General features: G+C 40.8%; 3 protein-coding genes across 3 annotated transcripts in view; 1 reads left to right on the forward strand and 2 right to left on the reverse strand.

Annotated features, from left to right (window-relative positions):
• Positions 1–1,132: 1,132 nt before the first annotated feature.
• On the reverse strand, positions 1,133–25,513 carry LOC139318672 (cytochrome P450 2J5-like). The gene is made up of 9 exons (XM_070946247.1): positions 25,346–25,513; positions 24,316–24,478; positions 22,546–22,695; positions 18,079–18,239; positions 13,994–14,170; positions 13,410–13,551; positions 8,375–8,562; positions 3,496–3,637; positions 1,133–1,323 (listed from the first exon to the last, which is right to left on the reverse strand). The coding sequence occupies exons 1-9, from the start codon at positions 25,511–25,513 to the stop codon at positions 1,133–1,135; spliced, it is 1,482 nt and encodes a 493-aa protein (XP_070802348.1).
• A 19,053-nt stretch (positions 25,514–44,566) lies between these two features.
• LOC139318676 (cytochrome P450 2J5-like) lies at positions 44,567–57,746 on the forward strand. The gene is made up of 7 exons (XM_070946250.1): positions 44,567–44,726; positions 48,150–48,310; positions 50,803–50,979; positions 51,992–52,133; positions 53,706–53,893; positions 55,063–55,204; positions 57,556–57,746. The coding sequence occupies exons 1-7, from the start codon at positions 44,567–44,569 to the stop codon at positions 57,744–57,746; spliced, it is 1,161 nt and encodes a 386-aa protein (XP_070802351.1).
• Positions 57,747–82,030: 24,284 nt separating this feature from the next.
• Positions 82,031–144,179, reverse strand: part of LOC139318282 (cytochrome P450 2J2-like) — a 98,012-nt gene continuing 35,863 nt past the window's right edge. The window contains exons 5-12 of the mRNA XM_070945672.1: positions 116,625–116,787; positions 113,615–113,764; positions 110,236–110,396; positions 105,753–105,929; positions 99,875–100,016; positions 96,952–97,139; positions 93,417–93,558; positions 82,031–82,218 (exon numbers count right to left, since the gene is read on the reverse strand). Coding sequence (XP_070801773.1) covers positions 82,031–82,218; positions 93,417–93,558; positions 96,952–97,139; positions 99,875–100,016; positions 105,753–105,929; positions 110,236–110,396; positions 113,615–113,764; positions 116,625–116,787 — 1,311 coding nt within the window. The remainder of the gene's footprint in view (positions 82,219–93,416; positions 93,559–96,951; positions 97,140–99,874; positions 100,017–105,752; positions 105,930–110,235; positions 110,397–113,614; positions 113,765–116,624; positions 116,788–144,179) is intronic.

Consider the following 144,179-nt stretch of genomic DNA (forward strand, 5'->3'; position numbering starts at 1 on the left):
CAAATAGAATGGTTTGCAGTTGATAATTAATGTCTCTAGGTTTTCATCACAGAATTTATATATTATAGTTATATCCTGAGACCAGCTGTTGTTGATATATAAGCATAAGCCTCCTCCCTTCTTTTTACCTGATGACTCTGCAATTCTGTCTGCTCTATGTATCCGAAACCCTGGAGTTTGCATGCTGTTGTCATCAATATCATCATGTAACTAGGTTTCAATAAAGCATTTTCACTCTGTGAAAATCAGAGTTGCGTCTGTTTAAAAGGAGTATTTCACCCATCTTGTTAGCAAGTGAATGTAAATTTGTCAGGAAGATTGAAGGCAGAGCAATTCTATTTCCCCTATTCCTTAGCCTGTTTAAAATTCCCACCCTTTTACCTCTCCGTCTCCGTTTGTTTTTTTTGGTAATCCATAGCTCCAGGGAAATTGCTTCTTCCTGTGTTAGGATCTCCTCCGCGATTGTAAAGACAGTGTGTGTGTGTGTGTGTGTGTGTGTGTGTGTGTGAGAGAGAGAGAGAGAGAGAGAGAGATCAAAGAAAGTTGCTCCTTAAAGAAACGTTGCTGAATTCTTAGCAGATGGTCTCATGAGTATGAAATCCGTAGTGAGTCACAGAGAATAATAAAAAATAAAGAAACCATTAGAGAGCATTTTACAGAGGTAGGCTTCGGCAGCGCCATCTTGGAATAAAACAGGGAGGTGTGACCTGAGCTGGGTGAGAGATCAGAGCAGACTGATGTCCAGAACAATGGGCATTGAGACACCTGGCCAGTGGCTGTGTAGCGGGGAAGAGCCTGGGTACCTGTAGAATGGGAGTAGAGGAATTTGGACTCTAGCAGCCCTTTTGGGGGTGGCACTACATATGTATAAAATAACACAACATGCAAATTTATATACAGGGTGTTAAACTGAATAGCAGTTTAATACCCAGATTTAGCTGCTTTTTTTAAAAAAAAAATTCTGGCAATTTATTAGGGTAAGGGTTTATTTCCAGTGCCAATTCAAAAATTAACCTTTTCATTACTGGTGTGACAGATCCTTGACTTTTCAATACTGGTGTGACAGATACTTGAAATAGAAAAAGACAGTAAGATCTGTAGAATGAAATAAACATTTAGTCATTTTTCCCTTCTATGGTGCTCCAGAGCGAGGAACAGCACAGATCTTAAAAGGAGAGGGATGCAGAGTCACTCCTATTACTGATTCTTCACTGAGTTTCTCCACTCCTTCTGGAGGTTGCAATCTAAATGCCCTCAGTAGGCTGGTGAACATAATGAAGCACTGAATCCTTGCAAAGAGTTCCCCCAAGCAGACCCGACCACCTACAGTGAAAATAAAATAAAAACACAAAATGAATAGTAGCAATTTTTACTGCCTGTTCATTGACCATTTACCACATTTAGCAACAATCCAAAAAAGGTATCTCAAACTGGTGGAGTAAGTCTTACTTCATTTACTAATCCCATACCAATTAACAGGAATATACTCTGCCTGGCTGGATAGTTACAATAAATTTCATAAAACAAAGATGTATCTGTTTAAACCAAAGACTTACCTAGTCCAAGCTTCTGTTTCTATTGTGGAAACTAGATGTTGGTGGGAAGACACCAGCAGGAACTGATTAGTGCAATTCTATATTAGTAACCACTTTTGTAGCCACTGTTTTTTACTCATTTGTTGTTGTTGTTAGTTGCAAAGTCATGTCCGACCCATCACAACCCCATGGATAACGTTCCTCCAGGCCTTCCTGTCCTCTACCATCCTCTGGAGTCCATTTAAACTCACGCCGACTGCTTCAGTGACTCCATCCAGCCACCTCATTCTCTGCCATCCCGTTCTTTTGCCCTCCATCTTTCCCAGCATTAGGCTCTTCTCCAGTGAGTCCTTCCTTCCCATTAGGTGGCCAAAGTATTTGAGTTTCCTCTTCAGGATCTGGCCTTCTAAAGAGCAGTCAGGATTGATCTCCTCTAGGACTGACCGGTTTGATGCCCTTGCAGTCCAAGGGACTCACAGGAGTCTTCTCCAGCACTATAGTTCAAAGGCCTCAATTCTTTGGCGCTCAGCCTTTCTTACGGTCCAACTTTCACAGCCATCCATTGCAAGTGGGAAAACCATAGCCTTGACTATACGCACTTTCGTTGGCAGGGCGATGTCTCTACTTTTTAGTATGCGGTCTAGATTTGGCATAGCTTTCCTCCCCAGGAGCAAGTGTCTTTTAATTTCTTGGCTGCAGTCCAGGGGTGGGTTCTACTTACCTTTACTACCGGTTCGCAACGGGGCCACACGCATGCTCTTCTGCGCATACACAGAAGCATTCTGGTGACATTGGGGTAGGTGGGCAGAGCCTCCCGCTGGTTTTACTACCGGTTCTATAGAACCATTAAAGAGCCTTGGTACTACAGTGGTTTAAAGCACCCTGTTATTAACACAGCTGCCTGCAATTTACTGCTGGTTCGAATCTCTCCAAGGCTCAAGGTTGACTCAGCCTTCCATCCTTTCTAAGGTAGGTTAAATGAGGACCCAGTTTGTGGGGGCAATAAGCTGACTTTGTATAAATATACAAAAGTATGAAGGCTATTGCTTAACCCACTGTAAGCCGCCCTGAGTCTCCGGAGAAGGGCGGCATATAAATCAAATTAAAAAAAAAAAATAAAAAATAAAAAAAATTAAGAACCGGGGGCAACCCACCACTGATCTGGCTCCTCTTGTTTGCCTCAAGAAAGAGGAAGGGGGCTTTATCCACATTTTTAACATGCTTCAGCAGATGCATTGCTTTTTATTTTTCTCAAATCTCTTTTCCAACAAGTTTTAGCAATCCAATATATGGTTTTGTATCCCTACATTTTCAAATATGACTCCAGCAACAGAGTGGTCAATGCCTGGAATGCACTACCTGACTCTGTAGTTTCTTCCCCAAACCCCCAAAACTTTAACCTTAAACTGTCTACTGTTGACCTCACCCCAGTCCTAAGAGGTTTTTTAAAACAAAAATAGAGAGGAAGCATACAGTCCAGGGCCACTGCAGAATCATCATTTGGATCCGTCATGGATGTACTGTGTTTCTGCTCTTTTTTAACCCTGCCAGATGCTCTGGGGATGAGGATGGACCAAGGATCCATAAGATACAGAGTACTGGGGCCTCATTTTTCAAAGAATCTCTCTGGGACTTTTCTCTCAGAAATAAAGATTACTAAATTCAAGGATTGACCACACAGTCACTGGCTGGAGCTAAAATAGCTATATGCATTCCTGAGTTTTACTTAGATTAATCTAACATCAGGGGAATTTGCATCATTAAATGTTTCTTTCAGTTTTCTTGCGCCCCCCCCCCATTGATCCAGTTATGTATAATGGAAAAGAAGCTTCTTAATTTACCTTTTCCCCAAATCCCCAGTAGATAAATGTTACTTTCAAATGCAATCTCTTTCCTTACAAGCAAAAGAAACCTACACATTTTTTTGTTTTTACAAAAGAAAAAGAAACCTGCATATTACCTGCTCCAAAGGGCATAAATGCTTCTTTTGTGACAAAATGTCCTTCTTTGTCCAGAAAATGGTTGGGATTGAATTTTTCAGGTGTCTCCCATTGTTCAGGATCAAGAAGAACAGAGCGCAGGTCTGGTAAAATCATAGCTCCCTATAATGAAGAAAGAAACAAATGGAAAAATCTAGACAATCTCATTTGTTTCTGTATAATCCTATTTCTGTTCCTTGCATGTTTCAGGTATATATTTAGGCATATTCAGGTAGTCAGTTTTTTGTAGTGGTTAAAGTGCTAGGCTGGGAAACCAGGAGACTATGAGTTCTAGTCCCAGTTTAGGCAAGAAAGCTGGCTGCATGACCCTGAGCCCAGCTCTCTCAACCCAAACCATCTCACACGGCTGTTGTCGTGGGAAAAGTAGTGTTATAGGAAAAATGACAGACTAGAGCAAGCTCTTCAATGCAGGAAAGAGTTTATTGCGCAAGGTTCAAACAGTCCAAAGACAGCGAAGGGTCTGAACAAAGATGGCTGATTTTGACCAGATGTTTATACAGTATAAAGGCAAAATTATTATGAAGAGTGCGACATTTCACACGTAGAAGTTACCCTTTAATCTATCTCTAGGAAAGACATAACAGCCCCATTCCCACAGGCTCAGGTTTTCAGCTCCGGAGCTCAAGACATAATAAAAGGAGATAAGGGGCTCAAAGGCACCTCACAAGCAGTAAAGAGGACAGTAAGGAAAACAGTATTTCCTCTCTAGAATCTACATGACATTTGGGGTGCAATAACCATTAAACAACAGGATGTATCTGTTTAGGGTCAGTTTGCCCTTTTACAATTCTGTACCTACGTCAAATACCGTTTGTCATCTCAGCACCTTGTCACGGAAGAGGCACTTCTGTCTTGACCAAAGATTTGGATTTCTAATAATTGAGTTTTATCCCAATATTGAATCTTAGCCTGGCTCAGTAGGAGGAAGGAATATTTGGTATGTTTGTTGCCTTGAGTTACTTATAATAAAGGCAATAAAATAATAAAAATAAATAATAAAAATCTAATCTAATGTTAATAAAATAAATTCTTCAAGCACTTCCTGGGCTTAATCTGCAGGCTACTTCTGCAAGCTCCCTTTTTATTTCTTAATTTGTACCCTGCATTTATTACTTTTAGAAGTAACTAATCTGCCTTTTCGCTTTGACTCCCATCTCTTCATGGAAGCAGCTGAGGGGCAAATGGGGACTATGAACAGGCCAGCTTTACCCTCCATTGAGATAATTGGTCTCCTCAAAGTCTTCGGTGGTAGTGCCAATTTTCCCAATCAAAGTCCTAACGTAAGGTCTACTTTGAGTAACAGCCTTGAAACTAGCCCACTTTACAGGAAATACAAGTGGTCGTTTCTGAAGTTTATGCATATGTGTCAAAACAAAAGAGAGCCAACTCGGTTGTAGGGAAAAAAAAAAAAGCCTTGATGGTTTGATACAATAGTGAAAGAAGTGAACAATAAGCAAACAGTATAAGTTTAAAAAGTAATCCTCATTCACACCTAGACATCAGATAGAAATAATAACCAAGGCCCAGACAATGGTTTCCACCATGAATGCTGTTTTATATTACCAAGAGGGAGCAACCTTGGATGTGAATGGATGAATGTCAGTCTCTGAATCATGTAAATGAAAAAAAAAATTGCAAAGGAGAAGACTTAAGCATTTAACAAAAATAAGTTTTAAATTTGGGTAGCCAATGATTTAATTCTTTTAATTATCTTAACTTTTGCATTTGTATGTTTTTTAATTTTGGCTGTTCACCGCCCTGAGTCCCTTCTGGGAGAAGGGCGGTATACAAATTAAATAAATAAAAAATAAATAAAATAAAGTTTGAGAGGACAGGCTGCTTACAAAATGGCCAGCACCTAGATATTTTTCTCAAAACAGTTAATTCACTTAATGTACCTTAATGTTAATTACTTGTATTTGCCTTCATCTGTTCAGTCTCTGTGTCACAATTTCTTGGTACATGATAGATATATATATATGAAAAATATCTAGACACAATTTTGACTATCTTACGCAATAAAAAACATACCTTTATTTCAAATATCAGCCAGCATAAGATAACATGAGATTATAAAAGTAGATTATGCAAGCATGAGGAATTAATGTCACAGTGATTAGGGAACTGGAAATTTGATGTGCGATATTAAAAAGGTGTAACCCATGCTTATATATGTTTACAGCAGATGAGCGAGTAAATGCCATTTAAGCCACCAGCAATGATAAAAGGGAAATTGTCTTGGAATATTTTATTTGAATTAGCTGGACATGTGCTTAAAACATGGTTTAATGTTTAATTTCGTATTAGTTGTAAAATTTCAAAAATGGCTTTAGGTTGTGGGTAAACAGATAAAGGGGATTTAATTTTAAACACAATTGTTTAGAATGTTTGCCTATGCAGGAAATGCTCAGACAGTGCAGTTATTAAATAATATTATTTTTTTAAAAAAAGGGCCAGTTCCTGTGCTTCTGCTGTCCCTTTGAGGTCTCTCCCTAGTCAAAATAGCAACTGCTGGCTATAAAAGTTGAGCCGAGAGGCAGATTGTGGTGGTGTGATTTTCTGTGGAAATTAACCAGTCCGAAGTAGCCTAAAACGGGCAGAAAGATATTATTCTCCAGCAGTAGAAGGAGGTGGTGTAGTGGGGAAGTGTGGAGTAGTGAGCAGTGAGTGCTGGGCTATGAGTGCTAATATGTGTGTTGCGTAAGGTCTTTTGTTGTTGGCTTGACTCTTTTGTGTGATGGAGCCCACGGAGTGGCGTATACTTAAAAGAAGCGTGACAATAAGGCATTGAAACTTCTCAGGTGAGCTACTGGAAGAAAACTTTGGCTTGGAAGTTGGCCTAGTGTGATAAACCAGATGTTTGACAAAACCGGCATTCATACATACTTCCTTGAAAGACACCCTTAGCAGTTTGCTGCCAGCGCATGTGTGGTGTGTGCCAAGTATGTGCTGCGTGTGCGCAGGCACAGTATGCACTAAATGTGCACTTCGTGTGGAAAAAGGAGGCTTGGGAATGTAAATAGAACAGCGGGGGGAGGGGTCGGGGGGACAGCTGAGCTGCGCAATTTAGATTCACTAGAAAGCAGGATTTCCTGCTTTCTAATGATTTTAAATCACGCGCATAGCTGATCATCAGAAATACCAATTCGAAAGAACTGGTAGCTTTTTTTTTACTACCAGTCAGTGGTGAAAGGTAAAATTTGTTACTATCGGTTCTGTGGGTGTGGCTTGGTGGAGGGGGTAATGTGACTGGGTGGGCGTGGCCAACTTTTTTTTTTTTTTTTTTTACTTTTAAAAGCATTTTTTCTATAACCTCAAGAGGTTGCAGAAAAAAATGATTTTAAAAGCCTCTAACGATCAGGCAACTCAGCTGGGATCGCCAGAGGCTTTTAAAGGCATTTTTTTTTCCTGTAACCACTTCGGCCGAAGAGGTTGTAGAAAAAATACTTTTAAAAGCCTCTGACGATCCCAGCTGAGCCATGCGATCATCAGAGGCTTTTTTTTTACTTTTAAAAGCATTTTTTCGGCCGAAGAGGGCATGGGGGGAGGGGGCAGAGATTTTTGCTATCGATTCTCCAAACCACCTGCCACCATTGCTACCAGATCAGGTGATCCGGTCCAAACCGGGAGCATTTCACCCTGCTACCAGTTTGCCCAAGCCGGTAGTTTTTAATCACTACTGGTTCGTCTGAACCGGTGCGAACTGGTAGCATTTTACTGCTGATACATATATATATATATCCAGCTCTTAAAATATGATTAGGGGGCTGGGGGCTAAAATGTATGATGAGCAGTTGCAGAACTGGGTATGTCTAGTCCAGGGGTGTCATACTTGCAGCTCACGGGCTGGATGTGTCACGCGCTAGCCACTCCCATCCCCATTTTAGCAAAGGAGGGAAAAGTTGCGATACGTCATGTGACGACAAAGTGTCATTGCTGGTTGGTGAGTTTGACACCCCTGGTCTAGTCTAACAAAAAGAAGGGCTGGGGTAACAGGATAGCAGTCTTCCAATATTTGAGGAACTGTCACAAAGAAGAGGGGGTCAACCTCTTCTTCAAATCACCTGATGACAGGACAAGAAGCAATGGATGGAAACTTATCAAAGAGAGATCCAACCTACAACTAAGGAGTAATGTCCTGACAGCTAGAACAATCAATCAGTGGAATTTATAATGCAATTAATGCATTATTATGAATTTATAATAAATAATGGAATGGTTTGCCTCTGGGAGTTGAGGCTGATCCATCACTGGAGATTTTAAAGAAGAGACTGGATAGTCATTTGACCAGAATGGCATAGAGCAGGTGTCAGCAACCTGCAGCTCCAGAGCCACATGCGGCTCTTTTGGCCCTCTATTGTTGCTCCCTGTCAGGTGATCCCACCACTGGCTGGCTCTGCCCCTCATCCTCCCCTCCCAGTCACTCCTCAGCTGGCCTGAGAAGGTAAGGGCAATGGTGGGGGATGGAGAAGCAGCCAGGGCAGAGATACAGAGAGAGGGAGGGAGGAAGGGAGAGAGAGAGAGAGAGATGTCAAAAGGGTTTTGTGGTTCCCAGTGTAACTGGTTCTCTGCCCTAATGACCAGCTGGGTAGGTGTGGCTATGGGGTCATGTGACTGGCAGAAGTGAGTGACATTGAGTTGGCCACACCCACCCAGGTTTTGTGGCTCCCGTTGTTTTCTTTTCTGTGGGAAACAGGTCCAAATGGCTCTTTGAGTGTTTAAGGTTGCAGACCCCTGGCATAGAGCCTCCTGCCTGAGGAGGGGATTGGACCATAAGACCTCTAATGTCTCTTCCAACTCTGTTATTCTGTTATACTTAGAATTCAAAAAGATTCACACCTTGGGAATGAGAAACCCATTGAAGTAAACATCCTTCACACATTTTCTTGGTACTCCAAAGAACGTGATGTATTTGCTTCGTATAATCTCATGAAACACAGCATTGGTGTAAGGCAGGTTCTTCTGATCTCCATAACAGATGGAGTGAGATGGATCCAAAACTTTTTCTATCTCCTTGTAGACCTTGTCTGAGAAAAAGGGTAAAAAAAGTATCTTTTATTGAAGACCTTATAAATTATCTCAGAAAATAAGATGAATGTGGAGAGATACTTTCCCACCTGAATTATTCCATGTGGCTCCCCTTAAAGAGATTTTGAATAGTAAATCAGCTGGAATCACGGGTGAAATGTAAAATTTGGTACTACCGGTTCTGTGAGCGTGGCTTGGGGGGGGGGTAATGTGACTGGATGTGGGTGGCCAACTTTTTTTTTTTTAACTTTTCAAAGCATTTTTTCTAATGCTTTGAAAAGCCTCTGCAGATCAGGCAACTCAGCTGGGATTGTCATAGACTTTTCAAAGCATTTTTTTAACCACCTCTTCGGCCAAGAGGTTGCAGAAAAAAATGCTTTGAAAAGCCTCTGACGATCCCAGCTGAGCTGTGCGATCATCAGAGGCTTTTTTTTTTTTACTTTTAAAAGTATTTTTTCATCGGAAGAGGTTGTAGATAAAATGCTTTTAAACGTAAAAAAAAAAAGCCTCTGATGATCATGCGGCTCAGCTGGGCATAGGGCTGCAGAAAAACCTTGGTTACGTAGGAAAAACCTGGCTAGAGGAAAAACACACATAAATCCTACGAAGAAGTAAGAAAATAGATATTGTACCTTTACAGGGAGGATACATGAGATGTGGGTGTGGCTTACTGATGATGGCTAATGAGCCAGAAATAGATCTATATAAGTCTCTCACCTGGCAGCAAGAACTTGCTGGCTGCCAGAAAGAAAAAAGCTCAGAATCGAATGGATGTGATTCCACTGAGCTAGGGCTGCAGAAAAACCTTGGTTACGTAGGAAAAACCTGGCTAGAGGAAAAACACACATAAATCCTACGAAGAAGTAAGAATCTATCTATCTATCTATCTATCTATCTATCTATCTATCTATCTATCTATCTATCTATCTATCTATCTATCTATCTATCATCTATCATCTATCTATCTATCTATCTATCATCTATCTATCTATCTATCTATCTAGGTCTTTGGTTATTCGGGTTTTCTCCCGCGTAAAATTGGAGGTGTCTTGGCAACATTTCGACGAAGTCTCATTCGTCATCTTCAGGCTGGTGTTCTCGGCTTCGTACTTCTAGAGCAATGTGTGTGATCGCAGCTGTTTCTTCGTTTTAACTGCCAGTGGGGGTGTGAACTGATTGGGTGGGATTGTGTTCTTCAATGCATGCACTTATTCTTCTGTTGGTTTGTCCGATGTATGTGGTGGGGTAGGCGGTGCAAGGGATTTCATATACTCCTTGATTTTCTAACTCAATTTTGTCTTTGGGGTTTCTTAGGATGGTGGATATTTTTCGGTTTGTGCAGAATGCTGTCTTGATGTTGTGTTTGTGGAGGATCTTGCTGATTCTGTTGGTGGTGCCTTTTATGTATGGGAGGAGGGCTTTGCCATTTTCTTGTTCTCTGTCTTGGATTTTAGTGGGGGTTTCTTTTTGGATTAGGTTGGTGATCTTATTTCTTTGGAAGCCCTCCTCCCATACATAAAAGGCACCACTGACAGATATATATATATATCTTGTGAATGAGATTTGTGAATGAAACTTGTGAATGAGATTTCATAGAACCAGGGCTGTAGAACAACTTAGTTTACGTAGGTAAAACCTGGCTAGAAAGAATATGCATATATATATATATATATATATATATATATATATATATATATATATATATATATTTCTTTTAATTCATAGGTATAAATGTGTGATATTTTTGCAATCAGGGTTTTTTTTCCTATGTTGAAAGATGTTAAAATGGCCATGGTGGGATGAAATCTCTGTTAAAATGGCATCTTTAAAATTAACATCTTTCAACATAGGAAAAAAAACCCTGATTGCAAAAATATCACACATTTATACCTATGAATTAAAAGAAATAAATATTTGACCTCTACAGGGAGGAGTCATAAAATATGGGTGTGTCTGGCTGAAGAGGTCCAAGAAGGCCGAAATAGTGCTATCCCAGTCTCCCATAAGTCTCAGAAGAAACAACATAAAATGTCTGACAGGCCTGAAAGCGATGAATAGAGATTTCATCCCACCATGGCCATTTTAACATCTTTCAACATAGGAAAAAAACCCTGATTGCAAAAATATCACATATATATATATATATATATATGTCTTTCTTTTTTCATAGGCTTTTATGTGCATATTCTTTCTAGCCAGGTTCCACCTATGTAAGCTAAGTTGTTCTTCAGCCCTAGTTCTGTGAAATCTCATTCACAAGTTTCTGGGCTTTTTGTATCCTGCTGAAAAGCAACAACTCTGTGCTGCAATTTGGGAGACTCAAATAGCTATTTCTGCCTTATAAGGCGTCATCAGTGAGCCACACCCTCTTCTCAAGTATCCTCCCTGTAAAGGTACAATGTGTCTTTTTCTTTTTTCGTAGGCTTTTATGTGCATATTCTTTCTAGCCAGGCTGAAGAACAACTTAGCTTACATAGATGGAACCTGGCTAGAAAGAATATGCATATATATATATATATATATATATATATATATATATATATATATCTGTGTGTGTGTGTGTGTGTGTGTGTGTGTGTGTGTGTAGTTAATATTTCGGGTTTCTTCCCGTGTAATTGTGGATATATCCCTAAAAGGGTAGAAGCGACGTTTCGACAGAATCCCATCTGCCATCATCAGGCTTATATCAGCAGTCTTTTGCAGTAACTGCCGTTGCTATTTCAAATCTGGTGCTGGTATTCTGGGATGGCTCTACCTCTTCATTCTGATTGGTTGGGAGTCCCAGTATGTGTTTATTGGCTTGGCTTCGGGTGTATGGTCGGTTTTTCTCCACTAGGTGGCAGGGCTTCATCTTTGTGGCTGGTTTGAATATGATTTGGTTGGGATTTGTTTTTTGATTAATGTTTGGTTTATGTTTTTTATTTGGTGTTAAGATTCGTCTATCTATGAGAGCAGGTTTCCAAATAGTAGGCAGACATGAAGTGTCATCCCGTTTATTCATGCAATATGGTCTTTTTTCTATTTCAATTGCATCTCTGATTATCCTGCCATTGAGATGTTCTATTTTTGCAACTGCTTTTGTTTTATTAAAATTAATATTGTGTCCTGTTGTATTTATGTGTTGAACTAATGATGATGTGTGTTCTTGCTTTTGTATTGAGTTTTTGTGTTCCTCGATGCGCACACTCATTCTTCTGTTGGTCTGTCCAATGTATGTTGATGGGCAGGAAGCACACGGGATTTCGTATATGCCTTGATCTTCTAATTCTATTTTGTCTTTGGGGTTTCTCAGAATGGACGATATCTTTCTATCTGTGCAAAATATGGTTTTGATGTTGTGTTTATGTAGTACTTTGCTAATTTTATCTGTTGTTCCCCTTATATAGGGCAAGATGGTTTTCCCATTGTTTTGTTCCTCTTGTTGTTTTTTATTCTGTCTTGGTGTTGTATGTTTGATCATATTGATGACTTTATTTCTACAAAACCCATTTGATGTCAGTACATTAGTTAGTGTATATAATTCTGTTTGTAAATGTGCTTCATCAGCCAGATGTTTAGTTCTTGTGGTTAATGTTTTGGCAACAGAGTTTATTTGTGCTGGATGGTGGTGTGATTTGGCGTTGAGATAGTGGTTCGTATGTGTCTTCTTTTGATAGATGGTATGTCCTAAGGTGCCATCAGATTTTTTATAAATTAATACATCGAGGAAAGGTAACTGGTTTTCTGATTCTATCTCCATGGTGAACTTTATTTTGGGATGGAGGCTGTTCAAATATACTAAGAAGTTTTCCAATTTATCTCTTCCATGTGGCCAGATCACAAAAGTAATAAATATAGATAAGTATAAAAATATATGTTTGTTTGTGTGTGTTTGTGTGTGTGTACATACACATATATATGTGTGTGTGCGTGTGTGTGTTACCACTACACATCCACGCAAAAAAGCAAACCCACACCGATGAGACACGACTACAAACCAGAAGCCAGACCACAGCTGCATCATTAGCCACTTTAAACCCCTCCAATCCATACATGAAGCAAACTGACACCCATCATGAAGATGTGGCATGACCACGAACGCTAAGCCAAACAACAGCAACACAGCTCACCAGCTCAAATCCCCCTGCAACTCAGACTAACCCGAGCACAACCAAGCTCCCACCTAAATAGAACACACCCCATCCAATCAGAGCACAGCCAACACCCTCCAATCAGAGCACAGCCAAACCCTCAACCAATCAGAACACACCTCCACCCAATCAGAATACAGCCAAGCTCCCACCCAATCAGTTCACACCCCCACTGGCAGTTAAAAGGAAGAAACAGCTGCGATCACACATTGCTCCTAGAAGCATGAAGCCGAAAACAGCAGCCTGAAGATGACGAATGAGACTTTGTCAAAACGTCGCCAAGACACTTCCAATTTTACGCGGGAGAAAACCTGAATTACCAAAGACCTACATACAAACACCCGCGAAAACCTCAGAAAACACACACATATATACATATACATATATATCAGGGGTGAAATCTACTTACCTTTCTTACCGGTTCGGAAGCACTCGCGTGCATGCATCACAGACACGTGCAGACCTTCTGTGCATGAACAAAACCTTCTGCACATGCGCAGAAGGTAAAAAACACCCGGCCGGGTGGGTAGAGCTATGCTCCGCTGTCGCTACCAGATTGCTGAACCACCGGCCAAGATCGCTACCGGATTGGGTGACCCAGTCCGATCCGGGAGCATTTCACCCCTGATATATATGTATATACATATATACACATATCTAGCATGACATCATAGAGGAACTGCAGTTCCCTATTAAAAATTCTACTTTATTGTCACCTTGGATATCCAGATGGTTTGCCATGAGTAGAAATGCCCATTGCAGAACAGCACCAGCTGTGTCTGTCGCAGCAAGAAAGATGTCACTGATGCAATGAGTCAAGTTGTCTTCATCAAAGGTAGAATTTGGATCATTCTTGCTCTATAGTTAACAGTGAGAAAGGTGAAATGTCATTTGTAGACATTTTCCTATTATTACCACTTCTTCCCCAAACTACTGTTTCCCCTTTCTAGTTCATGGTCTATTTTCTCTGTAGAGATTGAAGCTGTAATCAAACCGTCAGGATGAGACAAGGCGAGAGAGTGTTTATAAAAGTGGGACATATTTGTGAAATATAGACTCAATTTTGATAACTTCATTGGAATTAAATATTAGGAATAATTTAGACACATCATTGCCCTTTCCCACCATACTTTTTAAAACTTATTTCTGGACTGCATTATATATTCTTTTATTAGCTCAAAGTAATGTCATCTCAGTCAGAGGTGGGTTTCAGCAAAGGGGCAAAACTCAGTTAACACATTTTTCACTTAGCAACATAAATTTTGAGCTCAGTTGTGGTCATAACCTGAGGACTACTTACTTTCTCCATTTGAAGCATATAATAATCAATGAAATCCTGTGGTTCATGCAGGTTCGGGTACTCCTTATGATGTGTGATCTCTTTCTTTATAATAGCAAGCATATTCTCCACAGCAGACAAGGCTTTCTGCTGAGACCCTGGGAGATATTTCATGATAAATGGAAAAATTTCATAAATCTACAAGAAAGAGAAAGCAAGTCCTGTTACAAGACAGCAGGTCACATGAACGATAAATCAATCCCTATAAATTACCAGTTCAGCCTCATGATCTGTCCAGGGATGAAATCTAAAATTTGTTACTACCGGTTCTGTGGGCATGGCTTGGTGGTGGTAATGTGACTGGGTGGGGGTGGCCAACTTTTTTTTTTTTTTTTTTACTTTTAAAAGCATTTTTTCTACAACCTTAAGAGGTTGCAGAAAAAATGCTTCAGAAGCCTCTGACGATCAGGCAAATCAGCTGGGATCTCCAGAGGCTTTTAAAGGCATTTTTTTTCCTACAACCTCTTTGGCCGAAGGGGTTGCAGAAAAAAAATGCTTTGAAAAACCTCTGACGATCCCAGCTGAGCTGTGCGATTATCAGAGACTTTTTTTTTTTTTTTTTTACTTTTAAAAGCATTTTTTCCGGCCGAAGAGGTTGTAGAAAAAGTGCTTTTAAAAGTAAAAAAAAAACAGCCTCTGATGATTGCGTGGCTCAGCTGTGTATGGGGGAGAGGGGCGCAGGGATTTTTGATACCGGTTCTCTGAACCACCCACCGCCATCGCTACCGGATTGGGTGATCCGGTCTGAACCGGGAGCATTTCACCCCTGGATCTGTCCCATATCTGACACCGAACACGTTTCTTTGATTTTAACACCATGAAGTTTTGAATATAGGAGGGAGCAGACAATCCATGATAGGCAGATATTCAATTGTTGAATTTTAACAAACGTCAACAACTGAGTACATAAATGTATAGAATTTCTATCCTAGGTTAGGTCTCTAAATACATATTGCCACCCAACATTCCAATTTATATTCCCAAAGCATTTGGAGAAGTAAAGTTCCTGCCACCCATTCAACTTTAAGCTTAGTGATCAAGTAGTTTAAAAATAACAATATACATAGACTTCCGGTTTGGCGTTGCCGCAAGACAGTCGGGGAAATAGAGGGCTCTGATGAGTCCCGCAAAAATCCCAGCTGCTGAACCGTCGCCGATGGGTCTTCGGACCAGATTCGTCCTGCAGGGATGGGGGAAAAGGAGGGGCACCTCGGACGACCAAGAGGATCAGGCAAGTTCCTCGGAAGTCAGAGGGAACCCTCTGTGAGCTGGCGGCGGGGGGAGGCAGCCATGGCGGCTGCCATGAAGCTGTGACAACCGGGCTAAGAAAAGTGCTGGAGGAAAATGGAGTGAAATGGAGCTCTCTGAAGCTGGGTGAGTGACAACAAACCCAGGCTTGTAACAACGTGTGGAGCAATATTATTACTTAGAAGATCTCTATCCCAAAATAGGGGCTGTGCAACAAAGGGGCTTTGGAAAGTTTTAAACTGCAACTTTAAAGAGACAAAGACCCAAGAAAAAAGTAATTTTTGTACAGAACTAAAGGAATTAATTATTGAGATATGGCAAAAAGACTGGATACTTTAAAATTTGAATTGGATTCTACTTTTTAGAATTTAGTAGATTCTACTTCTACTTTTTTAAAAGTACGAATTGGTACTTTTAAAATTAAAAGAAGAATTGTGCAAAATGGATGCTTGCATGACTAGTGGAAAATGTGGATTGTAGAGAGACACCATCTGGTTTAAAAAGGAACTTTGTAACTTCTTGTTTGTTATGGAAAATTCTGAGTTCTACAGATAAAAGCCGTGGGACTTTGTGGAAGAGTTTTTTATTCCTGTCTGCAGACAGATTTTGGTGAAAAGAAAAGGAACTATAATGGAACTCCTATAGTTGAAACAACAATAATTAAAAATTGGCGCAGGAACAAAAGAAGAAATAAGCGCAGGCCTAAGAGAGGGAGACTTGATACATTATATCCAGAATAAAAATAAGAAAAAGATTTAATATGATTTCTGGAGGACAAAATTGAAAACTTTGAAAATGGAAGGAATATATGTTTGCAGGCGAGGAAATGAAGAAGTAAGATAAACACAACTGGAAAAAGAAAAAAGGAGATTTAAACAATGTGATTTAAACTAAAATAATGTAAAGGTGGATTGTAATAATAAAAAGGAGGTTTTTATAGAAATTAAGAATGTTAAATGGAAATTCTTTGTAAAAGGAATTGATGAATATATTTAAAGATATGTTTGAAGCAAGAACCATGTTTTAATGTTAAATTGTTATGAAAAAGAATAAGGATAAATATGATTAATTTAAAATGTTAAAAGGAATTTATAAATATATTTAAAGATATGACTTAAGCAAGAACTATATCTCAATGTTAAATTGTTATGGAAAAGGATAAGGATAAATATGATTATCTGAAAATAAGCAATGTATAGATGGATGGGAACAACAAAGAAAGGATTAAGAAGGGATCAATAGTTAAACCAACTATGATTATGCTGTGTTTAATAGCCAAAAAATAAAAATAGATATGCTATATAACAGCCAGAAAACAAAAATTACTATGCTGTATTTAACAGCCAAACAAAAATGACAATGTTGTGTAACAGCCATAAAACAAAAATGACTATGCTGTATTTAACAGCCAAAACAAAAATGAATATGCTGTGTAACGGCCATTAAAAAAAAGAGTATGCTGTGTTTTACAGTCAATCAAAAATTGTTATGCTGTGTAACAGCCAAAACAAAAATGGATATGCTGTGTAATGGCCAAGAAACAAAAATGAATATGCTCTGTTTAACAGCCAAAAACAAATGGTTATGCTGTGTTTAACAGCCAAGAAATAAAAATGATTGGTTTAACAATAAAGATAAAGATAAAGATGCTGGATTGTATAGGAAAAATAAAATGAGGTGGGATAGCCAAAATAAGGAGGAGTATGTTGAGATTAATAGTTAAAATGAAATGAATAAGTTAGGTTTAATAACAGGAACAAAGATTATAAATGTTGAGCTCAATAGTAAGAATAAAATGATTATGTTGGAATTCAATATTTTATGAATGTTTATAATAATTGTATGATTTATACTTTAAAAATATATCCATCTAAGCAAATGAAAAAGAAAAAGGGAACGATAATTGGTTAAGATTTAAGTAACGGGTTTTTGGGAATAATGGCATAGTTAAATAATAGATTTGAGGGAAATAACTGAGTAAAATATTAAGTTGTATTAATTGAAAATTAAGATTTGTTAGTGATTTGTATGAATTTGTGACCGGATCAAGAGCTTTGTTTTGAAAAGATGTGTTTTATGTTTATGTTTTAAAATAATAAAAAACTTTTTTAAAAAAATAGCAATATACATATTACTATTTGAGAATGGAAAAGCGGTACTTGCGAAGCGGTACTTGGGAAGGCGGTACTTGCGGGACCGCCTTCTGCCGCCGATAGCCTCCCACCGTCCAGTACGCTCCCAGAGAGAGGGATTCCTCAGGGTGCCGTCGGCCAGGCAATGTCGGCTGGCGACCCCCAGGGGGAGGGCCTTCTCTGTGGCAGCCCCCGCCCTCTGGAACGATTTGCCCCCGGAGATAAGAAGGATATCGGATCTTCGGGTCTTTCGCCGAGCCCTGAAAACACTTCTTTTCCAGCAAGCAGGGCTGGCGTGAACCCCACCCCCCTTTTTTAGTTTTTAATGGTTATTAATTGTTTAGTTTTAATTTGTTAATGGGTTTTAATTCGCACTGTTTTAATTCGGGCCAAAGTATATAATTCTTTTAATTAATTTTAAATTTTGTATTGTTATGTATTTTAGTTTTGGCTGTGCACCGCCCTGAGTCCACTAGGAGAAGGGCGGTATATAAATTGAATAAATAAATAAATAAATAAATAAATAAATAAATAAATAAATAAATAAATAAATAAAAGAAAAAAATCATTTAGTGAAATACGATTCTGGTAACTCCCATGGGTCCATTTTTCTGGCTAATTCTGTACTACTCAGAGAAGAAGAAGGACAATGACCACAATACTCACGATGTGGGAGAAGCTTATTAAAAATTTTGAAATACTGTGCATGGATTCAATCAATTCCAGAAAATCCTTATCTTCAGTGGAAAAACGATGTCCAAAAACTACAGCACAGATCACATTGCCAACAAAATGTATAATATACATTGATGGGTCAAATGGCTGTCCTGATAACAGAAAACTTTTATTAATATTCACATTAATTTTGGCTTTCCTGTTAGTAATAAAAGCAATTTGGTCTAATACAACTTATTAAAAATAAATAAATGATGCTGGGAGTAAAAAGTTAGTGAGCCCTAGTAAAGGCCAGTAGAAAATCAAATAGATTGCACCAAATAGAAGATCAAACAGATTCTTGAAAACCCAGTAGACAACTTTGTCTCACAAAAGGTAGCGAAGGGAACTGGAGGGTCAGCCCTATTGGACTTAATTCTCACTAACAGAGATGAAATGATAGAAGGAGTTGAAATTATAGGAACCTTGTGGGGGGAGTGATCATGCATTATTGGAATTCTACATTATGCAAGCTCAAGCAATAGAGAAAAGTCAAACTAAAGTCTTAGACTTCAAAAGAGCTGATTTCAATAAACTTAGAAATCAGGTCTGCGAAGTCCTGCCAAATTCTTTTAGCCAGGAGGTTCTGCGGGACCGAAAGTTACCCTGTAGGGGTGACGAATACCCTGTAGGCAGTGGTGGGATTCAAATAATTTAACAACCAGTTCTCTGCCATAATGATTTCTTCCAACAATCAGTTCACCAAACTGTTCAGAAAGTTAACAACCGGTTCTCCTGAAATAGTGCGAACTGGCTGAATCCCACCACTGCCTGTAGGGGTTGCTTCAGTAGTCACGAGGAGAGCACAATCTTCTTGTTTGACCCAAAGAAAGCCCCTTTAACCAGCAGAAGAGAAGACAGCCATTATGGCTGAACTGAAGCCATGACAGCTGAAACAGAAGAGAAGAAAGAAAAGATCCTGTAACAGTGTGCTCGGTTTGGGTAAGAATTTTCTAACTTTTGGAATTTTTCCTAAAAACATCCCCTTGGGAAAGTGAGACTCAACTGAAGTGAATAGCGATGACTAAGACCTGAAGCTACTTTTCAGATTTGGAAAAGAAAGAAAAGAAATTGTAGACAGAAGTAACCTTAAAGATAAAGGATAGACTGGATTGGCTAGTTTTTAGCAATTTAAATCATTTCAAAATACTGGATTATACTTTTATTGTCACCTTGATTTGAAGGACTTTGGAAAATTATTGGAAAATATTTTTGGAGGCATTTTATATGCAGCAAAAATGGAGAAAAAGAGTAACAGTGATACCTACTGGCCGGGGAGAGGTGTCAAGAAGTCAATAAGAGATGAGATACAAAAACGGACAAGAGATGTGGGATAGATGCAGAATACTGTTTAATATAGGAGTTGTTCTGTTAAGAATTAGTATAGAGGTAGAAACTAGAAATGGGAAAAATATTACTTTTTTAACTTGGGAACTATTTTATTTATGGTTAGAAAATAAAAGCAGAAGTTAGAAATTTAGAATTAAGGAGGATATGTAAACAAGGATGAAGTAATTGTAATTAAATAATGAATATTGAATAATTAGGATAAGTGACCATTATGATTAATAGACTTGGAGGATAATGATTATAAATGTGATGTTTACATGATGTTTATGTTTGTTATTAATTGATTATAGACAAAACTGAACAGAGCGTTTAATTAAACAATGGAAAATGTTTAATAAGGATAAGCGAAGACCATGGCAAATAGATTTTGAGAATAATAGTTATAATTATTGTGTGTATAAGGTTTACATGTGGTTACAGCAGCGAGAATTGTGTATGTATGAAACTGGAAAAATGAAAATATATTCATAGAGGAAAATGTAATAAAGTAAATACTAGAATGTGCTGAAATGGATAGATTAACATTGAAAATTAAGGATAAGGAGGAAACAGAATTCTTTTTAACTTGGGAATTATTTTACCAATGATTAGAAAATAGAAGCAGAAGTTAGAAATTCAGAATTAAGGAGGATATGTAAATAAAAATGAAGAAAATGTGTAATTAAATAATGAGCATTGAATAACGAGGATAATGTAAACATTATGAATAATAGATTTGGACGATAATGGTTACAAATATGATAGTTGTATGTTTATAATGTTTGACATTATTAACTAATTATAGATAAAACTGAACAGAGCATTTAATTAAATAATGGAAAATGTTTAATAAGGATATGTGAAGAATATGGTGAATAGATTTTGAGAATAATACTTATAGCTATTGTATGTATAAGATTTATTATTTGTATTTAAAAGAGATTATACCCAGTCTGTATACTTCCATTGTGGATATGGAATTTTTATATATAACAAAGAAAATTGTATAATAAAAAATAATATTAAAAAAAGCAAGGAAATGTCAAGGAAATGATTAGTCCATTAATGGGAGAAAATGGCAAGAAGTTGATGAGGAGTGGGGAGAAAGCTGCTTAACTCATTTTTTTCATTTGTCTTCCTTTTGTATAAAGGAAAAAACCCAATCTATAAAAATATTCTAAAATGTAGATTAGGAATACAAATCAAAATTAGCAAGAGAACACCTATCCACACTAGGTGACTTCAAATCACCAGGACCAGAGGGATTACACCCCAAGGTTCTGAAGGAACTGGCAGATGTGATCTCAAAACCAGTATACCACATCTTTCAAAGATCCTGGAGCACTGGGGCACTAGCAAATGAATGAAAAAGAGCTGACATAGTTCCCATACTCAAAAAAGGAAAAAAATGGATCCAGGAAACTACGGACCTATTAGCCTGACATCAATTTTATTTATTTATTTTATTTAGTTATTTGTCAAGCATATATAAAATAACAGGTAAAAATATAAATATAATTGTATACATGAAAAGACTAAAAGTAAAAAGGAATATTAGGACAGGGATGGTAGGCACACTGGTGCACTTATGCAGGCCCCTTACAGACCTCTTAGGAATGGGGTGAGGTCAACAGTAGACAGTTTAAGATTAAAGTTTTAGGGGTTTGGGGAAGAAAACCACAGAGTCAGGTAGTGCATTCCAGGCATTGACCACTCTGTTGCTGAAGTCATATTTTCTGCATATTTTCGAGTTTGGAGCCATTTACCTTGAGTTTGTATCTATTATTTGCTCGTGTATTGTTGTGGTTGAAGGTGAAGTAGTCATTGACAGGTAAGAGATTGTGGTATATAATTTTATGTACTACACTTAGGTCAGTCTGAAGTCGGCGTAGTTCTACATTACCTAAGGCCAAAATTTGAAGTCTGGAGATATAAGGTATTTTAATGCAGGTAGAAGAATGGAGGATTCTTCTCGTAAAATATCTCTCGACTCTCTCAATTGTATTTATGTCCAATATGCAGTGCGGGTTCCAGACAGATGAGCTGTATATGAGAATTGGTCTAGCAAATGTTTTGTATGCTCTAGTTAGTAATACAATATTACCAGAGAAGAAGCTACGCAAGATTAGGTTAACAACTCTTAATGCCTTTTTGGCAACGTTGTTACAGTGGGCTTTGGCACTTAGATCTTTAGAAATGAGTACTCCAAGGTCCTTGACAGAGTGAGAGTCATCTACAAGGTCATGTCCATCTAATTTGTATTTTATGTTTTGATTTTTTTTTCCCAATATGCAAGAGAGAGCATTTGTTGGTTGAGATTTGAAGTTACCACTTGTTAGACCAATGTGACACATAGTCAAAGTCTTTTTTGAAGGGTAGTTGCATTGTCGGTGGTGTTGAATAGTTTAACATCATCAGCAAAGAGAACACAGTTGCTTTAATATGATCACAAAGGTCATTTATGTAAAGTATGAAGAGTGTTGGACCTAAAACACTGCCTTGGGGAACACCACTATTAACAGGTACAGGATTTGATAGAGCGCTTCCTATTTTGACCTGGAAAGGTTCTAGAAAAGATAGTCAAGCAATAAATGTGCTTGATAAGCTAGAAAAATGTAGGTTAGACAACATTACCATCAGATTGATTGGTAATTGGCTGAGAACCGCACTCAACATGTAGTCCTCAATGGAACTGCATCTATATGGAGGGAAGTATGTAGTGGTACCCCAAGGCTCTGTCTTAGGCCCAGTACTCTTCAACATCTTCATCAATGATTTGGATGAGGGGATAGATGGGGAACTCATCAAATTTGCAGATGACACCAAGCTGTCAGGAATTGCCAATACTCCAGAAGATAGGCTCAAGATACAGAAGGATCTTGACAGACTTGAACACTGGGCCCTATCTAACCAAATGAAATTCAATGTAGAGAAAAGTAAGGTTTTACATCTAAGCAAGAAAAACCAAATGCACAAGTGTAGAATAGATGGTACCTGGCTCTACTACCAAAACTACTAAGCTACTAAAAGCTACTAAAAAAATTCTGCAGATTTAGACTTGAGCCAATATCACTTGAGATTATCAGATACCTTTTTTACTTCCCAGGTCCTCCAAACATCTCTCGACCTCGGCTTGTATTTGGGATTCCATGCTTTTTTTCCCCAGGCCCAACTTCCTCATGGTGACAACACTCAACCGCTTTTGCTGCAACCAGGTGTGACCATTTGAAAATGCAATACCTGAATAATCAAAGATTAAAAGGAAAGAATAGCTCACACCAATACAAAAAAAAATAAAATCATTTGTGGCTTAGAAAGTGGCTCAGAGGTGGGATTCAGCCAGTTTGCACCACTTCGGGAGAACCGGTTGTTAACTTCCTGAACAGTTTGGCAAACTGGTTGTTGGAAGAAATCATTATGGCGCTCCCATGTGGCTCCCCTCCTGCGCGAGCTGCACTGGCTCCCTGTGGTCTTCCGGGTGCGCTTCAAGGTCTTAGTTACCACCTTTAGAGCGCTCTATGGCTTAGGACCGGGGTACTTACGAGACCGCCTTCTGCCACCAATAGCCTCTCACTGCCCAGTACGCTCCCATAGAGAGGGGCTTCTCAGGGTGCCGTCAGCCAAACAATGTCGACTGTCGGCCCCCAGGGGGAGAGCCTTTTCTGTGAGGGCACCCACCATCTGGAACGAGCTCCCCCCAGAGATACAGAAGATTCCGGATCTGCGCACTTTCCGCCGTGCCCTCAAAACATTCCTGTTTCAGCAGGCCGGCCTGGCCTAACTTTCCCTTTATATTACTTTTTTATTTTATTTTAAACTGGGATGTCTTGAATTATCTAGGACCAGAATGTTTAGTATATTTTAGTGTATTTTTATCGTTCGCTGTTCACCGCCCTGAGTCCCTTAGGAATAGGGCGGTATATAAATTTAATAAATAAATAAATAAATAAATAAATAAAATAAATTAGGGCAGAGAACCAGTTGTTAAATTACTTGAATCCCACCACTGAAGTAGCTCTAATTGCTGCTCCTGTACTTAAGAATGCATAAGTGATATTGGCAACATATAACTTTAATAAGTAAATATATAAGAATCCAATCCCTGCCTGCGTAGCTTTGACACTCAACTGCAGCATATACTTCAGAAAATGGAAATGGGGGAAAATAAGATCTCACTGTTAAAAAAATGGGAAATTTGGATTCTTAATAACATAGAAAACCTTGATTTATATAGAGAGGACAATGCTAAAGGATTCCTTCTGATTATGCAAAAAAATTCCATGCCCTTTTCATTGATGAGCTAGTGAAATCCCCTATCCTAATGTTTTTAAAGTCTGAGAATTCAAATCTTTCAGATTCCATAGAGCCAGTATTCGTATAATACCTCTTATAAGCTAAAGAAACACCTGGAATAATGATCCTAACCTAAATAGAGCCAAATGTTGGCCATATGTTCTTTATATATGTCCTAAAAATTCTGCTTTTTCTTGATTTGGTCTATTAAACACTGCCTATTTCATGACCCTGTTCCTCATGGGAGCTGCCGAATAATCTCCTTTTAAAGAATAAATTCTATGTGAAATTACAAAAACAACTATCAAAGCGAATATGGAGCAGTAAATCACCTTGCTTTATGACATGTTTGACAAATACAATGCAATAACTCATTTCAGATTGATCACTGAAGAGCTATAGTATAGTTCTAGAAACTATAGCTCTAGTTTCCTTTCATTTCATGTTTCTCTTCGACAGACTTCTCTAATATTCAATATCTTTATCTAAAACCTGAGTGTTGGCCATGGATGTGTAGATGCTAATTCTGGAGAGCATAGTAAACCCACAAAATTGGACAAAACTTACCCCTTTTTTTGCTGATAGTCAATATGAATGGTGTAACCGGACGATCATCAAAGGCTTCTGCATGTTTAGTTAATGCTTCTTTCACAGTTTGGTATCCAGAGAAGACTATAATATAATAATTTCCTCCCCACAGAGAATAAATGTTCCCATATTGCTTTGCCAGCTGCAGTTTGTACAAAGTAGAAAAAGATAAACCTTCTGTGTTATTATGCATAATGCAGGTTAACATGTGACCTTCTGTTCCAGTTTCCTGCCTCTTGCCTTCTCATCTTCCTGCCTTTTTCTTCCTCCAGAACTCAGTAAATTCAGTTACAGCCTTATGTGGCTCCCAGTACTGTATCTGTGACTTTTCAAGAATGGTTTTTAATCAGTTAATGACATTGAGAGTGTAATTGTAACAGTGGGAGTAGCAGCAATTGTACAGCTCTCTCTCTTTTGTCAATTGTCTCATATTTATGATGGTTGCAGTGACCAGGAATAAACAGGTGAAGCCTGGGAAAATCACATCAAATATCCAAACAACTATCACAGCCCCCACCCCCACCAAGATGGTATACTCTCTCCATTTCTCTTTTCTCTATATACCAAAGACTCTAAGGATTTCCCTGCATCAACTCAGAAACTTCAGGTTGCCTCAAGAGTTCTACAGTTCTACAGGGGAATTATTGAGCCTGTTGTTTGTACTTCTATAACGATCTGGTTTGGTACAGCAACCAAACAGGAGAGGTACAGACATCAACTGATAGTTAGAACTGCAGAAAAAATAATTGGCACCAGCCTGCCTTCCATTGAGGACTTGTTGCTGCATACTGCTGGCTCAAGCTTATTGCATGGTCAACTGGGACACTTTTGTCCATCTCACAAGTATCACCACTTAACCAGGTACTACCTATATTATTCCTGTGTATTTGCCTAAGTAAACATATTTTATGTTTCTCACTATTGAGCAACATTTTGTTGGATAGTGTTGAAGTCTGTCAAGCTCCCGTTCTTTCAATTGTTATTTGATTAAGCATTTTAAAAGACATACCTCCATTAATGTCTTCTCTGACAAGATGGTCCCTTCCACCAGTCTTCCTGCTATCAAGGAAATCCGAGAAGGTCCTGGGGGATGGTCTTTGTGTTTACTGAACTGTTTCCGAAAGGAAAGTATCACGCACAGAATCACAGTGATAAAGAATAATAGTAGCATCAACATTCTTCTGCTTTCCCCTTTTCCAACTTTGAGCGGCTGCTGCAAAAAACGTGGGATAGAAGCCTTTTCCTTCTTGGCTTTCAATTTTCTTCATAGATACTCTCCCTTTCTTACCTGAGTTTTTCTGCCGCCGTTGTGCTTTATATTCTCTGCTAATTAGAACACCTTGTGAACACCTTGTACCTCAACCAGTAAGGTGTGGATTATATCCTTTTTCAGATGCATAATTGCATGAAGTTGAAACATCAGATATTATTATTATACAACCCTAGCTTGCATAAGATCAATTATATATCATAAGGAGAGGTGAAGACATTCTTAGTGCTATGTTGTTATTCATGGTTGTGATATTGGATAGAGAAGCTGGCCCCTGGAATAGTATGAATGGCTTGAGAAACCTGTATCTTAGGTGGAGCTGATGCTTGGGAACAGGTTTGGATGTTGATACAACAGAGATAATTCTGTTATATAACCTGACACTCTGAAAATCATAGCTAATAGGCTCCATAGATATTTATCATAGAGATTTAAAGGGGATAGAAATTTAAGCTATTATTAGATAAATTATGATTGGGTTTACAGGTTTCGTCTTCTGATAAAGAGAGAAAGTTTGAATACAATACAATGTTTTATACATTTTCAAGAGGATAATTGAGTGAATGTTTTGCTAGCTGGAGAATTTGTATACAACAATGCAGATCAGATATTGATCCTGATTATGAATACAAGTCACTGGGACCTGATGGATTACATCCCAGAGTTCTAAAGAAGCTGGCAGATGTCATCTCAGAACCACTGTACCACATCTTTCAAAAATCCTGGAGCACTGGAGAACTACCAGAGGACTGGAAAAGAGCTGATCTGGTTCCCATCTTCAAAAAAGGGAAAAAAACAGACCCAGGAAACTACAGACCAATCAGCCTAACATCAATACCTGGGAAGATACTGGAAAAGATAATAATAATAATAATAATAATAATAATAATAATAATAATAATAATAATAATAATAAAAAACAGATCTGCCAAAATCTAGAAACGAGTGAAGAATAACTAGAAATCAACATGGGTTTGTTAAAAGCAGATCATGCCAAGCCAAACTTGTTTCATTCTTCAACATAGTGACTAAATTAGTAGACCAACGAAATACTGTGGACATAATATGCTTAGACTTCAGCAAGGCATTTGACAAAGTAGACCACAACCTACTTCTTGGTAAGGTAGAAAAAAGTGGGATAGATGGCATCACCATCAGATGGATTTGTAACTGGCTGACAAACTCTACTCAACGAGTAGTCCTTAATGATACTACATCTACATGGAGGGAAGTAAGCAGTGGGGTACCACAAGGTTCTGTCCTAGGCCCAGTACTCTTCAATATCTTCATAAATGACTTAGATGAGGGAATAGAAATGGAACTTACCAAATTTGCGGAGGATACTAAACTGGTAGGAATAGCCAATGCCCTAGATAGGCTAGATATTACCAGATGGATTGTGACATAGTGAAACACTGGGCCCTATCTAACAAAATGAAATTCAATGGAGAGAAAAGTAAAGTCTTACACTTATGCAAATAAAACCAAAAGTACACATATAAGCCTGGGTGAAACCAGGGAGTCATATCCATGTTTATATTTATACCTGCTATCTTGTTCATTTTTGACAAAACAAAACAAATATAGTTTTAAAAGTCCCATTTTCCCAAAGCGCTGAAGTCTGCCATGTAGTGTCCTCTGAAATCGAAATGCTTTGAAAATAGTCAGTCCTTGTTTTGAATCTTAGTGTCAAATTTCGGTACTCTCATTCTTTTCTGCAAATTTGCCTCTATATAGAATTCAGAGAAGCGTTTCTGGAAAATTATGGCTTATTTAACATTGAAATGAAAGCATGTGAAGGACCTCTAAGTTTCTACATGTACTTATTGGGACCTGTAAGGGGATTGTTGGCACAGTAGACATCTGGATTTATTCCAGGGGCTGGTTCCTATGTTAGTATCATTTTCCTGTTGTTTTTTGCTGCTTGTAAGAATTCACTTGAGCTTGAGTGGATAGTCTGTATTGCCACCTAGTGCCTGAGAATAGCAATAGCAATAGCATTTAGATGTATATACCGCTTCACAGAGCTTTACAGCCCTCTCTAAGCAGTTTACAAAGTCAGCATATTGCCCCCAACAATCTGGGTCCTCATTTGACCCACCTCGGAAGGATGGGAAGGCTGAGTCAACCTTGAGCCTGGTGAGATTCGATCTGCCAAACTGCTGGCAGCTGGTGATCAGCAGAAGTAGCCTGCAGTACCGCACTCTAACCACTGAGCCACTGCGGCTCAAAAAGTGCAGTGTCAATGATTCTCCCTGTCAGGTTCACCAGGAAGTCCTGCCATTGTGCTGGAAAAGGAGGGGGTTTGGCATACTTGGGATTCTTTTGCTTCTGCTGCACGTTTGGTAATTAGGGAGGGGGATTGTCTTCGGAGATAGGATGGACTCCTTCTCAGCTGGTTCCCACTAAGGTTCCAAGGCCATCGTGCCCTGAACGTGAACCGATTTCTGCCTAGCACCTCAATGCTCTCAAAACATCTTCTTGGCATCACACTCTGGCTGCCAATAGACCGGTCAGGGAGGTTAGGATGGGGAAACCAAAAAAAAATTGCTTTTGAACTTCAGATTCCACCTGACTTTACTGCCACCAGTTTCTCTCAGTAAAAAAAGTTATTTTGATTCAACTCAATGGGTTCAAGAGTCTTGCTTTCCAGAGGGGCCGACTAGAGCAGGTCTCAGCAGAAGCAAGTGGCAAGTGGTTCATGCTTATGGCAATTGCAGTGTCCCAGGCTCATGTGATCCCCTTTTGTGACCCTTCCGACAAGCAAAGGCAATGGGGAATCCAGATTCACTTAACAACGGGGTGACTAACAACTGCAATGATTGACTTAACAACCGTGGCAAGAAAAGTAAAAGTAAAATGGGTCAAACTTGCGTAACGAACTGTAGGAAGTTAGCACCCACCCCTCTCCTAGAAGAATGAAATATTCTAGGAAATATTAAAAAGGGAGAATGTTATATCTCCCTGCATGAGAAATGGAAAAACATGTTTTTTAGGCAGGAAGCAGACTTACTCTTACTAGCCCGCACACGTCAGCACTTAAGAGATAAAGAGATAGCTAGGTCTATTCATAAGCAAATGCCCTCACCCAGTGGTGAAATCCAAATTTTTTTACTACCGGTCTGGTGGGCGTAGCTTGGTGGGCGTGGCAGGGGAAGGATACTGCAAAATCTCCATTCCCACCCCACTCCAGGGGAAGAATACTGCAAAATCCCTATTCCCTCTCCACTCCTGGGGGAAGGATATTGCAAAATCTCCATTCTCACCCAACTCTGGGGCCAGCCAGAGGTGATATTTGCCGGTTCTCCGAAGTACTCAAAATTTCAGCTACTGGTTCTCCAGAACGTGTCAGAACCTGCTGGATTTCACCCCTGCCCTCACCCAAGATCCAACAAAGGTAGGATTAGCCCTCTACCCATCTAGCAACAGAACTTACCACATGGCACCTGGGGAAATTGCATCACCAGGCAAGGCTCAACCAAGCCTGGATCTCAGCTCTTCTGATCTGCCTCTGGACGGTTCTTCAGATGAATCCCTAAATGGGAAAAACAGGGTTTAGTCAAGAAATCTTTAATCCGCAACAGTCGGTTATCAAGTACGAAGGTAACAAAGTCAGCACTGAATGTTTGGTTTTGTCAGCGTTTTTTAAAGCAGTGCGCCGACCGAGCCCACACCCCACTCGTACGCAATCGTCTTTCACAGCTGTTCCTTATTTCCTTCTTCCCAAGCCGACAGCACTTCTGCATTCAAACGTTGCAGATGCCGATTCTTCACAGACCATCCTGACTCGCAGCCTATGCGCAAGTATTAGTAACCACCACCACCAGAACCTAACGAACCCGTCACCACTACTACCCCGAGTGTCTAATAACCATCCCCACTGCTTTTCTGTAGATTCTTTAGTCGGCCTTGGATTCTTTAGTTGGCCTTGGATGCCTCTCCCTCCGACAAATATGTCGAGCTGATGTCGGGCTCGACACTGGAACTCAAAAGACAACCTACAAAGTTACCCCTGCATGGCCCCATGGGAGTCTGACAACCAATCAGAATACAAGCTCAACTTCAAAGCCCAACAGAGGGTGTAAATCTTTCTCTCTCTCTCTCTCACACACACACACCCATGTGCCTTTTTTGCCCAGGACCTCAAACCATGTGGAATAGAATAGAATAGAATAGAATAGAATAGAATAGAATAGAATAGAATAGAATAGAATAGAATATAAAAAATGAATAGAATAGAATAAAATATAAAAAATGAATAGAATAGAAAATAGAATAGAATAGAATAGAATAGAATAGAATAGAATAGAATAGAATAGAATAGAATAGAATAGAATAGAATAGAAAATACGGAATGGAATAGAACAGAACAGAACAGAACAGAATAGAACAGAACTTGCCTATTACCTGCTGTTGAAGCATTTTTATGGGATTATGCTCCCATAATCCCATAATATGATCCCATATTGACAGAAGGGGGAAAAAGGGCTCTTATGCTTGTGGTATTTTTCTTTCAGTGATGACTGTCAAAATTTCGCCTGCTTTCTTTCGGTTCCTTTGAAGGGAATGACAATAATACATTATAATAAAGGACATTAATGCTATGGCAGCTGTGTTTGTGTCTCACTGGGAAATGCAGCTGTGCTGCTCCTGATCCTGCACCTCTGGCCAGAGGCCAAAGTGGCAGCAACATCAGAGCCATGAAAACCTCTCTCCTGCTGGATTTCTGGTAGAAGGAAGCGAGATGGCCTCCCTCTAGTGTATCAAAAGCTGGAGGAGATCACAGCCCACAGCTTCTTCTCCCAGGAAAGGGGCCCAGGCTGTGTAAGGAAAGCCTTTCCAGCCAGAGGGCTTCTATTATCCTCCATCTTGCCTTTGCTGCCACTCACAGGGGCTGAGGAAACGGGAAAAGCTCCTCAGCAAGATAAATTGCTGAGGGGAAATGGCAGGAAAAAGAAAGGCCTCTTAGCACGTCTAGGGAATGGCGGGCGGTATGTATCATCCCTGTTGTCTGGGAGCCTCACTTGCCACTCAAGTGAGTCTGAAGGAGAGAAAGACACCTTAGCTTTCTCCTCCCCTCACAAAAGGGGAGGAAAGAAAAAAAAAAAGAAAAAGGAAAAGCATAAAAATCATCTATTGTTGCAGGAAATAGAGTGGCTGGCTAAACTTTTTAGCTTAGCAGCTAAAGTGTAAGTGGAAATATTAGAATTATGGGAATTTATTTAGCGTACATAGCAAGTTGATAAGGAGAACAAATTTTCTCTTGGTGACATAATACTACAGGGTAAAAGAAGTAGAATGTCTGAAAGGAAATGCCACAAAAATGGCCACCAGCTTGGAAGATTTTTTAAAAGAGACCTATCTCTTAGAGAATAGAATAGAATAGAATAGAATAGAAGAGAAGAGAAGAGAAGAGAAGAGAAGAGAAGAGAAGAGAAGAGAAGAGAAGAGTTGGAAGGGACCTTGGAGGTCTTCTAGTCCAACCCCCTGCCCAGGCAAGAAACTCTACACCACTTCAGACAAATGGTTATCCAACATCTTCTTTAAAACTTCCAGTGTTGGAGCATTCACAAATTCTGGAGACAAGTTGTTCCACTGATTAATTGTTCTAATGGTCAGGAAATTTCTCCTCAGTTCTAAGTTGCTTCTTTCCTTGATTAGTTTCCATCCATTGTTTCTTGTTCTGCCCTCAGGTGCTTTGGAGAATAGCTTGACTCGCTCTTCTTTGTGGTAGCCCCTGAGATATTGGAACACTGCCATCATGTCATCCCTAGTCCTTCTTTTCATTAAACTATACATACCCAGTTCCTGCAACGTTCATCGTATGTTTTAGCCTCCAGTCCCCTAATCATCTTGGTTGCTCTTCTCTGCACTCTTTCTAGGGTCTCCACCAGTGGTGGGTTTCTCCCGGTTCGGCCCGGTTTGGCCGAGCCGGTAGCGGTGACGATATGACGTCACCGAACCGGTTCTCTTTGTTCGGGAGCTGGGCTCTCCCGACCCCCCCCGTGTTATTCTTACCTTTTATTTGGCCCCACCCCCAATTTTTCGCTGCCTCCTGAGTCCCAGCTGATCGGCTGGAAGGAAAAAAATTGTTTAAACTCTTGCCGCGGGGCTTCAAAGGGCTGCCCTACAGCTGATCAGTGTTAAAAGGCAGTGTGATGGTAGACCAGTGCGCTCGGAAAACAAATGGGTAGACCAGGATGCTCCAAGAACAAATGGGTAGACCGGGACGCTTGAAAAACAAATGGGTAGACCGGGACACTCCAAGAACAAATGGGTAGACTGGTACAGCTCTACAAGCAGTTAAAAGCTTGGTAGACCAGTACCACTGCTAAATCCTAAAGAATTGTCACATGACCATCAAACCACGCCTGCAAAATAAGCCACGCCCACAGAACAGATAGTAAAAAAATTTATTCACCCCTGGTCTCCACATCTTTTTTACATTGTGGTGACCAAAACTGGATGCAGTATTCCAAGTAAATATTCTTTATTGGCCAAGTGTGATTGGACATACAAGGAGTTTGTTTCTGGCACATAAGCTCTCAGTGTACATACAAGCAACAAACACTAAAGTAATATAACCATAAGATACTAATAGGAGAAAGTAATAGGAAAGATGAGAAGGATAATAGTAATATAGCCCTACTACATGAGTAAATATCATTAGATATAAGACAGTGCTGTGGAAATTAGGTGTTCAGAAGAGTAATGGAATGAGGGAAAAAACTGTCTCTGTGTCTAGTATCAAGGTTCCAAGTAACACCAAGAGCCTTGGTAGTACAGTGGTCTAAAGCACCCTGTTATTAAGAACAGCTGCCTGCAATTACTGCAGGTTCGAATCTCGCCAAGGCTCAAGGTTGACTCAGCCTTCCATCCTTTCTAAGGTAGGTAAAATGAGGACCCAGTTTGTGGGGGCAATAAGCTGACTTTGTATAAATATACAAAAGAATGAAGGCTATTGCTTAGCGCATTGTAAGCCGCCCTGAGTCTCCGGAGAAGGGCGGCATATAAATCAAATTAAAAAAAACAAAAAAACCCCACCCCCAACGAAATAAGACTCCAAGGCTTGGATTTCCTCAAAGTTACAATTTATTAGAGATGTCACACATCTGGGAAAACCCGAATCTGAAAGCTTCCAGGGTTTCCCCACCCAAAGGAAAGTTCAAGTCCCTGGCCAGCACTCACGAATCCATCACATGGTCCAATTACAGCATGATCCCAACTGGACAGGCTTCCCAATTCCAGTCTCGCAGGTGCAGGGCAAGATGGCCTTGACTTTCTGAGAAAGGAATGTTATTATGACTATGTATCACTCATGCTCCATACAATCCCCCCTCCCAGTTTCCCACACTAGGAAATGTGGCAGGCCTGAATGCACAATGACAGAAACGGCTTCCAGGTCTGACAGCTAATTTTTTTGGCATGCAATGCCCTATAGCAGCATCCCAAGGGAAGTTGCTGAAACAGTTTATGTCCAGGGTGTGAGGTGTCTGTAGATATTTTCACAGCCCTCTTTCTGGCCCATGCAGTCCTCAGTAGAAGTTGCAATTGTTTTTTCTGCAGTCCTAACAATCTGTTGAAAATCACAGGAACATTTTGGACTGCTTGACTGGAACTGCCCCATAACCACTGGTGGGACTGAAATAATTTAACAACTGGTTCTCTGCCCTAATGATTTTTTCAACAACCAGCTCACCAAACTGCTCAGAAAGTTAACAACTGGTTCTCCCAAAGTGGTGCGAACCGGCTGAATCCCACCAGTGCGCATAATCGATGGGCAGTTAGAAGAATTTCTAGCAACACTTGTTGAAGTGCTCAGACTCAGCATAGGAGTAAGCCTGGAGGGAAAGAGGGTAACAATTTAAATGGAAGTTGCTACAAAAAGAACTTTGAAATAAACAATGCCCTAGAAAGAACATTTGATGATGAGAACCTGGTGGCGCAGCAGACTAATAGACTAATAGCCTGTTATTATCATTCAGCTGCCTGCAATTTCTGCTGGTTCGAATACCCCCAGGCTCAAGGTTGACTCAGCCTTCCATCCTTTCAAAGGTAGGTGAAATGAGGACCCAGATTGTGGGGGCAATAAGCTGACTTTGTATAAATATACAAAAGTATGAAGGCTATTGCTTAACGCATTGTAAGCTGCTCTGAGTCTCCAGAGAAGGGCGGCGAAAAATTAATTAAAAAAGAACCCAAAAAGCAAAAAACTGAAATGAAGGTTACATCTTAAGCTGAAGCTATTTGCGGTAATAGAGAACATTTTTCTATGTTGTTCCAAACTGTAGTTGACAACGTAATATGGGTAGCAATTTATACAGGCAGTCCTTGACTTACAACACGGTTTAGTGAACGTTCGAAGTTACAGTGGCATTGAAAAAAAAGTGATGTGATCATTTTTCACACTTATGACCATTGCAGTACCCCCAAAGTCAAAATTCACACAGAATAACAGAGTTGGAAGGGACCTTGGGAGGTTTTCTAGTCCAATCTCTTCTTTAAAAACCACCAGTACCTTCCTATATCTCTGCTTCCCAATATTTATTTATTTATTTATTTATTTATTTATTTATTTATTTATTTATTTATTTATTAATTAAATTTGTATATCGCCCTACTCCCGAAGGACTCAGGGCGGTGAACAGCCATAAAATAAAACATATAGATACAAAATTTAAAATAGAGATAAAACAAATTAAATAAATTTGGCTGAACCATTTTAAAACCCCAATAATTTAAAACCAAATTTAAAATTCCCATTTAAAAGAGGAAAATTTAGGTCAGGCCAGCTTGATGAAATAGGAATGTCTTAAGCGCGCGACGGAAGGTACGTAGATCCGGGATCCTCCGTATCTCCGGGGGGAGCTCGTTCCAGATAGTAGGTGCCCCCACAGAGAAGGCTCTCCCCTTGGGGGCCGCCAGTCAACATTGTTTGGCCGACGGCATCCGGAGGAGCCCCTCTCTATGGGAGCGTACTGGTCGGTGGGAGGCTATTGGTGGTAGCAGGCGGTCCCACAAATAACCAGGTCCTAAGCCATGGAGTGCTCTGAAGGTGATAACCAAAACCTTGAAGCGCACTCGGAAGACCACCCTGATTTAGCTAGACAGTTAGGATGACCTTCACACTTTGGGTGACCCTATTGGGAATATACACTGTTGGCACACATTCCCAGTGTCCTTTGCTCATCCCTCTCAGGACACACACAGGGTTAGCTGGTTGCCATCATCTCCATATAGAGCAAACTGTACACATTTTACAACGATTCCATCTCAAACCATGACTTGACTTGATTAGACTCCACAAAATCACAGATTGATTGCAATTTAGTCATAAACAGGAGAAAAGGCTCTTCTTCAGAAGAATAGCAATAGCGATAGAACTTAGACTTATATACCGCTTTACAGTGCTTTTACAGCCCTCTCTAAGCGGTTTACAGAGACAGCATATTGCCCCCAACAATTTGGGTCCTCATTTTACCCACCTTGGAAGGATGGAAGGCTGAGTCAAGAACGGAACCTATATTGTGGTCACAACAGACTTTTCCAGCTGAATATCAAGGATCTCAGCTGCCGAGACACCTTCATCTTGAGATTTCACCATTAGTATTAATTATTCTATGGCTAAGGGAGGGATTTAGAATGTCTTCATCCACCAGAGAAGAAAGATTAGAATTTGTTTTCTCTTAATGAAACACAATTGAATCAGGATTTTTTTTTATTTTTTTAAAAAAAATCAAGATAAAAATGCAGGGAGTGAGTTTAAAGGAAAACAAAGGGATAATTTACCCATTATTTAATCCAGTGCAACAACTTTAGCAAATGAGGGAGGAAAATAAGTAATAAACAACACCCAATCAGGCCCTATGAGGTGACATTCTTAACTGATTACTTGACTGGCTTTTAGGTATTTGACTATCCTTCCACCACAGAATTTTTTTTTTTAATTCAATTTATATGCCGCCCTTCTCTGGAGACTCAGGTCAGCTTCCAATGCGTTAAGCAATAGCCTTCATACTTTTGTATATTTATACAAAGTCAGCTTATTGCCCCCACAAACTGGGTCCTCAATTTACCTACCTTAGAAAGGATGGAAGGCTGAGTCAACCTTGAGCCTGGTGAGATTCGAATTTACAGTAATTGCAGACAACTGCTGTTAATCACAATGCTATCAGTCTGCTGAGCCACCAGGTCCTTCTTTCTTAAACATTAGAAAACAGATCTGCCACCAGTCTAGTTCTTACTGGCCTATTCTTCTTTTGTTGAACCCGTCCAATTTAAAAGCATATCGTCATAAGCCACACGTCTGATTTGGGAACAAGATATCTTAAGGATTGACTTTCCGAAAGATGGATTATGTAGATTTAGCATGCTAATATGCTGATTATGCAAAACATCCTGAGGGTGTATTGTCAGCAGATCTAGCACTTATTTGTTTTTAGTTCATGGAGTAATATAAAAAGACGTTAGCATTCTAGCAAATGATCACATTGATAAGGCAACTGAGTAGCAGGAGAGAAAAAGTTTCAGCTTCTCTCAATATATTAGGGGGAGAAAAATCAGAGGATACTAAGGCAGGACAATGGACATAGGGACATTTTTGTTTCTTTTTCTGCTTGCTCTGCTAATTCTTCTCTCCTTGAAACAACTTTGGATAAGAAGACACTTCCCTCCCGGACCACTGTCTCTTCCCCTCATTGGAAACACGTGGGCTTTTGGAGTTACACTTCATAAAGACACTTTCTCTAAGGTATTTCTTAATATTGATTAAGAATGGGAGAAATTGTATATTATTTTCCTTGTACCATGTTTATGGGCCAATAGCAGGGGTGAAATGCTCCCGGTTCAGACCGGATCGCCCGATCCGGTAGCGATGGCAGCGGGTGGCTCGGACAACCAGTAGCAAAAATCCCTGCACCCCGCCATGCCCAACTGAGCCGTGCAATCATCAGAGGCATTTTTTTTAATTTTTTTTATTTATTTATTTATTTATTTATTTATTTATTTATTTATTTATTTATTTATTTATTTATTTATTTATTTATTTATAATTTTATTTAGTTAAAAAAGAAAAACAAACAAGTACAAATATGACAATACACAACATACACAACAAATAAACATAAATCAAGTCTTATAACTTGTATTTTGGATAGTCACATTGGTAAAGTATATTTCTCTATATATACAATATTTCTACACCTTTAATTATATAACGATATTTTGAATTCTCTTTTTAATTTATTGTTTTCTTAGTTGGTACTCAATTCCTGTCTAATTAGTCCATTTCCTTCAGTGTGATCCTATTTTTGTTTTATTTTCCTTTTCTCCAGCCAATCATACTTTTTTTTGCCATACCAGGTAGTAATCTGTTTCCTCTTTTTATTGCATTTCTTTCATGAGTTTATCCATCTCTGCACACTCCATCACTTTTAGTATTATTTTATCTTCCGATGGTGTGTTTTCCAATTTCCAGCTTTGTGCAAAAATGATTCTTGCTGCTGTTAAGATGTGGATAATTAAATATTTTATTTCCTTTTCATAATGTGTTGTGAATATTCCTAATAGATAAGTTTCTGGTTTCATTGGTATTCTCTGACTAGTAATTTCTTCTATTTGATTTTTAACCATTTGTTTCGCTTTATGGCAGGATCACCACATGTGATAGTACGTTCCTTTTTGTGTTTTACATTTCCAACAGTCTGAAGAGGTGTTAGGAAACATTTTTGCTAGGCGCGCAGGGGGGAGGTGCCATCTGTAGAACATTTTATAGATGTTTTCCTTGTAGGGTACAGACATTGTTAATTTACTATTTACTTTCCATAATTTTTTCCATTTATCTAATTTGATACTATAACCAAAATTTTTCGCCCATGTAATCATATTTTCCTTAACCATCTCCTCTTCCAATTTATAATTTAATAGATATTTATAAATTTTAGTTATTAGTTCGTTTAGTTATGAATTAGATTTTGTCTAATTCATTCGGTTCTTTTTGAAATCCAAATTGTGTCAAGTCCATCCTATATCTAGATTTAATTTGTAAGTATGGCCACCAATCAATGTCTGTACCCTGTTCTTTCAGTTCTTCTTGTGTTCTTAATTCTCCTTTACTGTTCAACAATTCCTTGTAGGTTCTCATTTTATTCATGTCCATTGTGTTGGGGTATATTTGTGCTTCCATCGTTGAGAGCCATTCTGGAATCTTATTGTAATGGTTTTGTCTAATTTCTCGCCAAATCTTTAAGAGTGTTTCTCTAATAATATGTCTCGGGAAGTATTCATAGTGTCTATCTCTTTCCTCCCATAAAAATGCGTGCCACCCTTTCAATAGATCAAAAGCTTCTAGCGTTAGTATCTGTTTATTTTTAAGTTATATCCAATCCCTTATCCAGATGAGTGATGTTGCTTTGTGGTATATTTGTCAGTCTGGTAGTCTTAGTCCACCTTTCTCTCATGTGTCTTGGAGATGTTTTAATTTAATTCTTGCCCTCTTTCCTTGCCAAACATAGTCTGCTATCATTTTGTTGACATCTTTGAAGAAAGCTCTTTCCTGGGTTTATCGGAATTACCTGGAATAGATATAATATTCTTGGTAAGACATTCATCTTAATGGAAGCAATATTGCCTAGAAATGATAGCTGTAATTTGCTCCATATTTCTATGTCTTTTTTTATTTGTTTAGCCAATTTGTTGTAGTTATCTTCCTTAAGTGTTGATGTTTTGTTGTCCTCCAATTCTCTTCCTTGTGTATTCGTGAGGTTCTTTGTTAATATTTTTGTTTTTTGTTTGTTAATTTTGAGTCCGGCTGCATTTTTTAAAAACATTAAAAATGTTTTTAAAAGAAAAAAAAAAGCCTTTGACAATCAAGCAACTCAGCTGGGATCATCAGAGGCTTTTAAAAGCATTTTTTTACAACCCACCACCACCAAGCCACGCCCACAGAACCGGTAGTAACAAATTTTACATTTCACCACTGGCCAATAGGGTTTTGCTACTAAAATAATCTAGTAACGTATTAATATTGAAAATAATTTAATAAATAGAGAGTGATTGCTTAAGCAAATTAACCTGTTCTCTATTATCATTCCAGAATGAGCATAACTTCCATAAATTTATTTATCATATTTATATATTTATAAATGCAGGTTCTATCTAAATTTTAGGAAAAAATCTAAATGATAAAGGCACTTTAACAGTGGAACCAAATCACCAGAAACAGTGGGCTTCCTTTTTAAAGATGTGTTCATGAAGAGGTTGAATAAACATCTGTGGAGAATTTCTTTATTTTAAATCCTGAATTTAGCAGGATATTCACCTCGATGGCCTCAGTGATTCCTTCCAGATCAATAAATGTAGGATGGTGGTAGTACGGTGATGATGTGTATATTCTGGTTTTGGCTGAAATATTTCCCACCAGCAAGCGACCTATGTTGCAACAGTAAGAATAAGCTAAATGTAAAGCGAATTATAAACTTCATTTCAGTCTGTTATAAAACCATCTTCCGTTTGATATGCTTCCTGCTTTATTTCTTAATATAATGGCGGAATCTTAAGGAGAAAACAAATTGCCAACAATGGAAAGATTAAATGTGAGACTACTTCTCTGAGCTGAAGAAGGGAAAAGGCCTGGTAGTGACGTAGTAACTTAAAATCATATGTTTTATTTTATTGTCATATTTTTTCTCCCAATTCTCTTCGCAGCTGGCCAAGCAGTATGGAAATATGTACACTTTGTGGTTGGGGAACCAACCCTTAGTGGTGCTGTCTGGATTCAAAACTGTGAAAGAATGTTTTTCTGAGCAGTCAAAATTATCTGATAGAAAACCAAGTGCTTTAATTATGGTTCTTGGAAAAGGAAGAGGTAAGTTGCAAAAATAACGAATTACACTGCTCTTTCCACCAAAGGAATCCTATTTGATAGATAGATAGATAGATAATTTTATTTCTATACCACCCCTCTCTCGAAGGACTCGGGGAGGTGCACAGCCAAGTAAAAATACAATACAAAACCCAATTAAATTTAAAAATTATTAAAATTATTACATTTACGGCCAAGATTCGTTAAAAACCCCAAAATTTAAAACTCCGAATTTAAAACTCCTTTACAAAGATAGCCCTGCCTGTCGGAAGAACAGGGTCTTGAGGGCACAGCGAAAAACTCGGACGTCAGAGATAGTGCATATTTCCAGGGGCAGTTTGTTCCAAAGGGTAGGAGCTCCCACAGAGAAGGCCCTCCCCCTGGGTGTCACCAGCCGACATAGTTTGGCCGACGGCATCTTGAGGAGTCCCTCTCTGTGGGAGCAAACTGGTCAGTGGGAGGCTATCGGTGGCAGAAGGCGGTCTCGTAAGTACCCAGGAGCCTGAGTATAAGGTACTTTAAGCCTGAGCCATGGAGCACTTTAAAGGTGGTAACCAACACCTTGAATCGCACCACTGGGAGCCAGTGCAGCTTGTGCAGGAGAGGTGTTACATGAGCGCAACGAGTGGCACCTATAATCACCCGCGCGGCGGGTGATGAGGTTTACTACATAGATTCTAGCAAAAAGGATGAACTATTTCTAAATTGAGATAGTATCCTTCACCAATTTCTAGAAACAACATTTCTATGAATTTACCAGGCACTGAAATCACTATATAAATCCAATAAATAATAATATCTAGGGTAGGGGTCTGCAACCTTTAATACTCAAAGAGCCATTTGGACCCGTTTCCCACAGAAAAAAAAAAACCACTTGGAGCCACAAAATCTGGGTGGGTGTGGCCAACTCAACATCACTCACTCCCATCCAGTCACATGATCCCCCCAGCCATGCCTACCTAGGTTTTGTGGCTCCCAGTGTTTTCTTCTCTATGGGAAACAGGTATCTCTCTGTCTCTGTCTCTGTCTCTGTCTCTGTCTCTGTCTCTCTTATCTTTCTCTCTCTCTCTCCCTTCTGTTTCTCTCTGTCTCCCTCTCCCTTTCCCTCTCCCTCCCTCCCCCCCCTCTCTCTCTGAAAATCATAAAAAAGAGTCAGTGGCATCTGACTATATATAGTCAGCAAGTACAGGGGCACTTTGCTCCCGCTTTGGAATATGGAACGAGTCTCCATCCCCCGGCATCACCCTTACCTTCTCAGTCCAGGCAAGGAGCGACTGGGAGGGGAGGGTGAGGGGCAGGGCCAGCGAGTGGTGGGTTCAGCCAACAGGGAGCCATAGCAGGGGGATGAAAGAGCCACATGCGGCTCCGGAGCCACAGGTTGCCGACACCCGATCTAGGGCATTCTCTCAATGTATTTGTATTAACTTTGAATGAGCCTTGGTAGTGCAGTGGTCTAAGGCACCCTGTTATTAAGCTGTTATTAAGACCAGCTGCCTGCAATTACTGCAGGTTCGAATCTCACCAAGGCTCAAGGTTGACTCAGCCTTCCATCCTTTCTAAGGTAGGTAAAATGAGGACCCAGATTGGGGGGGCAATAAGCTGACTTTGTATAAATATACAAAAGAATGAAGGCTATTGCATAGTGCATTGTAAGCCGCCCTGAGTCTCTGGAGAAGGGCGGCATATAAATCAAATTAAAAAAAAAAAACTTATTTGCTGGGTACACATTATGGATTTAAAAGTCTTAATTTATTGTCTGCTAGCACACCAAAGAAAGCAAGTAATAGATCCCATGTTTAGATCAATATAGTGTTGACAGCTGTATAACACAATTAACCAGTGAATAACAAGATTTCAGACTTAATCTGCCACAAGGGGAAGCAGGGTCCTTCTTTGGCAGTAAATTGAATATTTAGTCAGAGCTAACAGAATATCCACCTTAAAAGAGAGAGAACGTTATACAGGTTTAAACATGGTTTAAATACATTTTCAAACAAGCAGCAAAACAATTAAACGTCCGATATCATTGGTTTATTGGACGTTACATAAGTTCTTGGCTATTCCGCAACATATTCCCAAATCAGAAATCCCCTATGGAAATACCCTTACCACATGTCTTCATAACAATACAATTAATGAGAACATGGCAGCTTCCTTCCTTCTACTATTAAATTAGCCTCGGTCAGCCTGAGCTGACTTGGAATGTACTAATCAAGTTTATGGTTTTATTTTTCCCAGAAAAGGCGTCATACATAATTCCCTATCTTAATGTCTTACCCCGATGGTTAGCTTAGGTTATGAAAAGTGTAAATATGGAGTCACCAAGGCTCTATTCTTTACAGGAATAATTCTATTTCTCTCAGGGACAGGTCAGGGAAAACTGAAAAACCTTGTCAGCCTCAAGGGCTTGGCTCCAAATTTTTGCTTTATTAGGGATTAAAAATTGTTGGCTACACTGTATAGATAATTGTGGACTATTGATTGGCATATTTTTCTCTGTTTCTATGTAATCCTCATTGACCCAAACTGGGACGCAATAATCACTTTACAGGTGTCTTAATAAAGAAACTCAAACTCAGATCTTTATTGCTCTGATTCTACTACAGTTTGATGAACGTCAATCAGCAATTTCTAAGCCAGTCATATCTGGAGAGCTATTACAATTTTGCTCCCTGTTTGGAAGGGAGACAAAAGGAACAAATTGATTGTTTTGTACTTATTAGTAGAATGTAAACTTCAATCTTAGAGTAAGCCTCGGGGCTCACGCGGAGTGGGAATGGTGCCTTGTGTAAACTACACCAACCAGTTCCAGCCTGAGGCATCTCAATAGGGGCCTCGTGCCAACTGGCAAAGCCAGATCTTCTGAATATTTCTGAAGGCCATGTTGAAAAAGGCTCTTCTAAGCCTTGCCAGGTGGAATTCCTTGGCTGGCGGGATCCGCAGTAGATTTTATCTGCCAGATTGTGTGGCATTTGATATCAGCTCACCTGCATCTTCTCTACGAAGCATTTTTCTCTGTGAACCTGAACTAATAACCACACTTAATCCCTGTCAAAAACATGAATATAATGTCTTTTTCTGGCTCTCTGTATGACTATACACCTAAGCGTACAATGAGAGGCTATGTCTGAAAGTAGATTCATCACACTATCCTTTTTCTCTCTTTCATGGGAGCATTTATTTTCTTTGTGCTCAGCCAATAACCCTGTTGAGGAACTGTCAGTTAAAGGAGGTTTTATAACATTAAGAGAAAGAAGTTTTATCTGTAGGAAAACCATGAAGTTTGTAAAGAAATTAGTACCAAGGTAGCTACACGTGTCCTGGCAAATAGATGGGGAAGAAATGGAGGTAGTGACAGATTTTATCTTCCTGGGCACCAAGATCACTGCAGATGGAGACTGCAGCCAAGAAATTAAAAGACGCTTGCTCCTGGGGAGGAAAGCTATGGCAAATCTAGACAGCATACTAAAAAGCAGAGACATCATCCTGCCAACAAAAGTGCGATCGTCAAGGCTATGGTTTTCCCAGTTGCAATGTATGGCTGTGAAAGTTGGACCATAAGGAAGGCTGAGCACCAAAGAATTGAGGCCTTTGAACTCTGGTGCTGGAGAAGAATCCTGCGAGTCCCTTGGACTGCAAGGCAAACAAACAAGTCAGTCCTAGAGGAGCTCAATCCTGACTGCTATTTAGAAGGCCAGATCCTGAAGATGAAACTCAAATACTTTGGTTACCTAATGAGAAGGAAGGACTCATTGGAGAAGAGCCTAATGCTGGGAAAGATGGAGGGCAAAAGAAGAAGGGGACGGCAGAGAATGAGGTGGCTGGATGGAGTCACTGAAGCAGTCGGCGTGAGCTTAAATGGACTCCAGAGGATGGTAGAGGACAGGAAGGCCTGGAAGAATGTTGTGAATGGGGTCACGACTTTGCAACTAACAACAACAAAGCTACACATGACTAGGAAATGTGTCAAGAGAAATTGTGCATGCCTAAATAAATTTAAGAGGGAAGCTCCTGAGATTAGCAACAAAGAGGTGGAATTGCCAACTCTTTATGTCTGTTCCACTGCTTCTTCTGCTGAGTAGATTATAAAATGCTAAAAGTGTGCCTGCAGACACTTTTGCAACACACTGTCTTCCTACTCCATTTATCATTACGTAACTCCCTTCATGTCTTGAAGGGATCTTTGTCGCTTTAATCCCTAACTTCCTTGTAGTCAGAAAGTTATGCGGTACTGAGAGGCAGTACTTCTGAAGTAGGGGTGGGTTCTAAATTTTTTTACTACCGGTGCTGTGGGCGTGCCTTATTTTGTGGGCATGGCTCAATGGTCATGTGACAATTCTTTAGGATTTAGCAGAGGTATTGGTCTACCAGGCTTTTAACTGCTTGCAGAGCTGTACTGGTCTACCCATTTATTTTTGCAGGCACCGGTCTACTCATGTATTTTTGCAGGCACTGGTCTACCCATTTACTTTTGCAGGCACCGGTCTACTCATGTATTTTTGAAGGCACTGGTCTACCCATTTATTTTTGCAGGCACCGGTCTACTCATTTGTTTTTGGAGGCACCGGTCTACCACCAAACTGCCTTTTACCACTGATCAGCTGTAGGGTGGCCCTTTGAAGCCCCGTGGCAAAAGTTTAAACAGTTTTTCCTTATAGCTCATCAGCTGGGACTCAGGAGGCAGCAATAGATTGGGGGTGGGGGCAAATAAAAGGTAAGAATAATGCGGGGGGGGGCAGAACCGGTTCGGTGACATCATATCGTCACCGCTACCAGCTCGGCGGAACCGGGAGGAACCAGGAGGAACCCACCACTGTTCTGAAGTCACATATTATCTAAAACGGTTGCATTAAACAACTGTTTATCTTATATTATTGAAAGACAAGAAGGGCCTTTTAGTGAGTTTCTTAAACATTTAATAATCAGTTAATAATCACATAACATAATGCTAGATTTCTTTCATTTGTCAACAACAGTAGGATTCATAAGAACTGAAAGAACAGGAATCTCTGAAGGGAGATCTCTAGAAAATGTGGCTTTTCCTATCTAAACTTTTTTAAACTTGATTTTTATTAGTAATAGTTTCTCTTTGAATGTTGATGACCTCAGGTATTGTATCTTCAAATGGTCACACCTGGAAGCAGCAACGACACATTGGTAATGTCTGCTTGCGGTTGCTGGGAATGGGGGAAAAAAACATTGAGCACCAAATTGAAGATCTAGCCAAGCAGCTTGTAGAAATTTTTGCACATACAAAAGGTAAGTAATATTTGTAGTGAAAGGGCTCAGAGAGCAAATAAGGTGTACTGGAAAAGAAAGCAAGATTGAGCTCACTCATGCTGGGAGGGATAGCATACACAGAGTGAAATACGTTCAGTAGCCAACTAAAAAGAGCCTTGGTAGTACAGTGGTCTAAGGTACCCTGTTATTAAGACCAGCTGCCTGCAATTACTGCAGGTTCGAATCTCGCCAAGGCTCAAGGTTGACTCAGCCTTCCATCCTTTCTAAGGTAGGTAAATTGAGGACCCAGTTGTGGGGGCAATAAGCTGACTTTGTATAAATATACAAAAGGATGAAGGCTATTGCTGAGCACATTGTAAGCCGCCCTGAGTCTCCGGAGAAGGGCGGCATATAAATCAAATTTAAAAAACAAAAACAAAAACAAAAAAAACAGAATTCCTTTTTTTTTTAAACAAACAATTCATAATTAATCAGTGTAATCTCTGGGTACAAAATTTTTGTGTCGTCATATTCAACATTTATTATCATTTTCTTAGTACATATTTATCTTTCTTTTTACATTTAAATTTAATATATTGCAACATATTTTCCCATGTTTCTTATTTTTACATTGTCTATTATCTATATTCAGTCTCTATCCATTGATAAAATTGCCCCCATATGTTGTAATACTCCGATTCTTCCTTCCCTCTGATTGCTAATGTTAATCTACTCATTTCTGCACATTCTAATATTTTCTTAATTAGTTCTCCCTTTGTAGGAATTTTTTTTCTGCTTTCCAATTTTGTGCAAATACCATTCTTGCTGCGGTTATTACATATATAATCAAATATGTATTTTTTTACTGAATTTCTCTGTGGTAAGATACCCAACATTCTTTTTTTATTTTTAAATGGAGCCTGAGATCAAGAGAATAAGCAGAGAACAGTCATAAATGGCATATCGGTTCAAGAAGCTGAATTGTGAAATATAAAAACAGCAGCATCAGTAGCAGTAGCTTCTTAAATTTCATGCAAGTAGACAAGCAATACCATAAACTCAGTTGGTCCATCTTTCTTTCCTATTTTTTGTCTGGACTTTGTAATCTGAAAACCAGACTGTTTTAAGTTGCAACATTTGTTGTAGAGCATTAGAACCACTGTACCTTGTAAGATCCAAATATGTCATTTTTCCCTTTTCTTTTAACCTCGCCCCATTCATAAGTTCACTCACCAGGCAGTCAAATTTCACAGCTACTCTGAAGATCTCTAAAGGTTTTACATAATTGTAATTCCATGTATTCAAGAGAGTGGAGTTTGGTCAAACCCAGTGTCCACTAATGGGCTTTGCTGAGGCTGCAAGCTTGATCTTCCTTCCTTGGGTCCTGGAGTTCTACTCATGAGGTAACTGCAGGATCCCTCCAGTTTCTGTTGGTTTGCTTGTGAGGATCTACCATCCGAGATACACATGAGTTATCTCTTCAGCTTTTCTTTGTCCAGAAAACTCTGCAGGTCATTCATCTTTTCTCATCCACAGCATTGTCTCCGTTCTTTGGATACGCATTAGTCTGCTATTTTCTCCATGCCTTGTGTTCTGAACTTACAGGACGTTTTGTGTGTGTGTGTGTGTGTGTGTGTGTGTGTGTGTGTGATTGTGTATTAGAACACCATCTTGCCCTATCATGTGATGGCATATTATTATTATTTTCTGAACTCTGAGAAGATGGATAGGATAGTATCCTTTCTCACTTGTAGTGTGGACCACTGATTTTGATGTTACAAGGTCTGGGTGGAGATGTGACGAGCTGGATCTATGAGACTGTTAATGCCTCCCTGTGTGATGGGAAATTGCCAGCAGTTCTGAAGGAGTGTTTTGAAAAAAAAAAAAACCATTTGTGGATTCTGCAAGCCTAGATAACTATTCTCCTCCATCCCCTTTTGGGAAAGTCAGTCTAAGAGATTCGGGACACGAGAACCATTTGGATTTCTGAAATAATTTACTGTTGGTAGAACAAAGGAATAAAACCTTGAAAACCCATCAGCATATTTCTGTAGCTCAGCTTCTACCTAATGTAATTCATTCAGAATTACTCTGAGCTGCTTTTTCATACTTTCCCCCTTTCTCTGTAGTAAGGGAATTGTTTCTGTAACTGGCTTCCTGCCTTCTGCAGTGCCTTCTCTTCCCTCTCCCTGTGTTCCCAGGGACTCTCACCACACTTTCGTCTCACAATTTCTCCCCTTACACTTAGCTTTTCAACCCACTACAGATTAGACAGAGAGCCATGACCACCACCACTCTTCTGAGGTCAAGAGGCAAGTCTAGCTTTAAAAGAACTGAGGAGGCAGACTCTCATTGTCCTGTTCAATAGCTGAGTATGAAATCACATCTTGTTGTGACTCCGACCCCCCTCACAGAGGGAGAGGACTCAGAAGGTGAAGGAGAGGATTTGGCAAAGCCTCCCTCTCCAGGACCCTCCTCTCTGGCAATGCCTCAGGTTTCCTCTGAAGGCCAAGAGATATGCCAGGAGCAAGGCACTTCGGAGCAGCCGCAGATAGAGAGCGAGGGGGATGAGTTTTGGCTGGATCCCAGACAGCGTCAGAAGGATAAGCGTGCACAGCAGAGAAAGAGGTGTGGGCAGGCCAGAGATTGAGCTGAGTCACTGGACCACACCCCACAAGGGATAAAAGGGTATGTGTCGGCTATTCAGGCCTTGTGACGGACAAATTGAAAAGCTCGGAAGTCATATCGTGTTTCTAGAACCCTGTTAGAATCTCTTTTTGGATTTCTTTGGACTGGACTTTGACAATTCTTTGCTTTGTGGAATTAATTTGGTATATCGGTCTAAGGAGAAAAAACCTCCCTTAGTGAGTAAAATCTCTTGGCAGGCAGTTCATGGGTCACTGCCAAGACTGTTATCTTAAAGGAATTCCTGACTGTTTGATTCATTAACTCCTGGCTGTCTGTTTGTTTGTGTGCGTGTGGTTCTGTGGGCGTGGCTTGGTGGGCATGGCAGGGGAAGGATACTGTAAAATCTCCATTCCCACCCCACTCCAGAGGAAGGTTACTGCAAAATCCCCATTTCCTCCTGATCAGCTGGGACTCAGGAGGCAGAGAATAGATGTGGGTGGGGCCAGTCAGAATTTTTCTATCAGTTCTCCGAACTACTCAAAAGTTCCGCTACTGGTTCTCCAGAATTGGTCAGAACCTGCTGAAACCCACTTCTGGTGTAAGGGAAGCAAAATATGTCTTTTCCTTTTCAATCAAAGACTGATGAAGCAGAACATAGTTCAGAAAGACAATGCATGTCTAGAAATTTCAGGTGAGAGTGAAAATTGGTGTATTTAATTTGATTTTCCATAAAAAATAAATTGCCAAAAGATCCCAATATTCCTGAAATCCCACTACAAGTTTTCAGTATTGACAGAAGAAATCTAATTATTCTTAATGTCTTTTTATCTTCAGGGCAGCCTTTTGATCCTTCATTGCCATTGATCAATTCAGTTGCTAATGTGGTGTGTAGTTTGAGCTTTGGGCACCAGTTTGATCTTGAAGATAAAAACTTCCAGAAGTTAGTTGAAGAAGCTAACGTCATTGACAAAAGATCTGGAGGATTTTTTCATCTGGTGAGTTATCTTGCCTATTGAAGTAACCAGACCAAACCATTCCCATTTTGAAAAACTTTTGACTACATCACACAAAACTTATCCTGCTACTTTTTAAATCCATATTTTAGATTTTCAGCATATTTTGAAGATAAATTAAATCAGAGCTTGGAATTCACAAAACAAATTACGCCTTAAGAAATCTAGCCAAACTTTCTATGTTGTATCAATATACAATTACAGTATTTCTATATGTCTAGGGACCTGGTGTTAGATCCCTGACGTGATCCTGCCATTCATATGGAGGGAGGAGGAAGCATGGGGATAAGCTGTATTTTATAACTTTTTTCCTGGCACCTAAGTGCCCTGCAATATTCTCACCTTTTGGGAATGAAATGTGGAGGGAGGGCCATGTGGATTGTGTCAGTTGGTTGAAAGTGGAAGAAAACCATGGGAACGGATCCTTATCTGGCTATCAGGAAGGCCGTTACAATAAACATCTCCACACCTGTAGATTGGCTGAAATCCACATTCGAACTGGAGGGATGGATTCTAGAGCCCTATTTCTAACTGTGCAGTTTGGGGGGGATTTAGAGTCTGCTTTCCCTGGTTTGCTATCACTTCTTCTCAATAAAAGATTCCTTTTGAAATACTATGTTTCAAGAGTCTATACCAGGGGTGAAATGCTCCCAGTTCGCACCGGCTTGGGCGAGTAGGTAGCGATGGTGGCGGGCAGTTCGGAGAACCAGTAACAAAAATCCCTGCCCACGCCCCCACGCCCAGCTGAATCGTCTGATCATCAGAGCCTTTTTTTCTTTTAAATGGCTCTGAGAGCCCAGCTCTGACGATCCCAGCTCTGACAATCTCAGCTGTTGCCTGCTAATCAGTAGCAAAAATCCCTCCCCCTCCCCCCCTCAGCTTGCTTACCTTAGCTGCTGATCACAACGCCTTGCTGTAATCTCTGCAATCCATTGCATCAGCAAGCAACTGAATCTCCCTGCCTGCAATCAAGCAGGCAGAGAGTTGTGGACTTCAACTCTCTGCCTGCTTGATTGCTTGATGGTTGAAGGTTGAAGTCCACAAGTCTTAAAGTTGCCAAGGTTGGAGACCCCTGTTCTATTGGGTAAGTTTTTTTCCCCTTTGGGAGCTTTAAAAAAAATAGTTAATTGGGGTTTTTTTTTAGTTGTTCTTTTTTTAGACCTAGCCATTTAAAGTTTAGGAAGTTTTAAATTTAGCTGCTTTTATATAAAAATAAAATAAAAATAATATTTGTGCAGCTTTCTGAGATTTTGTGTGTTTCTGTAGTGTTTCACTCTACACAAACACACAAAATCTCACAGAGCTGTATGTGGAATTTTGTGTGTGTAAAGTGTGAAACTTGTTTTTTTGGACTTTTTGTGGCTGTGTGAGGTCCCTGCTTGTTGCAGTCTATACTTTCTTGGGAAAGGAGGAAAGGCAGATCCTTACACCTGGTTATCTTTCTGACCAGCTGCTCAGAGTAGAATTTGTCCAGCCCCTGGGAGTTGATGGGGAGACCATATCATGGGTGTCAATGTCTAGGGACAGTCAATGAGAGGAGCTTGGATGAGGAATTTGGAATTGTCAGCTGCTTAATATATTGAAACTTTGTAAAATCTTTGTGCTTCTGAAGAGCAAAAGGCTAAAAAGCAAATAGATAACTTCAGTGTAATCAAATCATGGTAATCATGACATATGAATTCTGCCACTAGGTTTATTTTATTTATTTTATTTTGTTGAGTACATATTAGATAATATATATAAGGATAAGCATGAATTGAATACATAAAATGAATACTAATTAAAGGGAACATTAGGACAGAGATGGTAGGCATACTGGTGCTCTTATGCACGCCCCTTACAGACTTCTTAGGAATGGGGTGAGGTCTACAGTAGACAATCTAAGGTTAAAGTTTTGTGGGTTTGGGGAAGAAACCACAGAGTCAGGTAGTGCATTCCAGGTGTTGACAATTTTGTTAGTGAAGTCGTATTTTCTGCAATCAAGTTTGGATCGGTTTACTATGAGTTTGTCTATTGTGTACTTGTGTATTGTTGTGGTTGAAGCTGAAGTAGTCATTGACAGGTAGGTAGGACATTGTAGCAGATGATTTTTGAGCTATGTTTAGATCATACCGAAGGTGGCATAGTTCTAAATTTTCTAAACCCAGAATTTCAATTCTGGTGGCATAAGGTATTTTTTTTGCAAGCAGAGGAGTGGAGGACTCTTCTCGTGAAATATTTCTGGACGTGCTCAATTTTATTAATGTCCGATATGCAGTGTGGGTTCCAGACAGATGAGCTGTATTCGAGAATTGGTCTAGCAAATGTTTTGTATGCTCTGGTTAGTTCTGTAATTTTTTTTTAAATTTTTAAAAATATTTTATTATAACACAATAAAACAATAACATTGGTTAGTAATGTAATATTACCGGAGAAGAAGCTTACTAAGTTCTTTTAGATAGCAATGAAATTTTGCTTTCTCTCTTTTTTTTTAGATGTTTGAGGCAGTCCCATGGTTGATGAAACGTCTTCCAGGGCCCCATCAGAAGGCGTTGAATGCTGCAGAGTTTATCCTTTCATTCGCAAGACAGCAAATAGAGAAGCACAGACAGCATTATTCCCTGCATGAACCAGAGGATTTCATAGATTACTACCTCCTTGAAATGGAAAAGGTATTCTGTGTATCTCTTTCTTTTATATCCGTTCAATTAAAATACATGCCATAATGATGTAGGCATTCAGAATCATGCAGTTGTTAAATATAGTCAGAAGATACGTAACTGAGATGATGAGATTGGTATGTCTGTTTTAGCTCAGTTTAGTTCAGATTGATGGTTTAGAGCAGGACTGTCAAACTCCCGGCCCGTGGGCCAGATGCGTCATGCGCTGGCCATGGCCATACCTGGTTTAGCGAAGGGGAAAAAAGTCCCAATATGTCACCGTGACAACGTGAGTTTGACACCCCTGGTTTAGAGTTTATGCTCTGCAAAACAGGTGTAACTTTCACTACCTAACAATGAATTTACCAAACCCCTCTGCCATCCACTTGAGATCCAACAGAAGCATTAGCCACAACAGAGGTGGGTTTCAGCAGGTTCTGACCAGTTCTGGAGAACCGGTAGCAGAAATTGTGAGTAGTTCAGAGAACCGGTAGTAAAAATTCTGACTGGCCCCGTCCCCATCTATTATCTGCCTCTCAAGTCCCAGCTGATTGGGAGGAAATGGGGATTTTGCAATAAATCCCCTGGATTGGGGAGGGAATGGAGATTTTACAGTATCCTTCCCCTGGAGTGGGCCACGCGCACGCTCTTCTGCGCTTGCACAGAAGCGTTCTGATGACATCAGGATCAGTGGGCGGAGCCTCCCGCTGATTTTCCTACTGGTTCTATAGCACCAGTGTGAACCCGGGGGCAACCCACCACTGCTTCAAGACCATAGATTATCTACACACTAGAAACCAGTTAATTAAAAACGAAAGGGATTACAAAAGCCTGATTAAAATGAGAAAAACAATAGTTTTGCTTAGGCAAGTTTAGACAAATTTTTCCAAACTAGAAGGAATGTGCAGAGACTGTGCAGGAAATATGCATTGTAGAGATTAAGATTTCACTTGCTAATAACACTAGGAAATCTGGAAGATAGCTGAGTATTTATCCTAAATTAATTTTCTTTTTTAAACATCAGAGCAAGAATGACTCCAACTCTACTTATAATGAAGAAAACCTGGCTTGTTGTCTTCTTGATTTTTTTATCGCTGGAACAAACACAACCATCTCTAGCCTGAATTGGGCACTACTCACCTTGGTAAATCATCCAGAAATCCAAGGTGAGAAATTTTTTTGGAAGTAGGAGCAAGGACTAGTCTCAGGCTCTAAAGCACACATGATTTCTTTGATATCTATTGAATGATAAACTTAAATTATTCTTCAATTTTCCTGTGTTGATTCAGTAGCTCAGCAGAGTAAAAGAAACCAGAGACTGTAAATATACTTTTTCAATACCTATAATCCAATGTTGAAATCAGTTCAATTCTGAAAGATGTAATGAACTTGAACTACAGAGCCTTGGTAGTACAGTGGTCTAAAGCACCCTGTTATTAAGACCAGCTGCCTGCAATTACTGCAGGTTTGAATCTCGCCAGGCTCAAGGTTGACTCAGCCTTCCATCCTTTCTAAGGTAGGTAAATTGAGGACCCAGTTTGTGGGGGCAATAAGCTGACTTTGTATAAATATACAAAGGGATGAAGGCTTTACTTAACGCATTGTAAGCCGCCCTGAGTCTCCGGAGAAGGGCAGCATATAAATCAAATTTAAAAAATATATATGCAGATCTCTCTATTTTATATTCTCTTTATACTTTACATAAATGACCTTTGCGATCATATTATAAGCAGCTGCGTCCTCTTTGCTGATGACGTAAAACGATTCAACACCATCGACAATGCTGCTACCCTACAAAGTGACCTTGACTATGTATCAGAATGGTCAAACATTTGGCAACTCCAAATCTCAGCCAACAAATGCCTTACACATTGGCAAAAGAACCAAAACAAAACAGAACACCAAATGCAAGCTGGGTGAATATGACCTCGTAGACGACCCTCACTCTGTCAAGGACTTTGGAGTACTCATCTCAAATGATCTAAGCGCCAGAGCTCACTTTAACAGCATTGCTAAAAAGGCATCAAGAGTATTAACCTAATCTTGTGAAGCGTCTTCTCCAGTTTCATTGTACTGCTAATTAGGGCATACAAAACATTTGCTAGACCAATTCTTGAATACAGCTCATCTGTCTGGAATCCGCACTGTATATTGGACATTAATACAATTGAGTGAGTCCAGAGGTATTTCACGAGAAGAGTCCTCCACCCCTCCGCTCACAACAGAATACCTTATGCCACCAGGCTTGAAATGTTGGGTTTAGACAACCTAGAACTATGCTGCCTATGGTCTGACCTAAGTGTAGTACACAAAATTATCTGCTACAACGTCAATGACTACTTCAGCTTCAACCGCAACAATAAATGAGCTCACAATAGATACAAACTCAAGGTAAACCGCTCCAAACTTGATTGCAGAAAATATGACTTCAGCAACAGAGTGGTCAATGCCTGGAATGCACTACCTGACTCTGTGGTTACTTCCACAAACCCCCAAAACTTTAACCTTAAACTGTTTACTGTTGACCTCACCCCATTCCTAAGAGGTCTGTAAGAAGTGTGCATAAGTGCACCAGCGTGCCTACAATCCCTGTCCTACTGTTCTCATTTATTTGTACCCATTTGCTGTGTTCATATCCATGAACTCCTGGGAAATAAGTACTGGGTCTGTGAAGGATTAGTTAATTGTTATTCAACCTGATGTATCATTCAAAACAGATTTCCCTTCTTTCCTTCCAGAAAAAATCCACAAGGAGATTGAAGATGTCTTTGGTTCCTCTGGATCAATCTCCTATCGAGATCGAAAGGCGCTGCCTTATACCAATGCTGTCATTCATGAGATTCTGCGTGCAAAGTATAACATATTAATAGCCCTTCCCAGACAGAGCACAAAAAATGTGAAGATGGGAAATTTCCATATTCCAAAGGTAGAAAAAAATGTGAACAGACCACACCTCAATATTGCAATGAAGATGGAAAAACACAAGATAGCACTTGCAGAAATGACTCTGCTCGGGACTTCCCCATGGACAGTGCAATATCAAATAGGAAAAATAATATAAATAAGATATACTGACGTAGGCTTTAATGGCCAGTATCTGTTGGGCATCAGGGTTTAGTGACCATGGTTTAGACAACAGATTTCCTGACATTTTGCCAGCAACTGTGGCTATGGAGGATATATGATGGCAGAAATATTGCATTAATGTAGAAACAAAGGAACAAAATGAGTTTTATTAAATAATTCCAATCATGTTTTAAAAACTTATTTGTACAATATGTGCATTTCCCACCAATAGCAGTCTATCCATACCAGGGATGGGTTCTACTTACCTTTACTACCGGTTTGCAACGGGGCCGCGCGCAGAAGCGTTCTGATGATGTCAGGGTCGATGGGCGGAGCCTCCCACTGTTTTTACGACCGGTTCTATAGAACCGGTCTGATCCAGAGGCAACCCACCACTGATCCTCCATACATTAAATTATTCCTAGCCTTTCTCTCTGATGACAGGATAAGTCCCACTCTTAGTTTCTGTGCTTTTCTTGGAATTGTCAATCCATTTACAAGTCAGTCTTAGCACCTGGTGACTACAGGGACAAATCCATGAAGGGTTTTTTTTGGCAACATCTTCAGAAGTGTTTCGCCAGGTCGCTCCTCAAGGATGTTTTGGATTTATGTAATCTAGGACTGAGCCAAGTCTCCTAGCTGGTTTTTATGCTTAAAGGAGGGGATCTCCCCATTGCTGACTCAGCACCTTTAACTAGATACCACATGAGCTCCCTATCTGCTTCTCCTCCAGTTCCCTCGTTCTGCTGGAATGTAATTTGAGAGGAGATGCATTGCCATGCTGTAATCCTCCCAGGGACAAGTTAGAATAGTAAAAAAATTATGAAACTCCTTCTTTCTTTTTAGAGGGGGTGGGTGGGGAGAAGCCAAACTTCAGATCAGTTATTGCCTTCCAAAGGAGCTTGCAGAAGGGGGAAAAAACATAGTGGGTAGATAAAGATATGCTCCAAGAAATGTTTTTCACAAATATATTCAACTACTCCTGCTATGAAACAGCCCTGTTTTAGCCTATTTTTTTCCCCCTTTCAGGGAACAATTATTCTTCCAGATCTACGCTCTGTTCTTCTAGATCCTGAAGAATGGGAGACACCTGAAGAATTCAACCCAAATCACTTTTTAGACAAAGACGGGAATTTTAGGTTTCGAGAAGCATTTCTTCCATTTGGAGTAGGTAAGTCAAATTATTCAAGTTTGTAATTTAAAGATTTCTTTCTTGCTTGTGGGTTTCAAGTCTGTCAATCTGTTTTTCGGGCAATTTATAACTGTTCTTCTTTTCATCGGTTCACCATTATTTTATTTATTTATTTTATTTATTTTATTTTGTAGTGTACATATTAGATAATATATATAAGTATAAACATGAACTAAATACATAAAATGAATACAAATAAAGGGAACATTAGGACAGGGACGGTAGGCACGCTGGTGCTCTTATGCACGTCCCTTACAGACCTCTTAGGAATGGGGTGAAGTCGACAGTAGACAGTCTAAGGTTAAAGTTTTGGGGATTTGGGGAAGAAATCACAGAGTCAGGTAGTGCATTCTAGGCATATTGACTACTCTGTTGCTGAAGTCGTATTTTCTGCAATCGAGTTTGGAGTGGATCACTTTAAGTTTGTATCTATTGTGTGCTCATGTATTGTTGTGGTTGAAGCTGAAGTACTCATTGACAGGTAGGACATTGTAGCGGATAATTTTATGAGCTACGCTTAGGTCAGACCGAAGGCGGCCTAGTTCTAAGTTTTCTAAGCCCAGAATTTCAAGTCAGGTGGCATAAGGTCTTTTATTGCAAGCAGAGGAGTGGAGGACTCTTCTTGTGAAATATCTCTGGATATGGGGAGTCTTAGTTAGACAAAGAAATTAGTTTTCCCACCCTTCCTCTTTGTATTCCCTTGCTTTTAAAACAGGTTCTTTTCAGGTTCAAAGAAAATTTTCTCATCATTCTAAAAAGTTTCCTCCCCACAGATAAAATCTGATTGCTTGGGTGGAAGAATTAAGCTTGCCTTGTCAATGTTGGTAGGGATGATATTTTCCCCTTGGTAGTTCCTTGATTAGGATATTATTTATTTATTTCTTGATTGTTTGTCTGGGGTAGCTCCTGGTGTTAATCCTTGCTTATCTGGGTGTTGATTGCTGACAAGGTGATGCTTTGGTCTATCTGTTTCCTTTAATCGTCTCTTTTGAATGGTGTGGAAATGTTTTTTATCCCTGTGTGCCTGTTGATGTATCTGAGTACCAAGCTTCCATGACTACTCTAGCATTTTTGGATTTAGCTTGGTCTTGGATACTCACAATTTCTCTGTTAAACTATGTTTAGGTCTGCCCGTGTGTTGTGAAATTAAGCAGTTTTCATTGTGTCTTGTAATTATTAGTAGGTGTTCATGGATGTGCTCAGTTGTCTTCTGCCTATTTGCTATTTATATATCTGCCTCTTATGTATTTTACCCAATAGACAATAATGCCTGCTGCTCATATGTCAGATATTGCCTGCATATGATGCACCAGAGATTAGAAGGGGTTAAGTCTTTACAGACATCACATGTGACTATATCCGTCAATGAACTCTCTTATTGGACTCTTACTTAGAAACCACTTGGATATCTTCCTCCTTTTTCTCTCTTCTCATCTATCTCTCAGCGAGACAACACGTGAACTTCTCTCTCCTCTCAACATCTGAGTCATACAGTTAGGGTAAAAATATAACAGGACACCCTGTTCATTATCGTATGCATGTATATATTTGTAAATAATAAAAACAACCTTTTGAACCTGAAGCTGTATTGACCAAATAACTTCTTCATAGAACCAAATGAGCACGACCGTCAATGTATATCTGATATCATATGTTATTGTTGCAATATTTTCAGGATCAGACTCAATAAATCTAGTAAGAGTTAAAAGTTCAAATATATCTCTCTTTATTTACACTAGGCATTCTATATTCACTGAATATTCACAGATAGAAGCAAGGAATGGGTGCGTGCAGCTCCTTATATATACAATGGGTGGAGCTAGGTATGGGAGTGGTAAAGTATGAATACATTAAGAAGTGAAGAATAAATTAACCCCTGATATCCCGTTCATATATTATTTACATATTAGAGAATAAGGCATTTACATGTGACAGTTATTTTACATAAGAAACTTCTAGATGTCCAAATGTCTCCTTATATACAGGTGGCAGATAGACAAAAAAAAATCATTCTTCTTTCTGATTTGGATTATATTCTGTGGAAGTCCGGGGGGGAGGGGTGGGTTAGGGGGGGTTAGGGAGGTTAGGGAGGGTTGGGGGGGGAAATGGGGAGAAAATGTAATTGTAAAACTTTTCCAATAAAAAAAAAAAGAATAAAAAGAAAAAAAAATCATTCTTGAGATCAGTTAAAAACGACTCCCGTCCATTACTTTACTTTGCCACACATTGTAAAAGGGGGAAAGCCTCCTTAGCAATTAATTGGGAGCTGTATATGTCCTTCTGGAACCGATTACTGCCCACTTTCTTCTCTTCCCATGTCTTTTCTATAGGACGGCGAATCTGCTTGGCAGAAAAGCTGGCCAGATTTGAGATCTTCATCTTCCTAACCAATTTACTGAGGGCCTTCAGGTTCCAGCTGCCTGAAGGAATGAAAGAGATTGATGAAACACCTGTAGCATCTATGGTGCTGCACCCGCAACCTTATAAAATCTGTGCTGTTCCCCACCGTGCATCATTATAAAATGTAAAATGTATTATAAAGCTTTCCTTCTTAATTGGATATCTTGTCATGAATTTCATTCAGCTTACTCTGTTCTAAAGCTTCTTTCTTCTTCTTCTTTCTTCTTCTTTCTTCTAATTAAGATTGGTTAATGCTAGAGCCAGATTCAAAGATAAGTTTGACAATATCTTTAAAATAAAGAAGACAATGCCATAACTTTGTATGGCAGGATAGCCAGGAAAGACCCCTCTGATGAATCCATCTTTTTTCCCCCTCTTTCTATTTAGTCATTTAATTCTTGTCTTTGTCTTATTTCCTTTCAAAATAATACGGTAATAAAAAGAACCCCACCTTAACAGCAGATCAAGTTAAAAAACTTTTATTTTCTGTAAAAATAAAGTATTTTGCATCCAATTTACTTGTTTGCAATTTTGTTTGCTTTTCTCTAGGAAAAAAAAAAAGATGGGTTGCATATTCAATTGCCAAAGGAAAAGAGAAGAGTACATTTATATAATTTTTTATTTATCATGTTCCTTCAAAAGGCAAAAATGGGCCTTTCCTGGCAAAGTGTACTTTCACTAAGCAGCAACCATCACCTAGGTCTTTCCACATATTTTGTACTAGCATTCTCACCGACCCATTGCCCTCTTCCATAATGTTTTTATTCTTCGATCTATGCTTCAGCTCTGGGTTTCCCTGGAATTTTCCCATCTATGTCTTATCCTGGCCCAACCTTGCTTTATTCCTTAAACACAAAGAATTGATCAAAGCTGCGCAGTCAAATAAAAAATATACACGACAGCAAAGTAAAATATAATTTAATATTTTACATATTATTATAATATATTTGATGTTTTGAATTTTAAGTAAAGTTTTGAAGTGATTATTTTAATACGTGTTAAAATGTTTGTAAGAAAATATATAATTTAATTGTAAATTTTTTTTAATTTTTTTACTACTTAACCCCCCATCCCCTGCTTGTCCGCTATTTTTTGGAAGCAGACCTGGCAACCCTAGGGGTGGGAATGGAGATTTTGCAGTATCCTTCCCTGCCATGCCCACCAAGCCACGCCCATAGAACCCGTAGGGAAAAATTTTAGATTTCACCCCTGAACTAGTATTTTGCAAGCATAGCCCTTTTTTTATCTATTGCCTTGGCATTAAGGAATGTCCCCTCTTTCTAAGGGGCCTTAAACAAAAGAAGATCTATTCTAACACAGCATTGTTACATATTGATATGCTTCAGCATGTCTTTTCTCCAACTGTCTTAAAGCAGAATAATGTCTAACAAATTTAACAGAGTAACACAGCTGGAAGAGACCCTGCAGGTCATTCAGTCCAACCCCCTGCCTAAACAAAATTGAATCTTCACTTATATGCATTTCTAACCTATATACCTACATACTATTTTATTTTTGAATTTTCTTATATCCTATATCAGTGACCATATTGTATGCTTGCAGCTGTATTTGACCGTTTCCATGCACATTCCATCATCCTGAAAATAAATTATCTGCAAAGACATCATCCTTATATCTTCTAGGAGCCTTGGTGGCTCAGCAGACTAAAGCACTGTTAAGTAATACCAGCTGCCTGCAATTACTGCAAGTTCAAATCTCACCAGGCTCAAGGTTGACTCAGCCTTCCATCCTTTCGAGGTAGGTAAAATGAGGACTTGGTTTGTGGGGGCAATAAGCTGGCTTTGTATAAAAAAGAACACCGCTTGGGGGGGCCGAAAGCCCTACTAAGCAGGTATATTGGGGTGATCCACCCTGGATCACCCCAATGATGCCCTTGAAGTGATGTCCCGGTGCCTAGAGGCTGTGCGGATCTGGATGGGGAGAAACAGACTCAGACTCAACCCATCCAAGACCGAGTGGCTGTGGTTTCCGACGTCCCGATATAGTCAGTTGGTGCCATCACTGACTATTGGGGGTGAGTCATTGGCCCCCACAGATAGGGCTTGCAACTTGTGTGTCCTTCTGGACTCATGGTTGTCTTTAGAAGAGCATTTGACAGCTGTGGCCAGGAGGATGTTTTATCAGGTCCGCCTAATTCGCCAGTTGTGTCCCTTTCTGGATCGGGACTCATTACGTATGGTCACTCATGCCTTTGTCACCTCACACCTGAACTACAGTAATGCTCTCTACATGGGGCTCCCCTTGAGGAGCACCCGGAGGCTCCAGCTGGTCCAGAACGCAGCCGCACGGGTGGTTATGGGAGCGACGTGGCGCTCCCATGTGACTCCCCTCCTGCGCGAGCTGCATTGGCTCCCGGTGGTCTTCCGGATACGCTTCAAGGTTTTGGTCACCACCTTTAGAGCACTCCATGGCTTAGGACCAGGGTACTTATGAGACCGCCTTCTGCCACCAGTAGCCTCTCACCGACCAGTACGCTCCCATAGAGAGGGGCTCCTCAGGGTGTCGTTGGCCAAACAGTTTGACTGGCGGTCCCCAGGGGGAGAGCCTTCTCTGTAGGGGCACCTGCCATCTGGAATGAGCTCCCCCCGGAGATACGGAGGATCCCAGATTTACGCATGTTCCGCCGCGCCCTCAAAACATTTTTATTCCAGCAGGCTGGTCTGGCTTGACTCTCCCTTGTAATTTGCTTTTAAGTTTTATACAAATTGGGTGTTTTTAAATTCGTTTTTTGGGCCAAAATTATTTAATATACTTTTAAATGGTTTTTAACTTTTGTATGATGTACTTTTATCTTGTGGCTGTTCACCGCCCTGAGTCCTTCAGGAGTAGGGCGGTATATAAATTAAATAAAAAAATAAAATATATACAAAAGTATGAAGACTATTGCTTAATGCATTGTAAGCCGCCCTGAGTCTCCGGAAAAGGGTGTCATATAAATCGAACCAATAAATAAATAAATAAATAAATAAATAAATAAATAAATAAATAAATAAATAAATAAATTCCTTTTTTCTCTCAATTAACCATTTGCTGTGTGTTGTGGCTCCGTTACCTGAGCCTGTGTTATCGGTAGGAGAGGACTCCAAGAATGAAGGAGAGGAGTTGGCAAAGGTTGCTGAAGGTCAAGAGATAGGCCCGGGGCCAAGCACGTCCACGCAGCCACAGGTGGACAGTAACGAGGAAGATGAGTCGTGGCTGGATCCTCGGCAGCATCGCAGAGATAAGCGCGTGCAACAGAAGAAGAGGCATGCCAGGGATTAGGCTGAGTCATTGGACCACACCCCACAGGGTATAAAAGAGGGTGTGGTGGCTGGTTCAGCTCTGTGACAAGCAAAAAACGGATATCGGACGACCTTCTTTGTATTTACTGGACTTTGTTGATTATTGTGTATTGGCTTTGTTCCCGGACGAAGGGAGAAACTCCCCCCTCGTGAGTAAAGAATACCTGGCAGCCAGCCACTGGGTTGCTGCCAATTCTGATACCAGATAAAACTGTTGTCGGCTGAGTTCTTTAACTGTTGCCTGTCTGTGGGGGTGCGTGTGTGAGACGGGGACAGAACACTGTGCTGGATGTTTTCTTTCAGATCACTGTCTGAGCTTCCTTTCTTGCTAGAAAAAAACTATGCAGATATTGCCAATCTTGGGAGGGGAAGGCAGTGACTGCTTTACTGCTCATCAGGCATGTAACTATAGTATCGATTAGCTACCTGAGGTCCCAGCTAAACAAAATTCAACAATATAATGTAAGTTTGCATTAGATAAAAATCAGAAAAAAATCACCCTTCCTTCTTGGGTCTTTCTAAAATATTCACATATTAAGAAAATGTATAATTAAATTTGAAAGAGACAGTACTTGGAAAATGCACTGTACTTGTAGGGAAATGGAGAAGGGGAGAGGAGTAGGAGAAAGGGAAGGAGAGGGAAATGGAGAAAAGGAGAGAGGAGAAGGGAGAGAAGGAGAAGGAAATGGAGGAGAGGAGAAGGGAAGGGAGAGAAGGAGAAGGAAAGAGACTGGAAGAGATGGAACTGTCGTTATGAAATGGAAAATGTTACGTATTATAAAGGAAAATGTATAATAAAAACATTAAAAATATATATTCACATATTGTGCATTTGATTAGTTGGAGTGTTTTGGGACCAAGGGGTCCTTGGTGCTCCCTGAGCTTGGCTGTTTTCTTGCAGAAATTTCATTATCCAAAATTGGTAACATCAACACTGCATTCGTTGCGGTTTCTTAGTGTGGTATTGTAAATTCTACCTATTTGGTTAGTTTTGTGTTTCAGCTTGTAGAACCCCAAAAAGGGCTGAGCAGGCACACACAACACAGCTAATTAAGCTCATTACTGACATTATCCATTTTCTGCCTTTCCCAAATACACTGAACCAGAAGATAATGAATGTGAAGGAGTGGGGTGAGCCCACCCGCAGCCACAGAAGCTCCTTGGAGAAATGTGGGGCGGTCACTCCTTCTGAGCCCCAGAGACAGAGTAGGGTAGTGCTGAAGGTGTGGGATCTGAGGCATCTCCTGCCAGGGGGACTTTCGGCCACGGCCACTTTTCAGTCTTCCTCAGAAGGTTGTTGCTGAGGTTAAAATGAAGGGAGGATCCTTAGGAAACCTCCTAGGAAAACAAAAAATCTGAGAGATTGATATTGTTTTCTATTTCTGATATTGTGGCTTTCTATTTCCTGCCTTGCATATGAAGTTCTACAGAGTGGAGAGCAATCTGGTGAGGCCAGTGGTAAAATGTAAAATTTGTTACTAATGGTTCTGTGGACGTGGCTTGGTGTGTGTGTGTGGGGTAATGTGACTGGGTGGGCATGGCCAACTTTTTTTTTTACTTTTTTTTTTTTTACTTTTAAAAGCATTTTTTCTATAACCTCTTCAGCCAAAAAAATGTTTTTAAAAGTAAAAAAAAAAAAGCCTCTGATGATCGTGCGGCTCAGCTAGGCATGGGGGGGGGGCGCAGGGATTTTTGCTACCAGTTCTCCGAACCACTTGCCGTCATCACTACCGTATCGGGCAATCCAGTCCGAACGGGGAGCATTTCACCCCTGGGTGAGGCTCTGGAAGATGATCTATTATTATTTATTTTGTTGATTTTATTATTCATATTTCTATGCCGCCCACTCTCTGAGGACTCTGGGCGTCTTACAGCAAAGACAGAATACTAAATAGCATATTGCCCCCAACAATTTGGGTCCTCATTTTACCCACCTTGGAAGGATGAAAGGCTGAGTCAACCTTGAGCCGATGAGATTTGATCCGCTGATTTGCTGAACTAGCAGTCAGCTGAAGTAGTTGCAGTACTGCACTCTAACCACTGCGCCACTTCGGCTCTTATAGATAGATGATGGGTGGATAGATAGATAGATAGATAGATAGATAGATAGATAGATAGATAGATAGATTTTATTTATTTTATTATTCATATTTCTATGCCGCCCACTCTCCAAGGATTCTGGGTGGCTTACACCAAAGACAGTATACTAAATAGCATATTACCCCTAACAATCTGGTCCTCATTTTACCCACCTCGGAAGGATGGAAGGCTGAGTCAACCTTGAGCCGGTGAGATTTGATCTGCTGATCTGCTGAACTAGCAGTCAGCTGAAGTAGCTGCAGTACAGCACACTGCGCCACCTCGGTTCAATAACAATTTATGTTATTTATGTCATTTATGTTACGTGGTTGTGTTGCGTTGCGTTGCGTTGCGTTGCAATGCCATGCCAGTTGACAAGTGCCCAACTTGAGATCACGTGACCAGGATGCTGCAAGATTAAGGAACAGAACAGAACAGAACAGAACAGAACAGAACAGAACAGAACAGAACAGAACAGAATAGAATAGAATAGAATAGAATAGAATCGCATCGCATCGCATCGCATCGCATCGAATAGAATAGAATAGAACAGAATAGAATAGAATAACAGAGTTGAAAGGGACCTTGGAGGTCTTCTAGTCCAACCCCCTGCCCAGGCAGGAAACCCTACACCACTTCAGACAAATGGTTATCCAACATCTTCTTAAAAATTTCCAGCGTTGGAGCATTCACAACTTCTGCAGGCAAGTTGTTCCACTGATTAATTGTTCTAACGGTCCGGAAATTTATCCTTAGTTCTAAATTGCTTCTGTCCTGGATTAGTTTCCACCCATTGTTTTTTGCCCTGCTTTCAGGTGCTTTGGAGAATAGCTGGACTCCCTCTTCTTTATGGCAGTCCCTGAGATATTGGAAGACTGCTATTATGTCTCCCCTAGTCCTTCTTTTCATTAAACTAAACATACCCAGTTCCTGCAACCATTCTTCATGTGTTTTAGCCTCCAGTCCCCTAATCATCTTTGTTGCTCTTCTCTGCGCTTTGAATTTTATTAGAATTTGCACTTTGAATTTGACTGGAATTTGACTTCCATTGTGAGTGAAAGTTGTTTCTCATTATTTAGGAGGCCAGCTCAATTGGACTAAAGATCAATTTCAGACACTGCCTGAGAATAATGGACCAAATCTGGACTTCACTCTTACAACAATTAATGTTATGGCACCATTAGAGAGACATTTAGAAACCCACACAATCGGTCGTAGAAATCTAGATTACACTGGTGCCATTGGAGGAAAATTGATGTAGAGACCTATTTGTACACCATAAAGTAGTTGTGCCATTACTTTAGTAACAAAAAGATTTAAGGTATATTTCTTTGCCAGATGATATCAGATCATTACTTGATTGATTGTAGGTTTATGCTTTCTAAATCCTGCTTGCTCTTCTGCTAACAAATAAGCAGACCAGTGGTAGGTTTCAAAACTTTTTACTACCAGTTCTGTGGGTGTGGCTTGGTGGGTGTGGCATGGCTTGGTGGGCATGGCTTGGTGGGCATGGCAGGGGAAGGATACTGTAAAATCTCCATTTCCTCCTGGTCAGCTGGGACTTGGGAGGCAGAGTATAGATGGGGGCGGGGCCAGTCAGAATATTTACTACTCCGAACTACTCAAAATTTCCGCTACCGGTTCTCCAGAACTGGTCAGAACCTGCTGAAACCCACCTCTGAAGCAGACAATCAAATTGTTTGCATGCTTTAACTTCCACGATTGGCTTATCTCTGAGTAAGAAATCCTTCGGTTTAGTTTGCTAAGGATCTCACTGTTGTTTCTGTTATTACTGCGCTCTGTGCCTGCTCTACATCCTGATGTCTAAGCTATATGGAGTCAACCTTGCTTTGTTTGACAGAGACTCAATAAGCCTTAGTTACTCCCACAGCTCTCTCATTGCTAACATTACCTACCTTTTGTAGATATCTACAAGCTGTTGGGCTCCATCTTTGATTTGATACTCAATCTTTTTATTCCCTATTCCCAGTTGCCGCAGTGAAACATTACCAACCTGTCGATGCCACTTCCAGGCACGACCATTTGAAAATACAATACCTGAAGACATCAATAAGAAATTAACAATGATTATATTCATTTTTGTTAGTTAAAAAAAGACAAATTAGCATGGTAGAAGAAACCACGTCTCTGGCAGATCATGCATGCTTATATACTGTATATCTGGTATGAGGTTAGGTCCTACAAACAATCCAGTTCTTCGGATTGAGGGAAATAGCACTAGCAATAGCACTTATATAGACCTATATACCATTTCATAGTGCTTTACTGCCCTCTCTAAATGGCTTACAAAGTCAGCATAATTCCCCCAACAATCTGGGTTCTCATTTTACCGACCTTGGAAGGATGGAAGGCTGAGTCAACCTTGAGACAGTCAGGATCAAACTGCCAAATTGCTGGCAGCCGACCGTCAGCAGAAGTAGCCTGCAGTTCTGCATTCTAACCACTGTGTCATCACGGCTCTTTATAGCTTTATAATAATCGATCTGCCGCTTAACATTACTGTTTTCTACTAGAATTTCTACAAGCTTTTCTTGAGGGCTTTTGAGGTTTGACACCCTGCACTGTTTGCCATGTTTTAATGTGTTTGGAATGTTTTTTTTTTTTTGGTTATTAAATCTTATCTATTACTGTGAACTGCTGAGAGGCTTCTCTAATTTTTCCTTTTCTATTAGATATATAGTTTCTTTCCACAAATACTGAAGTACCTCCCTGGCCCTTACCAGGAGGCCTTGGCTGCCTCAGAAATGATGATTTCCTTTATAAAGCAGGAAATAGAGAAACACAAGGAATCCAGCTCCCGGCATGAGCCGCAGGATTTCATTGATTACTATCTTCTTCAGATGGAGAAGGTATTGGGTTTACTGGGGTTCAATACATGGGCAAGGAGTTATTACATTCCTGGCTTGAAGTAAAGAAGAGGAGACACTGATATTGTCTTCATTGGTGTTGTTTCTTTTTCATTCAACTCCCATTCTGAATTTAGCCCATGCTAAATTCCGTTTGTTTCTAAATAAGAACTATATTGTTCACACGCAATCTTAGACAGTCTTAGGGGTTCTTTGTTGAAGGAATTAGAAATATTTCCATTTGTCATCCTCTCATGTTTGCCTATCACTTCTCTCCCCCTTTTCTAAAGAAATTCCATTAGGAATGAAAGTAATTAACAGGAATTTTGGATTGATTCATACTTAAATGAATACTTCCCCTGAAATGATTGGGAAAAGGACAGATACTTTCACAGACTTGACCATAAGTAAAAATGTAAAACAGTTTGAAACCAGGAAAAAAGTGCCCCTCTCCCATGTTTTCAGAAAAAAGATTTGAGTTTTTAGAAGCAATTTGGATCAATTTGAAGTTACTTTGCACCAGGTAACTTTATCAGTCTTGAGTGTACCATTGGTCTGGTCATTATTTTCAAGATATACAATTCAGTGGTGAAATCCAATTTTTTTTACTACCAGTGCTGTGGGCGTGGCTTGGTGGGCGTGGTGTAGCTTGGTGGGCGTCATCATCTCCCATGATGATGTGGCAGGTGGGCGGGGCCTCCTGCCAGTTTTACTACCAGTTCTACAGAACCGGACAGAACCGGGAGCAACCCACCACTGGTTTGGTGTTTCCTTCATCTCTGCACTCCCAAAGTTTCCTTCATCTCTGCACTCCCAAAGTACCCAAAGTGCACTCCCAGAGTTGTGTGCCTTTCTGGCATGGAGGGAAATGCCTAGGAGCTTGGTGGGCGTGGCAGGGGAAGGATACTGCAAAATTCTCATTCCCTCCCCACTCCTGGGGGAAGGATATTGCAAAAACTCCATTCCCACCCCACTCTGGGAGCAGCCAGATGTGGTATTTGCCAGTTCTCTGTACTACTCAAAATTTCCACTACTGGTTCTCTGAACTACTCAAAATTTCCGCTACCAGTTCTCCAAACTACTTAAAATTTCCGCTACCGGTTCTCCGAACTACTCAAAATTTCTGCTACCAGTTCTCCGAACTACTCAAAATTTCTGCTACTGGTTCTCCGAACTACTCAAAATTTCCGCTACCGGTTCTCCAGAACCAGTTGGATTTCACTCCTGATACAGTCTTTAGGAATGAGGTAATGGTTAGGAATGTTTCACCCTTTATCAAGTTATCATCAGTAAGTAATAATATCTATGGGTGTTGTAGGTTTCTGGTTACAGTGTCCAAACTAAGTATAAAGAACAATGGTGAGAGGCCAGACCATTTGTGGATGGGAAAAGAAATAGGTCATGTGGTACTTGATCAAATGCTTTTTCTAGTTCTGTGGCTGTGATACATATGATGGTTTGTTTCTCAAATTCCTTCTCCATCAATAGGCAGGTGACACATACTGTATCATTTTTCTTACAATTTTTCATGAAATTGCACTGGATTGGTGCAAGGTTGATGTTGTCTCACAAGAATCTAGTACAGGTCCTCAATTTACAATCATTATTAAGCCCAACAATTCTTTCACTAAGTAATGCAATGGTTAAGACAATTTTGCCCCATTTTGGCCCAATCTTGGAAGGATGGAAGGCTGAATCAACCTTGAGCCAGTGAGAATCGAACTGCTGGCACTCATAGAATGCAATACTGCATTCTAACCACTGTGCCACCATGGCTTTGTCCAAATACTAGCTCACATGCCATCTCTTTACATTAATCCATGCTTGGGAAAAGTTGATCTTCATCCACAAAGAGACAGAATAGTCTGTACACTTTTTTTCAATCTTGCTGTGTTAAATTAAAATCTTTACAGACAAAATAGACTAAAGGTGGCTGATTGTTCAAAATCATAAGATTCTATTATTCTGAATGTTACAGCTATTCAGGAAGCAGTGATAAGTTTACCCCTCCTGCGCGAGCTGCACTGGCTCCCAGTGGTCTTCCGGGTGCGATTCAAGGTGTTGGTTACCACCTTTAAAGCGCTCCATGGCATAGGACCCGGGTACCTTCGAGACAGACTTCTGCCACCAATAGCCTCCCACCGACCAGTCCGCTCCCACAGAGAGGGTCTCCTCAGGGTGCCATCGGCCAAGTTATGTCGGCTGGCGACACCCAAGGGGAGGGCCTTCTCTGTGGGAGCCCCAGCCCTGTGGAATGAACTGCCCCCGGAAATATGTAAGATCTCTGACCTCCGGGTGTTTCGCTGCGCACTGAAGACCCTGTTGTTCCGCCAGGCCGGACTATCAACATAATAATTTTAAATTGGGGTATTTTAAATTTCTGGGATTTTAATTGGAGCCTAATTATTTAATGATTTTAAATTTTAATCGTTGTTTTGTTTTGTGTTTTTAAATAGGCTGTACACCGCCCTGAGTCCTTTGGGAGAAGGGTGGTATAGAAATAAAATTATTATTATTATTATTATTATTATTATTATTATTATTATTATTATTATTATTATTATTATTATTATTATTATTATTTAATCTTTAGTGAGATTCACAGCCTTTGAGGCTGGTTAATAGCTCAGCAGCTCGAGTCCTAACCAAGGACCTAGGAACTGTTAAGGTATCGTCGGAGGATGTAAGCTGTTCCGAGTAAGGTGGTTTTTTGTAGAGTCAAAATGTTCAAGTCTGGCAAATTTAGAATTTCTAAATAGCGGGGTAGTCCTTTGGGTATTGCTCCAAGGGCTCCAATTACAATCGGGACAACACACGATTATTATTATTATTATTATTTATTGGTTAATCTTTAGTGAGATTCACAGCCTTTGAGGATGGTTAATAGCTCAGCAGCTCGAGTCCTAACCAAGGACCTAGGAACTGTTAAGGTATCGTCGGAGGATGTAAGCTGTTCCGAGTAAGGTGGTTTTTTGTAGAGTCAATATGTTCAAGTCCGGCAAATTTAGAATTTCTAAATAGCGGGGTAGCCCTTTGGGTATTGCTCCGAGGGCTCCAATTACAATCGGGACAACACACGATTTCTTTTTCCACAGTCGCTCCACTTCAATTTGTAAGTCCCGGTACTTTGTGATTTTTTCTTGCTGCTTATCTTCAATTCGTGCATCACCAGGTATTGCAATGTCAATGAACCATACTTTTTTCTTTTCAACTATTGATATGTCAGGTGTGTTGTGGACCAAGTGCCTGTCAGTCTGAATCCTAAAGTCCCACAAGATCTTGAGTTTCTCATTCTCTAAAACTTTCTCAACCTGATGTTCCCAGTGGTTTTTGCTGTACTCAAATCCAAACTTCTGGCACAATTTCCAGTGAATGATTTTAGCAACACGGTCATGGCGTTGTAGGTAGTCAGTTTGTGAAATTTTGCTGCACCCACTGATCAGGTTGTTGTTGTTGTTGTTGTTGTTGTTGTTGTTGTTGTTGTTGTTATTATTATTATTATTATTATTATTATTATTATTATTATTATTATTACTATCATAAGATGTTGCATTGCTTCCTAAAGCATCTTGCCATAGCACCCTGCTCGCAGAGCTGGCCATAAAGATTGATGCTGATTTGATGCTCAGATCTTAGATTATCTTGGCCTCTTATACTTTCTAATACACTCATCTGTAATGCAAAATCATTTACCTGACACTATGCCATAAATCTAAACTTGCCTATCTTTTTCTTTCAACATACCTCGGCTCCTCTTGCTGACCTTTCTTCCATTCTCAGATCCACCTGCATTTCTTCTAGAAGCTTAGACATGCCTTTTCCATCCATACATTATAAGAGAGCCAAAATAGCAGCAGCCCCACCCACCACAAATTCCCCACCCCTAAACCACCCAAACATCCACACAACAGACCAAGTAATGCTGTCCAACAGCTCACTGACGGTGGCCCTTTAGTTCATTGTTGAGTGCAATTATAGCTCTGGGATAAAAACTATTCAGAAAACGTGTGGTCCGAATTTTAATTGTTCTGTCTCTTCTGCCAGAAGGCAACAGCCCAAAAAGATTGTAAGCAGAATGGGAAGAACCTCTGAGAATGTTGTGCAACTTTCTCAAAGAACGAGATTCGAAGATGTCGTCCAGGGCTGGTAGCTGGAGCCCGATGATATTCTGGGCAGTTTTAATGATTCTCTGTAGAGCTTTTTTGTCTGCTACAAAGCTGCTCCCATACCATGCAAGAATTAAGTATTGTCTGCTTGTTTCTGCTTGTTTATCCTTTTTTTTTTAATTTCAAGTTTTTTACTTTATATTATTTATACATATCAATGTGTGAATAGTGTGATACCTGGGTATCATACATTTTGATACAAATAGACATAACATTATTACTCATAATTATTACATTTCATTTTCATTGTTTCATATTGTTTAAACATTATTATTATTATTATTATTATTATTATTATTGTTATTGTTATTATTGTTGTTGTTATTATTGTTATTGTTATTATTTATTAAATTTTTATACTGCCCTTCTCCTGAAGGACTCAGGGCGGTGTACAGCCATATTAAACAACATATACCCACAAAATTTAAAAACAATTTAAAATATATTAAAAATTTGGCCCTTATATTAAAAACTACAAACACCCAATTAAAATTCATTTTCTAAGCCAGCCCAGCCTGTTGAAACAAAAGAGTCTTAAGGGCACGGCGAAAGGTATGTAAGTCGGGGATCATGCGAATCATACCTAATACTACCACCCTTCAATTTCTAAATCTCCCTCTTGTTATTACATATCAGTGATGGGTTCCATCTGGTTCAGCCCGGTTCCCACGTGCCGGTAGCGGTGACAATATGACGTCACCGAACTGGTTCTACCCCCCCCCCACCCGCCTGCCCCCAGGCATTATTCTTACCTTTTATTTGGCCCCACCCCCGATCTATTGCTGCCTCCTGAGTCCCAGCTGATCGGCTAGAGGGAAAAAAAAAACTGTTTAAACACTTGCCGCGGGACTTCAAAGGGCCGCCCTACAGCTGATCAGTGTTAAAAGGAAACAAATGAGTAGACCGGTGCCTACAAAAGTCAATGAGTATACCCAGTGGTGGGATTCTACTTCGGTAGAACCGGTTGTTAAGTAGTTAAGTAGTTAAGTAGTTAAGCAGTTTGGAGAACCAGTTGTTAAAAGAAATCTCCTTTTATTTTTTTCCACTTTACAGAAACTGCCTCTCTGGCAGTATGCCTAGACTTACTATCACTTCTGGTTTGACTTTCTTAAAGGGGAAGGGTTGTTTTAAGCTTTTTACACCGCTGTTGGGAGGAAATACTCCCCTGTTGGAGTTCTTCCAGCCAGGGTGCAATCATCAGCACTTTGAAGAAATAATTGAATCCTTTTGTGCATATGGACTACTCAGAGGGCTGAAAAAGTTATTTTTGATTGGTCCTCGCAGTTTTGACCAGCCCTCAAACTTACCACTATCCTCACATTTTACGTTTTTCGCCCTATCTTGTCACCATGGTGAAGAGAAGCAGTTGTGAAATGAGTGACACAATTGTTAAGAATGCAACAATGGGCAAAAATGATGACTAGTCATAAGTGCAAAGACCGGTCAAAAGTGTGAGGACCTGTCAGAAATCACTTTTTTCAGCCCTCTGGGTAGTCTTTTTGTGCATATGGACTACTCAGAGGGCTGAAAAAGTTATTTTTGACTGGTCCTCACAGTTTTGACCAGTCCTCAAACTTACGACTATCCTCACATTTTACATTTTTCGCCCTATCTTGTCACCATGGTGAAGAGAAGCAGTTGTGAAATGAGTGATACAATTGTTGAGAATGCTACAATGGGCATAAATGATGACCAGTCATAAGTGCAAAGACCGGTCAAAAGTGCGAGGACCTGTCAGAAATGACTTTTTTCAGCCCTCTGAGTAGTCCCTATACACATAGCCATGTCCATCTGGTCACACGACCAGCTAGCCACACCCATCCAGTCACATGACCTCCAAGCCACGCCCACAAAATAAGCCACGCCCACAGGACTGGTAGTAAAATTTTTTAGAACCCACCCATTACATATATCTTATTTTGTGTGTGTGTGTGTGTGTGTGTGTGTGTGTATAAATATATATACATATACATATACATATACATATACATATACATATACATATACATATACATATACATATACATACATACATACATACATACATACATACATACATACATATATATATATATATATATATATATATATATATATATATATATATATATGTTTTCTGAGGTTTTCGCGGCTGTTTGTATATAGGTCTTTGGTTATTCGGGTTTTCTCCCGCGTAAAATTGGAGGTGTCTTGGCAACGTTTCAACGAAGTTTCATTCGTCATCTTCAGGCTGGTGTTCTCGGCTTCGTGCTTCTAGGAGCAAAGTGTGTGATCGCAGCTGTTTCTTCCTTTTAACTGCCAGTGGGGGTGTGAACTGATTGGTGGGAGCTTGGCTGTGTTCTGATTGGGTGGAGGTGTGTTCTGATTGGTTGGGGGTTTGGCTGTGCTCTGATTGGATGGGGGGTTGGCTGTGCTCTGATTGGCTGGGTGTGTGTTCTGTTCAGGTGGAGGCTTGGTTGTGCTCGGGTTAGTCTGAGTAGCAGAGGGATTTGAGCTGGTGAGCTGTGTTGCTGTTGTTTGGCTTCGTGTTCATGGCCGTGTCATCTCTTCATGTTGGGTGTCAGTCTGCTTCATGTATGGATTGGAGGGGTTTAAAGTGGCTAATGATGCAGCTGTGGTCTGGCTTCTGGTCTGTGGTCGTGCCTGATCATCAGTGTGGGTTTGAGTCTGCTTTCTGCGTGGATGTGTGGTGGTTACATCCTGTGTGGCTCTCGTGAGTGTGGGTCTGGTGTCATTCTTTGTGTTAGGGACTCGTTTGTCAATAAGGGCAGGTTTCCAAATGGCTGGAGTCCCTAACACAAAGAATGACACCAGACCCACACTCACGAGAGCCACACAGGATGTAACCACCAACCCCCCATCCAATCAGAGCACAGCCAAACCCCCAACCAATCAGAACACACCTCCACCCAATCAGAACACAGCCAAGCTCCCACCCAATCAGTTCACACCCCCACTGGCAGTTAAAAGGAAGAAACAGCTGCAATCACACATTGCTCCTAAAAGCACGAAGCAGAAAACACCAGCCTGAAGATGACGAATGAGACTTCGTCGATACGTCGCCAAGACACTTCCAATTTTATGCGGGAGAAAACCCGAATAACCAAAGACCTACACACACACACACACACACACACACACACACACACACACACACACACATATATATATATATATATATATATATATATATATATATATATATATATGCATATTCTTTCTAGCCAAGTTTTACCTATGTAAACTAAGTTGTTCTACAGCCCTGGTTCTGTGAAATCTCATTCACAAGTTTCTGGGCCTTTTTTCTGCTGACAAACTGCAACTCTGTGTTGCTCTCTGGGAGACTCAGATAGCTATTTCTGCCTTTTAAGGCGTCATCAGTGAGCCACACCCACTTCTCAGATATCCTCCCTGTAAAGGTACAATGTGTCTTTTTCTTTTTCGTAGGCTTTTATGTGCATATTCTTTCTAGCCAGGTTTTACCTACGTAAACTAAGTTGTTCTACAGCCCTGGTTCTGTGAAATCTCATTCACAAGTTTCTGGGCCTTTTTTCTGCTGACAAACTGCAACTCTGTGTTGCTCTCTGGGAGACTCAGATAGCTATTTCTGCCTTTTAAGGCGTCATCAGTGAGCCACACCCACTTCTCAGATATCCTCCCTGTAAAGGTACAATGTGTCTTTTTCTTTTTCGTAGGCTTTTATGTGCATATTCTTTCTAGCCAGGTTTTACCTACGTAAACTAAGTTGTTCTACAGCCCTGGTTCTGTGAAATCTCATTCACAAGTTTCTGGGCCTTTTTTCTGCTGACAAACTGCAACTCTGTGTTGCTCTCTGGGAGACTCAGATAGCTATTTCTGCCTTTTAAGGCGTCATCAGTGAGCCACACCCACTTCTCAGATATCCTCCCTGTAAAGGTACAATGTGTCTTTTTCTTTTTCGTAGGCTTTTATGTGCATATTCTTTCTAGCCAGGTTTTACCTACGTAAACTAAGTTGTTCTACAGCCCTGGTTCTGTGAAATCTCATTCACAAGTTTCTGGGCCTTTTTTCTGCTGACAAACTGCAACTCTGTGTTGCTCTCTGGGAGACTCAGATAGCTATTTCTGCCTTTTAAGGCGTCATCAGTGAGCCACACCCACTTCTCAGATATCCTCCCTGTAAAGGTACAATGTGTCTTTTTCTTTTTCGTAGGCTTTTATGTGCATATTCTTTCTAGCCAGGTTTATATATATCTTTTTTGAAGTTTTTGCGGGTGTTTGTATGTAGGAGCTGGGAGCTTGGCTGTGTTCTGATTGGGTGGAGGTTGGGGGCTTGGCTGTGCTCTGATTGGATGGGTTGGCTGTGCTCTGATTGGATGGGGGTGTGTTCTGTTTGGGTGGGGGCTTGGTTGTGCTCGGGTTAGTCTGAGTTGCAGGGGGATTTGAGCTGGTGAGCTGTGTTGCTATTGTTTGGCTTTGCGTTCGTGGTCGTGCCACATGTGTCACCGTAATATTCAAAGACGTTTCTTTTTTATTTTCCATCTTTCACCTGCTTTGTTATTCATATTTCCCTTATTTAGCTCTTCACATCTATTTATATTAAAAGTTTCATCCTTCATTCTTTTCTTATTCAGTGTTTCAAAGTACACTTCTAGTACCAATCACAATCATTTAAACATATAGAGTAAATCTATTCATGTTCTTTCCAATCATCCAATCCATGTGATTCTACTATTAATGCACATTTTTACATTAAAAGATATTCTTTCATTATCTAATCACCCATTGTTTAATTTTATCATTTCCCTGCTAATCATAATATTTTTATGCATATTTAGTAATACCATCATTCAATCTCTAATTTTCCAATTAATGCTTAATTCTTATTCATAATTCCCATATTTCACTCTTCATATCTATTCATATTAAAATATTACCCTAATGTCTGTTATACTACATACAAAATAATTATCAAGTCTATATAGTTCTAATATTGATACACATGTTTTGTTAAAATATATTCACGGAGGATTTTTTTCTCTCTTTTTTCTATCCATCATCTCTTGCCCGCCTCAGTACTTTAAGTCTTATTTTTTTGACTTGCCTTCCATATTCTTCTCTTAAGTCTTTTACTCCATTTACTTCTAGATCTTCATTCTGACTATGCAATCTAGCTTTTTCTCCCCTCTCTACCCTTTCCCACTATCTAGTTTTAAAGCTATCTGTTCTAATCCCTATCTCTTTTCCCCAGATATCTTCCTGTTTCTTCCATTCCCATTCCCTTTTTAAACCTTTTAAAATATTTTCCTCCTGTTTGAATTCCTTAGTCATTATTAATATCTCCTCCTTGTTGTCTTCTTTTCTCTAGTTTTTCAGTTCTGCTTTCCCCTCCATTCCTTCTGGTGGCCCCTTTCTTTCCTGATTGTCCTGGTCTATGCTCATTGTCCCTTGTATACAGGGGTTCTACTTACCTTTACTACCGGTTTGCAATAGGGCCACGCATGCGCTCATTTCGCTCGTGCGCACACGTGCTCTTCTGCACAGATGGTTTGCACCTTCGGGGTCGGTGGGCAGAGCCTCCCACCGGTTTTACTACCGGTTCTATAGAACCGGTACGAACCGGGGGCAATCCACCACTGCTTGTACAGTATTTTCCAGTTTTTGGTCTATGTCATCAAATAATTTCACCATGCCCTTGTGTTGTTCCTGTATAAGGTCCTTAATGTTTTGAAACATCAGCTCCATTTTGTTTAAAATTCCACTCACTTCCGCCTTCCATTGCATCTTATTTTGTTTAATAGGTTCCACTTTTAGCCAGTAGTCCGGGAATCATTCATTGAAAACTGAGCTTACACAAATCACAATTTTTAATATCTCATAAATAATCAGTCAAATCCATTTAAATCAACCAGGGGCTTGTTCAAGCCTCCTCAAGTCACTTTTATATATTCAATCATATAACATACTGTAACATCCAGTCTTGTGAAGTTTCTGAAAGATGCCCTAATTAATTCATGAGCCACGAGCCAAACTTCAAAAGAAATAGTCATTTACTAGGAGCACCATTCTGGCAATATTCTGATGCAGTCAAAACTGACCTCACATAAATTTATGGTCCCCCATGACCCTGTCTCCCCCCTCCCCTCTGGGCATGTCATAAATCACATTCTCCAATTGACCACGTTGGCAGGCTGTGAAACCCACAGCCCTCCTGCTGACTCCAGTAACCTAGGACACAATTTAAAGAAAGGCATTTGTGGAATGTAGTTTCAGTTAGGGAAATCAAGCAGCTCCATCAGTTCTCCCCCCACTCCTGCTTATGGCAACTTGAAAGCTTTGCAAGTGGACAGTTCTTATTAATATTATTATTGCAAGTTAAAGTTCTTATTTAATATTCAAATCTCCAGTGGTTTTAGAGTAGACCCATATAATCCAATAAATATTTTCAATCCTTCAGATGGTTATTCCCAGGCTTGCATATTTTCCCTCTCATCAGCAGATGGCGCTCTCTCCTTCATGATGTGTTATTGGCAAGTCTGATTTTAATTGTTTTAAATTATAATTCCAATAAAAAGCAGTATTAATTTTTAAGTCCATAGTTCCAGCATTTTAAAATGCCTTCTCAATACCACATCTTCTTACTTTGAGAGTCCAATTTTCTATATTTAAAAAAAAACTTCTCTTGAATCCTCCTTCCATTTTAGTAGTTTTTCACAGTGCTTGTTTGCTGCTTTAACAATATAGTTCTCGATATATATTCCCCCTAAATTTCCATGGGGTCAAATTTTAACAGAAAATATTCTCTCACCCAGTTCACACACCATTCACCATCTCTTCACTCCTGCACTCTCTTAGGTACTCAAGATGTCCCCTGCATCATGGCAGCCATGTTGAATGCCCCTGCTCCTTGTCTTTAAATGAGGGCGATTTATGAAGTCAGGGAGGAGAGATGCAGCTCTCCTCGACCTGCAAGGCGCCTCCTTTATTTCACCACCCCACAGGGTGGCTATGGCTCCTTTTGGAGCCCTCTGAATGGGAAAGCTCAGAGCGGGGCTGTGGAGCTTGCGGTTCTCGCCTCCAATAGCGCTGGAAGTACAGCTGGAAATCTTGCTTGTTTATCCTGTGTTAATCCCTATTTATTTTGATCTTGTTTGCTGGGAAGGATGTACTCTTACCTTTTTATTTCCTTCTTTGGTTTTTTTTATTGTTTTCCTTGAATGATATGTAAATATGCTTATCTCTATGTGTCTATTAATGTCTGAATGTAAAGCTTCTAGAAATTCCCTAGCATTTGGGGGCTTAGCATGATCTAAGATGCTAATAGTTTTCTAGATGAACCTGTGGTTGAGAGAGAGATGTTTTTTCTTTGTTGTTTTGTGTGGTCATTGAAGAAATATGCCTATGAGAAATGCTGATCATAACACTGCCTATGATCAACACTGATCATAAATCTTTGAAGACTATTCCCCCTAATATTTTGGCTCAGTCCTGTGCTCTTACTGAATGTTGGATATCACCTTTAGGGATATATCATTGCACCTTATATATTTTTTGTCTTAGTCCATACAAATAAGGCTAAAGGTAACGATACTTTATTTTTACATTCTAAAATTAGGAAAAAATTCACATAGGCATCTCTTACTTCCTATAGTATTTTAATACAGGTTTAGAAAACACACACACACACACAAACACAATGTATGTATGTATGTATGTATGTATGTATGTATGTATGTATTTGTTTTCGTAGATTTTCACGGGTACAGGTATGCAAGTCTTGGTGTATTCGGGTCATATGAAACAGCCGACTAATCTGCAAACATCAACTCCATTAACTAATCAAGATGTAACAACATAGCCAACCAACCTGCTTACAACAACAAAGCCAGCACTCCACACTTCCCCACCAGTATTTATAGAGAGACGGCATCTCCGATCACGCTTTGCTCGCACATGCACGAAGCCAAAGACACCAGCCTGAAGATGATGAGTGGGACCTCGTCGAAATGTCACCAAGATACTCTCAATCTTACATGGGAAAAGTCCCGAATACACCAAGACTCGTATCTATGTATGTATATATATTACAAACTATTCTAAAAATATGAGTTCCAGGTATATTATAAAGAAAGAAGCAGACATCCTGCGAGCTCCAGAACTTAAAATTTTAAAATAATTAATAAAATAAATTAAAATTAATTTAAAAAAATTTAAATTAAAAAAAATAAAATTTTAATTATTTTAAAATTTTAAAAATTTAAGTTCCGGAGCTTGCAGGATGTCTACTTCTTTCTTTATGTATGTATGTATGTATGTATGTATGTATGTATGTATGTATGTATGTATGTATGTATGTACACACACACACACACACACACACACACACACACACTGGATTGGAGCTGAAAGATGAAAGAGAAGCAGTATGCTCCCTCCTATATTGGGGTAGACCAGGTGCTTCGACAGAAAAACATCTCTCCCCTGGCTGAAACTGATAAAGGGAGGAAAACATGTGGCTCAGAGGTTAATACAACTGCCTAATATGCAGGCAGCCCAAGTTTGAATCCGAGTAAGGGTATGGCTAGCTGATGAGAGCTAAATAGCTTGAAATAGATCTATACTAGTCTCCCTTTATTTCTTTATCAGCAATTATAAATTTGGTATAAAATGGTTTGTCGTGAATGCGACTGCTTGAGGGCTCCTAGATTGAAGCTGAAAGGCGAAAGGGAAGCAGTATAACCATTTGTCCAAAATGGTTTAGGGTTTCCCTGCCTAAGCAGGGGGTTGGACTAGAAGACCTCCAAGATCCCTCCCAACTCTATTATTCTGCTATTCTGATCTGTCCCTAATCTGGCACTTCAGATCCTCCAATGGGGATCCATTTTCTCTGTAATTGTGTTCCTGTACTTCGTGACTGGTTGTCCCTCATCACACAAAAGATCAGAACCATCAGCATTCTTTCTCTCCTGCTTCTACAAAGTCCAGAGTTTCCCTTCCATAGAGTGCCACAGGGAAAACCATTACCTCCATAACTCTAATCTTTGTAATTATAAAAATATCATGGTATCTGAATATCATTTCCAAGAACGTCATTAGTAGCCTGTTAAGTGCAGGTCTGCAGTATATTTCTTTTTTTTCTGGTTCCTTTACTGTTATACTAGAACTAGATCATAAAATATACTAGAATATAAAAGGCAGAGGCTGTCAATCACCTATTAATTGTTAATTATAAGGCTAGTTGCTGAAACTATTGCTACTCATTTGATCTTTTTATTTAATCATAGTCTTATTGTTTCATTGTGTTCCTTGACTTTCTTTTTTTTAAAAAAAATATTTTTATTATACATTTTCCTTTATATAATACTATCTATACTTAAAAAGGACTTGATTCAGCCAGTATACTGTCGTTGCAAAACTGAAAACGTGATGTATAAACACCCTGGATATAACCATAATTCTCATAGTCATACAATATAGACTCTTTTAAATACATAATGTTGTACATCATAGTTATAACCATTATTTTCATAGTTGTTCCATAACACTCTATACATTTATCACTCTGTATGTTTTAATCTATAGTCACGTACAGTCCAATATTACTATTGCTTACGGTATATATTCGATATAACTTTCTATTTCTATTTTGTTGATCTTCTTTCGTTATTAAGTTACTAATCTCTACACCTGTTATCTAACCATTTGTACAATAAGTCCCATGATAAGTAATACTCTGATTCCTCTTTAAGTTCCATCGTTAACCTGTCCAATTCAGCACATTCTAATATTTTCTTTATTACCTTTTCATCTATAGGTATAATTTCATTTTTCCAATTTTGTGCATCTGTGATTCTAGCTGCTGTTATTACATGTAACATTAAGTATGTGGTTATTTTATTGTATTTCCCCAGTAGTATACCTACCATATTTTTCAGAGTATAAGATGCACCTGAGTATAAGATGCAGCTTAGTTTTTGGGGAGGAAAATAGGGGGGGAAAAATCAGCCTACCAGGTATTCATCTAGCTAGCATCCTTAGTCTGGTCAGCTTCAGCACATTAGTTTGCTGGTGTTTTATCCCCTGCTTGGGGATAAAAAACAGTTTCTAAAGCACAACTGATCTTTGGAGAGAGAAGCAATGAGAAAAGCAGGCAAATCACAGAGATCACTGTGCTCGCTAATGCCTCGTTAGGGCTGAAAAAAAGCTTCACAGCTGAGAGTCGAAGGGAGCAGGCAAAGCACAATTGTTTCACTCACTAGCGCCTCATTAGGGCTGAAAAAAAGTTTCACAGCTGAGAGTCAGAGGGACCAGGCAAAGCTTCGAAAAAGCTACATTCGGAGTATAACACGCACCCAAATTTTCAGCCTCTTTTAGGAGGGAAAAAAATGCATCTTATACTCCAAAAAATACGGTAATAAGAATAGTTCTGGTTTGAGATCGTTTTGTTGTGCTGTCATCTCTTCTAACCGCCTTTTTATCTTCGACTGTGTTTCTTGACTCTCAGTGGCAGAGTTTCCAGATTTTTTTATATTGTCAGCTATCATAGCAGTGTCATCAGCATAGTGAGGGTTACTCCTGTAATTTTAAAAGATTTCTCATCTTGGGCTGGATGAAGAGAGGGATGATGTTGAGATCATGGGAAATGACAGTTCTGCTCTATGCTGCATGGACAGACCACACCTGAAAGACAGTGTGAAGTTTTGTCTTTGCAAGAGAAGAAAGTCCAGAAATAAGCGTGTGGAATGAAAACGACGGACCACAAAGACATGACCAAGGCTCACTGCAGTGTTTATTAAATGCACTGGGAGGTGGGAATGTCTCCTCTGAAAGATAAGTGAGACAACCTGCCAACAAAGAGATATATTCATATTTATACATTTCAGAAAGATGGAGAAAATTTTGCACAAGTACTTATGTACAAATAATACACATTCATAACAACACAATATATTTCTGGTTACTTCTATCCAGGGGTGAAATGCTCCCGGTTCAGACCGGATCGTCTGATCCGGTAGCGATGGTGTCGGGTGGTTCGGAGAACTGGTAGCAAAAAAAATGGTAGAGCTAACCATTGCAAGGCCAATTCTTTCTGTTTCAGTTTGTCTCAAACTGTTCCATTCAACTGAAAATTAATTTACCCCACAACTGACAGCATTACTTGATCTGTTGTGTGGATGTTTGGATGGTTTAGGGGTGGGGGATTTGTGGTGGGTGGGAGTGCGTTTGGGGATTGTTATGTGTGTTGGACCTGGTCTTTGGGTGTTAAGTGAATTTCGTTGTATGGGTATACTGTGTATACACATACAATGACAATAAAGTTATTATTATTATTTATTGGTTAATCTTTAGTGAGATTCACAGCCTTTGAGGCTGGTTAATAGCTCAGCAGCTCGAGTCCTAACCAAGGACCTAGGAACTGTTAAGGTATCGTCGGAGGATGTAAGCTGTTCCGAGTAAGGTGTTTTTTTGTAGAGTCAAAATGTTCAAGTCCGGCAAATTTAGAATTTCTAAATAGCGGGGTAGCCCTTTGGGTATTGCTCCGAGGGCTCCAATTACAATCGGGACAACACACGATTTCTTTTTCCACAGTCGCTCAACTTCAATTTGTAAGTCCCGGTACTTTGTGATTTTTTCTTGCTGCTTATCTTCAATTCGTGCATCACCAGGTATTGCAATGTCAATGAACCATACTTTTTTCTTTTCAACTATTGTTATGTCAGGTGTGTATTATTATTATTATTATTATTATTATTATTATTATTATTATTATTATTATTATTATTATTATTATTATTATGAAAGTGTGTATATTGAAAGCAAGGTATTTATTTTTTTTACAGAAAGCATCACCAAAGGCAAACCTAAAGAAGCTTAGTTGACTGTCTGCAAGCAGCCATTTGGATAAAGTAGTTTTAGAATATAACAAAATGAATGCGTTTCAAGACAGGGCACAAATATTAAGTAAAAAAAGTTAAAGTTAAAAGGAAATATATTAATACTCAATTAATGGATTTTATGATGTGTGATATGGAACAGCACAGATTTTATAAGGATGTGGAGATAGTCCTATAGTTATTATAGGTTTCTCATCGAGCTTTTTCACTCCTTCGGGCAGTTGGAAATGGAAGGTCCTCAGCAGGCTGGTTAGGATGGTGAACATCTCAATTCTTGACAACTTTTCTCCTAAACAGACACGTTGCCCTGTTGAAAGAGAGATAGGAAGGACAGAAAATGAAAAATAATCTGTAGTGAAATACCACTTGGGCACCAGGATGAATCTGTAGCAAACAAATGATGAGCATTCGTTAAGGATATTCTGATATACCGCTGATGTTTTGCTGAATTGGAAAAAGCACTTCAAAGCAGAACATTCCCACTCCAAGACATGCTCATGGTATCTCAGTATCAAAATGCATGTGTCAATTTGCAAAGCTTTCAAGTTGCCATGAGCAGGAGGGAGGGAGAACTGATAGAGCTGACTGATTTCCCTAACTGAAGCTACATTCCATACATGCTTTCTTACCGCAATCAGAAGGAGGGTGTTGGGTTTCACAGCCAGCCAAAGCGGTTAATTGGAGAATGTGATTTATGACATGGCCAGGGAGGAGGGGAGAGACAGGGTCATAGGGGAATGTAAATCTACGTGGGATTAGTTCTAACTGCATCCGAATATTGCTGAAATGGTGCTCCTAATAAATGACTGCATTTCTTTTGAAGTTTGGCTCATGAATTAATTAGGGCATCTTTCAGAAACTTCACAGCATGTTTAAATGGTCCAAATAGCATAGCACACATTTTCTCTTGTATAAATCTGGGAGGCAGAAATGTTTGCTGTCTGGAAATGGCCAAATTTTGGTTAAAAAACTTTGCAAATGCAGCGCACGACATGCCAATTTTGGCTTTGTATGTGTAATTAGTTGGTTTATACTTCATTGTAAAATTATACGAACCCCCTCAAAATTATATGATCTAAGCCATTCATTTCCAGGAGCCTTGGTGGTCTCAGCTAGTCCTATTGTTCAGCAAAGCAACTGTGATGAAGGAGAAATCTCCCCATACCTCATAGTTTTCCTTCAAGTTGACCAACTGCCAATTCACTCAATTTATATCAGCTGAAGTTTTGGGAGCAGACTGAGTGAACCTCTTATACTGGATTACAAACGAGAACCCTTAAAGTCTTCAACTACCTCCCAAAAAGAACTGGAAAAAGAACCAACTCCCCATCAGTACTTTTAAGAAGAATCTGAGTATTCTGGCCACAAATTTATATACCAGCTGTGTACTGCAGTTGCCAAGAAGTCAGTGCAAACCTGGGCTGCATCATGAGAGGTATGAGGTCAGGAGAGGTATGAGGTCTTACTTACGAGACCGCCTTCTGCCACCAATAGCCTCTCACCGCCCAGTACGCTCCCAGAGAGAGGGGCTTCTCAGGGTGCCGTCAGCCAAACAGTGTCGACTGGCGGCCCCCAGGGGGAGAGCCTTTTCTGTGAGGGCACCCACCATCTGGAACGAGCTCCCCCCAGAGATACAGAAGATCCCAGATCTGCGCACTTTCCGCCGTGCCCTCAAAACATTCCTGTTTCAGCAGGCCGGCCTGGCCTAACTTTCCCTTTATATTGCTTTTGATTTTGTTTTAAACTGGGATGTCTTGAATTATCTAGGACCAGAGTGTTTAGTATATTTTAATTGGTTTTTTAACGTTTGTATTACATGTATTTTTATCTTTCGCTGTTCACCGCCCTGAGTCCCTCGGGAATAGGGTGGTATATAAATTTAATAAATAAATAAATAAGATCATGGGAAGTAATAATTCCACTCTACACTGAGCAGACCACATCTGGACCATTATTTTCAGGTTTGGTTGCCACAGAACAAGGAAGATATTGAGGAACTGGAAGAAGGGCAGGAAAAAATAAAAGATGATAAGAAACTTGGAGGTTAATCCCATGAAAATTTTTTTTAAAGGAACTGAATGTATTTAGCCTAAAGAAGAAAAGGCTGAGGGAGACCATCATTCCATTAGCAATCATCTAAGATTTGAAGAGCTGTCCAGGATGTGGATTCTTCAGAATTCCTCAGGGTTGGACAAGAACCCTGGTGGAAGTTTTACACAAACAGATTCAAACTAAAAATAAGGAATGATTTCCTGATTCCGAGAACTATTTAACAGTTGAACAGCCTGCCTCCTGGAATCATGGCTAATCCATCGCTTTTCAAGAAAAGGTTGCATGGCACTTTGAGTTGGATCATTTCAGGATTCCATTTCTGGATAGGTTTATTGGACTTGAAGACGTCCAAAGTCTTTTCCAATCACTTACTGTATTTCTATGATTCTATGAAGTTTAGAGAGACGAAAAGGGAAAGAGATGTGCTAGACTATTGATTCTCCTGAGCTTCCACTGAATTGCTATATAAAATAATGTTCAGTTCTGCTACTGAAAGGAAGGCAATATTAGCTAGTAGAGGTGGAATTTGAGAGAGCTGGTCATCAGATCAAAATATGTTGGTATCTTGCTTTTCTTGAGAGACAATGGCTCCCTGTGAGTCAGCAACACAAGCTATTTAGTCTTGAGGTATATTATTACACATTTCCATCTCATGCTGTTCTTGGGTTCGTAGGCCATGGGAAGATACCAATTTGTAGTCTCTCTAGAGACTAGCCTGTGACCCCCCCCCCCACACACACTCCCCATGCTTTTGGCATGCAATAGCTTGGTGGGCCCGGTAGGCCTGTTTTTTGGCCTCCCCAGGCTCCAGAGGCTTTCTAGGAGCCCGGGGAAGGCGAAAATGGCCTTCCCCACCCCCCTGGAGGCCCTCCAGAGGCCGGAAATGGTCTGTTTTCTGACTTCTGATGGCCCGGAAGGCCCGTTTTTTCGCCCTCTCCAGGCTCCAGATGCTTCCTAGGAGCCTGGGGAGGGTGAAAACGGCCTTCCCCACCCCCCTGGAGGCTCTCCAGAGGCCGGAAATGGCCCATTTTCTGACTTCTGATGGCCCGGAAGGCCCGTTTTTTCGCCCTCTCCAGGCTCCAGATGCTTTCTAGGAGCCCCGGGAGGGTGAAAACGGCCTTCCCCACCCCCCCCTGGAGGCCCTCCAGAGGCTGGAAATGGCCCGTTTTCTGACTTCTGATGGCCTGGAAGGCCCGTTTTTCGCCCTCTCCAGGCTCCAGATGCTTTCTAGGAGCTTGGGGAGGGTGAAAACAGCCTTCCCCACCCTCCCAGAGGCCCTCCAGAGGCCAGAGACAACCCGTTTCCTGACTTCCGGAGGCCTGGAAGGTCCGAAAATCAGCTGGGCAGCGCATGCATGTGCACTGGAGCTGAGCTAGGGCAACACTCATGTCCCCACAAATATGGCTCCATGTGCCACCTGTGGCCTGCGTGCCATAGGTTCGCCATCACGGCTCTAGGTCAGCCCTTCCAATATTTGTCATAAATTCTGATTCAGGAAGAGGCACCTGCTTTTTCTCTTGACCTTCTCATCATCAGCTCCTAATCGAAGATTTTTTTTAATAACATTAAACTCACTGTCAGATGTAAATGCCTTATTCTCTAATGTGTAAATAATGTATATATGGAACATCAGGGGTTAACTTATTACTTGAGCTTTAATGTATTCATATTTTACCACTCCCATTCCTGGCTCCGCCCCTTGTATATAAAAGGAGCCATCCTCCCCATTTTCCTTGCTTCTATCTTGAATATTCAGCGAATATAGAATGCCTATTATGATTAAAGAGAATTATATTTAAACCTATAACTTCTATTATCTTTATTGAGTCTGATCCTGAAAATATTGCAACAAGCTGGTAGCAGAGGATGGTTAATTGACTCAATAAGTAATTAAAAATGTCCAAGAAAGATAGGCCCAACACCAGGGCCTACAGCAAAGAAATAGAAACTGATCAAGAGATGATCAACGAATCCACTAATGCGATTTCGAGAGAATCCGAAGAATACACCACTGAAGAAGAAGAACTGATGAGTGAAAATAACGACCAGGAAGAAATCGAGATAGAAAATAACGAACTCAGGTCAGAAATATTAAAAATACTAAAAAGCCAAAAGAATGATGAAAGCCTCATCGCGGACCTCCAGGAGATGCTGAGGAACAGCGGAGCAGCGAGAGAGAAAAACATCATTAAAAAAAAACCCAAAGATCAAAAAACTGTGAGTGAAATGACTACTGAGAAAATAGTTGTAAAAAAGAAAAGATGTGACCCCGCGCGAAATTTTGAACGGCAGCCATCTTGGTTTCAACGAACTTCAAAAGAGAGTGAAGCAGAGCCAATCAAAACGCTCAGTTCAAAATTTCTGGCGCGAAAAACGCTATCAGACGAAGAAAGTGAAAAAGAAGTCTCAAACTCTTCAGATGAACCAAAATCAGAAAGTGAAGACGATTTAACAAAGTCTCAAGTAGAGTCAGCAATGAAAACACTTTTTGCTGCTTTTGGGCCAAGATTGAAAATTTCTAAGACATCAACGAAGAAGCAAGCAATCAAACCGACAACTCAAGACCTGCACGCTCCCATCCTGACTTCGAAAACGACGACACCCGAGCCCAGAGAGCCATGCCGATTCCGTCCTACACCGCAGACAGAATCGAGTGCCAGCACACACAAGAGAAAGAGAAGAACCGCCGCCATCACCAAAGCCCCAAAAACCGAGCCAGAGACCGACTCATCTGAAGAGGAGCGGATCGAGAGAGCTGAAATGGAGAGAACCTTCCACAACGGCGCCAAAGGAGAAATGAGCAACGCGCATGTGCAAAACTACGTAGACGGCCCCGAAAGACTTGAACTGGCCAGAGAACCGCGCAGACTCGTTACAAGCATCCCAATGCCGTTCTGTAATTTCCTGCACTTGAGAGACCACGGACTGCCTCAGGTTGTAAGTAATGGACAAAATAATGTGGGGAACTTACCCAGTGACTTCCCAAAACTTAGAGTTGATGGCATTAATTTACAAGAGTGGTACCAACAGCTTCAGGTTATTTTTATGAAAGAAAATTTACTATTCTTTATAACTAGTCCTCCAAGAAGACCTTGGACTTTAAAAATAGACTGTTTACATCATAGAGCATTTTTCATAATAATTTCTAGCGTGTCTCCTGCAATGTATCATAGCATCAAACCAAACCTAACTGTATCAGAAATAATTCAATGCATGTTTAATCTATTTCACAGCGATAGCGTAGCCACAACCACAAGAATGTCTAAGGATTTCTTTTCTTCTAGAGTGAAACCAGGGGTTTCTATAAGTGAACATTTGATAAATCTAAACAAAATAAGAGCTGAGCTGCAATTGAGGGGGGAAGTGATTTCAGATCAAACTATGAAAAGTGTTATTATCAATTCACTTGATCCATCATGGGATAGCTTTATGTCACACTTAGATACCATTAATTTGGGATATTTATCAATAGAAAGTCTATCTAACAAATTGATAGCAGAAGACAATTCAAGAAAAAATCGTTCCAGTAACCAAACAGAACACAAATCTTTTAGGAAAGTAGTCTTTCAAGATAAATATAATGAGGCCTTTAGATGCCACAATTGTGGATCCAGGGAACACAGTAGAAGAGACTGTCCCAAAGTCCCAAGGGAGAGACATAGGCCAGAATATAGGAGCAAATACAATTACAGACAATCTTCCACAGATAGACACAAATATAGAAGTCCACCAAACTACAGAGAAAGTAGAGGGGGTAGAGAAAATTCAAAAGAGAGAAAATCTGGGTCACTAAATGGGCTAAATAAACAAGACAGCACCAAAACACAACAAGATGAGAACAATAATTGGCTTATTGATTCTGGTGCAACAAATCACACCACTAATAACAAAAGTATATTATCTTCATTTACAGAAGATAAGTTTGTGATAAAGGTAGCTAATCAAGAAAAGGTTCAAGTATTAGGCAGAGGAAATGTGACCTTGCCTGGTTTAGGGAAAATAGAAGGGGTATTATTAATCCCAGAAATACCTCACAACATACTAAGTGCTATAAAACTAAGCAGAGAATCTGACATCAATATAGTTTTCTCAAAGGGGAAAGCAACTATAGAAAAGAACAAAACAAATGTAGGCACTGTGATGATAAAAGGGGGTCTACCCTATCTGATAACCAAAGAAAGATGGTTACATAACATTGATTCAAATATGGAAGATTGTATTGAAGCAGATGATGAAAATGTCAGTAACAGTGACAATGATGAATGTAAAATAACTCATGATAACAAAAATACACACAATGAGAAGAAACCAAAAATAGGTAAACCAATTCATGATGAGTGTGCTCATATCTTACATAGGAAGTTAGGACATGCAAGCTTTCCTGTAGTACAAAAAATGACTGAACACGCAGAAGGTGTAAAAATAAAAAATTGTGAAAATTATTTAGAATGCTCAGTATGTAAATCCACCAAACTAAAAACCAGTCCTAGACCAAAAAAATCTAACAGATCAACTAACAATATTTTTGATTTGGTACATATGGACTTAGTTGGTCCATTAACTCCATCAATTACCTATAGAAAACGTTACTTCCTAACAATAGTGGATGATTACAGTCGCTATGGTTTTGTTTACACATTAAAGCACAAGGATGAAACCTTTCAGAAATTTAAGGAATTCTACAAACGCATAGAAACACAACATAATATCAGAATAAAACAAATTATGACAGATAGGGGATGTGAATTCATGTCTAAAGAATTCTCCCAATGGTTAAAGGATAGAGGGATGCTACATTTCACGTCCAATCCATTTTCTGCCTTCCAAAATGGGATTGCAGAGAGAAAGAACTCCACACTACAAACCATGATTAGATGCACATTAGAGGATGCTGGTTTAGGCAAACAATTTTGGTCAGAAGCCTTACATTATTCAAATTACACTCAAAATAGAACATGGTCCAGTATTGTGAATAAGACACCATATGAGGTGATGTACAATAGAAAACCTAAATTAGCACACATGCACATATTTGGAGTTACTGCAGACGTGCACATACCTAAACAATTGAGGAGAAAGGGAGAAAACGTATCCAGGAGATTAAGATTCATGGGATACGAAACTGGAACCAAAGGGTACAGATTCATCGATAATAATAACAAATTTATAGTATCCAGAACAGCTGTGTTTCATGAGCAGGCCAATTGGTCTAAGTTGCACCTTAATGAAATTTTTCCTAATAAAAGCAAAGATAATATATCTTGCGAGGAAGGAACAACAGAAAATCAAAATATTAACAAAAGTAAGAACAAAACCAAAACTTGGACAAATAGTCAGCATAAAATAAAGACAGACACATTAACAAAAAAGGAAGCCAGATATTTGCATGACAACCATAGCAAACCTGAAAGAAATATTAGAAATAATAGAAACCAAATACCAAATAAATACAAAGATTATATTATGCATATGGATGGAGAACAAATAACACCTAATACATATGAGGAAGTATTGAAACTTCCCCGTGAAGAAAGAGAAAAATGGGAACTAGCTATGGAAAAAGAAATGAAAAGTTTACAAGGATTAAATGTATTCACACCTGCGATCGCACCTAAGGATAAAACAATTATAGGTACCAGGTGGATTTATAAAATTAAGAATTTAGAAGGAGGTAATACCTTATACAAGGCCAGACTAGTTGCACAAGGTTATGCACAAAAATATCCAGAAGACTATACTGACACATATTCACCCACAGTGAGAACAGAGAGTGTCAAAACAGCTCTTGTAGTAGCATCTGCACTCAATCTAGACGTGTTTCAATATGACATACAGACTGCATACTTACATGCAAAATTAGATAAGGAAATATATGTAAGAGCACCGCACAGTCAATACACTAATAAGAACGAAATTTGGTTACTAAATAAGAGTCTGTACGGATTGAAGCAATCTGGCAAAAGATGGTACGATTGTTTGGTAAAAGTACTAAAGACCATGGATTTCAACGCCACCACTGCTGATAACTGTTTCTTTGTAAAAAAGAGTAATGATCATATTGAATTTGTATTAATTTATGTGGATGATATTTTATATATTGGAAAGCATAAAGAGAGCAGGGAAATCTTTGTAAATAAGTTAAACGAACACTTCTCATTGAAATCACTAGGTAGAGTGAATAAATACCTTGGTGTACAAATTAACAAAACAAAAAGGGGATTCAAACTTACTCAAAAAGATAAAATCATTGAACTCCTAAACAAATGTAACTTAAATAATGCCAAAACATGTGACACACCTATGCAAACTGATTTTCTTAGAAACAATGATGAATCTTCCCCTGAGTTTAAAGACAACACATTTTACAGATCAGTTATAGGTTCACTCCTTTATATATCTAATTGGACTAGGCCAGATATTGCATTACCTCTCAATTTATTGTCAAGATATGTTAGCAAACCAACCTTGTATCATTGGGAAGCTGTCAAAAGAATTTTAAGATATCTGAAAAGTACATTAGATTTTTGTTTAATATTGGAACCCAATAATGACAAAGAACCAAAAATTACTTGTTATGCTGATGCAGATTGGGCTGGTGATACATCATGCAGAAAGAGTACCTCTGGTTATGTTTTTCTATTGAACGATTGTCCAGTTTACTGGTATACTGGTAAACAAGAACTGGTAGCCACCTCTACCACAGAAGCAGAATATGTTTGCTTGTCTAAAGCTGCAAATAACCTTGTATGGTTCAATGATTTGATCACAGATGTTTGGAAGAAACCTACTTTACCATTTATTATGCATGAAGATAATAAAGCGGCCATTGAAATTTCTAGATCCGATGCAATTGGACAAAGGTCCAGGCATATTGATATAAAATTTAAGCACGTGAGACAACTATCTCAAGACGGATTCATCAAAGCAATACATTGTGATACTTCTGAACAATTAGCTGACATATTAACAAAACCCTTACCTTCTAAACAACACAAATATTTAACTTCTAAATTATATGTATTATATTGTCCTGAATCTGAATGTAACTGGTGTTGTATAACGAACCGGCATTTAGAGGGGGATTTGTCAGATGTAAATGCCTTATTCTCTAATGTGTAAATAATGTATATATGGAACATCAGGGGTTAACTTATTACTTGAGCTTTAATGTATTCATATTTTACCACTCCCATTCCTGGCTCCGCCCCTTGTATATAAAAGGAGCCATCCTCCCCATTTTCCTTGCTTCTATCTTGAATATTCAGCGAATATAGAATGCCTATTATGATTAAAGAGAATTATATTTAAACCTATAACTTCTATTATCTTTATTGAGTCTGATCCTGAAAATATTGCAACACTCACAAACAAAGTAGAAACTAATGTAAGGAAGAACATTTATTATTTGTAGGGGAAAAGGGGTTTTCAAATGAAAAAGGGCCTGTTTTAAGAAGCAACAAATCATAAAACCATGGGCTGAAGGAACATTGGAGATCTTCTAACCCAATCACCTTATAGAACGGGAGACTTTATACCATCCTGGACAAATGGTTGCCCAGTCTTTTCTTGAAAACCTCCAGTGATGGAGCACCCATCATTCCGAGAGGCAAACTGTTCCATTGGTTAATTGGTTTCATTGTCAGGAAATTTCTCCTTAGCTCCAGTTGGAGCTCTCTTCAATGAGCTTCCGCTTATTGCTTATTGCTTATTGCCCTGCCCTCAGGTGTTTCTCTGTGACAGTCCCTCAAATACCAGAAGACAGCTTGTTCCCCCTAATCCTCCCTTCATCAGGCTAAACATTCCCAATTATCTTAACCATTCATTATGGGATTTAGCCTCCAGACCCTTTATCATCTTTGTTGCTCTTCTCTGCACTCTTTCTAGGATCAGAGGCATTCAGACAATCAGGAAGTTTACCAGGCCACCACTTGTGAGCCACGAAAGCACCAGTACAATCCAGTCTACCCGGTTAGTCAAGCAGTTTCTGCTGTTGTACTGGCCTAGATGAATGAATTCAAAAGCTATTAACATTTAACATTCTGACTCACAAGATAAGGCAACACAGGTTAAATTAGAGCAAATACAGCGGAATAACACACCCCAGAAGTCTTTTTCAGACCAGGCAATCGTGGTTTTTGGATTCCATTTGGAACAGGTCAACTTTGCTCTACATTCTGGCCACAATGATTTCACCTGGTACATGTATTGTCCAGGTAATGTCATTCTTTACCATAAGCTATTCACATGTCCACAATGTAAAGCTAATAGAAGCTTCAATCACATCTCAAACTAGAAGAACACCCAGCTGTACATCTCCACCCCGGGCCAATGATGCACTTGAAGTGATGTCCCGGTGCCTGGAGGCCATGCGGATCTGGATGGGGAGGAACAGGCTCAGGCTCAACCGATCCAAGACTGAGTGGCTGTGGTTTCCGGCATTCCGATATAGTCATCACTGACCATCACTGACTATTGGGGGCGAGTCTTTGGCTCCCATGGAGAGGGCTCGCAATTTGGGTGTCCTCCTGGATACACAGCTGTCCTTGGAGGAACATCTGACGGCTGTTGCCAGGGGGACTTTTTGTCAGGTTCACCTATCCACCAGTTGCGGCCCTTCCTAGATCGGGATTCCTTGTGCACAGTCACTCATGCCCTCGTCACCTCTCGCCTGGACTACGGCAATGCTCTCTACATGGGGCTCCCCTTGAGGAGCACCCAGAGGCTCCAACTGGTCCAGAATGCGGCCGCACGGGTAGTTACGGGAGCCGCATGGTGCTCCCACATAACACCTGTCCTGCGTGAGCTGCACTGGCTTCCAGTGGTCTTCCAGGTGCGCTTCAAGGTGTTGGTTATCACCTTTAAAGCACTCCATGGCATAGGACCTGGATATCTTCGAGACCGCCTGCTGCTACCAATGGCCTCCCACTGACCTGTGCACTCCCACAGAGAGGGCCTCCTCAGGGTGCCATTGGCCAAGCAATGTAGACTGGTGGCCCCCAGGGGGAGGGACTTCTCTGTGGGGACACCTGCTCTCTGGAATCAATTGCCCCCAGAGATACGAAGAATCCAAGACCTCGGTGCCTTCCGCCGTGCCCTTAAGACCTTTCTTTTTCAGCAAGCCGGGCTGGCTTAACACTTTTTAAAATGTTTTTAATAGGTTTGTTATTTTTTTTTTTAACTATGGGGCCAAACGTATATATATCTTTTTAACTGTATTTTAATGTTTGTATTTATGTTTTTACTTTGGCTGTGCACTGCCCTGAGTCCTTCGGGAGAAGGGCGGTATATAAATCTGATAATAAATAAATAAAGAAAGAAAGAAACAGAGATTAAGATGAGACCATAGTTTCAGGTTCTAGCAGTCAATGAAAAGGAAAAGAACGGCTTTAAATTTCCTGAAAAACATTACAAATTGCCTATCAATCACAAACTGCCTTGAATAGTTGGATTTACCTGCGCCAAATGGCAAAAACGCTTCTCGAGTCTGAAAATTCCCATCTTTGTCTAAAAAGTGATTTGGGTTGAATTCGTCAGGTGTCTCCCATTCCTCAGGATCCAGAAGAACAGAGCGTAGATCAGCCAAAACAATGCTTCCCTTCAACAGCAACAGAACAGAAAGGAAAAACTTTAGCTGTTTCATAATATGCAAAAAAGTAGAAGATATTTGTAGAGGAAGCATTTGTTGGCAATCGATCGCCATCACTCTCCCTCCCTCTCTTTCTCTCTCTCAGCTTTTCCAAACTCCCTTTTAATGCAACAACTAATCTGCAGAATGGAGGTTTTTCTTCATCCATTAAAAGAAAGAGATAGTTTCAGATTTGTTACTCTTCCTTACCAGGGTGTGATGAATCTGACAATCAAAGATGGCAATGCAGGGCAATACGTCCTCCCAAGGTATATTCCTGCAGGAGGAAAGAACTGGAGGAGGGGAATTACGGAGGTGTAGTTGGAAGGTCAGAGAAACCACATCAGTGGTGTTGCCCCTGGTTTGGACCGGTTCACAAGAACTGGTAGTAAAACCGGCGGGAGGCCCCGCCCACTGCCCAGGATGTTGTCATCAGCAATCTGTGCATGCGCAGAAGCAAGGCGCATGCACGAACAAAGCAAGGGTTCGTGCACGTTCCCGTTGCAAACCGGTGGTAAAGATAAGTAGAACCCACCCCTGAACCACATGACATACTGACCAAAGCTATGAAACTAACAATGGGGAGCCATTGGTAGTACATTGGTAGTACATTGGTAGTACAGTGGTCTAAAGCACCCTGTTATTAAGACCAGCTGCCTGAAATTACTGCAGGTTCGAATCTCGCCAGGCTCAAGGTTGACTCAGCCTTCCATCCTTTCTAAGGTAGGTAAATTGAGGACCCAGTTTGTGGGGGCAATAAGCTGACTTTGTATAAATATACAAAAGGATGAAGGCTATTGCTTAGCGCATTGTAAGCTGCCCTGAGTCTCCGGAGAAGGGCGGCATATAAATCAAATTAAAAAAAAAATTGGTTTCTAGACCTCACATGACAGTGAAATGGGAAGAGGTGGAGTATCCAGGAGAGATACATATGGAGTATCAGTGGCAAATAATAATAATAGTAATAGTAATCAGGTTCTCAATTGACCTTGCTTGTGAAAAGCTGACAAAGAAGATTGCAAATGCAATGATGCAACTTCAGGACACTAATTGCGAGCCAGTTGCCAGGCACCCGAATCATGATCATGTGACTGCAGGGACGCTTCAACAACTACAATTTTGAGGACCTGTCATAATTTCTTCTTGTTCAGTGCCATCATAACTTTGAACTCACTATTTCTTGATTGCTTATGTGTACCCTATGACTATCATTAAGTGTTGTACCTTACGATTCTTGATGAATGTATCTTTTATTTTAAGTACACCGAGAGCGTATGCACCAAGACAAATTTCTTGTGTGTCCAATCACACTTGGCCAATAAAGAATTCTATTCTATTCTATTCTATTCTGTTCTATTCTATTCTATTCTATTCTATTCTATTCTATTCTATTCTATTCTATTCTATTCTATTCTTATTCTACTCTACCCTACCCTACCCTACCCTACCCTACTCTACCCTACTCTATCCTTTCCTATCCCATTCTGTTCTAATATTCTACCCTACCCTACCCTACCCTACCCTACCCTACCCTACCCTACCCTACCCTACCCTACCCTACCCTATCCTATCCTATCCTATCCTATCCTATCCTATCCTATCCTATTCTACTAACCTAAGGATTATCTGTATTGGTCTGTAAAAGAGATTATTTATCCATAATGTATGTATAGTTTATTAACCTTTGCATTGCAAATCCCCCATATGTACTGTATATAAGATGGCATCAATCTGCTTTAAATCACTATCATATATGAATATTTCATCTGTATTGCTATTTGGAACAATGGTTTGTTCCATACTTGACAATCAAAATAAAGAGGACAAGTACCCCCTAATCTAAGGAGAGGGAGCAGTGGATCTACACAAGAAAGCATCCCCTCCTCCAGGAATATTCTTAGCAAACAGTCATTTGTGGGGGTTTCCAAATTATTAACCAGAGATGTCATCAGACCATCCATAGATATTGGCTGCTAAGGACCCCCCTCTTTTTAAAAACAATATCCCTGGCATTCAGTGAGCTTCAGTTATGACCAAATCGTGACAATATGTGCTACCAAGCCATTTCCAGGTGTTATTTTTTCAACTCCCTGCCTCTGAAGAAAAGTATTAGAAAGTGGCAAAACTCCATAGCCACTTGGAAGTTTGGCATAGACCCAAAGTCCTAGAACGGTGCTTTGCAACTGCCAAGTCAAGAGGGGTCCATCTCCTGCCATTCTGTTAGCAAGTTGTAGAGACCTGGAGTAGTATATCTTCATCTCTGTGATCCTCCTAATAATTACTCATTCAAATACTTTTGGGCATTTCAGCCTCATGTCAGCCTGTTATCTCTGAAACCTAACGAACCTATTGGTTGGCCATATGGTGGCAGCAGAATAAGTAGATGATATCCCACAACCAGTGAGGAGATATGACAAAGGGAGGAATAGCCAATAGACCATGGATGACCATAGCTCTCTTAGGTTCAGCCCTTAATTTCTTTGAGTTTTTTTCTGTAATGTTTTTGGCAGTTTACTTTTGAAATGGTTCAGCTTTGTCAGTTTAAACCCATTCAAAGAAAATGTCTATGGAGATTCTCAGTCATCCAGGTCATGGTTCTCCCAAAGGTGCTTTTTCAAGAGGCAACTGGACTTTCTGGTTTTTCTTTGAAGACGTTTCGCTTCTCATCCAAAATCCTTCCATTCCCCACCATCCAGTCAGAGCTGAAGAAGCTTCTTGGATGAGAAGCGAAACGTCTTCAAAGAAAACCCAGAAAGTCCAGTTGCCTCTTGAAAAAGCACCTTTGGGACATTTTTTTAAAAAAAATAATATATACCGTATTTTTGGGAGTATAAGACACACTTTTTTCCCTCCTAAATGAGGCTGAAAATTTGGGTACGTCTTATATGCGGAATGTAACCCTGCGTGGTGCCCAAAATGGCTACCCGGAACAGCTGATGCCTTTTCTTACCCCTTCCGTGCTTTGCCTGCTTTAGTCACTGGAGCTCCCTCCGAGGATCAGCTATGCTTTTGAAGCTGTTTTTCAGCCCCAACACCAGTAAAGCGATCTTCCGTGCTTTGCCTGCTTTTCTAATTGCTGCTCCCTCCGACAATCAGCTGTGCTTTAGAAGCACAGCCCCAACAAGCCCCAACCTCAAAACCAGCGAGCGAATGAATGTGCTAGGACTAGCCAGATTCTGCCTGGTAGGCAGAATTCCACCCCCACCCCCCATTTTCCTCCCCAAAAACTAAGGTGTGTCTTATACTCTGGTGCATCTTATACTCCAAAAAAATGGTAAGTTATTTTTGCGCATATTGTTTGGATTGCAATTCCTGAGCAGACATATCTCTTCAACTGCCATGTTGGGCTTCTCCTTTCTCTACCTTTGGAATGTGGAAACCCCATATCTTCACATCTCTTAGGCTTTGTCTAGGTATTGGTATAAATAAGATATATTTTGTTCGTTGAGTCTCATGTATCACAGCATTGGTGTAGGGCAGCTTGTGCCGATCATCATAGGAGATTGATCCAGAGGCACCAAAGACATCTTCAATCTCCTTGTGGACTTTTTCTGTGGGGGGAGAGAAAGGCAAATCCATCTTGAATGATGCCATTTATGATTGAATAATCTCTTACAGATATCTTGTTTTTGTTAAATTATTTCCTATGAGTGTATTTATGAACCAATGCTTCAGGAGGTAGAGTAGGCTTAGAAAAACTACTACAATAATGTTCCCTCCATCATTTTCAGAATTACCGTAAGTTTAGTTTAGTTTAGTTTAATGCAATTTATATGCCGCCCTATCTCCAATGGACTCAGGGCGACTCACAACAATAAAATGCACAATTGCAGATTAAAACAATATAAAATTAAAAGTCCAAATTAAAACTACTTAAAATCTATTTAAAATCTATTAAGAACCCCCCCCCATCAGTCCAGGCTGCGAAACAGCCAGGTCTTCAAATCACGGCGGAACGAGCGAAGGTCAGGGGCCATCCGGAGCTCCAAAGGAAGTTGGTTCCAAAGGGTGGGTGCGCCCACAGAGAAAGCTCTCCTCCTGAGGGTCGCCAGCCGACACTGTCTGGCCAATGGCCTGAGGAGGCCCTGTCTGTGGGAACGCATCAGGCGATTGGAGATTGTTGCTGGCTGCAGGGGATCTGACAAATATCCCAGCCCTAGGCCATGAAGGGTTTTGTAGGTGATAACCAGCACCTTGAACCTCACCTGAAGAGCAACCGGTAGCCAATGCAGGTCACGCAGGAGGGGTGTAACATGGGAGTGTCGGGACACTCCCATCACACCAGTTGAAGCCTTCGAGTGGTTTTCAAGGGCAGCCCTAGGTAGAGAGCGTTGCAGTAGTCAAGACGGGAGGTGACCAGCGCATGAGTAACGGTGCGTAGGGCATCTTGGTCCAAGTAAGGGCACAGCTGGCGCACAAGGCGGACCCGGGCAAATGCCCCCCTGGTCACAGTTGCTACATAATCTTCCAGAGACAACCGTGAATCCAGAAGGACACCCAAGTTGCGGGCCCTATCCACAGGGGGTTACACCTCACCCCCAATGGTCAATGATGGAATATCTTGATTGGACCCAGATGCCGGTACCCACAGCCACTCAGTCTTGGCGGGGTTGAGTCGGAGCCTGTTCCTCCCCATCCAGGTCCGTACCTCTTCCAGGCAACGGGACATCATGTCGAGGGCATCACTAGGCTGGTTCGGGGTGGATATAAAAAGCTGGGTACCATCAGCATACTGATGATACCGCACCCCGAAACCATGGATGATCTCCCCAAGTGGCTTCATATAGATGTTGAACAGGAGAGGCGAGAGGACCGACCCCTGGGGCATCCCACAAGTGAGGGCCTCATAGCTGTTCTCTACCCCCCTGTCAACACCGCTTTCGTACGGCCCGAGAGATAGGAGGAGAACCACCGTAAAACAGTGCCTCCCACTCCCAACCCCTTGAGTTGTCACAGCAGGATAACATGGTCGATGGTATCAAAAGCCGCCAAAAGATCCAAGAGGACCAGAACAGAGGAGTGTCCCCTGTCCCGAGCCCTCCAGAGATCATCCACTAGTGCGACCAATGCCATCTCTGTGCTGTACCCCGGCCTGAAGCCTGATTGGTACGGATCCAGGTAGTCTGTATCATCCAGGGCCAATGGGAGCCTGTCGAGCCACCACGCTCTCAACAACCTTCGCAACAAAGCGAAGGTTGGAGACCGGATGAAAGTTATTCAATATGGTTGGATCCAAGAAAGGTTTCTTGAGGAGGGGTCTCACCACCGCCACCTTCAGATTTGAATCTATAAAAGCAGAATGCATGATAACTTAAACTTATTCAATATATTGAAAATTTAGTCAATCCCCTGGTTCATTATTCCATACTACTACATAGAATTACGAATACAAGTAGTCCTCGACTTGCAACAGTTTATTTAGTGACCATTCAAAGTTATAACAGCACTGAATAAAGTGACTTATGACCATTTTACAAAGCACCTGAAGGCCAAACAAGGAATAATGGATGGAAACTGACCAAGGAGAGATTCAACCTAGAAATAAGGAGGAATTTTCTGACAGTGAGAACAATTAACCCATGGAACAGAAGTTGCCTTCGGAAGTTGTGGGAGCTTCATCACTTGAGACTTTCAAGAAAAGATTGGACTGCCATTTGTCAGAAATAGGGTAGGGTCTCCTGCTTGGGTGGGGGGTTGGACTAGATGACCTATAAGGCCCCTTCCAACTCTGCTAATCTATTATCTGTTATTTTTCACAGTTACAACCTCTGCAGCATCCCCATGGTCACATGATCAAAATTCAGACGCTTAGCAACTGATTCATATTTATGACGGTTGCAGCGTCCCAGGGTCACATGATCCCTTTTTGCGACCTTCTGACAAGCAAAGTCAATGGGGAAGCCAGATTCACTTAACAACTGGGTTACTAACTTAACACCTTCAGTGATTCATTGAACCACTGTGGCAAGAAATGTCGTAAAACGGGGCAAAATTCACTTAACAAATGTCTCATTTAACAACATGAATTTTTGGGCTCAGTTGTGGTCGAGGACTACCTATACAGAATTACTACAGCAGTGTTATAAAATAGTTTTAATTCTTTTTTATATTTATACGATCGGGTTTCTTTTAATTTGCAAACTAATCATCTTTATTATAGGTTCCAAATTTCCATAGAATGTTATTGTGAAGGTTAATTTCAACGTTCAGTAGTTTTTCAGATGTCAAAGAATTCCTGTGTATTTTCCACTCTAGTTATTGTTTCCACTGCCCAGAATTGTCTCACCTTGGATGTCGGGATGATTTGCCAACAGAAGCACTGCCCACAGCAGGCTAACATGCGTTGTTTCTGCTCCAGCAACAAACAATTCAAGCAGACAGCAAGCCAGGTTCTCTTCACCAAAGACAGAGTTGGGGTCATCCTTGTTCTGTGTTTAGAATGAGTAATTCAACTTACAATAAATTCTAGGCTTCCTTCAATATGTTTAATGTTATTAGCCACAAATAACATCCATCCATCCATCCATCCACCTGCCCACCCGCCCACCTCTATCTATCTATCTATCTATCTATCTATCTATCTATCTATCTATCTATCTATCTATCTATCTATCTATAGAGCCGAGGTGGTGCAGTGGTTAGAGTGCAGTACTGCAGCTACTTCAGCTGACTGCTAGTTCAGTAGATCAGCGGATCAAATCTCACCGGCTCAAGGTTGACTCAGCCTTCCATCCTTCCGAGGTGGGTAAAACGAGGACCCAGATTGTTGGGGGCAATATGCTATTTAGTATATTGTCTTTGGTGTAAGCCGCCCAGAGTCCTCGGAGAGTGGGCGGCATAGAAATATGAATAATAAATAATATCTATCTATCTATCTATCTATCTATCTATCTATCTATCTATCTATCATCTATCTATGTCTTCTACTTACGTACCTACCTACCTATCTACCTACGTCTTCTATCAATGAACCTACCTACCTACCTACCTACCTATCAGAGATGGGTCTCTGCCTCCCAAGTCCCAGCTGATCGGAAGGAAATGGGGATTTTGTAGTAACCTTCCCCTGGAGTGGGGTGGGAATGGAGATTTTACAGTAATCCTTCCCCTGCTACGCTCACTAAGCCACGCCCACCAAGCCACGCCACACCCACCAAGCCACACCCACAGAACCGGTAGTAAAAAAATTTGAATCCCACCACTGGGATTCTATCTATCTATCTATCTATCTATCTATCTATCTATCTATCTATCTATCTATCTATCTATCATCTATCTATCTATCTATCTATCTATCTATCTATCTATCTACCTACCTACCTACCTACCTATCATCTATCTACCTACCTATCTATCTATCATCTATCTATCTATCTTCTACATTGCCCATCTCACCTAAGTAGGTGGTTTACAATAAAACCATAAAAACCATAATTAAAAACAAGATTAAAACAGAGTTTTTAAAAAAGGATTTTAAAAGTTGAGAATTACAAAGAGATAAAAGAGGCAGAAGGAGTGCCCACCTCCATGCCCAAGCATGCCACCTTAGATTCCCCACCCATGCCATTTGGCAAAACCAGGTCATGAAACTCTTCTGTAAGGCCAAAAGAGTGGGGGCTCATCTCACCTCTGGGGATAAGATTCCCCTGTTTGTCTAGTCTCTGTCAGTCAGACGTCTACAATCAATGGGGTTTGCAATATACCCTCTATGTCCCAAAGGTGCTTTTTCAAGAGGCAACTGGACTTTCTGGGGTTTTTTTTGAAGACGTTTCGCTTCTCATCCAAAATCCTTCCATTCCCCACCATCCAGTCAGAGCTGAAGAAGCTTCTTGGATGAGAAGCGAAACCTCTTCAAAGAAAAACCAGAAAAAATTGATATTGTATATGGTGACAGCAGCCAGGTTACTGATTGGTCAATATTGGAAAAGGGTTGATGTGCCTACAATTCAAGAATGGACTTTGAAGATGGCCAGTTTTGCAGAAATGGCGAAGATATCAGCATACTTAAAAGACCGGACTCAAGAGACTTATGCATGGGAGTGGAAGAATTGGTATAGATTATGTGCAGAATAAATACCAAACCAGGAAGTACCAGATAGCTTTTAGCTAAATGTTGTGTAGAAATGTATAGTTTATAGGGGGCAAAATAGCTTATTGTTATGTAGAAATTTATAGTACACAGGGAGGAGAATAGAGGGGTGGTAAAGTATGATATAATACAATGTGGATGGATTCCACCTTGGGGAAGTCATGGGGAGGGAGGGTATGGGGGGGTTAGGGAGGGACGGGGGGGGGAAATGGGGGAAAAATTGATGTTTGTAAAACTTTTTCAATAAAAAAAAAAAAAAAGAAAGAAAAATCAGAAAGTTCAGCTGTGACTTGAAAAAGCATCTTTGGAATAACCATGACCTGGATAACTGAGAATCTCCATAGACACATGCCCTCCATACTTGACTGGATAGGATGGATCAATGAAATATGGACAAGACTTGTTGTCATGCCACGAAGGGCTTTAAAAGCAATAATTAACATCTCAAATGAACCTGGAAGTAACACGATAACCAATGCAGCTCACGGACCAGAGGTGTTACATATAAAATGTCAGAGATGCCCAAAACTGCTCGTGCCAGCTGCATTCTGCACCAACTGGAGCTCCAGGGTACTCTTCAAGGATAACCCAATGTAAAGTGCAAAGTAGTCTATTCAAGAGGTGACAAGGGCATGAGTGTCAGAAAGAAGGGCCTCTAAATCCAAGTGTTGTACTTCTTGTACATGGGGAGACATGATAGCGGTCTTCCAATATCTCAGGGGTTGCCACAAAGAAGAAAGAGTCAAACTATTCTCCAAAGGACCTGAGGGCAGGACAAGAAGCAATGGGTGGAAACTAATCAAGGAGAGAAGCAATTTAGAACTAAGGAGGAATTTCCTGACAGTGAGAACAATTAATCAGTGGAACGACTTGCCTGCAGAAGTTGTGAATGCTCCAACACTGGAAGTTTTTAAGAAGATGTTGGATAACCATTTGTCTGAAGTGGTGTAAGGTTTCCTGCCTGGGCAGGGGGTTGGACTAGAAGACCTCCAAGGTCCCTTCCAACTCTGTTATTCTATTCTGTTCTAAATTGAGCAAAGTCACAACTGTCACCTCCCCAAGCAGGAGTCGTAAGTTGGTTAGGAACAGTAACTGGGTCCAATGATGCAGTCATAAATCACAATGACATCAGAGGTGGGTTTCAGCAGGTTCTGACCAGTTCTGGAGAACCAGTAGTGGAAATTTTAAGTAGTTTGGAGAACCGGTGAATACCACCTCTGACTGGCCCCGCCCCATCTATTCTCTGCCTCCCGAGTCCCAGCTGATTGGGAGGAAATGGGGATTTTCCAGTATCCTTCCCCTGCCACGAAGCCATGCCACTCCCACCAAGCCACACCCACAGAAGTAAAAAAATTTGAAATCCACCACTGAATGTCATGTGCTTAGGGAAGGCAGTTCCAGCAGTTCGAGTTACCATTGTAAGTGAATCTCGTGCCACAGTTAAATTCATCTCCCGGACACCATTTGGAATTTCCTCCCAGCTTCCCCACTGACTTTAATTCTGGAAGCCAGAAGAGAAAATTGCAAACAGTGGTCATGTGATCGGAGGCATGTTGAAACAGTCAGAACGTGAGGACTAGCAGTATGTACTACATATTTTAGTGCCATTGTAGCTTTGAACAGTTGCTAAACTAGTGTTGTTAAGCAAGGACACCCTATAGTTCCAAGCGCTGCCATTGTCTGATTAAAGGTTTTGTTTTGTTTTGTTTTGTTTTGTTCTCTCTAATCTTCTATCACAGAGCTAATTATCCTATGTCAGTGATGGCTACCCTATTTGCCGTTGCGTGCGAAAAGCAGGAGGAGGGTATGTGTGTGTGTCGTGCATGTGTGTGCCCACACTCATAATTCAATGCCCCTGTGCCTTGCCCCCGCGTATGTGTGTGTGGACCCCTCCAGCATCCCGTTTTGGGCCTAGTAGGCCACCCTGAAGCCTCCAGAAGCTGGAAATGGTCCATTTCCCGACTTCTGGTTGGCCCGGTAGTCCCATTTTTCGCCCTCCCTAGGCTCCAGAGACTTTCTTGGAGCCCGGGGAGGGTTAAAACAGCCTTCCCCACCCCTCCAGAGTCTGAAAACAGCCTCCCCCATCCCTCCGGAGGCTGAAAACGCCCTCTCAGAACCTCCGTGTAAGCCCTGTACTTACCTGGCATCCAAAATGGGCTGCGTGGAGACTCCTGGGAGGGGCGGCGTAGGAGGGGCCAGCTGAAAATCAGCTGGCTGATGCATGCATACGTGCTGGAGCTGAGCTAGGGCAACGGCTCACGTGCCCGCAGATACGGCTCTGTGTGCCACCTGTGGCACACATGCCATAGGTTCGCCATCACGGTCCTATGTCCTATGCCTCATGAGGAAAATCAATTTTCAGATGAATGGGACTGTTTAATAGAATTGAGACCTAAGGAGTGTGGCCTTGCAGCTGACAGGGCCCGTGGTAAGCTTTATCAGAACATTCCCATAGCAACCCTTGAATCTTAAGATACAGCTACTTCTTCTAACTAAGGCCATTGTTCTGCGTAGAAAACAAGAGGGTGTGAAGCAATCTGAGATCTATTACTTTATTCCTTAGGAATATTCCTTAAGAATTCCTTAGGAATGATGCATGCATCATTTTCCCCTCCTTTCTGAAATGTATATATGAGTGTCTCTCTTTATCTGCAACTGAATGTCTCCTCGACTTACGACCGCAATTGAGCCCAAAATTTTGGTTGCAAAGCAAAACATTTGTTAAGTGAATTGTGACCCACTTTAGGGAATCAGGCTTCCCTATTGGCTTTCCTTGTCAGAAAGTCTCAAAGGGTGATCACATGTCCGTGGGAAACTATCATAAATACCGTATTTTTTGGAGTATAAGATGCACCTTTTTCCCCCCAAAAAAGAGGATGAAAATCTCGGTGTGTCTTATACTTCGAAAGTAGCCCTGCCCAGCTTCTCAAACGGAGGTTTCAGAGGCTGAAAAAAGCATCAGAAAGGAAGCTTCAGAAAAGAAGCTCCCAAACAGAGCTTCAGAGGCTTTTTTTCTGAAGCTCTGTTTCGGAGGCTTTCAGAGGCAGGAATTTTTTTTTTTTTCTGAAATAGAAAAGTTTCAGAGGCAGGAAAAAAAAAGCAAGGCACAGAGCTCACAACCAAGGAACCTGTTGCTAAAATTCACCTCTGGGAACAGCTGATTGGGGGTATTCCAGGAGGCCGATCCACCCGCCAATCAGCTTTTTTTTTATTTTCCTCCCCAAAAACTAAGGTGTGTCTTATACTCCGGTGCGTCTCATACGCCGAAAAATATGGTACATGCCAGTTGACAAGCATCTGAATTTTGATCCCAAGACCATGGGGATGCTGCAAAGGTCATAAGTGTGAAAAACAGTCATGAGTCATTTTTTTCAGTGCCGTTGTTACTTTGAATGGTCACTAAATGAACTGTTGTAAATTGAGAACTACATGTATTCTTTTGGAGGAGGTGAATGGGACAACTTACCACAACTAACTTGCTGTGGCCAACTCACCATGGCCAACTTGCCATGGCCAACTCGCTACAGCCAACTCATCATGGCCAACTCGCTGCAGGACAACTTGCCACAACCAACTCGCTGTGGGGCAATTTAATAATTCTATTGAATTATTTAAAATAAATAAAAATTATTTTTATTTTTGCCACTCACATTTCATTCTTTCTTTAATGATTGTGTTCCACCGTTTCTTTGGTATTAGTGTAACTCTTATTCAGCAGTGAGTTGTCCTGCAGCAACTTAGCTGTGGTGAATTAGCCATGGTGAGTTGGCCATGGCAAGTTGGCTGTGGTGAATTGTCATAGACCCTGGAGAAGAGCCCCTCCATTATGTCTAATAAACCCTATAGTGAACCTTGATTTTTTTTTAATGCCCTGTATTTGAATTCCGCAACCTTCACTTGTCATCCACAACAATCCACAGTCCCCAAATAATAAGAAAATTCTAAATGCATTCCATGAATACAAACTTCCAAACACATATCCCATCACGTCATGGATCCTAAAGAAAAATGGGTGGCATAACTTGATATGATAAACAAAAAAATAAACGAATATGTAGGTAAATAGGCAAAATACCTTTTCTATTTGTAGTAGATAGAAATCAATGAAATCCTGTGGCTCATGCAGAGATTGATATTGCTTGTGCCTTTCTATTTCCTGCCTTCCAAATGAAAGGATAAACTCGGCAGACTCCAGACCCTTCTGGTGAGGCCCTGGAAGATGTTTCATCAACCACGGGATTGCCTCATAAAGCTAAAAAAGTAAATAAAGAAAAGTTCCATCATTTCATATTACCCTGTTTCCCCCAAAATAAGACTTATCCTGAAAATAAAACCTAGCATGTTTTTACACATGCACCTAATATAAGCCCTACCCCCACAACATAAGCCCTACTTAAGCGCCTGCACAGTTGACTGGCCAGCCACCCATTCTGTCTGGTTGCTCATGGTGCTGCTGACACAAGGTGAGGCAAGGCGGGGTTGAGCTACCCTACGCAGCCCACACCAGCTTACCTCAGAGCCCCTGCAGCCAGGCCATCCATGCCCCAACAACTGCCTCTTGGCCATGGCATCGGTGTTGGAGTTGCCACCACAAGGCAAGGCAGGTGTTGGGGCATGGTTGGCCTGACTACAGGGGCCCTGAGGTAAGCCAGTGCGGGACACATGGGACAGCTCCACCCCCACCTCATGGCAGCGGCACTGGCATACTATGTGGCCTCCTGCCCTGCTACATGCAAGCAGAAGAAGTGGGCTTCCTGTACATTAAAAAAAAAAGACATTCCCTGAAAATAAGCCCTAGTGCTTATTTTGGTGCCCAAAAGAAAATAAGTCTGGGTCTTATTTTGGGGAAAACATGGGTATTATGAATAGTTAGAATAAAGAATTTTCCTTCTGCAAAAGAGTTAGTGTGAAGGGAGGGAGGGGAGAGAGAGAGAGAGAGAGAGAGAGAGAGAGAGAGAGAGGAGGGAGAGAGAGAGAACAGGTAGGACTACTCAATTTTTTTCAAAGGGTTAATATAGTAACTGTCAAATTTGAATTGCTTTGCTTTATTTAAAACTTAACACTTTTCAACTTGCCAATGAACTGTGGGGAGGGAAGGGGGAAATGGAATGTGCAGAATGTATGCAGAGTTTGTGAGAGCTTGGAGCCAGCAAGGTCACCGCTGCAGGTGCTTGAGAAAGAGATGGACCAGATACTTCCGCTTGGCTCTGCAAGCTTTGAAGACGCTCTTTTACGAGCACCCGTTCCCCGGTTCCGTAAAAGCCCCAGAACAGCCGAAAAACAGCTGTCTGGAGGCTTGGAACCCTCTCCCCGGGCAAAGGGGAGAGAGAAGAGTCGACAGGCAGAGGTAGAGCCCCCCAAGTGCGCTAGGAGAAATCCTGGGGCGCAAAGGGTGTGGGCTCCCTATTGAAGCCTGTCAAGCTGCTCCGGACCAGGGACGACTCCGCCAAAAGCGGAGCTAAAAGCTGTGACCAAAATCGGCTGAAAATCAAGGGGGGTCTTTTAACATCTTTACTTTGATCGCAGACAGAGCAAATCAGGAGAAAACAAAGAGGAAAACTTGCAAGTAACACTTTAACTCCGCTTTAAAATGCAGAAAATGGCGACTGAGGGCGGGAGGAGGAAACTACCAGGGAAAGTGCTTGTTAAGGCTTGTTAACATTTGCAACAGTGATACAGCTACTGGATTACACCCTAAGAGAAAGTTTTAAAATGGAAGCGGCCAGGGAAAGAATTTGGTATTGAGGAAAAGAATTTGGTACTGACTTTAACTAAAATCTGGTTTTTATACTGTGTGGAAAAGAGTTGAATTGTTGTCCTGATAACTGGATGAATACAAAGTGACTGAAATATGGCTGACAACAGGGCTGGTGAATCAGTAAATTCCCAAGCCGTGACTGTCCAGGCTTTTCAAGAACTTCTAGACTCTTTTACTTCTGCCCTGTTGGATACAATTGAAAGGGCTTTTTCAAAAAACAGCTTGGGAAAATATAAGCAGTTGTTAGAGGGACAGCAGGAAATTATTCAGAGGAATTTGTTTTTGGAAGATCAAGAGATGGACAGGATTAAGAGACAGGCTGGCACAGTTGAAACAAAGGTTTTGGTGGGCGTTTCCATTCAAATGACAGAAAAGCAACGAATAGTTTCTTTATTGCAAGCTGACAATCTTTATGGCAACAAATTTTGGCTATATGGACAAAGAAATGGACTGAATGATTATACAAGCAAGAAGAGACAAAATGGGGATTTCAAGTTAGAAAACGCGACCTCAAGAAGAGAGCGAGTATTTCAGAAACATCAACCTCAAATCACCATTTTAAAAGTTTCAAAAATAAAATTGGGGGGACTGTTGAAAGAATTTATAAAAACAAAAGGATTGGAAAAAATATAGAAAGAAGAGAAGAACAGAAGATTAAGAAAGATATCTTCCTGTGGATTTTGAAATTGGCATCGGGCAAACATGTGTTTTAATGGTATTAAGAGATTTTTAAAATGTTTAACATAAGGTTATATTATTTTAAAAGATATATCAGATAAATTGTATAAGCTTTTAAGATGCCTAACCCTTTGAAGCGAAGAGGATTAATGTTAAATTCAGAATTTTATTGCAAAATGATAATTAGTTTTGGATAGTAAAGGGCTGCTCTCTAAAAAGTTAGAGATATTAAGATGGGTAATTGAAAATTTGAAAGACATCCTCCTGTAAATTTTGAAATTTATATTTGGTAAATAAGTGTTTCAAAGGTATTAAGAGATTTTTAAAATGTTTAACATAAGACTATATTATTTTAAAAGATATATGAGATAAAATGTGTAAGATTTTAAGATGAAAAATTTTTCTTTTCTTTTTTTTTCTCTTTGAAAAAAAGAGGATTAATGTTAAACTCAGAATTTCACTAGGGAGTAATGTTCAAAAAGAATGATGTTCGAGGGTATAGAAATGGAATTTATTCATGATTTTTACTGTTTGTAAGACTGCTAAAGTATCGGATTATACATCAAGAAAAAGTTTTTTTTTATAAGTAGGAAGAATGAATTTAATTTAATTGGTTTTGAGAATTTATAAAAGGGAGGTTGATGAATTGGAGCAAAGGGAGTTAAAGAACATGTGGGAGTTTTGAAATTTATAATTTGTTAGTTTATTTTAGCATATGTTTGTTAGATGCTATACCCTGTTTTTGTTCTGGGAAGTCGGGGGTGGATGGGGAGGGTGGGATAAGGGATGGGGGGGAAAAGTGGTAATAGAGAAATGTTTTAGCAGAAGAAAGTATCCATGAGTAGAACACAGGAGTTGCTCATACACTAAAGGAGGAAAATATTTCACAGCAAAGAAGTTAGAAAGGAGAGAGGAGGAGGGGGTAGGAAGAGGAGAGGGAAGGTGAGGAATGGAAGAAAGGAGAGGAGGAAGGGAAGGGGACAGGAGTAGGAGTGAAGGTGAGAAGGGGGAGAAGAAGAGAGCAGTGGGGGAAAGGGAAAGGAAGTCGGATGAGGTGGGAGAGGAGGCAGGAGAAAGTAGGAGAGAAGAGGAGGGAGGGAAGGGAAAGAAAGGAGAAGAAGAAGAAGGTTTGTTGTGGAATGAGGGAAGAAAGAGAAGAAGAGCAACTCTGAATGTAGTTAAAATGTTTTATTTTAATGCTTTCTTTAAGGGAAACATGTATATGTAGGATTTCTTATGTATAAGAAAATGTACAATTTCTATTATGTGGGGAAGGGGAAAGGGTGGGGGGGAGAAAATTGTTTGTATTTCTTATAAAACTTTTCAATAAAAAAAAAGAGAGAAAGAGATGGACCCTTCTCATAACAAAAGACAGTCTCATAATTGGACAATGTGATCATCCAGGGGAAGGAGAAAGAGAAAATATTGTTTAACTGGGCAAGTATCAGCGCAGAAAACCAGTGCTAGTTTTGTTTTTTCAGTACCAACATGGTGTATCCAATAAAGTTTTAGTTTTGGGAATTCGATTTTCCTGAGAGTGTCTCCTTCCATCTATCTATCTATCTATCTATCTATCTATCTATCTATCTATCTATCATCTATCTATCTATCTATCTATCTATCTATCACTGCGGTAGCACAGTGGTTAGAATGCAGTACTGCAGGCTACTTCTCCTGACCACCAACTGCCTGCAATTTGGCAGTTCGAATCTCACAAGGCTCACTCAGCCTTCCATCCTTCCGAGATGGGTAAAATGAGAATCTAGATTGTTGGGGGCAATATGCTGACTTTGTAAAAACTGCTTAGAGAGGGCTGTAAAGCACTGTGAAGCGGTATATAAGTTTAAGTGCTCTATCTCTATCTCTATCTCTATCTCTATCTCTATCTCTATCTCTATCTCTATCTCGCTATCGCTATCGCTATCGCTATCGCTATCGCTATCGCTATCGCTATCGCTATCGCTATCTATCGCTATCGCTATCTCTCTATCTTCTCTCTCTCTGTCATCTATCTATCTATCTATCTATCTATCTATCTATTTATCATCTGTTTATTTATTAAACTTGCAGTGACTCTAGGCGAGTTAGAGATCTGGTTGCTCTAGTATAAAAGATCACTCACCAGATGAAAAATACGACCTGTCGTATTTACAAGGATCGTAATGTATTCAACTAACTTCCGGAACCTTTTATCTTCAAATGCAAACTGGTGCCCAAAGCTAAAAGCACATATCACATTAGAGACTGAATTCATCAATGGCAATGAAGGATCAAATGGCTGCCCTGAAGATGAAAATATATATCATTAATTCAACTTCCCCTGTTACTGAGAACTTGTAATGAGAACTCAGGGACAACTGGAGTCTTAAGGCAATTTCTTATTTTTTTTTAGAAAGTCACATAAAATGCATCCATTTTCAGATAGAAATGGTGACTTGCAAAGCAACTTATCACACAAGCGCCTAAGTTACTAAGATCATATCCACCTAGGTGTTTGCTATACGCCCTTCCCATCATGGAGCTGGCAGGAAATCATGCCATTGTAAATATGGTGCCCACCCTTATTACAAATGTGGAATAAATCAGGGCTCTGCTGCTGTCCGTACAGTTTTTACTTTCAACCCTCCAAGGTCTTTGATTGGTATTCCTTCAGTTAAAATTCCAGACCTGACAAATAGTACACAGGATATGAAGGGCCTCTCTTCCAATTGTCACACATAACATTTTGATGAAGGTCTGCTTCTCCTCAGATAGGCTTATACACCAGTATACATAGTATACATACTATTTACGTGTACTTTTTAAAAGTATTATCATACACTGTTTCCCCCCAAATAAGACATCCCCTGATAATAAGCCCAAATAAGGCCAAGTGCTTATTTCAGGGTTCAAAAAAATATAAGATAGGGTCTTATTTTGGGGGAAACACGGTATATACTCATGGATAAATCCACCCACAGATAAGCTCAATCTCCATTTCAGGGATGTATTTTGACACCAAATGTTCTCAACTTAACTGTGAATAGATACGGTAACGAGTCATTGTGTGAATTGTGATGGAAAATGAGCTCACCATTTTGGTGCAGTGGTATGAAACCAAGCTTCATAAATGCCACACAGAAACGGCTTTGAGAGTCCTTGAATTTTATAGCTTTAAACAACTGATTACCACTGCATGGATCCAACCATACATTGCTTCCCAGGAAGTCTTTGTCAGACTTCGATGCTATCTCAAAATAAATGAATTTCCAAACTGCCAATCTTTAAGGAAATCTTCTCTTTATTTGAGCACAGCAACCGGATCATGACTCGATGCGGACAAGACTGACCTTTTGCCCCCCAATCCCTCCCTTTCCGATCCCCAATTATCTGCTTCTCATTGGCTATCTTCCAATAGCCTTGGTAGTACAGTGGTTTAATGCACCCTGTTATTAACACAGCTGCCTGCAATTTCTGCAGGTTCGAATCTTACCAGGCTCAAGGTTGACTCAGCCTTCCATCCTTTCTAAGGTAGGTGAAATGAGGACCCAGTTTGTGGGGGCAATAAGCTGACTTTGTATAAATATACAAAAGGATGAAGGCTATTGCTTAATGCATTGTAAGCCGCCCTGAGTCTCCGGAGAAGGGCGGCATATAAATCAAATTAAAAAAATAAAAATAAAAAAAAAGTCACTCTACTGACTTCTTGTCTCGTCATTTCACAGGAATGTCCCCCCTCCCTTCATTTTCACGACGACCCAGCTTCAAAGGGATTTAGCAGGCAAAAGTTCAGGGCTTATCTCTCTCCTCTCTATGCCAGCGGTGAGATGCTGACATCCTTAACCCACCAGGTGGGACACTAATGCTTAGAATATTCTAAGTTCTACTAATGCTTAGAATATTCTTTAGACTGAGCAGCACTGTAGATCTTCATTCCTGTGACACATCACTCCAAGCAAAGAGTGGGTTACTTTAAGAGCTGCAAGGCAGTTCTCTACAGAGGCAATAAGAGCAGAAAAATGATGTTTGAGTTGCTTGGTTGCCTTCTAATGGTCAACCAACACTGATCTATACCAGATCAGTGGAGGGTTTCAAAATTTTTTACTACCAGTTCTATGGGTGTGGCTTGGTGGACATGGCAGGGGAAGGTTACTGCAAAATCCCCATTTCCTCCCGATCAGCTGGGACTCGGGAGGCAGAGAATAGATGGGAGGCGGGGCCAGTCAGATTTTTTACTACCGGTTCTCCGAACTACTCAAAATTTCCGCTACCGGTTTTCCAGAACTGGTCAGAACCTGCTGAAACCCACCTCTGAACCAGATATCTCAGTTTGGTGGGGGAAGGGGGGGCTCTCCAAACCACCTGCCGCTGGCGCTACCGGCTTCCACAAGCCGGATAGAGCCAGCTGCATTTCACCCTTAGTTCACAGTGCTCTCTGAGATTGGTCATTTTCTTGCAGATATTTCATTACCCAAACTAGGTAATATTGTCAATGCTAGTTCAGGAATTAGTAATTGTTCAAACACATTGCAAGTCTGCTTCCATGACCTCTACCTGCATAAAGCCGAGGTTGATGTTTACTGCCCCCCCCCCAGTCACTGACACAACTGAGTTTCACTAAGTGTGTTGGTTCTCAGTCTGTATAACACACAATGCAAGACAGACAGTCTAGCCAGCAGACTACACAGAAAACAAAGAAGGAAACAGGAGGAGGATCTGACTTCATGGCATTTCCTGTTTGCTTGTATGGAAGATAATAAGATAGTAGAGCTGCTGTTTAATTTTTATAGATTTGGCTTTGGTTCTTATACTGATGGGTCACTTATTATGGTGATTCATCTATTCATTCTCTTGGACTCGGGTTGCATTTAAAAATGCAAAACAAAACAAAACAAATTCTTGGGTTTAGTTGTTTCTGTTATTATTATTTCCCTCTGTGCTTGCTCTTCATCCTGGTGTCTATGCTTTATAGAGTCTGTTAGGAAATGATTATTACCTAACTTGTTGGGTTGGTAATATATAAACCCTCAATATAGCTTTAAGACTGCTGTATTGCCTCATACTGTATCCTGATTGGTTAGCTCTGTAGCCAATGTCCTTAAGAGGGAACTAGAAACATGGTTTGTTTCTCTTTGCTCTTCTTACTCTCTGATATCTCTGTATGCTACTGTTGGCAAATCCAGAAGAACTGTTTATTGTGAATGACTACGATGACTGGTAAGAAGACTTTGTTATTGGATTATCCCTGGACTGTCGTTTTGACTATCTCCTGCTTTATATGTGTATGACCTGGACTGTTTATTGGACTGTGCCTTACTATTTCCTGAAAGTAAACACAACTCAGTGTATCTGTGTGTTGACTGTGTTTATTCGTAACTACTCTCAATCGCTTTTATGTACACACCCTTGCTACTCAAGGATTACTCTGTGAATTCCTTAACAGAGTCAATCTTGCTTTATTTGACAGAAACCCACTAAGTCTTAGTTACCATCTGAGCATTCTCATGGCTAATGAGACCTACCTTTTGAACGTGCAAAGATTTCTATGAGTTGCTGGGCTCCTTCTTTAATCTGATGCTCGATCACTTTATTCCCTAATCCCAGCAATCGCAAAGAAGCATTACCAATCTGTCGCTGCTTCTTCCAGATGTGACCATTTGAAAACACAATACCTGAAGACATAATAAATCAAGGACAAATTATTGATTGCATTCATTTTTGTTCATTTTTTTTAAAAGGACAAATTAGCATTGTAGAAGAAACCATCATTATGGTAGTTCACACATGCTTATATAACAGCAATAGCTCTTAGACTTATATATTGCGTCATAGTGCTTTGCAGCCAAGCAATTTATGGAGTCAGCATATTTGCCCCCCAACAATCTGGGTCTTCATTTTACCAACCTCAGAAGGATGGAAGGCTGATTCAACCTTGAGTCAGTCAGGATCGAACTCTTGGCAGTGAGGCAGAGTTTGCTTGCAATATTGCATTCTAATCACTGTATCACCATGGCTCTTACATAAATGTATGTATGTATGTAAGTTTCAATAAAAGATAATCCTATTTTGCTATAATCACCCATGCATAATCTGCATGTACAGACAACTCTTTCAAAAGATGCAATATTAGCAGGTCTTCGGAGCCATAGATTTATCTTTCCATTATTGACCAATCTCTTAGTATCAATAAGGCCACAGAGAATCCATTGATTTTTGTCAAACTAAGTTGATACTTCCTAGAGGAAATCTATATGGTCACTAAGAGTCAATAAGAGCCTTGATAGTACAGTGGTCTACGCACCCTGTTATTAACACAGCTGCCTGCAATTTACTGCTGGTTCGAATCTCTCCAAGGCTCAAGGTTGACTCAGCCTTCCATCCTTTCTAAGGTAGGTGAAATGAGGACCCAGTTTGTGGGGGCAATAAGCTGACTTTGTATAAATATACAAAAGTATGAAGGCTATTGCTTAACGCACTGTAAGCCACCCTGAGTCTCCGGAGAAGGGCGGCATATAAATCAAATTAAAAAAAAATATATCAACTTGATAAATGAAATGATTAAGTTGATACTCTTGGATAATCCAGTTCTCGGAATTAAAATGTATCATACAGAAAAGGTAGATGTAAGCAATGTTTATATTTTAGCTCCATTAATAGATGAAAATGATACCTTTGCTATCATTCTCCACTCACATATTTGTCTGATGTAACTCAGTGCAGGATTTGCAATTACATCTGTTGATAAGCAGTTTGAATGAGTGACTTTTTATTATTATTATTTATTTATTTTATTTATTTATTAGATTTCTATACCGGCCTACTCCCGAAGGACTCAGGGCGGTGCACAGCCAGACAATAAAAACACATACAATACAAAATTTAAAAAATAGAATAAAATCAAATTAAATAATTTTGGCCCCGACAAATTTAAAACCCCAAACTTTTAAAACCAATTTAAAATTGAATATATAAATACTAAAAGATATTTAAAATTTTAAAAATCTTTTATAAAAGAGGGGGAAAATTAGGCCAGGCCGGCCTGGTGAAATAGTAAGGTCTTTAAGGCGCGGCGGAAGGTGCGCAGATCCGGGATCCTCCGTATCTCTGGGGGGAGCTCGTTCCAGATAGTAGGTGCCCCCACAGAGAAGGCTCTCCCCCTGGGGGCCGCCAGTCGGCATTGTTTGGCTGACGGCACCCGGAGGAGCCCCTCTCTATGGGAGCGTACCGGCCGGTGGGAGGCTATTGGTGGTAGTAGGCGGTCCCGCAAGTACCCGGGTCCTAAGCCATGGAGCGCTTTAAAGGTGGTAACCAAAACCTTGAAGCGCACCCGGAAGACCACCGGGAGCCAGTGCAGCTCGCGCAGGAGAGGTGTTGTTTTTCATTCTCAGAAACACATAGCACAATTGCTAAAGGTTTTAATGTAATGTAGTAAGCCTACAATTTTGGTCTTTCTAATATTGTATTAGTGCTGAGTAATAACTGAATGGAATAAAGAATTAGAGTTTCCTATTTTGCCCAGACAAAGTAGAAATACGTAGAGACAAAGGTTCACGGTTCATTGATTTTATTAACCTCCACAACAAAAACTCTGACAAACTATAGACAGTAAGAGCAGTGACCTTGAGAAGACTATGCAAGAACAAGGTAAACATTTATTAAGTTCTTTAAGATAATGAGATCATTGAGATAATATTCAGAAGTAGATCAGGCCAACACCTCCCTCATTCCATGAAGTGTAAAAAGGAGAGAAGCATAGTATAATCAGACTTACAAGATTCTATTATTTATTTGATCTCAATAGATTATAGCTTTGCTTTTAGTGTGGAATTCATTCTGATCTGATTTATCTATCAGAGTCAAAATAACAGAGTTGGAAGGGACCTTGGAGGTCTTCTAATCCAACCTCATGCTCAAATAAGAGACCTTATACCAGTAGTAAAATCTAATTTTTTTACTACTGGTTCTGTGGTTGTGGCTTGATGGGTGTGGTGTGGCTTGGTGGGCATGGCAGGGAAGGATACTGCAAAATCCCCATTCTCTCGCCACTCCTAGGGGAAGGATATTGCAAAATCCCCATTCCCACCCAACTCTGGAGCCAGCCAGAGGTGGTATTTGCCGGTTCTCCGAACTACCTGTCAGAACCTGCTGGATTTCACCCCTGCCGTATACCATTTGAGACAAATGGCTGTCCAGTCTCTTCTTAAAAGCCTCCAGTGATGAAGGTCCCACAACTTCTGAAGGCAACTTCTGTTCCACTGGTTGATTGTTCTCATTGTTGGAAATTTCTCCTTAGTTCTAGGTTGCTTCTCTCCTTGACAAATTTCCATCCATTGCTTCTTGTCTTGCCTTCTGATGCTTTAAAAAGAATAGATGATCCCCTCATCTTTGTGATAGCCTCTCAAATATTGGACACTGCTGTTATATCAACCCTAGTCCTTCTTTTTACTAGACTACACATACCATATTCCTGCAACCTTCCTAGTAGGGCTGGCATGAACAGAATGCTGAAATTCCTTACTTTCTGCAACTTACCCCTTCCTTTTCCTCGAGATAAAAAGAAAGCAGTTACAGTCCGACCACCAAATTCTTCTCCATATCTAACCAAACCTTCTTTTACGGCTTTGAATCCGGACAGTACCACTACAGGTTGATTCCCCAACCACAATGTGTATATATTTCCATATTTCTCAGCCAACTGGGGAGTAAATCAGAAACGGGAAGAAAAATTTACAATAAAATAAAACAAATATTACTTTGTCGCCATCAGCTTTTTTCTATTCCTCAATTCAGAGAATAATTTTCATATTCAACTCTCCCACCATTAACAGTTTTGGTTCCCCCCCCCCCCCTAAAATTCTGCTACTTTATTAGGAAATAAAAATGGAATATTAAGGGGAAAAGAAGTAGATGTTTAAAAACATCTATGTAACTCCAAGGGTGTATTATTCCTGTATCTTGATAGATTCAGCCCACCCGTGCAGAAATCATGACGTCCCATTTTTCCATGTTTTCAAAGCTCTACACATGCACAGAAGCCTTTGGCAATTTGCCTAATTATACCAAGTTTGGTGATTAGACTGAAGAATTTGTGTTATGAAGAGTTTGTTTTAATTTTGTCTGGACTATGCTGAGAATGAGTTAATTCTCAGCTGTTCTAATAAAGTCTGTTTGTTTTGGAACTGTTTGCGTCGATTACTACCTACTTGGCCCTTGGTCACAACACTGATGCAGTAGATAGGCTCCTTGATGCTGTCAGTTTAACCACTCTCAATTACACCCCTATCCCTGTGGCTGGTGAAAGTGTCTAGGATGGTAACAGCTTAGGTGGGTTCAGGCAGCAATAAACTCTTCACTTCAGGAGGAGACATTACCTTGTAAGGAGGCCGTCTTGATCCCACCTGTCTGGGTTATTTCTATCCATTGCAGCTTCAGATGAAATGGGTTATACAGCTGCCTTCCAGTCAAGTGTCAGGTCCGGTTATAGGACAGAAACTGCATTGGTCGCATTTGTAAATAATCTCTGGCAATGATCTCCAGGCCATGCAAGGAATCCATGAAACATACCTTCTCTGTATTGGTCCATCCCTTTGATGAAATAGCATGCCATATGCCACACTTCCTGACTATTGGATGGCCCCATTGCTGTTTTACAGTTTTGGCTTTTTCCTCAAGCACTGGGGCCTTACTCTCAGGAGTTATGAGCTGTTTTGATCCCTTAAGTGAAGGCACTTCGTGCTTGTGAAATAATAATCTTTAGTTGGTTTCAATCTGGAAGGGTGTGCCATAATTTGACTGCTTTGATCAGTCTATCAGATCAGGGAGTGTGAACTGTTTTTTGAAGATTAACAAGCTGTAAGTAAATGGACTAGAACAAGCTTTGCACTCTTAAGTGTTAGAGAAAAATAATGTGAGACGCCAATCCAGATGGATATCCATGAAACTTGATCTCCTTGGGGTTAGGAAGTTGGTGTCTACAATCACTGGATATTTTTATCCAAGGTTCAAGACATAAATACAAATGTGAGGAAAAAGTGGAAGATAACTCTCCTCAAACTGAACAGTATAGGCCAAATTTGGGGAGGGGGATTGCTGGCAAAAAAAGGAAGGTATTTGGAAATGGGCTAGCTGCAGAGAAAATGTCCTGCCCGGGCTTCTGGCAAGTGCTGTTCCAAGCCCCCTTCCTCTTGATCCAGAGGAGACGTAGGACATGCATACAGATTAGCAGGCTCAGGGACAACATGTTACTTGGCTATACAGGAAAAAATGTAGCCTGTGGTGTCTTCTAGAGGTAGGGGACATGAAAATAATGCAGAAGCCACAACTCCTGCCTTCCCTGCCTTGTTCTGAACATCTTGCCAGCCTTCAAAAGCTGGGTGTGGAGATGTGCCTCCTCGTGACATTCAGGTGGTATAAATGTTTCCTCCTTTTTCTTCCACTCCAGTCTGGAATGAATACTAGCAGGGGTGGGATTCAGATAGTTCTGACCAGTTTGAGCGAACCGGATGCTAATTTTACATCTGATTTGCCGAACTGGTAGTTGCAATGACTAGCAGGCCCCGCCCACCCCCTCCCCTCCCCTCCCAGGAGTCTCCACGTGGCAGTGCCCGGCCGGAGGTTCTGGGAGGGCGAAAAATGGACCTCCTGGAAGTTCCAGAAGTCTGGAAATGGGCCATTTACAGTCTCCAGAGGCCCTCTGAGCCCGGGGGAGGCTGTTTTCAACCTCCCGGAGGCTCAGGAAAAGCCTCTGGAGCCTGGGGAGGGTGAAAAATGGGCTTCCCGGAAGTTCTGGAAGTCCAGAAATGGGTCCGTTTCTCTGCCTACCCAGCAACCGGGCAGAGAACCAGTTGCTAAAATTTTTGAATCCCACCCCTGAATACTAGTAGAATAAGGCATCAGGGGGTGAAAAAGGAGCTTCTCCTTTATAAAATGTGTTTTCTGTGATCCAAGACACCAAGCTGAGGGGAATAGCCAACATTTTAGAAGATAGGCTTAAGATCCACAAGGATATTGACAGATATAAGCATTGGGCCATACCCAATAAAATTCAATTCAATGATGAGAAAAGTAAGATTTTACACTTAGGCAAGAAAAACTAAATGCTTAAGGAGGTACCTGGCTGAACAGCAATAACTGTGAGAGGGATCTGGGAATCCTAGTGGCAAATCACTTAAATATGACCTAGCAGTGTGCTGCAGTCGCCAAAATAGCCAATAAAGTCCTATGCTAGATCAATAGAGGGATACTATCAAAATCACATGAAGTGTTAGTATCACTTTAAAGTGCACTGGTAAGACCACAGTTGCATCTACTTTTGGTCACCAAAATACAAAAAGATGTTGAGACGCTAGAAAGAGTGCAGGGAAGAACAACAAAGACGATTAGGGGACTGGAGGCTAAAATATATGATGAATGGTACCAGGGACTGGGTATAGCTAGCTAGGGGGTGACATGTTAATAGTCTTCCAATATTTGAGGGACTGTCACACAGAAGATGGGGCTCCATTTATTCTCCAGAGCATCTGAAGACAGGACAAATAATAACAGATGAAAACTGCTCAAAGAGCAATCCAATATAGAACTAAGGAGAAATTTCCTGACAGTGAGAAAAATTAATCAGTGGAAGAGTTTGCCTTCAGAAGTTGTGGATGCTCCATCACTGGAGGTTTTTAAAAAGAGATTGGACAGCCATTTGTCTGGAATGGTACAGGGTCTCCTGCTTGAGCAGAGGGTTGGACTAGAAGATCTCCAAAGTCCCTTCCAACTTCTTGTCCTGTGTTCTGTACACAAATGGCTTGCTTGTATTGTAGTTTTCAGAGGCCTTGACTTTATTACGATCTTGATTCATTATGAAGTATGAGCACCCCAGTTACAAGACTAAAGTGGGATATTATATAAATTCCATAAATTCCACCTTATGATTCTTGATGAAGGTATCTTTTATTTTATGTACACTGAGAGCATATGCACCGACAAATTCCTTGTGTGTCCAGTCACACTTGGCCAAGAAAAAATTCTATTCTATTCTATTCTATTCTATTCTATTCTATTCTATTCTATTCTATTCTATTCTATTCTATTCTATTCTATTCTACTCTACTCTACTCTACTCTACTCTACTCTACTCTACTCTACTCTACTCTACTCTACTCTATTCTATTCTATTCTATTCTATTCTATTCTATTCTATTCTATTCATCAACATCTTAATGCAAACATCTGCCTATTTTCTTCCAGAAGGTGGATGATTAGGTCCCTTCCAACTCTCTTATTCTGTATTCTGTAAATGCTTCAAGAGGGGCAGCTTTTGACTGGTTGCATGCTGACTCATGAGCTATTAACACCTAGTATAACCTGATCTAATCCAACCTCTATGCATTTCCACACATTTTTTGTTCCCATCCATAAATTGGCTGACCTCACACTGCCCACAAATTCCCTCACTTTAAACCACCTAGACAGTCAAGGAATTAAACCAAGGTTCCTTCCTCATGGACATGGAAAGAATAGGCAAAAAATAATAACCCTAACCCTATCTTGAGGAAGAAGGGTAAAACTCTGAGGATCCTGGAAATGGGATTTTATGGGAGTATCCAATAAGAAATCCAATCATGACATAGCTTTGGAAGAAATGTTATACAATTGCGCTTATGGCTCTAAGATGAAGAAATAAAACATTAATCATCTTAACTTACACAGCCACTCACAAAATCCATTTCGCTGCTAAGGCAGAAAGCCACGATGTCCAGTGGTATAACCATACTTGGAGAGAATCTTAGTTGGACGTATGAAGCAAGCTAACAACCTCCTTACTGGAATTATAGTTCTACCATTGACTGCATTTTTTTTTTAAAGATTTGCTATTTTTCTGGTGCTTGTTTTTCTGGAAGTAAATCTTTTGACTTCAATGAGTAGACAGTAAGTAATTCTGTGGTTGGCATAATTACTTTCTTGACTGTAAAGAGGAATAATAGAAAGAGGAAACCTCTGATGTTTTGAGTGTTTATTGTTAGTATTTTTCTGAAGCTCTTAAATATTATTTGAGGAAAATTGTTGGTGAATGTATAAACACCACACAAAGAAACACCGCCCTTTTCTTTAAAGTCACTAACGTTTCAAAGAAATTAGAAAAGGTATGTCAATGCAATGATTAGAAAAACATGTTGATTGTCATTTGGAAAAATTTGAATAAAGAAAAACATGAAGAATTGACTTGTGACTTCTACAAGATTGTGTCTCTATATCTCAGCACTGATAAAGGCAATTTTATGGGGTATCCCCAACATAAAGAGAGGTCAGAGGTCACCTATAAGTGATACTAGTTCGGAGAGACAAACTTCATTTGTATACAATCACAAGCTAAGTATATAACATATACCCTGTTTCCCCGAAAATAAGACATCCCCTGATAATAAGCCCAATCGGGCTTTTGAGCACATGCAGTAAAATAAGCCTCCCCCCGAAAATAAACCCTACCTGAAAATATTAAATGCAGAGCTAGAAATCAGGTAAGATGGCAAGAGGAGCCCCATCTTGCTCCACGCTCCCCAAAATAATAAGACCACCCCAAAATAAGGCCACATGCTTATTTCGGGGTTCAAAAAAATATAAGACAGGGTCTTATTTTCGGGGAAACACAGTATTTATAAGGCTTTATGCACAAGCAATTCTTGAATAATATCCGATGTATAAGTCCCTAACCAACTGAAGCTTACCTGCCACAACTTAGAAGAGTCCTCCATCACTTTAATTAGCTTACAGTTTTAATCATGATAAAAAGACATTTTCATTCCATTTAATTTCCTTAACGCACATGTGTTTACCTGTGAGTTACTGATATCCGATTTTGCATGAGACGCTAAATAAAGTTTGTAATTTGCTTTGCTACATATTTAGCCTTATTTCTATTGTAGCAAACTATTTTTTTTTTAACCTGGGGAATGTTTCAGCCAATAGAAACAAGATCATGTTTATATCTCTCTAACAGATGTGTAGCACTGGAAGGAGCTGCTGAACATGATGCTAAGTTCACAAATCCAAATTAAGGGAATTCCCCAAAAGATGGCTGTCCAACTTCTGCTTAACCACATCTTGAAATCCATTCTCAAATTACGTTTAAAATTAAAAAAAAACTGTTTTCTAGAATTCAAATGGATTCTGCATTCCTAGATCTCCACCCAGCCCTAAAAAGCTGAGGAGCAGGTCTTAACTTCGATCAGCATCGTTCTCATTCATCAAGTTATTTACAATATTAATATAGTGTCAGAATCTTTTACTAGCAAACCAACTAGGGAGATAATCACAGGAGAAAGAAAATAAAGTAGAATTGCCTCCGTTAATGATTTGGTTAATTAAGTATTGGATATCTACTGAGAAATAAATACCTTCTTCAAAATGTCTTCATTATCTCTTGCCTGCAAAGCCCATGCATTTCCAAGGATTGGAAGAGAGGGAGGACCAGGTGGGAAGTGTCTTCGTGACCACCACTGTTTCAAGGAGAACAGAATCAGTAGAGAAAGAAGAGGAACAAGTAAAGTTATTGATATTTCTATCATGCTGTCTTTTCTCCTTGTTGATTCCTGGATTCTTTCTAATATACTGAAAGGAACTGGGTTCTCTCTAAATACTTGATTGTCTTATAGTGGTTGCCACTTCTCTTTTTCTGTATGTCAGCCTGTATCGGTAGCTCAGGGTTGAGCTGTGGAGTTCCTGGAGTTCTCCTCTGAGTTTAGCTATTTGCTTGTAGATATTTCATGAACCAGTTGGGCAACAAGATGAGTATAGTGTTTGCTCTCTTTTTTTATATAATGGTTTTCCCTGTCAGTTATGATGGGGGTTGGCTTTACTCTGTGGCAATAACTTAATTAGGCATTGTTTTCTGTTCGTTTGTCATGTGTTAACCCCTGTTTATTGGATGTTGGATGCTGGGAAGGATGTACTCTGACTTTTTTATTTCCTCCTTAGTTTTTTTTTTTTTAGTGTTTCTCTAGTATGATATGTATATTTGTTTATCTCTCTATGTATCTATTGATGGCTGATTCGTCTGATATGAAGCTTCCAGGTATTACCTAGCATTTTGTTGTGGTCTGCCAGCAGCCTGTGGAGCTGGCAGGGGAGTCGGACAGTGAGGAATCTGGGGAAAGCCCGGACGAGGGCTCTGCGTCGGAGGCAGAGATGGAGCCAGGGCCATCTGGGAGTGATACGTGGACTCTGGAGTCTCCAGAGTCGGACAGCAGAGAGGCAGAGCAACATGAGGAGCATGTCTCTAGTGCGCGCATGCGCAGAGCTGCCAGAAGGCACGAACAGTTAAAACAAAAGGGACAACTCTGGGGTAAGGCCTGGAGATGATTGGCCCCTCCCATAAGGCTTAAAAGAGGTGCAAAGGCACGTGGGCCCTTTGTAGGAAAGCAACGTTGTTAATTCTGTTCCCAGTTGGCATCTCTGTTTTATTCTGGACTCCGTGTGGCTTTGCCAAGTAGATTTTTGGCAGCGTGTCAAGGGAGATAAAGGTTGGTGATTGTCCCAAAGGACTTCTCCCAAAGGACTTTTTGCAACTAATTGGGACTCAGCTGTGAATGAACGTAATTCACAGCTGTTGCAATAAAAGAGGTTTTTGGGACTACTCATGTGTTTTAATGATTCAGGAAGCCTAGATCACAACACATTTAGGGGTTTGGCATGGTCTAAGATGCTAATAGTTATTTTTGTTGCTGAAACGATGGTTTAGCCTGCTCATATGTTGTGAATAGAAGGAGTTTTCATCGTGTCTCGTGACTGCTAGTTGGTGTTCATGGTTATGTAGAAGACTAAAGGCTGGATTGGACTTCTGTGTGCTGCACATCAGGGAACATATGCACCTGTCATTCAGAGATGGTTGCATAGCTGTTGCATTTATACATTTGTGAATGTTCTTTCAGGCTAGCGGGCACTCAAACCACAAAGCACAGAACAGGAAGTTAGATCAACCAATCAGCTTGCAGGATGCATGCCTTTGCACAACATGCAGTTGAGATATGGGAGGTGTGTGCATCAGCCTGTATTATACTGCAAAATCTCCATTCCCACCCCACTCCAGGGGAAGGATATTGCAAAATCTCCATTCCCACCCCACTCTGGAGCCAGCCAGAGGTGATATTTGCTGGTTCTCTGAACTACTCAAAATTTCCGCTACCGGTTCTCCAGAACCTGTCAGAACCTGCTGGATTTCACCCCTGAGATAGGGGAAGAAAGGCATGTAAACCACAACTATGTTCTGAAGGCTCCTTCGGATAGTAACAATATTTTGCTTTTCTACTTTTAGATCTATAAATTCTTTCCTTGTTTGATGAAACATCTCCTAGGACCTCTCAAGGAGACATTGGACTCACCATTCAATCTTTCATTTGTAAAATGAGAAATAGAACAAAACAAGAAATATTATTCTGTGCATGAGCCACATAATTTCCTTGAGTGTTATCTGGTTCAAAAGGTAAAGGTTTACCTCCATTCCTCTACCCGCAATAAAATACCTTATGCCACCAAACTCCAAATTGTGGTCTTAGACAACTTAGAACTATGCCGACTTCAGTGTGACCTAAGCATAGTACATAAAATTATCTACCACAATGTCCTACCTGTCAATGACTACTTCAGCTTCAACCACAACAATACCCGAGCAAATAATAGATACAAACTCAAGGTAAACTGCTCCAAACTAGATTGCAGAAAATAGGACTTCAGCAACAGAGTGGTCAATGCCTGGAATGCACTACCTGACTCTGTGGTTTCTTCCCCAAACCCCCATAACTTTAACCTTAAACTGTCTACTGTTGACCTCACCCCATACCTAAGAGGTCTGTAAAGGGTGTGCATAAGTGCACCAGAGTGCCTATCGTCCCTGTCCTAAAGTTTCCTTTTTACTTACTCTTTTCATGTATTCAAATTACCTTTATACTTTTACCTGTTATCTTATATATGCTTGACAAAACAAACAAACAAACAAACAAACAAACAAACAAACAAACAAACAAACACGTGACGCATTTGGAGGCTGAAAATGCAATGCGCTGTGACCAAAATGGCTACCCAGAACAGCTCCTCCCCTCTTTTATCCCTTCCGTGCTTCTCCTGCTTTAGTCACTGGAACACCTTCTGATGATCAGCTGTGCTTTTGAAGCTGTTTTTCAGCCCCAACCCGGCACTTGTGAGTGAAGCAATCTTCCGCGCTTTGCCTGCTTTTCTAATTGCTGCTCCCTCCGATGATCAGCTATGCGTTAGAAGCCATTTTTTAGACTCAATCAGCACCAACCTCAAAATCAGCAAGTGAACTAATGTGCTGAAGCTGACCAGGCTAAAGACACTAGCCAGATGAATATCTGGTAGACAAAATCCCCCCCCCCATTTTCCTCCCCAAAAACTAAGGTGCAATTTATACTCCGGTGCATCTTATACTCCAAAAAATATGGTATATGAAAAATATTATTAAATTGCACATGCTGGTGGGTCTCACTTCAAGACACATTATGAGAAAGACCTCACCTAACGAAGCAATACACTCATATTTATACATCTCAGAAAGACAGGAGAGACTAATGCAGGGGTGAAATGCTCCCGGTTTGGACCGGATCACCCAATCCAGTAGCAACGGTGGCAGGTTCTTTGGAGAACCAGTAGCAAAAATCCCTGCCCGCTCCCACATGCCCAGCTGAGCCGCACAATCATCAGAGGCTTTTTTCTTTTTATTTTTAAAAGCATTTTTTCTACAGTCTCTTTGGCCGAAAAAATGCTTTTAAAAGTAAAAAAAAAAAAAAAAAAGCCTCTGATGATCGTGCGGCTCAGCTGGGATTGTCAGAGGCTTTTAAAAGCATTTTTTAAACAAGTTCTTCAGCCGAAGAGATTATAGAAAAAATGTTTTTAAAAGAAAAATAAGCCTCTGACGATCAGGCAACTCAGCTGGGATCGTCAGAGCCTTTTAAAAGCATTTTTTAACAACCTCTTCGGCCAAAGAGGTTGTAGAAGAATAGTTTTAAAAGAAAAAAAAAAGTTGGCCATGCCCACTCAGTCACATTACCTCCTCAAGCCATGCCCACAGAACCGGTAGTAACAAATTTTTCACTTCACCACTGGACTAATGTATAAGCAACAGATGATGTCATAGGTAAAGGATCTTAAGTTACTATAAATAATGGAGTTCAAGTTAGCTCCTGCACATGCTTTCCTTCAGAAACCAAAAAGGAGGAACTGAAGCAATGAAACAGCAATAAAATATCTGTCATAAATCAAGAGGAGGAGGCAATTTGGGAATGCCAGATATCGACAAAGAAAAACATTTACCATTGTATAAGATAATAAATTTTGGTCTTATACTTGTATAGATCAACTCGGTTTAAACAATTCCATTCTTCTAAGAACTGAGTTTCCCCACATGTTGGACCATGGACTAACCAACTATATTGTTTAAGTTGTGTGTTGTGTATATGTGACTAATTTATGGTTTAATGTCGGGTGGACCTAAATGGAGTACCGTAATTTACTAATGAAGAATAGAGCACTGGCTTAGCTATTTCTCTACATAAAACACTATCCTACGGAAACTAAAATTCTCAGTTCAGCTATCAAACCTTTAGTAGGCCCAGAATAATCAGCTAGGAAGCGATACCAGGAGGTGAATAGCGTTCTGGATAATCAATAGATATTATATTCCTCAAATATATGCGTTTGTAGAAAACAGCCTTTTTGTTCTTTCAGAACCCCAATTATTTATTTTAATTGTTTTATTTATTAAATTTACATGCTACCCATCTCACTCCCCAAAGCAACCCTTTGGATTATGTTGTAGTCCTAAGGCAGGACGTAAAGGGAAATTTGGTTTTATAAGAGTGAAATAATACGGGGTCAGCCTAGAGGATCTCTGAAGGACCCCTGTGACTTGAGAAAGTTGCAGAGTTCAAAAACTTAAACTGCAGAATTAACACACTTTTTACAGTTGGAGAATTCAATGTCAAATCGCAGAGGTACTATGTTAAAATGCAGAACTATCCCACATGGAGCTTCCTGCCTAAAGCAATAGTGGAGGGGGGCTAGCTAAAGAGGCAGATCTAAGATACTTCCTATAGTAGCACGGGAATAACGAGAGGCCCAAGCAAGCTAGTGACAACAGCTCTTTAATTCAGGGTGAGACTTCAGCAAAGAAACACAGGCAACAGCCTTCCTTATATACAGTTCTGAAACAACCGTTAACCAATCACAAACAGTCTATATTTTAAATCTCCCGCACAAAATAGATACATACATAACACCCCTCCATTCCCAGAAGGCACTTATTCTATCTATTTACATATTTACATACAAAATCACGCAGGTGACCAGGGTGTGACTTCACTCTGGTTGACCTACGCAGTTCAGTTGTTGGTGAGGTGTCGAACTGGTCAGAGGGACCTCCTGTCTCTCCTGGCTCCACCAATGGAACCTCCTGGATTTCTCCAGAGGCGTGGTCATCTCCGGCTGGGAGTGTCAACTCGTCGGGGTGGCGCTGGAGCCCAGGCTTACCCGATAAGTAATCCGGTTTACTCGGGCTTGAGATAGCTGTTTTGGGGAAACTTTGGAAGTCAGGTTCAACAAATTTTGGATTTTCACAGGCTTCACAATGTAAACGTTTATGCAATTGATCTATGTGCCTTCTCCAAATTTTACCTTGTCCTACGTCTACAGTGTACGATTTTGGCCCGGTGATTCCTACAATAGTTCCCCCTATCCATAGCGGACCGCTAGCATAATTTCTTGTGAATACTGGGGTCCCTATTTGAAATTGCCTTAATCCACTCTCTTCTCCCTTGAAATTATCCTGTGAATAGTTGGGATGTAAACGATCGAGAGTACATCTAAGTTTCCAACCGATTAAAAGTTCTGCTGGACTTCGCCCTGTGGCAGTGCACGGGGTAGCATGTTGTATTGTTAAGAATTGATCGATTCTGGCTTGCCAGTCCCCCGCATCTAGTCTGGATAGAGCTTCTTTGGTCGTTCTTATGAATCTCTCTGCAAGGCCATTAGAAGCCAGATGAAACGGAGCTGACAATGCGTGTCTTATTCCTAACTCGGCCAGGTAGCTTTTGAACTGTGTCGCTGTGAATTGGGGCCCGTTATCTGATACCAGGGTGTCTGGTAACCCATGGGTTGTGAAAAGCTTCCTGAGGACCTTGATTACCGCCTTGGAAGTGGTTGACAGCATTAAGGCTATTTCCAACCATTTGGAAAAGGCGTCAACAATTATTAGAAAATTCTGCCTGTGGAATGGCCCTGCGAAATCAATATGAATCCTCCCCCATGGTCCCTTAGGCTTCTCCCACTCTCTAACGGGAGCTACAGGGGGATCTGGTTGGGACTCCTGGCAAGGCCTGCATTTTCCAACCCATTCCGTGACGTCCTGATCAAGTTGTGGCCACCACACATAACTACGAGCCAGACCCTTCATTCTGACTATACCAGAGTGTCCCTCATGTAGCAGTTCTAAAACCCGATGCTTCAACCGTGAGGGAATGACCACCCGATCGCCCCACAATAAACAGCCACCGAGCCTAGACAATTCGTTCTTTTTAGCAAAAAATACTTGAAATTCCCCACTGTCCACCGAAGTTGGCCACCCTCTCATGACCCAGCCCATAACAGTTCGAATAACAGTGTCTTTGGTAGATGCCCTTGCTACCTCGCCAGATGAGATAGGCCCCAGGGATACGACATCTAGCAACAAGACAGGGGCTTCCGGCGTCAGGTTTTCCAACAAATCAGGTAAGGGGCATCGGCTGAGGACGTCAGCATGACCCAGAGTCCGACCCGGTCAGTGGATTAGTCGATACGAATAAGCGGCCAGGAAAATAGACCACCTGATCATCCAGGGGGAAAGAGCAGCCGGGGTCGGTTTGTCACCAGCCAAAAGTCCCAATAAAGGCTGATGGTCTGTTATTAGTTCAAATGTCCTGCCAAACAAATATTCGTGAAATTTTTTGACCCCTGCCACAGCCACCAATGCCTCCCTGTCCAGCTGGGTGTAATTTTGTTCTGCACTGGACAGGATGCGAGAGTAATATGCAATGGGCGCCTCTAACCCATTCGGCAGTCTATGGCTCAATACAGTGCCCACTCCAAAAGGGGACGCATCACAGACAAGAACAAGCAGCAATTCCAAATTGTATTGAATTAGAAAACTGTCTTCCGACAAAAGTTTTTTGACAGACTTAAACGCAGCCGCTTCAATCTTGCCCCAAACCCAAGGAACGTTTTTTCCTAACAATCTGTGTAACGGTTCTGCAATGGTAGCCTTGTCCTTAAGGAACATTGTATAAAAGTTCAGGAGTCCCAGAAATGCCTGCAGTTCGGCCTTCAACTTTGGTGTCGGTGCATTTTGGATGGCCCTTACTTTGCTCTCTGTGGGGTGTATGCCCGTGCCGTCAATTTGGTAGCCCAGAAATTCTACAGACGGTACTGCAATTTTACATTTAGTCTTTTTGACTTTTAGTCCCACTTCTCTAAATCTGGTGAGCACTAGCCTAACTCTTTCTCCAAGCTGCGCCTCATTCTGGGCACTAATGAGGACATCGTCAAAATAGGGTACAAACCCCCGGGAGTCCTTGTAGTAGGCGCTCCATGGTGCTTTGGAAAAGCCCCGGTAAAATGCTAACCCCAAACTGAAGTCTAGTGCATTTGAACGCACCTCTGTGAGTTACTATGGTCTACGATTCTGCCATAGCGTCATCTACCTGCAGCTGCTGGTACACCTGCACAAGGTCTAATTTAGCGAATATCTTGCCAGGGCCCAGGGAATGAAGCAAATGATGGACTATTGGGACTGGGTACGCGCTCTGTTGGAGCGCCTTATTGATCGTGCATTTATAATCAGCGCAGATTCTGATTGATCCATTTGACTTGACTGGCGTGACTATTGGGGTTTCCCACTTGGCATGAACTACAGGGACCAGCACCCCTTGCTTAATCAGTTTGTCAAGTTCTGCGTCTAGTTTTGGTTTTAAGGCAAATGGTACTCGTCTTGCCTTTAACCTAATCTGGGCTACATTAGGGTCTAGATTAAAAGAATAGGGGTCCCCACATACTTGCCTAGCAAATCTTCAAAAACATCCTGGAACTCATGCAGGAGGCTGTCCTTTAGAGACGATCCGCCGAGGCTGTGGACACCCGTGAAGCCCATGCTGAGGGCTAAAAACCACCCTAGGCCCAGGAGGCTTGGTAGTGACTTGCTGACGATCGTCAGGGGAAGCTCCTTTCGGATCTCGCCATAGGTGATCCGGAACGTGCCCACGCCTTCCATAGGAACTTGGTTTCCTTGGTAGTCGAGGAGGTGAACTCGTTGCCATGATAACTGGTTTCTTTGGAACTTCGGTAGAAGTGACTTAAGTGTTGCCCAGGACATAATTGATAGGGCAAACCCGGTATCGATTTCCATGTCGCATGGTCTCCCTTCGATCTCTACTCTGGTGTAGACCTTTTCCTCTACAGACGTGCTGGCTTGGCCGATTCTCGTGCTGTAGGTGTCTCGCTTTTGATTCTCGTGCCATTTTCTCACGCCGCCATCTTTGGTTGGCTGATTTGAACGTGTTGGTTCTGATTGGTTGTTGTGGTCACGTGACTTGATATTTCTAGGAAATGGAGCTCTACAGACTCTAGCCAAATGGCCCTTTTTTTCACATCGCCTTCAAATGGCGTCTCGATATTTACAGGACTGTCTCTCGTGAGCTCCACTGCAACTTGAGCAGTTTTCTCAGTGACGACTTTGCTCGCCTTTCTTTTTGTCAGTGTGGAAGTGGTCCTCATCTGACTCTTCTTCCGTACTGGTCTGCGCCTCCTCTCGATGAACAGGTGTTGACTTTGGGCCGTCTTTCCCCTACTGTGGACGTTGTAGTGCTTCGGAAGCCTTAGTGGATGCTTCGTGCGCTCTTGCTTCGTCAAGCGCGCCGGCTAATGTTAAGTCTGGCTTTGCGAGCAGGCGCCTCTGTAAATGAGTGTCTCTAACACCACAAATCAACTGTTCAAGGAGTGCGTCATCAAGATCTTGGTAGTCGCAATGCGTTGCAGCTTTTCGGAGGGCAGCCACGTATGCGCTGACCGGTTCTCCTTCTCTTTGTACTTGTTGCCTGAGCTCGTAACGTTATACAAACTTTGAAGGAATGGGAGCATAGTGGGCTCTCAGGTTTGCTTGCAGTATGTCCCAGGGGACCGTCTGAACTGGTGTAGGTTCGCAGAGGGATTCGGCCATCTCAAAAACGTCTGGTCCGCAGTGACTCAGGAAGAGAGCTCTTTTCTGATTTGCCAGGAGACCTTGCATCTCGCTTGCTTCCAGGGAACACTCAAACCTGGTTAGATACGACCCCCATTTTTCTCGGGTCGGGTTGAAGGGTTTTGGCAGAACGTAGGCAGACATCGCCGTATGTCTCCGCAGTCCGCTCGTCACCCTGGCTGAAACTCAAAGCTCTTTTTGTCTGCTTCTTGTGGCCTCTATCCCACCTTCGTCGCCAATGTAGTAGCACGGGAATAACGAGAGGCCCAAGCAAGCTAGTGACAACAGCTCTTTAATTCAGGGTGAGACTTCAGCAAAAAAACACAAGCAACAGCCTTCCTTATATACAGTTCTGAAACAACCGTTAACCAATCACAAACAGTCTATATTTTAAATCTCCTGCACAAAATAGATACATACATAACACTTCCTGTTTTTTGTTCTATAAAGATATGTATCTTAAAGAAGGCCTTTGTTCAGGATGTAAAACAGAATGCATGTCTGAACCTTTTGGCCGAAATAAAAAAGCTATTTCTGATCTCGAAATTCATCTCCATTCTTTTTCTGCAACAGTCCCACACCATTATCTTACACCCTAAGGGCCATACTGACCTCATTAACACATTATGTAATTGAATACTAGCTGTTGTCTTTATCTAATCAAATACCTTCTTTATCGATACACATGTATATTCTCATGTGCATATGTTTATAAAAAGATGCCACAACCTCTCCCATCTTTAGGTGTGCCTTTGCCTCCAGGGCTGTCAATAACCAGTTCGTGCGTTAGTGTAACTGGGTCCTGATTTCGAGTTCAAATGATCCCTTAGATAGTTCTGCTATACTAAACTATGGCTCAGATAGGGCAGTATCCAATTTTTTTTTACTACCGGCGTGGCTTGGTGGGCATAGTGTGGTTTGGTAGGTGTGGCAGGAGAAGGATACTGCAAAATCCCCACTCCCACCCCACTCCAGGGGAATGATACTGCAAAATTCCCATTCCCACAATATTCCAGGGGAAGGATACTGCAAAATCTCCATTCCCTCCCCACTCCAGGGGAAGGATACTGCAAAATTCCCATTCCCATCCCACTCCAGGGGAAGGATACTGCAAAATCTCCATTCCCACCCCACTCACGAGCCAGCCAGAGGTGGTATTTGCCAGTTCTCTGAACTACTCAAAATTTCCGCTACCAGTTCTCCAGAACCTGTCAGAACCTGCTGGATTTCACCCCTGAGATAGGGGAAGAAAGGCATGTAAACCACAACTATGTTCTGAAGGCTCCTTCGGATACTGACAATATTTTACTTTTCTACTTTTAGATCTATAAATTTTTTCCTTTCTTCATGAAACATCTCCTAGGACCTCTCAAGGAGACATTGGACTCACCATTCAATCTTTCATTTGTAAAATGAGAAATAGAACAAAACAAGAAATATTATTCTGTGCATGAGCCACATAATTTCCTTGAGTGTTATCTGGTTCAAAAGGTAAAGGTTTACCTCCATTCCTCTACCCGCAATAAAATACCTTATGCCACCAGACTCCAAATTGTGGTCTTAGACAACTTAGAACTATGCCGACTTCAGTGTGACCTAAGCATAGTACATAAAATTACCTACTACAATGTCCTACCTGTCAATGACTACTTCAGCTTCAACCACAACAATACCCGAGCAAATAATAGATACAAACTCAAGGTAAACTGCTCCAAACTAGATTGCAGAAAATATGACTTCAGCAACAGAGTGGTCAATGCCTGGAATGCACTACCTGACTCTGTGGTTTCTTCCCCAAACCCCCATAACTTTAACCTTAAACTGTCTACTGTTGACCTCACCCCATTCCTAAGAGGTCTGTAAAGGGTGTGCATAAGTGCACCAGAGTGCCTATCGTCTCTGTCTTAAAGTTTCCTTTTTACTTACTCTTTTCATGTATTCAAATTACCTTTATACTTTTACCTGTTATCTTATATATGCTTGACAAAACAAACAAACAAACAAACAAACAAACAAACAAACAAACAAACAAACAACAAACAAACAAACACGTGACGCATTTGGAGGCTGAAAATGCAATGCACTGTGACCAAAATGGCTACCCAGAACAGCTCCTCCCCTCTTTTATCCCTTCCGTGCTTCTCCTGCTTTAGTCACTGGAACACCTTCTGATGATCAGCTGTGCTTTTGAAGCTGTTTTTCAGCCCCAACCCGGCACTTGTGAGTGAAGCGATCTTCCGCGCTTTGCCTGCTTTTCTAATTGCTGCTCCCTCCGATGATCAGCTATGCGTTAGAAGCCATTTTTTAGACTCAATCAGCCCCAACCTCAAAATCAGCAAGTGAACTAATGTGCTGAAGCTGACCAGGCTAAAGACACTAGCCAGATGAATATCTGGTAGACAAAATCCCCCCCCCATTTTCCTCCCCAAAAACTAAGGTGCGATTTATACTCCGGTGCATCTTATACTCCAAAAAATATGGTATATGAAAAATATTATTAAATTGCACATGCTGGTGGGACTCACTTCAAGACACATTATGAGAAAGACCTCACCTAACGAAGCAATACACTCATATTTATACATCTCAGAAAGACAGGAGAGACTAATGCAGGGGTGAAATGCTCCCGGTTTGGACCGGATCACCCAATCCAGTAGCAACGGTGGCAGGTTCTTTGGAGAACCAGTAGCAAAAATCCCTGCCCGCTCCCACATGCCCAGCTGAGCCGCACAATCATCAGAGGCTTTTTTCTTTTTATTTTTAAAAGCATTTTTTCTACAGTCTCTTTGGCCGAAAAAATGCTTTTAAAAGTAAAAAAAAAAAAAAAGCCTCTGATGATCGTGCGGCTCAGCTGGGATTGTCAGAGGCTTTTAAAAGCATTTTTTCTACAATCTCTGAAGAGGTTATTAAAAAAATGCTTTTAAAAGGCTCTGACGATCCCAGCTGAGTTGCCTGATTATCAGAGGCTTTTAAAAGCATTTTTTAAACAAGTTCTTCAGCCGAAGAGATTGTAGAAGAATAGTTTTAAAAGAAAAAAAAAAGTTGGCCATGCCCACTCAGTCACATTACCTCCCCAAGCCATGCCCACAGAACCGGTAGTAACAAATTTTTCACTTCACCACTGGACTAATGTATAAGCAACAGATGATGTCATAGGTAAAGGATCTTAAGTTACTATAAATAATGGAGTTCAAGTTAGCTCCTGCACATGCTTTCCTTCAGAAACCAAAAAGGAGGAACTGAAGCAATGAAACAGCAATAAAATATCTGTCATAAATCAAGAGGAGGAGGCAATTTGGGAATGCCAGATATCGACAAAGAAAAACATTTACCATTGTATAAGATAATAAATTTTGGTCTTATACTTGTATAGATCAACTCGGTTTAAACAATTCCATTCTTCTAAGAACTGAGTTTCCCCACATGTTGGACCATGGACTAACCAACTATATTGTTTAAGTTGTGTGTTGTGTATATGTGACTAATTTATGGTTTAATGTCGGGTGGACCTAAATGGAGTACCGTAATTTACTAATGAAGAATAGAGCACTGGCTTAGCAATTCCTCTACATAAAACACTATCCTAGGGAAACTAAAATTCTCAGTTCAGCTATCAAACCTTTAGTAGGCCCAGAATAATCAGCTAGGAAGCGATACCAGGAGGTGAATAGCGTTCTGGATAATCAATAGATATTATATTCCTCAAATATATGCGTTTGTAGAAAACAGCCTTTTTGTTCTTTCAGAACCCCAATTATTTATTTTAATTGTTTTATTTATTAAATTTACATGCTACCCATCTCACTCCCCAAAGCAACCCTTTGGATTATGTTGTAGTCCTAAGGCAGGACGTAAAGGGAAATTTGGTTTTATAAGAGTGAAATAATACGGGGTCAGCCTAGAGGATCTCTGAAGGACCCCTGTGACTTGAGAAAGTTGCAGAGTTCAAAAACTTAAACTGCAGAATTAACACACTTTTTACAGTTGGAGAATTCAATGTCAAATCGCAGAGGTACTATGTTAAAATGCAGAACTATCCCACATGGAGCTTCCTGCCTAAAGCAATAGTGGAGGGGGGCTAGCTAAAGAGGCAGATCTAAGATACTTCCTATAGTAGCACGGGAATAACGAGAGGCCCAAGCAAGCTAGTGACAACAGCTCTTTAATTCAGGGTGAGACTTCAGCAAAGAAACACAGGCAACAGCCTTCCTTATATACAGTTCTGAAACAACCGTTAACCAATCACAAACAGTCTATATTTTAAATCTCCCGCACAAAATAGATACATACATAACACCCCTCCATTCCCAGAAGGCACTTATTCTATCTATTTACATATTTACATACAAAATCACGCAGGTGACCAGGGTGTGACTTCACTCTGGTTGACCTACGCAGTTCAGTTGTTGGTGAGGTGTCGAACTGGTCAGAGGGACCTCCTGTCTCTCCTGGCTCCACCAATGGAACCTCCTGGATTTCTCCAGAGGCGTGGTCATCTCCGGCTGGGAGTGTCAACTCGTCGGGGTGGCGCTGGAGCCCAGGCTTACCCGATAAGTAATCCGGTTTACTCGGGCTTGAGATAGCTGTTTTGGGGAAACTTTGGAAGTCAGGTTCAACAAATTTTGGATTTTCACAGGCTTCACAATGTAAACGTTTATGCAATTGATCTATGTGCCTTCTCCAAATTTTACCTTGTCCTACGTCTACAGTGTACGATTTTGGCCCGGTGATTCCTACAATAGTTCCCCCTATCCATAGCGGACCGCTAGCATAATTTCTTGTGAATACTGGGGTCCCTATTTGAAATTGCCTTAATCCACTCTCTTCTCCCTTGAAATTATCCTGTGAATAGTTGGGATGTAAACGATCGAGAGTACATCTAAGTTTCCAACCGATTAAAAGTTCTGCTGGACTTCGCCCTGTGGCAGTGCACGGGGTAGCATGTTGTATTGTTAAGAATTGATCGATTCTGGCTTGCCAGTCCCCCGCATCTAGTCTGGATAGCGCTTCTTTGGTCGTTCTTATGAATCTCTCTGCAAGGCCATTAGAAGCCAGATGAAACGGAGCTGACAATGCGTGTCTTATTCCTAACTCGGCCAGGTAGCTTTTGAACTGTGTCGCTGTGAATTGGGGCCCGTTATCTGATACCAGGGTGTCTGGTAACCCATGGATTGTGAAAAGCTTCCTGAGGACCTTGATTACCGCCTCGGAAGTGGTTGACAGCATTAAGGCTATTTCCAACCATTTGGAAAAGGCGTCAACAATTATTAGAAAATTCTGCCCGTGGAATGGCCCTGCGAAATCAATATGAATCCTCCCCTATGGACCCTTAGGCTTCTCCCACTCTCTAACGGGCGCTTCAGGGGGATCTGGTTGGGACTCCTGGCAAGGCCTGCATTTTCCAACCCATTCCGTGACGTCCTGATCAAGTTGTGGCCACCACACATAACTACGAGCCAGACCCTTCATTCTGACTATACCAGGGTGTCCCTCATGTAGCAGTTCTAAAACCCGATGCTTCAACCGTGAGGGAATGACCACCCGATCGCCCCACAATAAACAGCCACCGAGCATAGACAATTCGTTCTTTTTAGCAAAAAATACTTGAAATTCCCCACTGTCCACCGAAGTTGGCCACCCTCACATGACCCAGCCCATAACAGTTCAAATAACAGTTTCTTTGGTAGATGCCCTTGCTACCTCGCCAGATGAGATAGGCCCCAGGGATACGACATCTAGCAACAAGACAGGGGCTTCCGGCATCAGGTTTTCCAACAAATCAGGTAAGGGGCATCAGCTGAGGACGTCAGCATGACCCAGAGTCCGACCCGGTCAGTGGATTAATCGATACGAATAAGCGGCCAGGAAAATAGACCACCTGATCATCCAGGGGGAAAGAGCAGACGGGGTCGGTTTGTCGCCAGCCAAAAGCCCCAATAAAGGCTGATGGTCTGTTATTAGTTCAAATATCCGGCCAAACAAATATTCGTGAAATTTTTTGACCCCTGCCACAGCCGCCAATGCCTCCCTGTCCAGCTGGGTGTAATTTTGTTCTGCACTGGACAGGATGCGAGAGTAATATGCAATGGGTGCCTCTAACCCATTCGGCAGTCTATGGCTCAATACAGTGCCCACTCCAAAAGGGGACGCATCGCAGACAAGAACAAGCAGCAATTCCGAATTGTATTGAATTAGAAAACTGTCTTCCGACAAAAGTTTTTTGACAGACTTAAACGCAGCCGCTTCAATCTTGCCCCAAACCCAAGGAACGTTTTTTCCTAACAATCTGTAATGGTTCTGCAATGGTAGCCTTGTCCTTAAGGAACATTGTATAAAAGTTCAGGAGTCCCAGAAATGCCTGCAGTTCGGCCTTCAACTTTGGTGTCGGTGCATTTTGGATGGCCCTTACTTTGCTCTCTGTGGGGTGTATGCCCGTGCCGTCAATTCGGTAGCCCAGAAATTCTACAGACGGTACTGCAATTTTACATTTAGTCTTTTTGACTTTTAGTCCCACTTCTCTAAATCTGGTGAGCACTAGCCTAACTCTTTCTCCAAGCTGCGCCTCATTCTGGGCACTAATGAGGACATCGTCAAAATAGGGTACAACCCCCGGGAGTCCTTGTAGTAGGCGCTCCATGGTGCTTTGGAAAAGCCCCGGTAAAATGCTAACCCCAAACTGAAGTCTAGTGCATTTGAACGCACCTCTGTGAGTTACTATGGTCTACGATTCTGCCATAGCGTCATCTACCTGCAGCTACTGGTACGCCTGCACAAGGTCTAATTTAGCGAATATCTTGCCAGGGCCCAGGGAATGAAGCAAATGATGGACTATTGGGACTGGGTACGCGCTCTGTTGGAGCGCCTTATTGATCGTGCATTTATAATCAGCGCAGATTCTGATTGATCCATTTGACTTGACTGGCGTGACTATTGGGGTTTCCCACTTGGCATGAACTACAGGGACCAGCACCCCTTGCTTAATCAGTTTGTCAAGTTCTGCGTCTAGTTTTGGTTTTAAGGCAAATGGTACTCGTCTTGCCTTTAACCTAATCTGGGCTACATTAGGGTCTAGATTAAAAGAAATAGGGGTCCCCACATACTTGCCTAGCAAATCTTCAAAAACATCCTGGAACTCGTGCAGGAGGCTGTCCTTTAGAGATGATCCGCCGAGGCTGTGGACACCCGTGAAGCCCATGCTGAGGGCTCGAAACCGCCCTAGGCCCAGGAGGCTTGGTAGTGACTTGCTGACGATCGTCAGGGGAAGCTCCTTTCGGATCTCGCCGTAGGTGATCCGGAACGTGCCCACGCCTTCCACAGGAACTCGGTTTCCTTGGTAGTCGAGGAGGTGAACTCGTTGCCATGATAACTGGTTTCTTTGGAACTTCGGTAGAAGTGACTTAAGCGTTGCCGAGGACATAATTGATAGGGCAGGCCCGGTATCGATTTCCATGTCGCATGGTCTCCCTTCGATCTCTACTCTGGTGTAGACCTTTTCCTCTACAGACGTGCTGGCTTGGCCGATTCTCGTGCTGTAGGTGTCTCGCTTTTGATTCTCGTGCCATTTTCTCGCGCCGCCATCTTTGGTTGGCTGATTTGAACGTGTTGGTTCTGATTGGTTGCTGTGGTCACGTGACTTGATATTTCTAGGAAATGGAGCTCTACAGACTCTAGCCAAATGGCCCTTTTTTTCACATCGCCTTCAAATGGCGTCTCGATATTTACAGGACTGTCTCTCGTGAGCTCCACTGCAACTTGAGCAGTTTTCTCAGTGACGACTTTGTTCGCCTTTCTTTTTGTCAGTGTGGAAGTGGTCCTCATCTGACTCTTCTTCCGTACTGGTCTGCGCCTCCTCTCGATGAACAGGTGTTGACTTTGGGCCGTCTTTCCCCGACTGTGGACGTTGTAGTGCTTCGGAAGCCTTAGTGGATGCTTCGTGCGCTCTTGCTTCGTCAAGCGCGCCGGCTAATGTTAAGTCTGGCTTTGCGAGCAGGCGCCTCTGTAAACGAGTGTCTCTAATGCCACAAATCAACTGTTCAAGGAGTGCGTCGTCAGAATCTTGGTAGTTGCAATGCGTTGCGGCTTTTCGGAGGGCAGCCACGTATGCGCTGACCGGTTCTCCTTTTCTTTGTACTTCTTGCCTGAGCTCGTAGCGTTATACAAACTTTGAAGGAATGGGAGCATAGTGGGCTCTCAAGTTTGCTTGGAGTACATCCCAGGGGACCGTCTGAACTGGTGTAGGTTCGCAGAGGGATTTGGCCATCTCGAAAACGTCTGGTCCGCAGTGACTCAGGAAGAGAGCTCTTTTCTGATTTGCCAGGAGACCTTGCATCTCGCTTGCTTCCAGGGAACACTCAAACCTGGTTAGATACGACCCCCATTTTTCTCGGTCGGGTTGAAGGGTTTTGGCGGAACGTAGGCAGACATCGCCGTATGTCTCCGCAGTCCGCTCGTCACCCTGGCTGAAACTCAAAGCTCCTTTTGTCTGCTTCTTGTGGCCTCTATCCCACCTTCGTCGCCAATGAAGTAGCACGGGAATAACGAGAGGCCCAAGCAAGCTAGTGACAACAGCTCTTTAATTCAGGGTGAGACTTCAGCAAAGAAACACAAACAATAGCCTTCCTTATATACAGTTCTGAAACAACCGTTAACCAATCACAAACAGTCTATATTTTAAATCTCCTGCACAAAATAGATACATACATAACACTTCCTGTTTTTTGTTCTATAAAGATATGTATCTTAAAGAAGGCCTTTGTTCAGGATGTAAAACAGAATGCATGTCTGAACCTTTTGGCCAAAATAAAAAAGCTATTTCTGATCTCGAAATTCATCTCCATTCTTTTTCTGCAACAGTCCCACACCATTATCTTACACCCTAAGGGCCATACTGACCTCATTAACACATTATGTAATTGAATACTAGCTGTTGTCTTTATCTAATCAAATACCTTCTTTATCGATACACATGTATATTCTCATGTGCATATGTTTATAAAAAGATGCCACAACCTCTCCCATCTTTAGGTGTGCCTTTGCCTCCAGGGCTGTCAATAACCAGTTCGTGCGTTAGTGTAACTGGGTCCTGATTTCGAGTTCAAATGATCCCTTAGATAGTTCTGCTATACTAAACTATGACTCAGATAGGGCAGTATCCAATTTTTTTTTACTACCGGCGTGGCTTGGTGGGCATAGTGTGGCTTGGTAGGTGTGGCAGGAGAAGGATACTGCAAAATCCCCACTCCCACCCCACTCCAGGGGAATGATACTGCAAAATTCCCATTCCCACAATATTCCAGGGGAAGGATACTGCAAAATCTCCATTCCCTCCCCACTCCAGGGGAAGGATACTGCAAAATTCCCATTCCCATCCCACTCCAGGGGAAGGATACTGCAAAATCTCCATTCCCACCCCACTCACGAGCCAGCCAGAGGTGGTATTTGCCAGTTCTCTGAACTACTCAAAATTTCCGCTACCAGTTCTCCAGAACCTGTCAGAACCTGCTGGATTTCACCCCTGAGATAGGGGAAGAAAGGCATGTAAACCACAACTATGTTCTGAAGGCTCCTTCGGATACTGACAATATTTTGCTTTTCTACTTTTAGATCTATAAATTTTTTCCTTTCTTCATGAAACATCTCCTAGGACCTCTCAAGGAGATATTGGACTCACCATTCAATCTTTCATTTGTAAAATGAGAAATAGAACAAAACAAGAAATATTATTCTGTGCATGAGCCACATAATTTCCTTGAGTGTTATCTGGTTCAAAAGGTAAAGGTTTACCTCCATTCCTCTACCTGCAATAAAATACCTTATGCCACCAGACTCCAAATTGTGGTCTTAGACAACTTAGAACTATGTCGACTTCAGTCTGACCTAAGCATAGTACATAAAATTATCTACCATAATGTCCTACCTGTCAATGACTACTTCAGCTTCAACCACAACAATACCCGAGCAAATAATAGATACAAACTCAAGGTAAACCGCTCCAAACTCGATTGCAGAAAATATGACTTCAGCAACAGAGTGGTCAATGCCTGGAATGCACTACCTGACTCTGTGGTTTCTTCCCCAAACCCCCATAACTTTAACCTTAAACTGTCTACTGTTGACCTCACCCCATTCCTAAGAGGTCTGTAAAGGGTGTGCATAAGTGCACCAGAGTGCCTATCGTCCCTGTCCTAAAGTTTCCTTTTTACTTACTCTTTTCATGTATTCAAATTATGTTTATACTTTCACCTGTTATTTTATATATGCTTGACAAAACAAACAAACAAACAAACAAACAAACAAACAAACAAACAAACAACAAACAAACAAACAAACACGTGATGCATTTGGAGGCTGAAAATGCAATGCACTGTGCCCAAAATGGCTACCCAGAACAGCTTCTCCCTTCTTTTACCCCTTCCGTGCTTCTCCTGCTTTAGTCACTGGAACACCTTCTGATGATCAGCTGTGCTTTTAAAGCTGTTTTTCAGCCCCAACCCGGCACTTGTGAGTGAAGCGATCTTCCGCGCTTTGCCTGCTTTTCTAATTGCTGCTCCCTCCGATGATCAGCTATGTGTTAGAAGCCATTTTTTAGACTCAATCAGCCCCAACCTCAAAATCAGCAAGTGAACTAATGTGCTGAAGCTGACCAGGCTAAAGACACTAGCCAGATGAATATCTGGTAGACAAAATCCCCCCCCCCCATTTTCCTCCCCAAAAACTAAGGTGCGATTTATACTCCGGTGCATCTTATACTCCAAAAAATATGGTATATGAAAAATATTATTAAATTGCACATGCTGGTGGGACTCACTTCAAGACACATTATGAGAAAGACCTCACCTAACGAAGCAATACACTCATATTTATACATCTCAGAAAGACAGGAGAGACTAATGCAGGGGTGAAATGCTCCCGGTTTGGACCGGATCACCCAATCCAGTAACAACAGTGGCAGGTTCTTTGGAGAACCAGTAGCAAAAATCCCTGCCCACTCCCACATGCCCAGCTGAGCCGCAAAATCATCAGAGGCTTTTTTCTTTTTATTTTTAAAAGCATTTTTTCTACAGTCTCTTTGGCCGAAAAAATGCTTTTAAAAGTAAAAAAAAAAAAAAAAAAAGCCTCTGATGATCGTGCGGCTCAGCTGGGATTGTCAGAGGCTTTTAAAAGCATTTTTTCTACAATCTCTGAAGAGGTTATTAAAAAAATGCTTTTAAAAGGCTCTGACAATCCCAGCTTTGTTGCCTGATCATCAGAGGCTTTTAAAAGCATTTTTTTAAACAAGTTCTTCAGCCGAAGAGATTGTAGAAAAAATGTTTCCAAAAGAAAAAAAAAGCCTCTGACAATCAGGCAACTCAGCTGGGATCGTCAGAGCCTTTTAAAAGCATTTTTTAACAACCTCTTCGGCCAAAGAGGTTGTAGAAGAATAGTTTTAAAAGAAAAAAAAAAGTTGGCCATGCCCACTCAGTCACATTACCTCCCCAAGCCATGCCCACAGAACCGGTAGTAACAAATTTTTCACTTCACCACTGGACTAATGTATAAGCAACAGATGATGTCATAGGTAAAGGATCTTAAGTTACTATAAATAATGGAGTTCAAGTTAGCTCCTGCACATGCTTTCCTTCAGAAACCAAAAAGGAGGAACTGGAGCAATGAAACAGCAATAAAATATCTGTCATAAATCAAGAGGAGGAGGCAATTTGGGAATGCCAGATATCGACAAAGAAAAACATTTACCATTGTATAAGATAATAAATTTTGGTCTTATACTTGTATAGATCAACTCGGTTTAAACAATTCCATTCTTCTAAGAACTGAGTTTCCCCACATGTTGGACCATGGACTAACCAACTATATTGTTTAAGTTGTGTGTTGTGTATATGTGACTAATTTATGGTTTAATGTCGGGTGGACCTAAATGGAGTACCGTAATTTACTAATGAAGAATAGAGCACTGGCTTAGCTATTTCTCTACATAAAACACTATCCTACGGAAACTAAAATTCTCAGTTCAGCTAGCAAACGTTTAGTAGGCCAAGAATAATCAGCTAGGAAGCGATACCGGGAGGTGAATAGCGTTCTGGATAATCAATAGAAATTATATTCCTCAAATATATGGGTTTGTAGAAAACAGCCTTTTTGTTCTTTCAGAACCCCAATTATTTATTTTAATTGTTTTATTTATTAAATTTGCATGCTACCCATCTCACTCCCCAAAACAACCCTTTGGATTATGTTGTAGTCCTAAGGCAGCACGTAAAGGGAAATTTGGTTATAAGAGTGAAATAATACGGGGTCAGCCTAGAGGATCTCTGAAGGACCCCGTGACTTGAGAAAGTTGCAGAGTTCAAAAACTTAAACCGCAGAATTAACACACTTTTTACAGTTGGAGAATTCAATATGTCAAACCGCAGAGGTACTATGTTAAAATGCAGAATTAACCCACATGGAGCTTCCTGCCTAAAGCAATAGTGGAGGGGGGCTAGCTAAAGAGGCAGATCTAAGATACTTCCTGTAGTAGCGTGGGAATAACGAGAGGCCCAAGCAAGCTAGTGACAACAGCTCTTTAATTCACGGTGAGACTTCAGCAAAGAAACACAGGCAACAGCCTTCCTTATATACAGTTCTGAAACAACCGTTAACCAATCACAAACAGTCTATATTTTAAATCTCCCGCACAAAATAGATACATACATAACACCCCTCCATTCCCAGAAGGCACTTATTCTATCTATTTACATATTTACATACAAAATCACGCAGGTGACCAGGGTGTGACTTCATTCTGGTTGACCTACGCAGTTCAGTTGTTGGTGAGGTGTCGAACTGGT

The sequence above is a fragment of the Pituophis catenifer genome, unplaced genomic scaffold (assembly GCF_029215685.1).
Source record: "Pituophis catenifer annectens isolate HBS135680 unplaced genomic scaffold, rPitCat1.0.hap2 SCAF_6, whole genome shotgun sequence".
Classification (NCBI taxonomy): domain Eukaryota; kingdom Metazoa; phylum Chordata; class Lepidosauria; order Squamata; family Colubridae; genus Pituophis; species Pituophis catenifer.

Bases quoted from the DNA above. Each gene is read 5' to 3' on its own strand.
- LOC139318672 (XM_070946247.1), bottom strand. From the start codon at position 25,513: ATGTTGATGCTACTATTATTCTTTATCACTGTGATTCTGTGCGTGATA. The intron at 24,479-25,345 runs GTATGTCTTTTA...TACAAACTGCAG, and splicing joins CAGAGAAGACATTAATGGAG to CTGGCAAAGCAATATGGGAA. The intron at 13,552-13,993 runs GTAAGTAGTCCT...TGTTAACTATAG, and splicing joins ATATGCTTCAAATGGAGAAA to AGCAAGAATGATCCAAATTC.
- LOC139318676 (XM_070946250.1), top strand. From the start codon at position 44,567: ATGACCTCAGGTATTGTATCTTCAAATGGTCACACCTGGAAGCAGCAA. The intron at 50,980-51,991 runs GTATTCTGTGTA...TTTAAACATCAG, and splicing joins ACCTCCTTGAAATGGAAAAG to AGCAAGAATGACTCCAACTC. The intron at 52,134-53,705 runs GTGAGAAATTTT...CTTTCCTTCCAG, and splicing joins AAATCATCCAGAAATCCAAG to AAAAAATCCACAAGGAGATT.